We start from the raw sequence: 121,896 nt of genomic DNA on the forward strand, positions 1-121,896 counted from the left end.
CTATTTTAAGGTGAGAAGTGTTGGTGTGGCCACTGCTCGGCAGTGGGAAAGTTTCGTTGGATACGAAAGAAAATTATAATGAACCTCGGGTTTTTTTAATAGAAACGGACGATGTTTACGAACAAGTTTGCTGCGAAGAAGTGGGTAAATATATATTGTTTTGTGTGAGCTAGGTGCAGGAAAGGTGTTCCAGGATACTTTTCAAAGTTGCTCGTTCCAAGCTGAACCCATAACTAAAACTCATCAATACGAAAGGAGTGCGTATTGTGATATGTTTCCTAAGATACTCTAAGAATGTCTACCCCTTTTGATCCGATGTGATTTATTGGGTTTTAAACGAAGTTGGGATGGATGATGAGGAATACTGTTGGAGTTGAAGTGACCAATTTTTACTTTAAAGTTGCTTGTATTGATAAAGAGTTTGAAATAGTTTTTTGAATGTTTTCCAGGAAGACAGTTTTTGAAAGACTCAAGGATACTTGATGGTAGGTATTTGAAACATTTTGAAGGAGTTTGCCATATCAATTTTCGACTCCAGGTATTCTCATCAGATTAAACGATTGGGATTAAGATTTTAGTAATTGTACATGAACTTATGAGGTCTATAGCAGTAGTGTATAATTAGAATACTCTCTGCACCAATTTAGTGTTCCTACCGACTGAAAATCATCGATAATGTTCTCTAAGTTCAAAGAAGACAATGCAGCAAACTACCACGGCACAGTTAAGTTGCCTTCTTGTGCCAAGGTTTTGGAGATTATTTGGTTTGGATTACCAAACTGGCTGATGCATCACTGTCGATCATGCATCTCAAATCGCCTAGACTGAGTCTTATCTCAACGCAGAGTTACAACAAATCTGGTTGGTTTCGTTACAAAACGCCATTCTGCATTGTTTTTCGTGAACCACCGACTGTTGGTAGCTGACTGAGATTCCCTGCACCTCTAGTAATTTGGTTCAGGTCCTACCTTAAAGGTCGTATGTACCACGTGTAGATTGACAATGTCTCTCCATGCAGGTTTTGAATGTTTTTCTGGCTTTCGTCAAGGCAACAATTAGCAGCCTTTGCTTTTCTCCCTCTACATCAACAACGGTGCATTGGCTATTACCGAAGCCGAATATGTCTAACGCTGATGACGTTAGACTGTTTCGTTCTGTCCGGTGCGTTTCCGACTGGCTCTGCCTGCAACGATTAATGGATGTTGTTTTCTAACTGGAGAAAAAGTAACGACCTTGAAATTTCTGTCGATAAATGTGTGTCAATGTCGTTCTTTAGCACAGCTAGTTCTGTAGGATTTAAATAGAACGAATCTACAATTCAGGACGGTCCGGTGACCGAGGCGATAACTCCCTTCCTGACCGTCTCCCCATACGAAGAGCTGACTACTTTACTGCGGGTCAAATTAAGTCACAGAAAGCCAGAAATGGCAGCCCGAAACCTTTCGAGGTTGTAGTGCCACCAAAGATGAAGAAGAAGAATGTAGAATTCAACTGCTGCGGTGCAGTACTTTTAGGGATTTAGGGGCCTCTAATCTCTAGAACCATGCTGGTTGTTTGTTATTTGGCCTTGATATACTCGCTATACTCGGGGTTCAAGTCTCCTCTGGGCCGTTCCCTCCATAGTGAGGACTGACTCTCCAACTATGCGGTAACATAAGTCTAGTAAGCCAAAAATGGCAGGCATGACCTGAAAACCAGTTAGGTTAAGAATGAAAAAGAAGATATTCGCTAGAAGAGCATCCTGCTCGGTGAGATAGATACTCCTGATCTATTGGCTAGAATTAATTTAAATATCCATGAATGAATGTAACCTGGAATGTTTCGTATTTAAAGACTTCTTAAATTAAAGAATAGCGAATACTGAATTTTAAAGATCCATGGTTAAGAAACATCTTCAAAGTGACGATATTTGTTCTTACTCTTCAAAGATACTACATTAAACTCTTCCCTAGAATCATGATGAAGGTGTGTTCAGTGGTTCATCCTCAGTTTCAGACTCCTTATTCATAGTTTTACACTCTATCTCGTTCCGGAGAAACTCGTTAAACGTTGTGGTTGTGGTTCATTTTCATTACATTCACTTGAAAATTTGACGAGTTCTCTATTATCGGCATAGTGTGTAGTCTATTTGACTCCGTGTCACATATATTTATTGTAAAACCCCAAATGCTCAAATCGATCACCAAAAGTCTATTTCCAATTTTTACATCACCCTTTTCCCTTGTGGAAATTGCATTGACAAAACAACCGATAACGTGTGCCCTTTTCCCAGCATACCTACAAATATCCCACGGTTTTACCCTTTTCCAACGCTCACCTACACGCATTCTAGAATCAAAGGTCATAAAGCCATGGTGAGACTGAAGCACAAAGATTCATTTCGCTAGCATAAATTTTCAATCCGGTGACCGAATCTAAACGTCCTCGAGAATGTTATCCGGAAACGAGTTTACGCGAGTGGGTCGGGAAATTGCATTGCAAATGTTTTTGTTGAACAAACAGAACCATTCAATTCCGCATCCTGGCACACAAGTCACGTCACACACACACACGCACACCATAGCCGTTTCGAGTCGCGATTTATTTGTAACGACTGTTTACGATTGGCCACCCACCTAGCTGGGTGGTATAAAGCAAGGCAACAAGGGCACTAAGTCAGGCGCCCGTTCTCAATGGGGCTTTGATGCGTAGTGCAGTGCAATTCTATTTTCCCGACCGTTGAAACACCGTTGATTGGGTGCGTTTCGGTACGGGACAGATATCTGCAACTGATTGAAGATTAGTGCAGCTGGCTGCAGGGTTCAGTCATCGATGATTTCCATACGCCCGGAAATGTGGGAAACGGTTCGATGCAAAATGTGGATAACACATCGGCCTAGAACGTAGCAGTGTAAATAAGCGTCGTATTATGTTACAGCAGTCGAGTAAGCGCTCTGGATGAGGCTTCTTGTGGTTGCTACGGTAACCCGCCGTATGCAGCCAGTGTGATGTGGTTAGTGGGCTTAACAAGTTTCATTCATTAAAGGGGGTGATGGGTTCGAGTGCATGGAACCGTTTATGTGGCTTTTTGAAATCGGAATCGTTGGGCAAGTTCATGCGTGGCGTTGATGATTGGAGAACATACGTTGTAGGTCCTCCTGGTCAATGGTACGGTAAACTGTTCCATTTAACAACCGAACTCTATAATTGATCCTTGAAATTTTTGTTATCTTGGAGCGAATTTGGTAACTGCACAACGCTATAACTGATATAGCTGTAGAATAGGGGTAAATTAAAATTGAAAACTGTTTTGGAAAGGATTGTACCGTACGTACCGAAAGATGATTTAAAATCGAATGTTAGAATGAATGTGTTTCGTTGACAAATATTTTGCACCAGAACGGAAACATCTTTACTCATAATTCCGGCACCGCTTTCAACGGCCATCTACATCATCATCATCGTGCTTGCGGGCGGTGAAGAAAGATTTATTGAGTAGCATACTGCAAAACATTATTAATGCTCTTTCACCATCCATCCAGTATGTCCACAATCGCTGATCATAAAGCTAGTTCCGAAGCGAATGCTCTATGTCCGGTCAGCTTCCCACAGCAACAGACACACCCAGACGGACACACCACCGCTCGGGAATATGATGCAAAGGCAAATTTTCGCACTGATCGTCAAAAACACAAATTTTCAAACTCGAGCTAGCCGGCTGACCACTATCCCGCACACCCTCCGGACTTGAACTGACCAGGCACGAGCGGTTCGCTTTGCCATGAGCCACAAACTACTGCGAATCACAGCCTGCATGAACGATGATTTACGGGCGAGAGTTTGTGATGTCTTTTTTTTTTGTTGCCTCATCCTGGACTTCCTGGCTTTCCAGGCCACGTTGTGACTTTGGCCGCTTCCGGCGATGATTTCGTTGGTGTGGATTGAAAAATGGACAGCGCGCTATCAGGATTATCCGGGCGCAGTATTTTTTGGAAGGGCTAGAGAAGTACATTTCCGCCGGCAGTTCTGCAGTGTTTGTGTGTATTGGTGTATGGGTGTGTGTTTGTATGTGTGCGATAGTAGTTTTCGTTTGATTATTACGGTGTGGGCGTCACATTTGCATAGCGGGATTCTGCCGGAAGCGGAAATAATAAGCATTAGTTGAAGGATCTGGTTTCGGTGCAATAGATGCAAAGGAATTCTACGAAATTTAAGATGAGGATAATTCATAGAGCTGAATATCATTTTGGTTTTTGTGGGAGTTTAATGTATGTTCAAGAATTTAAATATAGCATTAAAATGATGATCAAATTTACAAATAGTATAGACGTAAAAAAGATAATAGTCGCAGAGTTAATTGCCGTAGTAAGTTAAAGCTAGGCTAATTTAAAAATAACTTCACTTGTCCAACTTCTCTCTAGTAAAGAAAATTGTTCAAATAAGCTTGAATCTACGACTCAAAGTGTGTGATCACCAAAGCAAAGCTCCATGAGATCTAGGATCTGAATGCTAGGTATATTTGGTACATTACAAGTACCGTATACATTATGTTAAGTCTTATTGATTTACAGCGTTATTAATAATTATAGTAGGACCTAATGAGACGAATTGCACTATTTAGACGGCTACGAAGACGACCTCGCAAATCGTGGAACGAGACAAAACTAATTCATTCATCCATGACATATACTAACATAATAATTTGTCAAGCAGAATGTACTTAAGTTGCTCGATAACGTATAACTCAGATTATTTTCTGCAACCTTAGACTCTTAGAGGGCTGGGGTACTTAGGATGTTGGGGTAGTTAGGAGAGCTGGTGCGTATGTTGGGTTGCTAATCAACCCAACTACAAACAGGTACTGAGCTGTCGAGCATTGCGCTGCCTGAAGATTCGATAGCGAACACTGAGTGACTTAATCTGGGCTTGAATCACTGGATCTTCATGCATAGATTCCGTGGTTTGTCGTATGAGGTTTATCCGGAGTGACTTGTCAATGATGATCCCTATTCCTCTTACACATAAAGTGTCAAACACACAGAGAATTCAAGGACACAAGAAGTCAAATTAACCACTAGTCTACGAGACCTTGCAGTTCAATGTGATTAGTTTAAAAGCCCTTGTAAACAAGAAAGATACCACATCAACCCTGATAGTTTTTAGAGATGGCTATGAGACTAACCTTACAAAAAAAAAATGACAGTACACTATCAAGTCGTGTCGTTGGGGACAAAAAAGGTCCTGCAAAAAAGAGATTTACTGACGCTATAGCTACAAGCCTATGAACTTTTACCTCATGTGATTGTGGAGTGTGCTGGCGATGAAAAATGGGCCTTTAGAGAGCCATTAACGGGAGTGGCACTACAGTTGACAGGGCGATAGCGATGCTGGTCTTCACACGTCAGGACTGGGGATCAAATCTCACCCAGACCGCCTCCACGTAATCATGACTTGACTATCCAGTTACATGTAAAATCAAGTCATGTTAAAGCCAAAAAATGTAGACCATGACCTCTCAAGGATGTAGAGCCATATGATAAGAAGAAAAGCCACCAGTGGAAGTGTATTTTCTTTAAAACGAATATGACTTCGATATCAAATGGTGAGCAACGAGTTTGTAGAATTCGTGGAAATGCTGTGCTATTGATTCTGGATCTCGCTTATATATCAGTGCTTTTTTTCATCCTCTGATGACACTGCTGATTACTGCATTTCAACACATATTCGAGATTTTATTCAGTTTTATTTTACCAATTTTTTTGAAGAGAACTAGTTTGTAATTTTGTAAGTAACCAATTTCTAGTTTAAAAAAACTTAAGACAACTTGATAATTTATCATTTTTGAAAAGTAATGCAAAAACATCAATAAATCACGCCATCCAGATTACGAGCATGCTCCAATTTTCAGCTTCAGCCATTTAATCCTCCCAACCGGTGCTTGAATAAAAGTAAAATGTTGCAGTAATTAAGGGCACCGGCCAGTTTTATGCGTTCCCCCCCCCCGTTCACGATTGACGCATTTGCTGTTAATGATGATGATGCGCGGGAAAAGGCGAGCATAAAAAGCAGGTTGCAATTTTTCGATGGTTCACCCGCCCCAAAAAGCCAGCCCAGGATTTATTGCACCAGCACAGTTTTCACCCGAAACCCGAATGTCGGACACCCGGCAAGTATCCCGTGCAGAATTGGTGTTGAAAATTCTGATCCAATCTTTTTCCCTCCACTCTCACCCTCCACACTTCCTGATCGTTAAAACACGTTCAAAGATGGAGCAGGCTCGCTGAACGTTTCCACTACCCAACTAGGCCTGCTCATCACAATTTACTTTATGACTTATTTGACCCACCCAACAACACCATCGGTCTCCATCGTTACTGTGCCTTATTTGGCACTCTCTCGGGTGTTTTTTTGTTGTTGTTGTTTTTTCTGCTTCTTCTTAATGCATTGGTTCCCATTTTTGTCCCACCCCCTGATTAACTGATAACGAGACCGCTGGGAAAATGAGGTTGATTTACTGGGTAACGATGTGCAAAACCGGAAAGCTTACGAGAGTAGAATGTAATGCTGGGAATCGAAAATGATTTCTTCGTGCTGGTGCGGTTTTTTTTTTGTTGTTGCCGGTTTTGTTGAAGTGATTTGAAGTAGATATCTTACTCGCACACACACACACACATCCGTACTCACGCCGGATAGGAGGACAGTGTGACGTCGATGAAAATGAGTGTTCTGGGTGTGTTCCTTACAAAAGGACAGCTTTCGGTGGTTCGGAAACCGGATGGACCACCCGGAAAAAGGTAGCCGGAGAGTATCGTCCAAAGGGCGGGATCGCTTTGTTCACTGTTCGTAGTAATTTTCTCTAAGTACCGCCCGTCCAATGTGACAATTTGGATCACTTTCGAGATGGAGGATTTTGCCCATTTTATTGTGTCCTGCCAGGGGTTCGGTAAAGCTTGCGGGATAATAGAACCATCCGATTGAAACGAATCGCCGGGGTATTATGTGCTGGAGAATTCATTACTTCAACCAAGAGTAGGACAATTTATTGACAGGAGCCAATGAATAAGGAGTGAAAGCATTAAGTGGAATTGTGGAATTAGAGATGCTTTTGGACTTTTGTTTTTAAATTATTAGAGCAAGATTATTGTTGCGATTTCTCTAGGCGACAATCTTCTGAAAGTAAGCCATGCAGTATAATTAGCCTCCGACTCGGAGCTCTGCACAATTACAATAATTGTTCGAAAATCCAATCAAAACCTACAAGATCACCAGCCTACCAGCATCCATTTCAACAATTATCCAATTCTATCCCCGAAAAAGGAAAAACACAATTAACTTCGAGACATCCAGGCCGACAGTGCCGCGGCGATGGGAGGAAAATAAAACATACGGGCAAAGCACTATAATCAAGCTTTTTGATAGCAACTCACGCGGGTCCCCTTTTTACCAGGACCATCAAATCTAAACCCAATGGCACCCCAGTGTTCGAGAGAAGCAAAAAAAAAATACCCCAAGGATCAAAATCACGACGAACCATCATCCTCTGCAGCAGTAAAAATGAGCCTCCTGGTTGCAAACAAAACAAAAAAAAAAGGAAGGACAGTTTTACTGTACCCACCTCCAGATCGTCCGGTCAGGTTTGACCGGAATGATCAGTTTGATCGAAAAATTTATGAGCCCAACACCGGTCACGGTGACGGGCTTGGGACCGTTGGCGTACACTTGCGCAGCAGCACGCAAAGTGCGTCATTAAATCGAAATGCGTTACGGTGCTCATTAAATCATCCGGGATAATTATTGTTGAAAATAAAATTTTCAATTACTTTCTACATAAATATTTGATGTACGCGAGGCGAGGGGGGACTCGATGGATCCGGCTTACTTACAGAGCGATCGGCGTTGAGGCTCGCAACCGTAGCTGATGCCTGCAGGTTGTGCTCCCGTTAATAGCATTATGCTTCATACCCTAAGGGCACACTTGCAGGGCACATTTTCGTACATTACAGGACAGTTTTACAGTGTGCACTGGGGGTGCTGCTCGTGATCCTCAGCTGGGCGATGGATGTGTGTCGAGATTGATAAATGGATGGATCCGATCCGAACGGACAAGATGTGTGTGTGAGTCCGTTTGGATGTACAGGTTTCGCTGGGTTAGGCGATGGGACTAGCGTTAAATGCATGCACCGGTTAAGTAGCGCGAACCTTGCATCCCTTGCAGCGACACCCAACTTGATAGGTGGCCCGTTTTCCACATCGATTTGTGACGTCCGGTTTCGCTGGTGGAAAGTGGCTTCATCCTTGCGCACTTTAGGCGCCTGCCGCAAGGGGTGGCGTGATACGGGCTACGGCTTCCTGCACCTGGCTCGATGGTTGATTAAAGTTGATCTATTTTGATTAAATCTTAATTCAATCATTTCCCTCGTGAGGTGTGCTGGACATTGTATCGGAGTGTGCATGGTGCGGAAAGTTTAAAGAGCAAGTAGCTGTACCGAAATCCGCGGTGCAGCGTAGGCTCGTAAATTTGTCATGCGCTTATCTGATGAAGAGGAGGAAAAATAAATTTACTTTTATGTGTGTGTTCAAGTGTGTCAGTGGAAGGTTTTATGGAAAAGTAATAAAACTTCTTCAGCGTTGCTCGGTGCGGGAAAAAACAAGTCACAGGGCATGGTTATAAAAGTAAGAGGCTTAACAGAAATTATTCAATTTATACCAATCAGTATAAAGCGTATTAGAGGCAACACTGACAGGTTTTATTAAAACTACTTAGCTAAAACTAAATGGGGGACATTTAAGTTTAATTTGAAGACTTAAAGTGATGTTTTCGATTCCTTAACAGATAAACCCTCAAACAAACATTTTCTTATAGCATATCGTGTGGATCGGTATTATGCCTACAAGTAAGAGAAGTTAAAATAATTGTACGCTGTTACCCGTGCGCTGGGAGAACACGCACAATATCAATGGTTTGAATAAAAGGTATTTGACTGTCCTCTGTCATCTGAAGCCGTTTCCATATCAACTAGCTTTGTTTGCCATTTCATCTAAGAAGCCTGCCATAAAAATGGACGCTATTGCCTTATCGATTGAAAAACCCTGTAAATTAAACAATTTCTGCTAAGCCTCTTACTTTCAACAGTTTTTTTCAGGCAGTAACAGTTTTTTTACAAGCATAAAAGACGGCCTGGTCATATTCCTTGGCAGTAACAGTTAGTGATCATCACAATTAGCAACACAGACACACACAGCTCAATACCTGCATGCTTCACTTTGCTTTAATTTTCATTCCACCGGAACAGACACATGAGGTGGGAATTATTGGCCACGCCGTGAACCATCCGCCAAGGAAGGCTTATTATTAGGACATTAAATAATTGCACCCTCCTGCACTCGGATGCATGGCGTAAAGGCAAGAAACAGAGCCATCAACCACACCTTGAGCCAATCATGCTGGCAAGGGTCGCGAGGGCTCGCGCCTTTCGCCTGCTGCCTCTCGGTGATTATGCACCACAGCCGAACGTTCGAACGATGATGATGGCTAAAGATGACGATGATGAACGGGGTGGTGGGCTGTGGTGACTTTGTTATCGCAAATGCACGCATCCCGCCGGGTTGAGGAAGGAAATTACAATATGCAAATTAGGGAAGGCGTTCCTGTTGCTTCAATATCTAGGCCGGGGCGTAACTTTGCGAAAGGGTTCACATTGATGATAGTTTAGTTTTTCCACCTACCGGCTCGCTGCAAGAACGAGCTGGTTCATTGCTATTCCACTGTACCACGCTTTTCCCCCACGAACGATGCATTGTTGCAGGATCCGTTCCGTCGCTGGAACTGTCATGTTGCATTATTTAATAGAAAATTGCCGTATACACCCTTTATTAACGGGAGATTGATGCGCTTCGATAGACATCAATCAACGGGCTGATAGATCGAATGCCTTCTTGCATCGGGAGAAGGGCACCAGATCCCAAACCCAAGACACACATAGAGCCAGGTTGACAATACGGTCGGTCTGGTGCGCTTTCCTTGCCGATAGAAAATCCGGATTCGACGCCCTTCGGCGTGGCTGAGCTCAGGTGGGCCTCGCGTGCACTTTATTTCTCTTTTATACGTCCAACCCATAAAACGGTTGTCAATAAAACCAAAGTCCGTTGACAGTCCGCGACAGTGGGGCCAGTTTTTGTTCGTCCTACTGTAGCTGCCGCTGCTACTGCTAGAGCACTTGCTTTTTTGCAATAGCTTGGAACCGTTGAGCAATGGCTGGAAGCTGCATAGGTACGCGATTTCCAATACCTTCAGTCGGATGTTTGCTGGTACCAGCTCGCGTACCGGCCAGCGCGACATGCACATGTCGCCGAGGAAACATAATATTTTGCACTGTGACAGCTGCATGATGACAAGCATTTGATCGTTACAACTGCTGCTGAGTATATGCTGCTCAAGAGGGAGAGAAATGGGGTATGCAACGGGGACGATGATTATGTTGTCTGTGTATCAAATGACTTCATTGTTCAGTTGTGTCAGTAAGTGAGCAGCACTCAAAAGTAGTATCTGTGGCTGTAAAGGAGTCTGTGAGATCGAAGTCTGGTCCGACAAACCAGACCGTCGTGCGACGATATTATGGAACTTTCAAACGTTTGTCAAGACTTCTTTTTAATCATCAAAGACGGCCAGGCCGTATTTGTATTGCGTTTTTCAAGATTCATTCATTTAAATATTCACACGTGAGTAAAACAACGTCAACAAACACATTTGTCTGAGAGTTTCGTAAAAAGTGCTCTCTTCTCCCAGAGTTAAGGCAATAATATGTCATAACAAAATCAGTAGAGCAACGAAGATTTTACTCGATACATTTTGAAGAATTTTTTAGGAGTTCTGTATGAAATTAATGCTCTGATGCAGGCTCTATAAGAAAAACACTGGCTATACGAGCACCAGTGCTTTACAGTCTTTACCAGAAATTCAACCGAACTGATGGTCTCAGGAATTGATGAACTACAAAATCTGAGTATGTGAAACGAATTCTTCAATAACAACAAAAATATGATAAATTTTTTTTATTAGATTTATTCCACAGCTACTTCTCAAATTTTCATTGATTAATGCTATAAGCAGTCACCCATAGCCAAGCTCATAATTGAAGCTTGACAGTCGATCGCAAGTCAATCAAGGACTTTAATCAAGCAAGAGTTCTCAGAGCAAGTGATGGGTTTTCGGATTTATAACAAAGTTTTCCAGTGTTTTCAAATAAATTTAGGTTTCGAATAACTTAAGGCAAGTCAAGTTCTCTCGAGGTTTTAGAGCACAATAAGCAGAAGTATATATATATTTTTTATGAACCTTGTTCTTCCTCAATAAGATAATAAGATTTCAAGCTGTTTCAGCCATGAAAGTAGCAAAGCAATTAAAAGTTATTTTTTTAATTTAATTATTTATTATTAGGGTCAGACGCCGTATTGGTAACTTTTTATAAGCTATACGCAGTTCAACTTATTAAGTTTTAAAGTCTAAAAGCAAGTGCTCCATTTGTCTAGTTCTGGCCATCCTTAAGATAAATTTCAGTTGATATCTGATTGCTGATCTTGGCAGTACCCAGCCAGAGTAACTTTTTGCACTGTATTTAGCATAAGGATGAGATGAGATTTGAGCCAATACAATTGAAATCTCAACGTTGAGCAGTGTCATTAGGAACTTTAAAGGAACTCATTGAAATCTTAACAAAATATACCCAAGGTGTTTAAATTGATAAAATATAATATTATCCAGAGGAACTCCAACATCCAATATAGATGTTCCTGCTACAAAAACATATCTTAAATTTGCTTCTCCAAGCGACTCTTTGCATTCGACAAAGAATAAAGCATTCTGAATGATAAAAGCTTTCAAAGAATTTAAATATGAAAAAAATACCCCAACTTTTCCCACTTTTGCTACCGGCAAACCATTGTTGGCCAACGAATCTGAAGGATATGACACTGAAAAGAATCGACACAAAGCTCCACTCAAACGAACGGCTGTCGAATGTTGTTGTTTCGGGAATGAGGGAAAGATGTTGATGCTAAAGATGGTTTGCTGCCGTTTGCTGACTTGCTGGTGCTGCTGCTGCAGCCACTGGAAAGCTTCATCCCATTTCCCACTTCCCACATTCCTTAATATAACTCACGCAAAAGTTCGGATGAGCCTAAAGGGATTTTAAGCACAGGGCAAATACCATAAGCCTACGAGAGTAAAACAAAAAAAAAAGCAGCGAAGTGGAATGCGTGTTCATTCCTGGCTTCGACTTATGGAGCTGTCGAAGGATTGTCGAACGGCTCACGGTGACTTAGAAAGAGTAAAAGCATCTTAAGTTTTAATGATTCGTGTTCTTGTACTGTGTGTTTGGCTGGTCGTATCGTCCAAATGGCAGACATTTGGGGAGGCGTGGAAAAAACGGCATGACGTACGGTGAAGGTTCGTTAGCGTTTCCAAAGGCGAAAGGAAGGTAAAAAACATGTGTCTTTTGATGGGAACTCAAATTTAGAAGATTATTGCACACACACTCACACACACACACACACACACACATGCACATGAGAAGCATGACGATAAGAACTTTCTGGTGAAAAGGCTGATGGTTAAGGTGAGTGAAATAATTTAATTAGCCATCTTGTTTTTTTCGCTCTCTCTCTCTCTATCTCTTCAGCACAAGACACGTTAAGGATCAAACTTTTGGATAAGTAAATTCGCTTCGTAAATTTGGTCTGCAAAGTAAACCGAAGTAGCTTCCCGGGAAAAGTTAATGGAATCCTTTAAAGTGCTCCTCGTCAACAGAGCTGCTGCGTAAGGCACACTTTTCAAACTCGATTCAAATCGGGGTTCGGGGCAAAATTTGAAACCCGCTGCATCAACAACATAAATCAAATCTGTTCTTCGATTTGTTCCATCAATATTCATGTGCTTTTGGCATTCGTTTTTCGCCAAACCCCAGAACGTCATCGTCGTACTGCATGCACATTGGCGCAATCAGCTTTTGGCATTAAATTTCACTGTCAACTTCATCTCATTGCCATCGGTGCCACTAGCCCGTAAGCGGTAGAGTTCATGGGACGGAACACGCTCTAGTTTGCTCTCTAGTTTGCACAAGCATTATCGAATGTTGAAGAAATTTACATTTCATATCAAACGGAAAGGTAGAGCGTGCAGAACAGCACCAAAGAGGAAAGAAAGAAAAAAAGCCCCCGTCAAGCATCCAGCTCAGTTTGGCAACCCGTCTACCCGATATGGTGGCTGGCGTCTCGATAAAATCCAATTTCAAAACCATTCACTGCGAGCCAAAATGCCGTTGTTCGGATTGAAAGTGCGGGTTTGCATTTTGGAAGCGATGCATCGCGATGCTTTCCGGGCTCACACTGGCACATCAACTGTAAAGGGAAAAATGCACTTCAACTGTAATCGTGGATTCATTGTTTGAATGGGTTACGTGTCCAAAGGCGGCGAAGGGAAGAGATCTGCAGCGTTAGATTTGTTTTCGGTCTTTCGCAGATAGAAAGGTCTTTGTAATGTGGCAGTGTTTTTAGAGGTTTATGAAGGAACGAATTGAATTTTGCTTAAACCCAATGCCAATGGTGGAAAACGGGAGAGTGTCAAATAAATTTTGATTTATCGTTTGATCGTCAGCCTCGAATCGTACACTTCGCTCCATTTGGAGCAAGAGAGCCAACGGATTTTTTTACATTAAAACACATCAGCAGGCTTTAGCTTTTGAAGCACTTTACCAAGGTTCTGTGAAATAGCAAAGTTGTCTGAATATTTCGTTCGTTAACTTACTTAAACGTTTTTTTAAGTCTCGGTTTGTTCAGCTACTGGCCGTACGAAGAATTTTACGAATGTTGATGGATTCTCTTTCTTCTTGACCTAACGACCACTTAGGTCCTGCCGGCCATTTATGGCTTACTAATTGATACCACGTAGTTGGGTCCTCACTCGTAAGAAACTTTGCCTATCTGAGCGATTCGTGACAATCAAGCAACAGCTTCATTTTTTGGGGCCTTATATATTTTAAAGTAAGCATCATAAAGCTTCACTGTTAAATAGTGTTTAGAAAATCCGGATTTAATATTGGGATTCGATTTCAGGTCGGATCGATCAGGGCGTAATTCCTAACCAAGAAGCGAGATTTTGTGAATCTGATCTGAACAGGGTTTAACAACTCAACGCTCAATAAAAGTAGTGGTGTATGTGTACACTTTTGCCTTAAACAGTAGTGGCTCTGTTGTCTTTGGTTTGTTCTCATTTTTTCATTTTTAAATTCAGATTATTTTTGGGGTGAACTTACCCTGAATAATCGATGTATATTTATCTATTTTTGGAGTATTACTATTACAGCAAATCCCCGCAGTACACCATACTCGATATTCGCGATTTCGCAGTATACGCTTTTTGAGAAAATGACATTTCTTTGTGTTTACCGTAGCTGTTTTAATTCTAGTTGGACAATTTTTCTCAATAAAGTTTTCAATTTTATTGAAATTTTATTGAGTTTTCAATTCAAACCGGTGGACGATGAGCATGCGGGATTATTTCGATTCGCAGAAGAAACGTTCGATTGTATTTCGAACCAGCTAATATTGTTGCTGTACGACATTAGTCTGTTGGATATTTTGCACATTTTGTGCACAAAAATGGCACCACAAGTAAAAAGCAACGGAAAGAAGTGTGCTATAACTATAGCAGAAAAGCTGAACATCATCAAACAGTTCGAAAGTGAAAAAACTGTAGCAGCAATAGCCCGAGATATAAAAAGACCACAATCAACAGTGCGGTCCATCGTGAAACAAAAGCATACTCTGCTTAATGCTGGGAAAGGAGCTGCAATGTTTAGAATTATTAGTTTACTCATTTTAGATAAGTTTTAATATAATTTTTAAGTAAACTGAAATGAGCGCCTAATAGGATTATTTTTTAACAGGTTTAAATTTTAATTCTTTATTTATAATTATTTTTCAACTCCTTAATTTGATGTATGAACAAAATGTTAAAGGAAATTCGATATACGCGAAAATTCGAGATACGCGCGAGATTTCGGTCCCAAACATTCCCCAAGCGTACTACGGGGATTTGCTGTATTGGAACAAGTATGGAGTCCATATGGCATACTTGTTCCAACTTCCGCTACGCGTAGAAAAGGATAATAAAAACAAATGTTTTATCTTTTATTTGATTCCATTACATTTCTCAACACAGCTATACGAACATCAGTTTTTAATAAAAAAGCAGAACTAGAAGAGTTAGCTAAACATGATGTTTTAATAAGTTTTATAGAATCCGACTTGAATAGGATGGGACTTGAGGAATAGCATGGGCGACGCTTACCGACTTTGATGCATCTATACAACGGTGTCTACGCGCGAGCAGCGGTTCTACCGGTTGATAATCATATTGATATCAATTTTTATTAAAACCAAAATCACTTGGTCGTAGCTTTACTCAGTTTTAAACCACCAAATACCCCTATGTGATTTCCCGTTCTGTACAAAACTTACTGGCAGTTATGGGCTAAACAAAGAAATTGATTTTGAAATTAAGTATTTTTTATGATTCTCGGCTATACTTAAGCTTATCTTATTCATTAAATTTTCAGGGTAGTTAAAATAACTTAAAAATCTAAATTTAAACTGCGTTTGCTCTAGGCAAATGTGTGATTTTTCTGAAGGTTTTATGCGTCTTTAAGAACTCATAAAAACGAGTTATTTAAGCGTATTGCAATGCGTTAGTGTCGTTCTTAATCAAGTTGATGAGGTGCATTGGCACAGTGAAGGACATTTTATTTTGCCAGTCACTGTAAACAGCATTCGAGCTGCTTATTTGCTAATACAATCAGTGTTGGTGAAACATGCTAAAATTTTAGTAACATTAAAGCTTCTGCCCCGGTGAATTAAACATGGTGGTCAGGGTGGTCAGCTCAATTAGCACAAACGGTCGCTCGAGCAAGAAGTATCAAAAACACCGGGTACTAAGCATTTAGCAGCAGGGAAATGTAATTACCACCCAAATGATGTGCCCCAGCAAAAATGACAAGCTTTCCGCAACCTGACTTTGAACTCTGGCAGCACTCCACTTCAAACCAAACAGCGAATGTGGGGCAAGTTTCCGTTTGCGAGTGATTTTCGGAATAACGTTTCATTGATGACAGAGACTCGAGTTCCTGCTCGCGGCTCTGTTTCTCGCATTCCGGTGTTTCTGGTCCATCGTTTTTCTTCTGTCACTTTTCCAGGAAAGCTCTTTGCCTAATAACAGATGGAACGTACGATACGTGGTCGAGGGGAGGTGCTGATAAGCAAGGAAAATGTGTAATTACAAAGTTTAAAGAACACCGTTACCGAAGACAACCTTTGGCCTCGTTTACTTTCTAGTTTACTGCTTTGGAAGCAGATTCCTTGATGGTGCTATGGGGAAAAGCGCTTTGTAGGGAGCATTTCCCTAGTCCTACTTGCATAACTAATTTGTTCCAGTGGTAAGCGAGGTGGTAAGTGGTGACTGAGCTGAGCTGAACTGAGCTGGAGGGAAAAGTTACTGTGCTGCCAGCATTGGGGGAATCGTATCACCGTACCAACTTGAGTGCAATCGGTGGTGGAACATATTTTGATCTTCAAAGTCCCATCAAAGCATCATTGGTTAAGGAGATTAGAATGCAGATTGGGAAAGTTCACTTGGTGGAAAAATGGTTTGCTTTTTTCCGCAAAAACCTCTCAACTGTCACTGAAGGAATTTGAAGGAAGGATAACATTTAAAAAAAATCAAGATGGACGATTAAAGGATTCTTCAAGGTTAAAAAATGGCGGCACATTTGTTTATGAAGTTACTTTATGCGAACTGTTCGCGTCGGATGATTGATTAACGTTTTATCCCAGTTTAGGAATTCCATTTTTCGCTTCGGAAATTCCCAATTTTCTGATGCAAAATTGTATTATTTTACACTTAAAACCGCCTAAGCGGAGCAGACCGGCCCCGGGAAAGGAACCTTCAATCAGCGCCGAAAAGGGTTCGTAAATTGATTCAATTTAGATTTAAAATCGAAACACCGTAGGATGCGCAAGGAGCCCGCAAAAACCCTAAATGAGGATTGAAGCATGAAATAAATGTTGCGGTTAATGCACAAAGGCAACGCGGGTGCTCGTCTCGTCCTCGATAAGAAAACTGTCCAAAGGAAACAAAACAAACCCCGAAATTAAATAAACCCGTCCTTTCTGGTCGACTGGCAGTAATGTTCGCCCGAGGCTGCTCCTCTGCATTTTCATTTTATTTTATGACAAACCGACAAAGTACATCCGCAAAAGGAATCCGGCGGTTCGGTTCGGTTTACCGGAAGTTGTAAAGTTAATTGTCCGGTGATTGTGATAAAATGGTGGATGGTGGGGAAAAAGAAGATCACAATCACTAGCTGCAAAAGCGTGCTTAAACGCTGTAAAAAATTGAGAAAAATCTGCTCACCGCGCTGATATCGAGTGGGAAAATGTCTGCACAATGCCTCCAGCCGATACTGATCATAATCGTAAACGTAAAGCTATTAGAATGGCTTTTCTTTTCCACAAACGACTTTCAATATGTCTTCGCCAGGAACGTTAGCGACAAAACAAAATCCGTAACATGTTTTGTGTTTATAAGCTTAAAATTGTGAAACACTCCGGTAAGACGATTATAATGCTGTAAGCCGATTTATTGTTCAAGTTTTACGGTCACTCGTGGAATGGCAGTGCTGGTCGATGCAGGTCCCCCAAAGCGAAATGATTTCGTGAGGGAAAAACTGCGGACAGTTATTATTCAATTTTCATTTCTCTTCCAATTTCCTAAGGGTCATTCTAATTGTTTTCCCATCGCTTTTCATCTTTTTATTGCAAATAAAAATAAATAAAATGGGCCCTCATCCACAGCGACCGTAAGAATGTATTATTCAACCAACCTTAACCACCTTTTTTTGCTGCTCTTGACATGACAAGGCTTAGTATAAATCTGAACCACCTTTCCACATTCGCAGCACTAACCCCAGCAAAGGCACCTGTTTCCATTTAAGAACGCGAGTTAGCAACGAGCGTCGGTAATCGCTAAATCAGCATTGGGAGTGTCGTGTTGTATCCAACGCGACGAGTTATGCTGATGCGGCGATCGCTGCTGGGCCGTTTATGGGCCGATAACGGAATCGGCTGAATTCAATAAAATAGTTAATTTCAAGACACCGAACTGTAAAAGACTCTTTCTATCTATTCAGAAAGAAAAGTTTTAACTGGCGCCCGAATAGGGACCTGACAAAAAAATCAGCGGGAAGTGTATAAGTTAAAAAAAAAATCCTATAAAGTTAGCCATTTAAAAATTGTGGCTAATCTCGTGGTTGAAGGAGCCATCATAATAACGAAGCGAACTTTGGGACACCGTGGTTAATTCCCGATTGCTGCCAGCGAGCCCCCAGTCATCAGAAGGATAAAAAGGAACATCTTGCTGTAGCTGCCCAATTTTCCCCCGAAGAAAAAGAAGTCAGATGCCCATGGAAATTAACTCAACCATACTGTAAGTAAAAACCTAAAAAATCCGAAATCAGTGAAATTTTGGTGTTTAATTAAATAGCTTCTGCTGTAATTTGTTAGTGGTGAATCGTGATCGTGACAAGTGTTAAGTGAAGTGAGCATTTAAAACACAAAAATGACCAATCCCAACACTGAAATGGTTCTACGATCTTTCGTGGAGATGGGAAAAACCCCTGACTTTTTGAGGGATGTTCCTATTTTTGATGGAAACCCAAATGAGTTGATGAATTGGATTTCGGATGTGGAAGATGTTTTTATCATGTATAGAGATCTTCCTGACGACTCTGTGCAGTTCCATCTGATCGAACGAACAATCAGAAGGAAAGTCCGTGGAGAAGCTTCCGATGTGTTAAATGCAAATAATGCAACATGTAGTTGGCATCAGATAAAATCTATCCTAATGCTTTACTATAAAGATAAGCGTGACGTGAAGACCCTGGATTATGAATTGACGTGTATTCGCAAGGGTAATTCGGAAAGCCTCGCCGGATATTATAGCAGGGTTAACCAATTGTTAGCCGCTATAATAGCACAAGTTCAAACTGACAGTAAGTACTCTCTGCATGCAAATGTCCACATAAACTATTTCAGAGAGAAAGCTTTGGATTCGTTTATTAGAGGTTTAGAAAAACCATTATCCACTTTATTAAAAACTGCTGACCCGAAGACCCTTAGCAAAGCATATCAATTTTGCATTGATTACTTTAATATGGACGTTCGATCAGCACCTTTTAAAAATCAATATGGAAATCAAAATTCTCTTAATATTCCCAAGCCAAGAGATTTAGGCTTCGAGCCTCAACCCCCTAGGGTAGCACCCAGAAAAATTGTTTATCAACCAGTACCCCCTCCTAGAGCAGCGCCTCGTCCAGCTCCACGATACAATTCCCATTACCTGCCTAATCAGCAATATACCCCACAGAGGCAACAGCCCGAGCCAATGGAGGTAGATAGAAGTATAAATTCACGTCATATTGACTATGGTAACAGACCCACATATGGCGAAAAAAGACCAAGACCACCATCAAGTCAAGAAGCGTGGGTAAAGAGGCAAGCTCACCCATTATATGCTCATCAAATGAATAAAAATGCCAACGACGCAAGGTATTGTCACGGACAAACAATAAATGAATTTGAGCTCACAGAGCAAAACAATCTTGTTGACAAATTACAAAACATAAATTTGCAACACGAGCATGATCCGTTGGAGGGATCAAGTCGCGATGGTCAGAACCATTTTTTAGAGTGGAAGATGAGTTGGTAGTTCCCAGCCTTCCTTTTATTTATCTTAAAACTACCATTGGAAACTTTCCGTTTTTAATAGACACAGGTGCTAATATTAATTTAATACATCCACAATTGGCACGTGCATATGAAATCAGTAAACCGTACGAATTTTCAGTAGGTCAAATAAGTTGTGCAAATAGTACATTTGCTCCTACTAGTGCAATTAATATAAATTTTTTCCATCCCAAAATTGATTTTGAAGATCGCTTTTTGTTACACAAATTTCACAATTTTTTTTATGGAATCATTGGAAATAGCATGTTGAAAACATTGAAAGCTAAAATTGATCTAGAAAATGACCAAATCACATTGAGTAGAAACTCTAAAAGATTCGTCATCCCAATCTCATACTATTCTCCACATAATCGGTCATCCCACAATTTGATCCGAACATCTCATCTATCCAAATTAGAGCTAGAAAAACTAAACCAGGTTTTAGATAAAAACAGAGATGCATTTTACAAACCAGACAGTAAACTAACATGTACAACCAAAGTGGAATGTGCAATACACACTTCAGACGATACACCTATCCATCAAAGAGTGTATCCATATCCTGCAGCATATGCTGACGAAGTAAATAAGCAAGTTGACAAGCTATTAGCGGATGGAATAATCAGACCGTCTCGCTCAGCTTGGACTTCACCGGTATGGATTGTGCCAAAAAAACCGGATGCATCAGGACAAAAGAAATTTAGAATGGTTATCGATTATCGAATGTTAAATGCTAAAACCATCTCCGAAAAATATCCAATGCCCGAGATAAATTATGTGATAGACCAATTAAAAGGAAAAAAATATTTCTCGACTTTAGATTTAGCTTCGGGATTCCATCAAATTAAGATGAAAGCATCAGATATTGAAAAAACGGCTTTTGCTATTAATAACGGTAAATACGAATTTACTAGGATGCCGTTTGGTTTAAAAAACGCACCGGCTATATTTCAAAGGGCTATCGATGATGTACTTCGAAATTTTATTGGAAAAATATGTTACGTTTATATAGACGACGTAATAGTTTTTGGCGATGATTTAGAAAATCATTTGAAAAATTTGGACACAATTTTGACAACATTAAATAATGCAGGACTAAAAATTCAATTAGACAAATCAGAATTCCTTCGCCAAGAAGTTGAATTTCTTGGTTTCATTATTTGCACAGAGGGAATAAAACCCAACCATAAAAAAAATAGAAGTTATAAATAAATACCCTGTGCCCAAAACCATTAAAGATTTGCGTGCCTTCCTAGGATTAATGGGCTACTATCGACGATTTGTCAAAGACTTTGCCAAAATTGCTAAACCTTTGACAAACATTTTAAGGGGAAAGGGATCTGACACACCCAAAAAGAAAATTACATTAAATCAACAAGAAATCGAATGTTTCAATAAAATGAAGCAAATACTATCATCGAGCGATATTCTCATCTATCCAGATTTTAACAAACCATTTATTTTGACAACCGATGCTTCAGATTATGCAATTGGATCCGTTCTTTCTCAAGGTGAATTAGGCAAAGATAAACCAATTCACTTCGCATCAAGAACACTATCTAAAACTGAAGAGAAATATTCCACCCCTGAGAAAGAAATGCTTGCAATTTTCTGGTCACTACAAACTTTCCGCAATTATTTGTATGGAGCTAAACTCAAAATATTAACTGATCATCAACCACTTACTTTTGCCCTCTCCCAAAAAAATACTAACGCAAAATTAAAACGTTGGAAAGCATATTTAGAGGAGCATGACCACGAGATTTTGTATAAACCAGGCAAAGGCAATGTTGTAGCAGATGCCCTCAGCAGAATAGTTTTCTCTATGACTGGTACGCAACATTCATCACAAACTAGTGACGATTTTTACATTATCTCTACAGAAGCACCACTTAATGCTTTTCACAACCAGATCGTGTTGAAAAAAGGGAAACCAAACACAGTAATTGAATATCCATTCCAAAATTTTAAACGTACAACAATTTACTCCGAAATAATAACCGAATCATCTCTTTTACAGATTCTAAAGGATCATTTCACAATATCAAAAGTAAACGGACTTTTCACGAGTGAAGACATAATGGGAAAATTTCAAGAGGTTTATAGGAAGTATTTTGGAAGTCAGAAGCTCCTTAAGATTCGATTTACTCAAAATCTTCTGGAAGACATTACAGACGAAGATCAACAACGAGAAATAATCACGGCAGAGCACAATAGGGCACATCGTGGAGCCCAGGAAAATAAGTCGCAAATTTTACGTAAATACTATTTTCCAAAGCTGCTAGCCAAGATAAAAAAAATTGTTTCCAATTGCTGTATCTGCAATGAAAACAAATATGACCGAAACCCTATCCGGTATCCTCAACAACAAACTCCAATCCCCGTACACCCTTTCCAAATTGCACACATTGATATAATGTTTCTCGAAAAACATTATTTTTTAACTTACATCGATAAATTTTCAAAATTCGCTCAAATTAAAGAAATTCAATCGCGAGCCGCCTTAGATATTGTTCCGGCAGTTAAAGAAATAATTACAAAATACCATCCTCCTAAAATATTAGTAATGGACGGCGAAAAATCTTTTGGTACACAAGATCTAATAGATTTTTATAAAACTCACCAAATCCAAATATATTTAACAGCTACAGGTCGAAGTGAAATGAATGGAGTAATAGAAAGGTTCCATTCTACCATATTAGAAATTTATCGAATAACGAAATTTGAGAACAACAATTTAACTATTTCTGATCTAATCGAGCTTTCACTTCACAAATATAATTCATCCATTCATTCGACTACTAAATATACTCCTTATGAGATAATTTTACCGTCTGTCCGTTCATCAGATATTTGTGAAAATGTTTACAAAAATTTAACAAAGAAACAGGAGAAAGATATTTCATATTACAATAAGAGAAAAAAGGAAATAAATATAAAAGAGGATATGACAGTTTATGAAAAAACCAGAGCCAGATTAAAACACAAGCCGAGATACAAGAAAATCAAGATTAACAAAGTAAACAAAAGCACTATAAACACAAATGATTCACGAAAAATTCATAAAAACGATATAAAAATAAGATAGCTAACAATACCGTCATTCTAACATCATTGTTCTCTTCTTACAGTTTTCTATTTGTAGTATGTACCCTAGCTGAGCCGAGGATCTCTATTCTGAAGGTAGACAACCAACCTATAGTTGCAATGGACGAAGGTTGGGCAAGAATAAGGATAGATAGCCATATTTACATACACCATTACAATTTAACTGCGTATAAGGGTTATATTCAAGCAATTAAGGACGATTTCGAAAAAATGAGCAATAATCAATTTTCCAGTATTATCCAAAACCAATTCGAAGAACTGAATACCATATTGAAAAGAATGCTTCCCACTAAAAGATTCAAACGTTGGGATTCCATAGGAACAATTTGGAAGTTTATTGCAGGAACACCAGATGCAAACGATCTTCGTGTTATTAACAAAACAATTAATAATCTCATCGATGACAATAATGCACAAGTTACAATCAATAGGAATATTAACAACCAGATTAAAGAAATAACAGAAAAAACTCGTAACGTAATAACTCAATTCAGATCAGAATCATTAGAAATTCATTCCATCAATATTTATCTCCACCTAAAAAAGATGATAGACACACTGCAGGAAATAGTTGATAGTATAGTTATGACGAAAGCGAATATTTTAAACGAAAAAATATTGTCAAAATATGAAATCAATTGTTTGGAAAAAAACCTGGCAGCAGAAAACATTCCGTTCGACACAACTCTAGAAGCGCTTTCCTACGCCGACGCCTCTATCGCCACCAACCGCCAAGAAATAATGCTGCTCATAAAAACACCCAAACTCGACCCAAGAACGTTCCGTAAGATAAAAATTTATCCAATCCTGTACCACGACGGCAAGATTCACCTCCAGTATGACAGATTCATAACTCACGAAGCAATCAGATACCGTGTTAGCACTCTAACCCCGAAAATCTATAAAATCAATGAAATAGAGTTGGATGAATCAGATTGCATTCCAAGATTAATGGAAGGTCGAGAAGCAGAATGTAACTTTACGAAGAGTCCAGCCAAAACTGAAATATTACAGATTAATAATCACGCCATATTGATTAACTCTGTAGAGAAATTTACACTCGTCTCCAACTGTGGTATAAGCAACAGAACACTTCAGGGATCGTTCGTAATAAGCTTCAACACATGCGATATTTACATAAACGACGTGAGATACTCATCCAAACTCACCGATCTAGTTGGAACGTTGAACTTATATCCACTCGACGGAGTGTTTATTAAAAGACAGCTGGAAATTTCGAACATAAGTCTGGAAGATTTACATAATCTGCACATCGAGACACGTAAAGAATTGGAGCACATTCGCTTACAAAACAACTCTTTTCAAATAACCTGGCCAACGATAAACATTTTCGGAGGTATCATCTTTCCTCTCATTATACTGGGAGTAGCATTGCTTTACTGGTTTACAAAGAGGTGCAAAAACACGCAAACGGTAGTCACAGTACATAATTCGTCACCAAATCAGACACCCGACTACGTCACATTTCCTAAACAAACACAGTGAATCGTGGACGTTCACATCTGAGGGGGGGCGAGTTAGCAACGAGCGTCGGTAATCGCTAAATCAGCATTGGGAGTGTCGTGTTGTATCCAACGCGACGAGTTATGCTGATGCGGCGATCGCTGCTGGGCCGTTTATGGGCCGATAACGGAATCGGCTGAATTCAATAAAATAGTTAATTTCAAGACACCGAACTGTAAAAGACTCTTTCTATCTATTCAGAAAGAAAAGTTTTAACTCGCGCTACACAAAATGGTGCGGCCACCGTGTTGGGTTTTGTGGCCTTATCAATGTCTCGGATCAGATCGGAACGGCAACAATTTTCACCATCCTGCTCCCAGTCGGTTCGGTCTGATGGTCTGTCAATATTGCATTCCATTTCCTGCGTGACCATCCAACCAAGTCAAGCGAGCTCGGGAAGGAATCGGAAGGAAAAGGAATGAAAGCTTCTAGAGAAAAACCGTCGACCATCGATTATTGCTTTCTATCTTTTGCTCGGGAACGGATTTCATTTTTTTTCTTTCGGTTTCTATTTGAGAAGGATGCTTTCTTTACCATATCTTATCCCTTTTTTTGCTCCCTTAAAAAGCCACAATCTCACATCCCGGCAGAGTGGTGAATCACGTAGCAGGACAGTAGCAGGAATAGGTGAAATCATGGTTCGCTGCTGTTGGTGAGATATTGACATTGAAAACCGTCCACTTGACCAATTCGCCAAGGGAACGTGTAGGGGGTGAAAAACAGGGGGTGAAAGGACCCAAAGGTGAAAGTGTATCCGGAGCTAGCTGACCGTGTGCGACAAGTGCGATTCATTGTGTGTGTGTGTGTGATTGTGCAGATTCACACATACCCACATTATGTGCTTTAAATTTGTCCACTTCTTCCACACAAGCTCGAGTGAATGTCTATTGAGCGAGCTCGAAGCGAAGGGTGGGCGCAGGGTATCAATTGACTCGAGTGTGCCTCTTCTTGATGCTTCCGTACAGAGTGAATACCGTCCAACCGGAAGCTTTCCCATGGACGAGCTGATTGCATCCCCTTCCAGTGGCGTGATATTATTGAGGACATAGCCGCTTAAGTGTCTAATGCTTCCTTCTGCGTCGCTTTTGCTTCTGCCAGGGCACTCATTTTCCGTTGTCACGGTTTATGAAAATAGTTCACAGCTGCCCACCACCGTGATGGTGGTTAAATTTTGCTGACCGAGAGAAGCAAGGAGCGATCGATTTTTTGTTTGACCTCACCTATGAGCAGCATCTCGGGCAAGTTGCAGGGCGAAAGAAGCAACGCAAGCCTCTTAAGCGCCGATGGAAAGGCTGCTCCAAGAGTTTTGGGAACGGATGCCGAAGAAAACAGGGAGTCGATGACCTCGTTTCAATGACAATTGAACCATTGCTGGCGAAATGGTTGAATCAATGAATCAAATTTATATTCTAATTGTTCTTTCTCGAGACAGTCGACACAAAAGGCCCGGTCATAAAGGGTAAAACAGCAAGCATGCCGTAAGAGAATTATAATTGAATTACTTGAGCTTTAATCTGTGCCATAAACTGATTTGAAAGCTTTCCACCTACGGCATGACACCCAGATCGTTTCCTCACTTTAAAGCAAACGATAAGCATCGAACGATCATCTCCGCCAAGGATTCCGAACCGTTTAAATCGCTCTTTTAACCGCTTCAATCTTTGCACATTGTTTTACTTTACATCTCAAACACAAGCAAACAAACTTTACAATCGACTTTCGGCTAGATAATCAAGCCGGGAACCAGCAAACACCCCGACCCGAACAAAAGGGATCCACAACGAAACAAAAACAGAAGGACAAAAGCTACCAGCTCCCGGCTAATCGATTTTCCACCAACAACCAGCCAGGGTTCACCGATGGATCGAGGTTTCTGTGTCGGTTAAGGGATTTTTTTGTTGTTGTTGCCAAAAAGAAAACTGAAATGACGCAAAGCAGGGCGGAAACAAAAGCAGCAAGAACAAAGCGAACCTTTCCCTGATTTGATTAACATTCACTAGATGGTGTTATTTTATCTACTCTCCCGTTGTTTGCCTAAACGCCTGCCAGTGGACGACCCATCCTGACTTTAATTCGTTTTCAACTAAAAATCTTTCGGGAGATTGAGGATCCTTTTGGGAGTGAAAGGGAAACGGAACGAGAGTGGACTTTACCCCTATCCTTTGGGCACGACTTTTGAAACACGTTCGATGTCTTAGCACCCTGTCGGGTAGTGGATTTTCACTTTCACTGAAATCGGAATGGTATGCGCTTTCGGTAGGAGATACTTCCCGCACCAAACCGAACCGTGCGCTATGGGATGATTTAAGGGTGCATTTGAATTTTAAATGTCACATTTAATCGAACACCGGGAAGGGTGATAATTTAAACAGCAGCATCATTGCCTTTGTTCCTCTTGCAAACAAATGATAATTCAAAAACGGATCAAAAATCAATCCTTTCTTCGCCATTTGACCCCGTAAATTGGCCTTCCCCGGGACCGTGTGATAATGCGTCTCAGCCATGCTAGCTTTACGTAACGAGCTCGTACCGTTTAAATACGTTAAATTAATATTCCGCTCGGTAACCCACTCATCAGCGAGCGCGAGCGCGCGATTCCAGTACTCGCATTAATCTCATCAAGTAAATCCCAGGCACGTTTGCACGATGCGCTTTTTTCCTGTTTGATTATGTTTCACACGGGTCGGATGTTGATATAGCCGCACAATGCAAAGGGGATTGGAAGGATCGAAAGTTGAGCATCGTTTGTAGTTTATGTACATGAAATGAGCGGTTTAATGAGTGCAAATCAATATCAATCGTGGGAAATGATGGGGATATAGAAAAGAAAACAAACCCATCGCTTACAATTACTGCCCATCAGGTGAGTTTATTAACGCGAAAGCGATCGGTATATGTGACACAATTTTGTAATTTATTTTGCGTTAGCCAAGCATGTTTATTAGTATAAATAAAAGTACGCTTCATCTTGTCACTGCTTTTAATTTATGCAATTTCATTACAACGGCATGCACAACAATCAAGATTGCCAGCCGGTTAAAGTTCTTTATGTGACACTCGGGTTACAACACTCTTGCTGAATACTTTGTGGAGAGCGATGGAGCTTTGTATTAGGTTGACAAGAAAGTTCTTCACGATAGCGTCTTCTGCTGTTTTTTTTAAAAGCTCTGTTCTTTTGAGGTCTTGGGTCGTGACTACACCCTCGTTGACACAAATTACTTGTTTGAAATATATTAACAATAATCCTACCCGATTGTGTGGAATTTTTTGAAATAATTCATTATATGCTTACTTCTTTGCAAGGATCACCATGATAATGTCATCAGCGTTTCTCACGACCTAATTTGATATACAGTGTTTGTTTGATTAAATTTAGTTTGGAAACTGAGTACAAATATCTAAAGCATAAATTAAAAAATCTGATAAAATATGGTCTTATTTATTTTTCATACCATAGTCCTCTGATGGCCCTCTCTAGTTCTTCTTCATTGGCACTACAACCTCGAGAGGTCTCGGCCTGCCATTTCTGGGTTTCTGTGACTTGATTTTCACCCGTAGCAAAGTAGTCAGCCCTACTTTTAAACCCCGGTCCTGCCGTGTGAAAACCGGCGCTGTTATCGCCTCGGCCACCGGACCGCTCCTCTCTTTAGACATGGAGAAAAGACAGGCAAGCCCATCTTTTTCTTCGTGTTGTCTCTTAATATAAAGACCGACTCTTTTGGCTTTACTCATCTTTTCTGTTGTTGCAGGTGGAGCGTTATTGAAAAAGTTAAGTTTAAATTGTAACAATACATGCATTGTTAAAATTGTTTTGTGGAAACTGGTAACTTCGGATGAACTTTTAGCTGGAAACGGGGCCTTGATGAAATGTCACATTGGTCATCGCCATTCTTTTAAGTCTGATTAGTTGAGCTGAAATTCCAAAAGAGCTCATTTCACCTCATGGTTTGATGAAGGCCATTTAAAAAATCATTTAATCCATACAGAACGGTCTCACCACATTGATTTTAACGTGTCTGAATTTCACAAAACAATTACCTTTTTATTTACTATTATGTATCATGCTTCTCGGCCTTTAAAATGCGTATAAGGAAAATAGTTTAAGTTTAAATTTATTCTATAACTGTCGTCACTTATGGGTCAACCTTATTATCCTTGCTAAAACAAAGTAGGGGAAGTTTTCTCAACCTTATACGAGCCTTACTTGACAAGTAGTGCCATCGGAAAAGTTTTCACTCCAGAGCCAAATAATTGCTAGAATTACACAGTTCCCACATTAGACGCCATGGGTAAGGTCCCAAATCGGGTATTAACTTTTGCACCCCCAACATTAATGTGTAGTAGTTGACTGCGTTTGTTTGTATCGCATACATTATTTCCTATAAACTTACTCCCAGCCAAGTTAATCATCTTGGCAGCTCAGGGAATTCCGGTAGTTCACCGTTCCCAAAGCTCAAACAAGCTTCAACGTCAAATCAATTCATTTTGGGGTGTTGGGGGTTGCGCTCAGCTGGCAAAGAAATTGAGCCAACTGCATTCACACGGAGGCGTTGCTGCATTCCGGTTGCAGAAGCATGCATCCGTGGTTCGTGCTTCACAGTATGATTAGTGGAATGCAACCACATCCGTTGCCGGAAGGAAATGTAATTTGTTTGTTTTTCACCGCCCTTGCTCTCCACACCATTATAAATTCTCACTTCCCTGAGCTGTGTCACTGGTGGGCTGGTTCTTCCCCCCCCTCCCCTCCCCTCTACCAGCACCAAACACCGGTACGGTTCGTTGCATTTTAAGTTGAACGCTCACAGTTCATCGGGCTTTCGGTTTCCCGGTAAAAGGGCGAATTTGCTTGCGGCTTGAATATGCTAATTGAAATGCAAATTATGGATCTCTCACTCAAACTATCCGGTTTCGGCAAATCGGAAACCGCGGGTAGGTGTGTATGCGGTTTGAGTGTGCACCATTACCGTCTGACCTTTCCCCTTATGCTCTACCTCCTGCTGCATTGTAACTGCAACCAGAGCTGCAACCAATCGGAAGGCGTTAAAGATGCAGCCGGAAAATCAGGTCAAGTCCGGAAGTTTTCCACTTCAATGCACCGACAGCTCGGAATGAATCTTGTGGCGTTCGGGATTTTTTTTGCCTCATTCTCTACTGGTGTGCATGAGTGTGCATACTCTTGAAACGCTTGCCAATGACACGCTGATCGTGTGTTTTTGTGCAACCCGGAGTGTTTTCCGTGCCGGTCCTCCCCTGGGAAAACTCGTACCGAGACACGATAGTTTGATGAGGAGCATAATTTATGACGGCTCTTGGGGCGATGTTTCCGTGCGCTGCGAGATCACCCGCCTGGTGTGACTTGTCAAGGCGTGAAGGACGTTCGCTTTGTTGATTCTTAATGTTAAACAAGATTGAGCAAGATGGATGGGTGAGAAGCGTTTAGCGCTTTGCTGAAGGTAGAATAATATTTGCACTGTGTCAATAATTATTCATTTAGCTAGCGAAACTTGCTTGATTAACTTCACTGCGTTAGCATAACAGTAACTCCCGCGCACTGCTCATGAATATGGTAGCAGCAGAGGGAAGCACAGCACGATGGGAAGTATTTTCAACATCATTAAAATCAATTATCAATCACCATTTCGCCGATTTCGCTGATTATCCTTTAAAAGGCAGTACGACACAGTAGCGCACCAAACGACATCTTGCGGGAGGACAGATGCACCCGTGTGCCCACGTTCTCCCAATGCGTAGGATGTTCGCACGAAGAAACGGAACACGTACGCGATGGTACATTTTTGCATATCTGATCTGCAATCTCGACCCTCGTACGATCGAAACCTCATTTCGTATGCATTTTGGTGCGGTCGGGCGAAGGTCCTGGAAGGTTTCCGCGTGAGTGCAACGGAGTTGTTCTTTTTTTTTTTTGTTGAGCGCGAGAGTTCATCTATTTGTTGACGACTTTCACTTGTAGGGATGGGGGTTAGGGCAGGAGAGCAAGGGACTCTGTCTGGCCGGGTGACATCTGCATAATGTGGTCGATTTTGCATAGCGAAGTGATTGGGCTGATCCATTGTTTAAGTGAGTAAGGAAAGAGCCAGGATTGGGTGAGGCATATTGACAGCGATGTACATGGTATGGTAGCAGCAACCGCAGGAAGTCAAATTCTTGCAAAGTAATTGGTGTCTGTGAGACGGAAACAAATCGGGCATATGTGGTGAGGAATTTGGTCAGCTCGAAAGCTGAAATTGTTGCAGTAAAAAAAAAAAACAGTCGTTTCGATAGTGTCAATAGTTCTTATAGTTCTTAAGAAAGAGTTAGAACATTTCTAAGTTCAAATTTAAAACTTTAAAGTATAATTAGGCATTAAACTAATCAGTTTTACACTAATAATAATAACTCTTCTACTTACTAAAAAAAGTAAACTGTAACAGTTTCAGTTTAATGTCACTTTCAAATTCAACATTTGGAGAATTTAAGTCTATTGAACTATCTGTCATCAGTAATCCTCGAACTAATCTCAGGACTAGATATTCCTCCATATATAGATCAATTCAATTGTCAGCCAATGTTTCAAAGCAGAACAATTTTTTTTAGTCGGAAGATCCAACATTTCAAAACTCTTTCCCTCAAAGTTCTCTTAAAGCAATGATGAAACCGAGTATCACATGGAGAAAATCCAATGAGAGGTCGTTTAATAATCCGAGTTGAATCTCCGAGCAATTAAACTCAAGTAGACAGTTAAACGGTTTTAGTGTCAACAGTAATCCTCGACTGAATATCCCAGGATTAGATATTCCTCCGTAAATATATGAATTCAATACCCATCCCAGATTTTTTCAGAAATTGAATCTTATGGCTTGTTGACTAGATTGACTAGATCTAAAGTCATCAAGAACTGATCTGAATTGAACGTCTTTAAAGCCATGTCTGAGCGTTTTCACATATTTTATCAAATCTTCGATTAAATGACAATAGGGTTTCAGCGTTTAGTTTTGATATGTATACTTATAATTAGTTTTTTAGGAGGGATGCAAACAAGTATGCGATAAATAAATAAAGAAATAAATAAATGATAAGAAAAATTGATAAAAAATCAAATAATTAGTAAGTGAATAAATAGAAAATAAATAACAAAAGAAAATAAATGAATAAATGAATGTATAAAAAATTACTCAATCAATAAGTAAATGAACAAGTATTGTTAACAAAATTTAAAATTTTGTCAACGTCCGACAAATATCGTTTTTTTTTCGGAGGATTCGTGTTTGCGTGATTTCACGGTAGATGGCGGGCCTGACAAACTGTGGGCACGAATAAGCACGAAGCCTCGTAGGGAATTGCCAGCGTGGCAGGGTCGACGACCGAAGGAAGGAAAAAAAAAGTATAAAAAGGGCTAGCTACGAAAACGGAGAAAAAAATCAACCCACGAAACGCTACGAATCTGACTAATTTTTTAACTTGTCGTACTCGTACTCGTCGTACTCGTCGTACTCGCCGTACTCGCCGTACTCGAAGTATTTGTACTAATAAACGTGTTAAAAGAAGTGGAGTGTAAGAGTTTCGGATAAGGGTTGAACGAATTGAGAAATTCGTGTCGCGCTGTTGCGATTCGCAACAAGTATAATAAGATGTGACATGCTGTGTTAGCTGCTCTTCACTTATTACAATCAAAAAAGGCTTTCTTTATCCTTATAAAAATTCATTACTATGAGTACTATAAATTTGTTGAAAGTGTATATTTAGTCTCACAATTTATTACATAGTTTTGGTGCAACTTGATCTCACAAAAAATCAGTCACAACTTGACTCAGTAAAATGCATACTTTTACCACCCTGGATTCTCAATCAAACTCTTCAGAAACATCATAGCTTTGTTATATTTTAAAGTAACAGCGAAAAATAATGTGTCTCATACTAAGAATGTTTTAAAATTGCTTCCTATTTTCTACAAGTTAGCTCAAAGTACATAGCATTTCGAGATGATCTCACTGTTGGGAACGCGACAACGCTTAAAAAAGAAGGTAACCTTGGGCATAATCAAACCAAATCTTGATTAAACATGTTGAATGAAAGAAACAATTCTTGCGATAGAATGTTCCCACGCACCGAGAAGCATTCAGCTTAGGCAGCAAATCAGCGCGGATAAGGCATAAGCAGCGCGCGACCAATGTTTACGATACAGTGTGGCGTACGCAACGCCTTTAGCGCGGTGCTAGAGCATCGACAATGTTTACAGAACAATGCGCGCCTCAACATACGCGTTCAGCACGATTAACGTTTACATTACAGCATGTGACAAACGGCATGCGCGTCCAGCGCATAAACATGAATGTAAACATGAATGTTTACCTTATGTGAAACGCAAGTGTTCCTGATCAATCCGAAATCCGAGATCCGAAATAATCCTTCCCTTCCGAGAACGGATTCGACCCCTCAGCGGTGTCTACCACTTCGTCGGAAGCTAGGAGAGAAACCAGTGTCCAGGCGTTGGTCAGCGGAAGATTCGACCTCGTCCTCCCTACCGAATTCGGGCCGGTGCTCTAGTAGTACCTACTGCTCCGTCGGAGGAATTGGAAGAATCGAGACCGCCCCTCCCATCAGGTCCACTTTTGGAAGATCGCCCGGTAATCCGGGAATGAAGCCACTTGTCTGACCTGTGCAAGGTACGTTGCATCCGTCGATTCAACGCCCGAAGGAAGGTGCGCGAGTCCTTTTCCGAATCGGCCATACCTTCGCGTGGCCGGTTCACCAACAGGGACGTTCTACGTCCACTGTTGTTCCCGTAGCAACAACACTCACCAAACACTCTGCATAACTTTATTTTGCTAGAGGCTCAATAAACTTACAAAACAGACTGATGTTCTATTTAGAGCGATTTTAGAGGTCTAGGCTGTGTTAAAGTAATCCCTCTGACACTTAACTGCCTATAAATTTTCCCAATGTTTATTTCTTGCAAACCAATCCGGGTCCTTACAAATTACAAAAAAGCTGTACAGCAGCTCTCGTTAAATCCTGCCATTCAACGTTTTCGCTTTAGATCGATGTAAAATTGGCACGGTGATATTAACGCTAGAATTGTAGATACAATACTGTTATCGATAAGCTGCATTCATTAAGCGTACTTTGAACCCCGTCATTGGAATCATCAGTTTCTTGTAACGATTCTGACAGTTCTGTAATTAAATTCGTTTTAGGCACATCGACATATACCGCATCCGTGTTCCAAAGAAATTCATTTTACATGCAATATTAATAAACTAAACTGTCCCACGATTGACAGTTAGCTATCGAAGCAACAGGACAAAGAAAAGCATATTCGACTTACATTGCCTTACAGTTCATTAGTCACTCACGCCTTGCAATAATATCTTCCACTCAATGCAAACAATCTCCCCCTCTCTCTCCGTGCCATACAATTATTGTTTCAGATACTCATGTCCAAACAATTGTGCATTCGGACGGAAAACGTCTTCGCTGCCTATCCGGTACCGTGCCTCCTCACTCCACCCGACATCGAAACTTACTCAAGACAGCAATCCACCGATTTGTTTTTAGCGACAGTTGTTACATTTCACCTTCGCCCTAGTTATGCTCTACTACTGCTGCTGATGGGTACTGTGTCGAGCAACACAATACAGTTTCGGTTTGCTCAGCCGACAAGGTCGTGTGGACAGGCAGCTGTGTGTAGCAGGTTAGTAGCAGCAGCAGCAGCAGCAGCATCATCTTACACCGGCAGACAAGAAAGAAACGGACGGACGGGCTCATTTAAAAGATTCTTTTCATCGCCCTACAAAGAGAATGCAAAATAAGGTTCTTAAAAGCAAAAGAAATAAAAAACTACTCCTCACACCAGTTTCACCGTCTTGATTCCACACACCTGTTAGCAGCGTGACATTGGTGGCGTTAAGAATATGGTGAATAATGAAGGAGCGAACTGATGCGGTGCCGTTGTTTTTTTTTTTGCTGTCGTTTCGCTCTCGATCGCTCGATGTTGGTCTGTTGGTTGTTTCGCGACGAGACAAGAAGTTCAATGTGCCCATTCAGCTGGCAAACGCGAAGACAGTGGTGCAGACAGCAGAGCGAGATAAACGAGTGAGCAACGGATGCAGTGGAATAAAAGTGCATCGACGCACGACGGGTGCACCTTTTACGTGAATGGATCGCGTCTTTGGTGCTGTGGTGGTGCCAAGTGCGGTGAGCAATAGTAAAGACTTTAAAGATGCGGCACGGCTCATTCACGGCTGGAAATTGAGCATAGTTAATTAGTTGCAATGGAAAGTGATTGAGTTAGTACTGTCAAACCTCTAAGGAAAATCTTATAATTATTCTCCACAAGAAATGTTTCTCAAAATGCTAGTAACGTTGTCAATATAAACCACACACGTTCGAACGTTCGCCCGGTGGCTTATGGCGATAATTTCGATGAACACTGGTGAAATTTCCACTCCACTCAGCTCGATCCCGCCTCGGTGTCCCGACTGCATATCGGTCCACCGGCTCCGAGCTGTGACTGTGGCGACAAGCTATAAATAAGTTCTATGTAAACACTTGTGACATAAAACACGCTCATAAACTTATGAACCAGTTACGTGCGCACACACCGTCCCAATCTCCCTCTCCTCGGGCCACCCCATTCCATTCCGAACCGTACGCTCATTAGCCGGTCGATTTCTACCCATAAGCCATAATAACTGCCTCTTCCATGCCCCATGCCTCCTTCACTCCCGTGGCAGCATCCGGTGGCCGATTTTCAACAGCACCGAGCACAGCAAACAAGCGCGAGGACACAATTTTTGCGAAAAACCATTTACATCAATTGCCCTTGTAAGCCGGCTTGCCACCGCCGGCCAAACCCCCCGATGCTGTCATGTCGATGATTATTGGGCTAATTGTGATACGAATGTCGTGATAAGCATGTCATTGCTTCTTCGAAATGAGGAAAAAGGAGGACCTGGTGAAAATGTAAACTGATACTGTTCGTTTGAAGAAGAAGAGGTTGCAAAGCAGCCGGAACCAAACGAAAAGATTGACAGTGATGTTTGTTTTGCAGGTGAGTGCTGTTAATCTTATTAGCAATATTTTTTATTTATTTTTGACTCTTAAGTGACTTCGTTTACTCGGGGGTTTTTTCAACTCGTTTCTCTCTCTCTCTCTCTCGAGGAGACTGTTTATTTTGTCGCATCTTGCGACTTTTGAGCAACATTTTTGAGTTGGGGTTTATTTATGTTCCCTTGACCGAGTGAAACAGTTTCAGTAATTTTGTTTCTCTACTTGCCGTTTCCAGCCTTTTCTCACTTGTAATTATCATTTTTATTTACACACCACTTTTTGTGTCAGCCGTTAACAGCATTTTCCTCTCTCTCTCTCTGCTTAAGACATGCGAGATGACTTTTTTGCCTGCTTTTGTGTAAATTGGCCAATTTGTAACTGATTTGTCCACCCATTTACGAGACTGTGGTAAGTTCTTGCAGAGCATGAAAATTTGTGTTGTGTTTTTTTTTTAATTTTTGGTTGGGGATCAGGTGGTATTTTCCTTTGAGGTTTTGGTAGTTTTGTTTTTCCTCTCGCGAAAGGGTCTCTGTCTTCACAAACAAATTATCACGAGGGACTTGAAGATGGAATAATAAAAATATTTTTTATGAGCTGTCCGTTTTGCTCGAATTAAAGTAACAGCGTCTGTTGTACTGCTGTTTGTTGAAATGAAGCTTAGTGTATCTTCAGAATTGAGAGCTGATTCCAAATTTCTTAAAATACTATTTTCTGTACATGAAGGCTGATTTGAGTTATCTGCAAAAATATGAGAATATTTTTATTATTTTCTGACATGTTTTCAGGCTTATGTACTGCACCTGTAACATGTGATGGCGTTTGATGATATCCTGAGTAACGCGAGAAGAGAAATGATTTAACTCAACAAGAATATCAATTCATGAAAGCTTATCCGGACTATCGAGGCAATAATCGAGAAGGAAAGATTTTCAGCATTGAAGAAGCCGCTAGTCCACTACTCCTGTGACTATCCAGCTACAGCTAAAATCAAGTCAAGGATTCCGTTAATGGCAGGACAAGGTCCTTCGAGGGTATTCTTCTTCTTCTTCCTTGGCACTACAACCTCGAGAGGTCTCGGCCTGCCATTTCTGGCTTTCTGTAAATTATTTTACCCGTAGTAAAGTAGTCAGTCCTGCGTACGGGGAGGCGGTCTGGATGGGTATTGAACGCCGGCCCTGCCCTGATAAATTCAAAAAGACTCTAACATAACCAAATATGTACCAGCTAAAAACCTAAAATTTGGATTTGTCTTTAAGCATTCCTAGTAAACCATTGAAGAACTTTAACTTGAAGTTCGAACGGGTAAGGCATTCGTAATAGAACGGTGATCTACTTGCTCTTGTAATATTTCAGAAGAACCAGTTATCGATACGCTGATCAAATATGTCATCTCACGGCAGAACTGGGGCTCAAATCGCATCCAGACCACCGGCTCGTACGAAGGGTGATTAATTTGCTACGGGTAAAATTAAAGCACAAAATACCAAAAATGGCAGGCCGAGACCTATCGAGGTTTGTAGTGCCAAGAAAGAAGAATAAAAGTAAATTTATTTGAAAGCTATCGGCAAAATGGGATATTTTCGTTAGTAGTCTCAAAATGATAATAAAAAAACAGGCGTAAGTTTGGTTCAATTCCCATCTGGGCCGTTCTCCCAGAGTGATGACTGATTATACAACTATTCGGTAACATTAAGTCTAGTAAACCAGAAAAATGGCAGCCATGATCAAAAGGTCGTTAGGCCAAGAAAGAAGCAGAAGAAGTTTCAAAGTGTCAAATTGGTAATATGAAGGGATTGATCATACCATTTTGTACGTCAGTAGATAAGTTTTATCGCATTCCTTTTCCAGTAAATTTTCTACGCGTCAAAGAGTCTACTTACTTACTTTTGAGGCGATCAGGAGATCAAAACTTTAGCGTCGCCGGTCTTCAAATGACGAGACAAGGTATAAAATTCAACGGTAGAAATCGAAATAAAACTGCGTAATATGAATATGAATATAATATAATACGGTATATGAAGATAACTCTTGAAGGATTAAAATACCCAGAAAAAATCCATGGCTTTTGCACTTTACAACTCCCCTGAGTCTACTCAGACAATGTATCTAAATGAATTCTCAGCACAGATAGTAATCACAAATCTCGTTCCCGGTTATCATGCTGATTTTATCAATTCGCTCCTACAGCTTAATTTTTGTTTATTTAACAACAGCTCCTGCATAAACCATTTTATTTAAAGATTTAAACATCCCAGCCAAGTCGCACAGCATTGACAGCGGCTATCTTAAACGTTTCATATCGATGTCTGCTTGCCTTCGGAACAGCGATACGGCACCACAACAGCACCAATGAACATATCACCTTAAATGAAACCCACACTGAGCTGGGGAGGGCAAAACTTTTCGCATGGTTTAAGTTATCTCCCTTCCATCATCTTGATGCAAATCATTTCTCTGCAACTGCAAAATACTTCGCACGTAACTTTACCCCCTGGAACTTAGCGAACGCCAGCGAAACTGATGTGTGTTGCTGTGTTTTTCTCCCCCCTGCAAACTACCTTAGAGACGGACCGTTATGCTTTTGCAGCAGCGGAAAGAATTTCTCAAACATTCCCATGGCCGTGCAGTATAAAGCTGGGCGCGAGCCGAAACATTCTTCATTCTCCAGCTAGACGAGCGAAACAGTTAGTTCCGTGGCTGGTTCGTGGTAGCGCACTTTTCGTCCACGCGCGCCAGTTTCTAGCAGCTAGCGTCACTGCTGACGGAAAAATGGTACAAAAAAAAAAGAAACGTAAGGAGAAAAATCGCCACACGGGCAAGAAAGGAACGCCGGCACCACACATGAGCGCCACAGCAGAGGGTCGCGTGTTTGACTAGAAATGCGCGGCCAATTATCTGATAATCGGTATCGGGTCGGTTGCAGCGTGTAACACCAGTTGCAGCAGTGTGACGACGGCACGAGGTTTGCCGGCTATCGTTCGCTGTCGACACGGAACACGGGCTGCGCCTCGATGGGTGAAAGTAACGGGCATCGAGCGTGGCTCCTTGAAAGCCGTTGACACACACACGACCCAGCGCGAATGTGTTTGTCATTCTTTCCTATTTCTGCTGACGCTGTGCGAAAATAAAGGAGTGATAGTTGAATTGCAATTCGAAGACACATTTCACACAGTTGAAATTTTGCAAATCTGCTTTAAAGTAACATTTTCATAAGGCTTGTTTATCCACTTGACATCTGCCAAACCGTCACGTACCCAAACACAATTAGCAGCAACATGCCAACCATGCTGCTGTAATCGTTATCTGGAAACAGCTTCCGTTCGGTGCAGCAGCACAATTCATCTTTCCATCGCTGCCATGGTGTCGTTTTAGTTATCGGTACCGTGAACTTGTTCGGTAGCTTTACAAATCTTGCTTCAGGCCTCGGGCACAAGTCGTCCAGTCGTTTGTTCGCACGGCCTAGCCCGGCGGCCAATAAACAGCACGTGCACGTGGGTATATGTGCGCGGTGTGGCGAGTAATTGGTCACTATTTGCCACGTCCAGTAAAGTGGCCGCGACATGCCATGACAGCCGCACCCGGAGGCCAATTTCAAGCTTCCTCTACAAAGTGCAGCAACGTTTCCTTAACCACCTGGCTGGCTGCTTTCCTTCTCTCGATCGATCGATCTCGCCAATCGATCGTCGACCGTGTGGGGACGTCTTTTTCCTAGGGCTTGCCGGCCTCCTCATCGTCATCGTTAGCGTGTTATTTGTGAGCACGTAAAGTTTTTAAGCAGGGATTTATGAAGTTATTATGCTTATCGTACAGAGTGCAACACGCTACCGGTAATGCAGCCTCACACGCGAACTGCACATGTGAACGGGGGGGGGGGGGTTTTTTGTTTGTTGCGGTGGCCCAAATTGAGCAAACAAACCAACAAAAAAGGGTAAGTTTTTATTGCTTGCCGCTGGAGATGGTTTGATGATTCGTTTTTTTATGGGAGTTTTAATGGTGAGCTGTAATGTGTTTGTAATGTGGGGAAAGAAGGTTTTGGTTCACATCACGACATCAGTAAATTAGCGATAAATGGTGGAAACGATGGGATAATGGTTTGCTATGGTCTTGGGTTCCGGGGGGCTGGTCATGTCATGAGAATGGCACCCGACAATCCAGCCCGTAAAGTCCTTGTAGGCCATTCACACGGACAGCAGAGGCGTGGTAGGCTCAAATTGTGTGTAATGACGTTGATGGGTCCGCCAGAACGGCCGGGATAACGGATTGGTAGACGACTGCTTAACCGTGAGCAGTGACGATTTTTCCAGCAGGCCAAGACCGCATAAAGTAAAGTAATTGATGCGTCTTATAACTAAGTTAGTAAGTTAGTGGCCAATTTAGCTTTGAGATGAGCGATAGGTCTTTGGAAAAAAAACCTTTATTTTTGTTTATGAATTAATTCCTCCAAGTAGGATTTTTAGCTGATCAAATATTTGTTAATTTGTTCATTGTGTTATAGACATTATTTTATTCGAATTCTTATACGTACAATAAACATATTTTTGATTTTGCACATATCTCAAACTAACAAAAATGGTTTAAAGCATTACAATCTGCTTACTTTTTGTTGTGTAAATCCTACTCATCAATCAATTTAAATAACGATTTCTAGCACCTGTTTAGAATCTAAATAAAAACAATTTTGCAATAAAAAAGCAATCCTCCACCGGTTTTCGTCTTTCCCAAAAACCCAACCAACCGTGCAAGAACTATGAAAAGAACCATTAGCAAATCATCATCCTGCCTGCTAACGGGGTGTGATGAAAAATGGCCCACAGCGCCAGTGTTTCATCATATTTTGCACTCGTTCCGTTTTCGATGCCTGCACGCCCATTCCCAACCTTAAGCCACCCTTCACTTCCACCTCACTGAGCAGAGGCCTCCCGACATTCCCGGAACCAAACGAGGCCATGATGGATGAATGATAAAGCAACACCCAGCAACGGTGTACGAGTTTGTTGTTGGGGGTTTAAAGTTTTTAGTTTCTTTCATAAATTATCCTTCGCCCGTTTTGGTACAGAAGGTTACGAACTTTCGCTCGCTCCGTCGTTCCGTCGGTGGTACATTTCATTCTTCAAAGCGTGAGTTTAGTAGCGTGCCTTAACCCGTGGGGTAGGATTTGGCAAGAAGCCTTTAAAGTGCCTCCAGAGATATTACATACCGCATAACAGCGGACAGCGCGCTGAGAAGCGGTCTGGGAAGGCATCGTCATAATCTTGATGATGAGCTGACTCGAGCTGACGAGTGGCTGTGATGTGTGGATGTGTACCGGTCGGAAAATTTCTCTTCCATTGGGCTCATGCCACTGTTCACATGTTTACCCTGGGATTGCGTATGATTAGTGCATCTTTCCTGTAAGTACACCTCCAGGTTCGCTTGCTCGTACGCTCTCCCAAGCTGGTAAGCTTCTTTACCTCAAAAGAAAAATAGAAGCAAAAGTTTCATGTTACCAATTCTCATTATTATGACGGTAATCGAATCAACTGCTGCTGGGGTGCGTTTTTGGTCGTTTCTCAGCTCTACCAGGAAGAAAGTTCGTCTCGTGCTGATATTAGGCAGCAGTGGGAAACTTCCCGAACTAAGGGATGAGCGTGTAGGGGAGTGTATGTTTACTAACTTTATGGATCTGTTACTATGTGTGGCCTGTGAACTGGCACCGGGCGGTGGGGGTACGAGGAAAGTGAGGAATCATTGCAAAAAGTTTCTTTGGAAGGTAAACAGTAAGCACGAAGTAATTAATACGTTAGACAACGGACGTCGTGATTTTGTTACTGTATTTATTTACCTTTAGGGGAGAGCGTGAGAAAAAAACGAGAGAGAGAGAAAGAGAACTTTTACTCATTACAACAGTTGATCGAACGAGATTCGTCTCGAAACAACAGTTGATGGCAATGAGCAATCAAAACTCGAATCTATTTGATTTTGGTACATAAAACAATGTCAATAAATCGTAAGTATATGTAACATAATGTTTATTAGATTGTTGTTTATATTATTTTTTGTTTTAATTTATTTCACAATAAATTGTTTGTATTTTCTTACAGTGATCCTATTATGCTTAATCCCGAATGAGAATAAATAAGGGAATAATATAATTACTCACAAAGGATTATTCTACTCTTCCATGATAAGGTTTGAGCTTTTTATCTGTAGGCTGATAAGAAACACCCAGGCTAGAACTCACCATGTCACCCGGCTAATGACAATTTCACCACCCAGAAGTAGCTGTATCAAACTACACGGCCACAACCCACCGGCACCGAAGTCAAAACCGTCGAACATCGAACAACGAGAGTGGCCTTGTGATACTGATTAAAATTTAATTGAATTATTTAACTTGAAGCCGGGCGCGTCCTTATACTCGCTCGCCCCTGCGCACAGCCCTGTGAGAAAATCCTCCCTCCGATAGGAAGTGAAACACGAACGTTGCGCGTTAATTTTCAACACCTTCCCCCTAGCGCATTAGGCCGCCCTTAGCCATAAGTTGGGGAGCAAGAAAACTGGAAGACGGTATGGTTGGGGTATTTGGTGGTGCATGATGTTTATGTTGGCTATGCATAGCATAATTGTCAGAGCGGTCGAACCTGGGCCACGTTTAACGGCGAGTGTTTTGTGGATGCGGTAAAGCCAACCGAAACCAATTTGAATAATCCAATTAAGTGACAGATTTATATTACTGCGGATACACTTGCCAGCGAACGTGGCGGACACCTGGGTGATGTATTTACTCCTCCGCCGTGTATATGTGAGGCGAAAAGTGCGTCACTGTCGCTGGTATGATTGGACATTCCTGACGATTCGGTAGTGGGAATGAACTTCTAGCAAGACTGCGAGACGCAAGGTCACAGAGGGAAATCGGGAGGCTACTGGTGTAAATGGCGCAGAAAATTGAATTCAGTCCTTTACCTTTGACTTTGGTCATTGGCCCCGTATGGATGGGATGGGGTGGAACAGGGATTATGGTGGGTTATAACAGTTGAGGTTGATGGAACGGATGAGCCACCTGTAATCAGAAGTCATTCATGGAGATGGTTAATGCAACGCTAGGCGCTTCTTCACACTTTCCAAGGAATTCGGGTGGTGTTGCTACGCTCGACGAGCTTGGAGTGTTTACGTTTGACCTGCTTTTTGAAGAAGAACGCTTTTTTTTTTATTCATAAAGAACGGCCTGGCCGTATTGCTTAAAGCTAAGTTACAAAAATAGGTACAATTCACGCTGGTTTGGAAACATTTCCTTCTCCAAACCGTAAAAGGGCACCTTATCCCGGGTGAGCTCGGTTGATATGTATCCGTCATCCAGTAGTCGTGGTAGTGTTGGTTGCGAGGGTCGGTATCGTTGGTGATCATCTCATCCCGTTTATTTTTGGGATATGCCATCGTCAGTTTTCTGCGTGTCGAGATCCAGCGTTCTTCCATCCCTCTGGCTTGTCTGCTTTCTTTGACCGTTGCAACACGCCATTACAACGGTGTAGTTTTGGTCCTGGATCATCCTGGATATTCCGTCTATGCCATACCAAGCCCCTCTAATATCGCACTCATTCATACATTCATTCATTCAATCAGTCATTCATCATCATACACACAAGCGAGATACAACACGTATAACAGACAAACAGTAGGAGTGGAAGGAAAGAAGGTAAGGTACTAAACTACAATACCATTCGCTCGGCAGAACTCAAAAATAGCCCTCAGGTAGGCATCATCCCCGCCCCCCAGCAGATCTCGAATTGGAACATTGGGCGTTCTGCCGATGTCCCGAACTGCGTCCAATAAGGAGGGTCGTGCTGCCTCGTACTCCAGACAAGACCATAGAATATGATCTATGTCATGGTATCCGAGGCCGCAGCCACATGTTTTGGAGTCGGCCCGTCCTATACGCTGGAGATGCGCACCCAATGCGAAATGGTTAGACCTAAGCCTAGACATCATTCGAATGAACGCACGATCTCCTGAGATGCCTTGGAACCAGGGCTTCCAGCTAACTTGGGGAGTGATCGAATATAAAAACCTCCCAAGCTCATCTGTGTCCCACATACTCTGCCACCGAGCCATGCAGAGAGATTGTGGGGCACGCATATGCTCGTGAGGTAGGATAGGCCTATCAAAAAGAGACCCTTCCGAAGCGCCCTTTTTGGCCAATTGATCTGCCTTTTCATTGCCTAGAATACCGCAATGAGCGGGCAACCAAACAAGAGATATTCGGAAAGATTTTTCAAACAAGGAGCTTAAGACCTTTAAAATTTCTTTCACAAAGTAGTCAGGGCTCTTAATTGCCTTCACAGACTTTAGTGCTTCGACAGCGCTTAAGCTGTCGGAGAAGATGAAATATTCGTCTGGAGGACAAGCACTTATGATCAATAAGGCGTAAAAGATTGCGGCGAGCTCCGCTATATATATTGAGCATGGTCGGCGTAGTTGAAAAAATGCTTCGGAATCGATGTTATATACGCCAAAACCGATGCCCTGCTCTGAGGAGGATCCGTCTGTGTAAAATTGGTTTCGGTTCAAATGGCCATACTTTTCCACAAAAATGCTGGGAATTGTCGTCCTGCGAAGACTATCGGAGATAGACTTTGTATCCTCTTTAAAAGAGGTATCTACTTTAAAACGAGAACTGCAGGACCCTGGCAAGCTGGCACGATTTACATTTTCTGGACTGCTAGGGTGTACCTGTAAAGAGGCAAAATCATGATAAGTATTCATGATTTTGCATTTAGATCCTATCTCATGCAGTGTGTTGAAGTTCTCGATTATCGATGGGTTTGAGACAGTAGAGCGTATGAGAAGGCGAAGCGAGAGTAGCTCAAAACGGAGCGCTAGCGGCATCACTCCACACATCACTTCGAGCGACATCGTGTGGGTTGATTTCATACAGCCCAATGCGATTCTCAGACAACGATACTGGATGCGTTCTAGACGGATCAGATGCGTCTTGGCTGCCCAATGGAAGCATATGCATCCATATTCCAAGACGGACAGTATCGTTGTCTTGTATAGCTTAAGGATGTCTGATGGGTGCGCACCCCACCAGAATCCGGTAATCGTTCTGAGAAAATTGATTCTTCTGGAGCATTTTTTGACAAGATAGTCAATATGTGACCTCCACACATTCTTGCTATCGAACCAAACGCCTAGGTATCGGAAAGTTCTGGCAATGGATATCTTTTTGTTATACAGGAGTATATCAAATTTAGGGTTCACCAAATTTTTGCGTCTATTGCTCTCGGTGTCATAGAAAAACGAGAAAATGAGCATTTCCGTTTTCTCGGGTGAAAACTCGATTCCTAGGTTTCTGGCCCACACTTCTAGGTTGTTCAGCGTGGTTTGCAAAGGTCTTTGAAGATCGGCGATGTTGTTGCTGGCGACTGATACAACACCGTCGTCCGCCAATTGACGTAAGCTGCATCCTGGTGCCAGGCAGGTATCAATGTCGTTTACATAAAAATTGTACAACAAGGGGCTCAAGCACGACCCTTGTGGTAGTCCGTAGAAACTGACCCTCCGAATTTTCAGATGGCCGTTGTCGAAATTCATCGCCTTTTCAGAAAGGAGGTTAAAAACGATGTTATTTAATCTTGGGCTTAAGCCCGCGGTTTCTAACTTTTGACACAGCACATGTACTGATACTGAGTCAAAAGCCCCCTTGATGTCAAGAAATAGAGAGGCCATCATTTCCTTTCGAGAATGAGCCAGCTCTATTTCGGATACAAGCAGCGCCAAGCAATCGTTGGTACCGTTACCTTTGCGAAATCCAAATTGGGTACTAGACAAAAGGCCGTTGGATTCGAGCCAGTTGTCCAATCTAAAAAGAATCATTTTCTCAAATAGTTTTCGCAGACACGATAACATCGAGATCGGTCGATACGAGTCGTACTCTGATGCTGGTTTGCCAGGTTTCAACAGGGCGATAACCTTCACCTCCCTCCATTCCAACGGGACGGCGTTAAGCTCCAACATGATGTTGAAAAGCCTCAACAGCCGCTTCTTCGCCAGGTCCGGAAGGTTATGGAGCAACTTGTTCCTGATACGATCCATTCCTGGCGAGGAATTATTGCTGGAGTACAGTGCAAGCGAAAGCTCGACCATTGTGAAGGGTGAATCCATTGAGGAAGAACGCTTTTAGTAAGCCGTTGATTATATAAATTTGAACCATGAAACTAATACCACCAGAAAAAGTAAATGTTAATACCTGGATTCAATGCTATTGTGTGAGCTGCTTATAAAAATATAATTATAAAATTTATGATTCTTTGTCGTACGATAAATTATGTTTGATAATTTGTTGACATGAGTTTTTACTGTTATTTTGTTTTTTAATTAATATAGAGAAAAGTAATGATATGCACTCCATTTTATTTAAATTTAAGTTGATTTGTATTTAAGTTTAAATTAACTATAATACACCTTTGTTTCGTTTACACGTGTGATAACGCCTGTTAGTATGCAATTTTTTTCTAATTCTTGTGGCAGAATGCTCTCTTCTAGAGAGCTGCTTAACTAGTTTTAACCATGTTCCTTTCTAGTTTTTCTCATCGTTAAACAATTTTGAAGCTAAAATATTAAAGCTACGCACGAGTAGAACACAAAACTTTTATCTATCGTTGAATAATGTTTCATTACATTTCGTTAAAGTTATTAATTTTTTTATTGGCATCGATCATCGGTAAAAATGTCATACAAAAAAACGAAAAAAAAAATTATCACTTTATTTTCTTCATACCACGTAGTAAGTCCATCCTCACTATTCAGATATGGTTCAAATGTGATTTAAGCCCCGATCCTGCCTTGTAAAAACTCGTGCCGCTGTTATCTCTACCGTCGGTCTGTCACGATAACGAGGCAATCTGCTTGTTAAATTAAAAAGAAACAAATCCATTTATCAACAATCGTTTACTTTGCTACAACGATTACAAAGTTTAATCTCAGAGCAAAAAGAAAACTGAAAATCACATACCCAATTCAATTAGAAGAACCATTCCTAATCACCAGTAACGCCTTCCAGTGTGAAAACACGAAACGATCAATTTACCTCACCGGTCAATGCATTCGCTTTTGCATGCACGTTTTCCATATCCCTTTTATGCTGCACCCTTCATCAGCATATCTGTCGAAAGTGTAATGCTCGGGAAGCATGTCTTAATTCCGGCCGGTTTTCACTCCCTACATCCCATTTATTTATTGCCACCACCTTGCGCCCGATGCTTTCGGTTCTAAAAAGGAAATAAAATAAAAAACTCGCACACTGTTATCGGGTCTTACAGATCTTGTGAACGGGCAAATCCGTTGTCTCGGGCAATCCCCGGGAGTGTGAGAAGCAATAAGGCAAAATCAACATACGGTGTTGTGAGAATATCGGCCGTAGTGAAGGCAAAGCAAGATTAAGGACAATCTTTAAATCAATTTCCATTTAATGAACTAGTTCAATTAAACTCAATCAATCGAACGGGGGTTGTAAAGCGAAGGAGCGAATCCCCCGGGGAGGCGCGAGTGAAAGGACACACGGCAGGCTCGGTCGCAATGTAATAGCACTGATTTGCAGTTGCAGTTTGCGTTTCTGTTTGTTTATTCTGCCTGGTTTTCTGTCTTCGTTCTGGCCTGTTGCCAATGTTCTGCTCGCCCGAACGAACCAACTCTGGTCTGGTCGATCGAATTCAATCAGCATAATCACAAGCTCGCTCGCTCGCTCCCTGATACAGAACTACACACGACCACCACAGGATATGGGCTAACTTTTTTCGAAGAAATGCAAATGAACCGATCCGTCCAGGCGACAGATTACTGCCACGGCAGACACGGTAATGAGCCCCGATCGACCGCTCATCATTATGCTCGTGTCGGTCGGTCGGTCGGGTGTGGAAACACCTTCGCGATTTTCCAGCATGAACATGGTCTGCACAACTGCCGTTCCTTTACTTTTCGGCCATTAATCAATGGACGGGTGGCGGGATTTAATTGCTGCAACGCCAGGGCTACTGTGCTGGAGTGAGTTGGGTGTTTTTTCTCTGTCGCTCGTTCTTCAGCCAAAGCATCTTCCGCGTGGTGATGGTTCGTTACCAGCGGCAACATAGCACATGGCACCCGACGAAGCGCATTGATTTAGAACGGAAAAATGGAAACACACCACCAATGACACACCGGCATGAGACGATTCCTTTTTTCCCCTACATAAATTACAACCAGCTCCAATCCGTGTCCAACACGCCGTTTTTTCCTTCCCGGGGTTTATCTACACCCCAGCTCATTCTCGACGGAAAGGTGGAAGGAAGGAGGCGAACGTTTCCTCCCTTCAAACCGTATGTGACACATTCATTTTAAACCGCGAACGTGACACCGCGACACCCGCGAATGTGTAAACAAATTAGCGCGAATGTGTTCATTTTTCCGCTCGCGTGTGGTTCGGTACCGTTTTCCCTGCTGTCCAGGGAAGCAGCTAAGCAGTTGGCAGATTATGCGGGACAGGAGATTAGCACGATTAACGATGGATTCTTGGATGGGCGAGCGGCAAACTCCGGAAAGGTGGAATGGATTAGGTGCGCATCCAAATTAGCGCCATACCGACAGTTTTGTGGATTTTTTCTCCTTCCTCATGGACCCAAAACCCATGACCGTGGCAGATGAAATCATAATCATATGTTTCTGACATGTTTTTTACAGTAAATAAATGTTTTTATTTTTGGCTGCTCTCTCACGCATTACGCTTCCTTAATCGAGCGGTGCGATCATAGTCCCGGGAGTGAGTGGAGCGGCACAGCCGACTTCTGTTCCCTTCTGGTTGGATGACGCAGGAAAATTATATTTAAACTGCAGAAAAGCACAATATCCGCTTGGCAGTGGTTTGTGGCAGCAGGACATTATGGTTCGTTTTTGTGTTGCTCTAATGCTAGAACAATGAGACTGTTGTTTTTTTGTTTGCTAAAATTGTGATACATCATCGTTGTGAAGTAAACAAGTGAAAGTTACAACAGTGATGGCAGGGCGTTTTTGCACGCGAGCGACACAATCTGAATTATGATGAATGAGGTCCACGCTGATCGAAAGCGTTGTTTTGCGATAAATTGTTTCAGCCGTTTTAAGTGACATCTCTGAATAATTCATCCTGGTTTATTTCGGGTGAAAATAGACAGCTGATGATTAATTGGGCTAGAATTAATTCGGGGCTTGGAATTGGATTATGCTTTAGCATGGCATTGATTTTGAAAGTTCTAAATGATGAATTTGTTTTGTTTTGTATTTTTATTTAATATATTTATATGATAAGTATCCAATACAGCCGGATAGTCTGTCTTCATACGAGGAAGCAGTCTGGGTAAGATTAGTTACTCCGTCTTACCCTGTGAAAGGCCGCCAATGCCGGATCGTCCCTTGGATCGTCGTCGTGTTATCTATACGTTTTCATTTATTTGTTATTATGTTTGAACTGTTCAGCAATTTGGTGCTTGGAATGAATATTGCCATATATATGTCTCTCATAAGGCTATATTCTCTAGCAGCTGAGCTTTCTGATATCATTCATCCCTTGAGCATCTGTATCTCTAGCTTTGAGGGCCTGCCAGAGGGTACTTTTTTATTATTTTTTCAGGCGCTGAACTGCTCCGAGGCTAGCACTGTCAAATAAAAATCATTAATTTTGAAACTCTATAGCATTTAGGAGAAATTGCAGCATGATTATTTGGTCAAAACATGAATCATTTTTGGCACAACAATTTTATATTGGTCTGTTAATTTTATTTTGTTTTTGCTTGATGGGAAACGACCTGGCCATATTACTCAATCTTACTTTTGCAATTTTGTGTATATTATTTTTTAAATATTTTTTCAGTCATTTAGTGATTGGAGCTACGCGAAAATTCCTATACTTCAAAATTGTTTTACCGAGTAACTCATGTATATCTTTACATTAGAAGTTGATGAAAAAATCCCTTCTGTCAGGAAAATTTTAATCCATTCATCGCTCTAAATGCATCATTTTCTGGCAACTGAAAAACAACTGCATTTTTGTAAGACATACCAAGCTTCTTGCTGGTATCTTTCATCGCTTGAGCATATGTATCTTACAGGAGCTCCTAATGTTGATGCTCTAAGCATTAAGTCATTTGTTATCGTTTAAGGCACTGAACTGCTCTTGAAGTAGAATAAGTTGAGAGAACATTTAAAAAAACTCCAAACATATGCTTCGTGCTTTCTCATAGAAATAATCGAAATGCTCATTCATTCCACAAATTTACATAAAATGAACAATTTGCTAAGGCCAATAATGCTCGATGAACTACTTCCATCGGTGGCAAACAACCACGGATATCTTTGAATGGAATATTCAAATCGTTCCACACAAAACCCAAACGCACTACGAACCCAGTTGTCCAAAAACAGCAAAAAAAAAAAACAAACCAAACGAATCGAAAAGCAATGCAGATAAACAAGAACAGCTCACACTCGAAACCCCAAAAAACATCCAACAAATAAACACATTCCCTCACGTACCGCGACCGGTGACTTAAGCACGGGGCGAACACACGGGACCCGGACCTGGAGGAAATACAGCAAGAGGTGAAACGATTCCACCTTTATGCTGTGGCCCCATCCAATCGACGGTTGGGCAAGGTGTTCTGCTGGAACAATGTACGTAAAAATTAACGAACAGTGCACCGTACGATCGACCCTCGGTCCGCAGGCTGATGTTTCAGTCAGCAAAACCTGAACCGACGGACCGGACTATTGTAGGCACGGGAAAGCATGTGTCACAATATACGGCCTGTCCGATGGATTTGTGCTGAAGTGGCATCAAACTGTGGCGTGTGTTAATTGAAGTATCCTTCTCACATGAGTGGTTTGCGTGGCGTAGCGTGATCCTTCTTCCGTGATTATTTCGTCCACGCGCTAGTTTGTGTGTGTGTGTGTTTTGTTTTATCCGCTTGCCAAAAGAAAACCCAAATGGCCGGTGTGTGACAGGTGAACGTGGGAAAATTGAAAACCAGCAAGAAAAAGCAGCGTAACGCTCGGGCACCGTGGGCCGGGAACAAGTGTGGCGCGTCAACGGTGTATCGGTGAACAAATTGGTACTGCAAGTTTGATACTCTGTTTTCAGGGCGCAACCAGCCGGCCAGTGCAAGATAAATAATGAACGTCCGAAAAGTACGCGATGAGGTGGGGATACATTGGAATGAGAGAAATGGTATAATTTTAAACACAAAACTTTAACACGGTTTTGCTTTTAAGGACGCTTTCATCGCTCAGGTGAGACAGGTTGGGATGAGAGAAAGAGTGAGGGAGAGACAGAGGAAGGGAGCTAAAAACTGTTAAACCTTCGCATGTCGATTGTCTGGTTGAGTTTGAAAGATCAATTTTATGTGACACTTATTAATCATTAACCAGATAAGTGTTCTCAAGAACTGGTGGACTTGCAATCAAAATAGTCTTGTAAGCTCATTCCAATCTCATCAAAACCATCCACAAAATCTACACACGTGCTCCATTTCGTATTGCCCCAACAAGTAATGCAGTATTCCACACCCGCCCAGGAACAACTTTAATGATACCATGCTGTTAGCATATCGCATAGACATAGACACTCACACACACACACAACCCCCGTCGTAGCGGCCCTCCTTATCTGCTACCGATACACTTCTCAACAATGCCCACCGGAAGCGCACGGGCACGCTGCCAAACGCAACGATCTCACCAATTTTCATCATTTCCCACGGCGAATCGCACAAAAGCGAGCAGTAAACGAAACGATGAGGAAAAACTCACGCAGACCCCACCAGCCCAGTTCAGTTGCGAATTGTTGTCGGCCGGATAGTTCCAGCTGGCGAAACCAACAGCATCCACCACACTCGTCCGGATACAATTGTTGCGTGGAAAATGTGCGACCCATTTTGGGGGGAAAGAAAAAAGCCTCCTATTATCGTGAGTTACCCGAACCCCGGATGAACTTTTTCGTCGAACAGCACTCACCAAGGGAGCGCTATTACGCGTCATGTTTAAAACAGTGGTAGCTCAGAGAGTGAGCGATTCGAGTGGCACGGCTCATCTGCTCTGGAGCGCCAGCCAAACCAGCCGCGGAGCGTTCGGTCGGTAGGTTTAGTTGTTTTGTTACGTCGTCCTGGTTCCGGGCGGGCATCTTCTCGTTCGTCGCAAGCAGTGTACGGGTTCGCGGCCACTTACTGCACGGCGGCAGTCCTATCGGAACCGTCGAGCAAGCTTGTGGCACGGTGCAAAGCGAGCACGCACGCAGCTCGCGTTCTACGACCATCGGTGCGTTGGGCGAATTTTCCCAGCAAAGCGTTGTGTGTCTGTTCGGGACCTGCGATAGTGGGTCGTTGATTGGTCGTGGTCAGGATTTAGTGCGCGAGCAATCTATCTACCCGAATCGCGGCACAGGATTCTTTCGTCTTCCGGGACAGACCAGACAGCACAGGCCAGTAAATCATCGTACGGCGTGTGTCTTCTTCCAGTGTTCGGTGTTTGTGTGTGACCGCAAGGGGTAATAGTGGAGCATCAATGAATTTAAAAGTTATCCAACAATTTTGCTCTCTCTACAGCCAGTTGCTCCGGATCGTCCCCGGTGGGATAAATGTGATTATTTATCGTGCACATATGGAAGCTTAACACCATCTTCTTTGTTTGTCTGGTGTCGCCAGAGCATTTGATAGTGGAACGGCATCGGTCTGCTTGGTGCTAAGGCTAACAACTGAATTTTTTTCACCAGTTCAATGTGCTGTTGTTATCCACCGTAAGAGCTGGATGCTGTTTACAATGCAGTAAAAGTGCATCTCGTGTGTGTGTGTGTGAGTTCATATGCTGTCAGGCCACCTAGTGTACGAGCTCCCTGTCTGTTCATAATAATAAATCACGGTGTTTTTTTTTTTTTGTTTCTCGAAAACAAAGCAAATGGGTGGATAAAGTGTTAGAAGTTGTGTCGTTCAGTTTTACGACCGGGCATTAAGCTAAGATGCGTTTAAATGAAAATCAATGAAATCGAGAGCAGAAAAAAAGGTAAACTCGCCCTCACTATACACTGTGTCCGAAGTTGATCTAGTGCGGGGTTTTTTAATGTGCGACCGGGGTCGTCTGGAACGGTCGTAAAATTCTCACCAATAAATATTTACTTCAGAGTGCGTGTATCTCTTTGTGTTTGTGATTGTTTGTGCCTGTTTGTGGAAGTGAATCAATCGGCAAAGCAAGCGAGAGATCAAATGTAAAGAATAAAGTGTCGTTCGTAGACCGTCGTTCGTGCTTTTGAAGTCCTCCTCCTCGGCAAGGATTGATGGTGCACGTGTTTGAGTTTAAATCTAAATTTCCTCTACAGTCTTGTGGCAGACGACCGTTACTAGCAAAGAAAGCAAGTCTAAAAAGACTGGCTTTAGTGAGTGTGTGTGTGTTCGAATCGAAAGTGGATCAAATATATTCGGAAACGGTTTGACGGGTTCGATATCCGGGTTGGAACGAGCCAAGCCTTCCGTGGAAACCTGGTGCGCGTACATCAAAAACGGCGTGGACTCACGTAACGAAAGTCTATAAATTTCGGCTAAAACCGTACACGGCACGGCACTGCGGATCGCAAAAAGGTAAATTATCTATTGTAAGGTGAACCGGCGAACGGTCGAATTCGTGTGGGCAGAATTTTAATGTGCAAAGGCTACTGATGAGCTGGGGACTATGCCATCCATCTTATTCTCATTTCGGCCCTATCAACAAACGACTAAACGTGGCGGGCACGAATGGGAAGACGATGTTATTCTGTCTGCTCTTTGAAATGCGCTTATAGAGCTCCGAAACCGGAAGTTTGCTACCGTGGATCATTTTATTACGACTACTTCCGCTGCTTTTGATCGAGAAATGAGGTCAGGGTCTTTCCTCGTTCTACGCTCTAGCAAGCAACAGCACCATCGGTTGCATGTTGTGATGGATTCTTGCTGTAAACAAAAGCAAACACTCAGTGGCAAAAGACATTTAATTAAGAGGAGCTATATTGGTTCTATCTGTTTGTACTTATTTGAATTTGAATTTGATGCTGGAGTTAAAGGCTCTTCAGAAGCTAGGGTATAAAATGGTATAATGAAGCATCATTGCACTAGCAATTAAGAGGGCCGGATAAACGTGCGCTGAATGCTAATGGTTTGACAGTGATACACGGGGATGAGATAATAAAAATGAATTTGAGTAGGAATCCCTATTGAACAAATGGAGTGCCTTAGCAATGCTTGACTTTATACAAGATTACTAGGCGACCTAACGCTTGTTGGACGAATTTATTTTGGAAAATTTTTGCAAAGCTTATTGAAATATAAATAAAACGAATTAAAGCTTTCTTTAAACTCCAATGGTATGGTCATCAAAAGAAAGGAGAAAAAAAATTAATGCATTTTTGTATTAGGTTGAAATATTATTTAAATTAAGTTGTATAACCAAATGACATATTGATGGTTATATTTGTTATTTTTTTTTTTACTAACATGAGGCCTGGTAAAGATTAAAATCAGCTTCTATAATTAAAAATGTTGAACATACTGTGACGGACAAAATATTAAAACCACTGTGATATCCAATTTTCAAACCACTGCTTTCGATACTTCTACTTGCTATAACCAAACTAAAAAACTGCACCTTTACATATATTGTCCTTTCGTGTGTAGAGCAGTTATTACGACGAGCACTACTCGGAGTGATCTTACCATTGCGCAGCAAATTAGACTCGCCAGGCATCAGGCCAAGCAAAACGCAGCCCTCCGGTGGGCTGGTTATGTTATGAAAATGACACCAATCGACCCAGCCCGTAAAGCCCTTTTAAGCCTTTTGTAGTCCACGATTTAAACCATTAGGTGTTCTTATTCTAAACTTGGACTTCTTATTCTAAACTTGGAACCTACGTTCACAACTTGATACTGCTCAGGAAAAAGCAAAACATTTAGTGCATTAAAAAATAATTGAATTTTGTTACTCTTTTGCGATTCTTTTGAAGTTGAAGTTCGGTCTTCTCGGGCATAATTGGCATTGGAAGACTCAAATTTGACTACGATTTCGAATCACTTTAGATGTTCCATCCTAGGAAATCAAGTATAGGAAAAATAAATCAAGCTTGAACTAACCAAACGACCAATGCTTTTCTTACTTTTCACATCCAACAACGAGAATAAAAAGTTGCGCCTGTCAAAACCTTCCACCATAAACCCCTGAAATTAAATTAACCTTTAAAAAAACGAAACCCTAATGAACAGAACCCAGTGGTAGAGGTTTTTTCGACCTAATTAAAATAGCCAAATAGCTACACACTCCAACCAGTGAACATACTGAAGTTCAGCAGAAATTTTCCAACCTTTTTTATTCGCATCAGAGAGCAACTCCTACACAGCCCCTCCAGAAACTGTGACGCAGCGACTACAAATGTAAATAATCAGCCCTAAACAATCGATGCCAAACTTGTCCTACTCCGGTCGCGTTCCGAAAAGCGGACCACACCAAAAGGCAACGGTAGTCCGGTACGTACGGAGCTTTCCGAAGGCCAATCCCGTATCGGTCCGCTGTCCCTGTCTAATTCAACTCAAACAACACCCAACGCCCCGCCGGGTTCGATCCCACCACAATACGGGAAAGTTTACATTTTCCATCGTGTCCCGTTGTGTCGCGGCACCGTGAATGAGTTAGTCGAAATCGTTTGAAGAAAAGCGAAAGGAAAATGGTCCGAGCGTCCTATGTCAACACGATTACCGCTCCCGAAACCTGCCATCATGGTGCCACGGTCGCCCCGGTCACATCGCCTTTGAAGTGAGTGTGTATTTTTGTATGTATGTACGCTGCGGTTAGAACGTACTTCATCAATATTTAAATGTTGTACTCAACAGTCTTTTTTGTGCACACAATATTTCACACACACACACACGAACAGTATCACAACCATCCCACCCGGTAATAAGCTGTGCTGTGTCAATGCTGCTGCAATAACAAACTTAGGTAGGTGGTTTTTTCCCCATGGTAAACAAGGGGCAGCCTGCAGGAGGGTAAACACGTGACAGACAGTGGGAAAAATCACGGGAAAACTCACTCTCGCTTCCTACCTATGAAAACTTCCGCAAGGGGTTTTATGGGGTGTACCCAGCTCGGTACATCTCATCTTATCATCCCTAAGTGTACCTATGCATCGTAACATTCCTCTTTACATCATCCTAACGAGTGTTTCATCACACACGAACAGAGGAACCAGGAACGCTCAATCTAAAGAACGATCCGTTCTATCTGTGCTACAGCGTTGGGTCCGCATTAAAAAAAACTGGAGATGCCTACCCTGTAAGAAGCTTTTGTGAGCAATAATTTAAAGCTTCTCCATTTGCATTAATACCCACCGGTAGCAGCCGAGCGGAGGTTGACGGTGGGCTAATATTGCGCACCGGCTACAGTCTCGTCTCGCCTAATATTTATATCCTCGGCCGCAGTCTGAAAGGTAAACACATAAAGCAGCTTATGCTACCGTTCGCCGCCCCTGGCAAACAACAAAAAATGGGCAAATAAAGTATGTAACCCATGTTTGATTAATGAATTTGCCCACGATGAAAACAACATTCGACGCTCGGACGAATGAAGCGAAGGGGCCAGCCATCCTTTTACACAACGCACCCATTTTCCTGTGAACGGGGATCTTTCAAATGTCCTTGGCAAAACGGTAAAGTTGAAATAAAGCAAACGGCCGGCCACCCCGGCAAGCGATAAAAGCAAAGTTTGTGCAGGATGGCGGTTCATCGCGATTGTTACCAGCCCGCGTCGAAATGGCTTGCAAGTGATTTTGAATCTGAGTGGATCGTTTTTTTTTCTCTCCCTTGGCTGATATTTCCGTATGGAAGAACAGATAACGAAAGAAAATAAAATCATCCCTTTTCGATTTGGGATGGTGAGGGACGCTGCTAGCCGTGATGGGGAATTTGTTTGCGACACGATGGGTTTCTGATTTGTTGACTTTTCTATGGTTTTTGGAGGTGGTTTACTGCGGGTGGTTCGCAGAGCCTGTATAGATTTTGAGATGAAGCTGATTTTTATGAGTTTGCTGAGGCCGGAACTTGGAAGTGCAAGTTCGTCTAGGAAGGAAGTTTAAAGCGTGAAAGCGTGGTGGATTTGCAGGAGACGCTTCACAGCGCTTTAGCTTTAAGGATACAAACTGTAGTTTTGCTACTTGTGTAGAAGCAATATTAGTAATTTATTAAATCAATTATTAAACGGAAAAACATTTCCAACAACATATGATCGTTAGTTGATATCGTAAAATAAAACAATGTTAATGTTATCTTAGCCTAGTCCGATTTAAAGTTGTTTGCTTCAAATTGTGAAAAATAGCTCTTTTTCAATGTATTTAGCCTGTAAGTGTCTTATTTTACGTGTAAATACTGTTAAAATTGAGAAAAATAGCACTTTTTCAATGTATTTAGCCTGAAAGTGTCTTATTTTACGTGTAAATACTGTTAAGATTGTGAAAAATAGCACTTTTCCAATGAAATTAGCCTAAAAGTGTCTTATTTTACGTGTAAATACTGTTTAAATTGTGAAAAATAGCACTTTTTAATAAGTATTTACTAGGGAAGTCACGAAGTTCGTGATGCAGTTGATAATAAAAAAATTAAAGATAAACCTTTGAAGAGAAAATTAGAATTTGTCAAATCTTTAAAATCACTTACTCACTTATCTGGCGCGAAAACTGCTTTGCGGTCTTGCTTTACAGCAGAAGTATATTACTATATTACTCTATATTACTTACGGTCTAGTGATAAATTCATAATCCAATACCTTTCAGTCGCACGCATTAAAATCATTACTCAATCTCAATCTTATTAAAAATATGTTGCATGATAGTGATATCACCGACCAACTTGTAGAGCTCGTCATTTAAACGACTGCTCCATAATACACATACGGGGCCAAAAATAATACTGAGGATCTTCCTCTCGAAAGCAGTTAAGAAGATGAGCTTAGATGCTTCTCTTACATAGGAGAGCCTCTAGCCTATCAGGACTATGTCATCAGCGGGTTCCAGGATCTGGATTGACTTATGGTGGCCGGTCGTGACGATGGTCGTGATTATGCTACTTTTAGTCCCTGATAGCCCTCTTAAGCGCCAGATTTAACAGCAGAAGTCCAAGTCCAGGTAGTGATAGCAAGAAGCCTTCTGAGATTTCTTTCCATGGTATGTGATGTGAGTCCTTTATATTCTTACAAGCCTGATAACCTGTCTACAATTCTAAAAGAGCACATTGTGCTGTCTAGTTTTAATCTGGCTATCTGTGAATCTAATACTGAACTATTTATAGGAGTTTTATATTATTCAAAATACCAGCTTTTTATAAGCATATTCCTCTTCAATAGTTTATTTTGTTAATGAGAATAAGGAGCTGTCCTTTACTTTCATAATATTTTTTGGTCCAATTTTCACAACCGCTTCTTAACGAAGCCTGCCATTTCTGGCTTACTAGACTTTTTGCTAGTATTATTTATCGCATATTTGGATAGTCAGTCCTCACTGTGGGGTAACGGCACAGAAGAGATTTGAACCCCATTGAAGCCTATTTGCCTACCCGATTGAACCTTAAAGCATCTACTACCGGGCTTCCAATTTTTCAATTTTCACAACATTTTAGAGTTAATAAAGCACTTACAGTATTTAAGGGAGAACCTTGAAATATTTTTAACATAACTTCGAAACAGCGTCGTGAGATCTGTTCGAATTCCATCCAATTACAATCTTAGATTCTTTTCCAATAGTGACATAATTTTCAATAACATGAATAGCAATGAAGCAATCTCATAGAAGATTGTATTGACCTGCTTTCCCAGTGTTCATTCTAATATGAAAGCGTGTAAGAAGTACTCAACTAAAATAGATAATTCTAAAATACCCTCATGACATAAGGCGCTGTAACAATTTCTATTCAATATTTTTGCACCTTAAATAGTTGAGACTAACTGCTCTAACAAAATATTGCACCTACACAAAATTTAAATGCCAAAAGATATTTCGTTATTTTAACTTAAAATGTTCCTCCAATTATACAGCGACAGGTTAGTAATTTTTGGTTTCGACTCGCACCAAATTGGCCCACCTTCGTTCCGCCCTAAAGATTCAATTATATCCACCCAAACCCTCACCGCATCGTTTATTTTTTCCTATGCCCCATTTAAACCACTAATCAAAGCATTTCACAGTCACTAAAACTTTCATCCCCAAGTGTCATTGCATTCATCAATCATGGGATGAAACCGACGATGATGTATTCCACTGCCGCCGGAGGGAAGGTGAAATGAGCCCAGCGTTTGCTTCCCATCTGGAGCGTGGCCGGAACTGACAAATCCATTACCGTTCAAACCAAATGCTCACGCAACGTTCTCAACGGTCGCGTTCGGCTTCTGGTGCCATTTACAAATAATTAATTTTCATCGCACCGCATTACGCGCACCGTTTGGGGCGTGTATTTACAACTCGCTTGTTGTGCTGGGCTGCTTTCGGCTGCTTTCAATCGCGGTCTGTCTAAGACGAAGGTGAGAAAACTCGTGTTTCGCAGGGAGAGAAAAGGAAACAGCGCTAAGGAATGTCTAGAGGAGGTTTTAATCGTACGGACATTGTGGAAAAACGATTGCCACCGGATGAACGGCAGTAAGACGGCAGCGCAGGAGCGGGATTCGAAGGGATTCATTACCTTCCTGCGCACTGCGAGTGGACGAGGTTAATGGGAACGTTTCTTTGCTCGCTCGGTTTTTCCTCAAAGAAAACTCTCACCAGAGCAGAAGCGAAACGTACCTCGCCAGCATCGGGTTTAATCGGAATCGTAATCATTGGTGAATGGCGGAATGGTAGCAAGAATTTATGAAACCATAGAACGCGTCGCTTTAATAGCAAAAAGGTTGCTGGTAGCTGGCTGGCATAATAGCAAAGCGACTCCGGCAACATTTTTGTACGATTTCCACGACGCCTCCCCACTCGCACTAATGAAAATGGTGTACGGCGAATTTATTCCACTCGATTAACGTGGAGAATTTCAATTTCGTTTCGGTTCGGTGGCAAAACACACCTGCCCTTTGTGTGTGAGAGCGGTTAGGGAGGTGTGACTTGAAAAAAGACGGGGTATCAGGAGTTTGGGTGGAGAAGATTGTAAATTGAAGTGTCATTTCTGATTGGGGAAAGGATTTCAGGTTTAAAAAGATTCCATTACAGTGCAGTGGAAAGGGAGAATCGTCACCCTTTAAAGAACTCATCTAATTAATCATTAATTTGTTGAAGGTTACATTTTCTTTCGGGAAAACTTACCAGCGTAGCATGCACCATTTATCTGTTTAAATGCGGAAATTCGATTCTACTTTACACTTTTTCTCCTTAGTTTTTCCACATGACTTTACAAGAAAGGGCAAAAACTGTTGGTTTGCTGGTGACAGGCTTATTAGCCTTCGAAGGCTAACTTTTTTCCCCCATGCACATTGTAACAACGCAGTGCAACGTCTGGCAACTGGCTTTTTTCTTCTGCCAAATGTTCGAGTGGTCTAGTTTGGCCATTACTTCTCCACATCAGTGATGAAAGGGCGGCTGCGGCTGAGCTGCATAACTGCTTTCCAACAGTTCTCCTTCTACCACGGCCCCGGCATAAGCATCCTCCTAAAAAGTGGCTTGTAATTTTGGAACTTGGTAGGCGTGATTTTAAGTGCGAGGCGAGGAATGTTTGACGGTAGGTGTCCAAAAAGTGTTCATCACTGCTGTTTGGAGTGGGGGAAAAAGTTTTTCCGACCTAAACTTTTGAACTCGTTCCAATATCAAACGGTACGAGCTTGTGGTGTTGATGGTGTCGGTTTGTTGATGGAAATGTTGGAGAGCAGTTTATTGAAATTACTCCTCGCAGACTATGGCTGCACTTCAACGTGGAGAGCCTGGACAGTTTTTTTTTTTTTTGTAGAGCTCGAATGAAATTTGAGCATGTTTATGTCTGGAGGTTGTGTCAGTTGACATCGTTTTACAACTGTCCTTCTATCCTAATGTTTTACAAGTTGTAAGAGCACTGATAGGAGCACATCAAGGGAGCTTCTTAAAGATAATTACGTGAAGTTGTTGTTATATCCCAGGAAGACAGAGCCCAAGAAAAGTAAAAAGAATTTTTGATAGCTTTAATTCATTTTCTCATGATAGCCGCAATGATGTAATACTTGTAAGAATGCTGTCGGCGTGACCCGAAACAAAAATTATGTTTTATTGAAATGCTAAAGAAATTCTCCATTTTTCGTTTGAGTTATACCATTTTATTAGAGACCGCCATTCACAAGCAATCAGAATGCTTCTTATATATTTGGATCGTAATTGTAACGATGGATTGTCATTGATGTGTGCTCCTCGTGTTGCTAAAAAATTTCATTTGTTTAGGTCCATGTCTCAGAAAATTGTCGGTGTAATCCATGGAGACAGATAGTTTGAGTAGATTAATCTCTTAATCTGTAAAATGACAGGATGACTGCTAGAATTTTGCCCCCAACCATATTTGCGCTGCTTCAGGCTCACAATTGACCCAAGATAGGCTTAGTTTTAGACTATCACAAAGGAACGATCACCTATGAGAACATCAGCAATACGTAAATCATTATAGCAGTGTCACAGATGTTCCCCCTATCATTTTGGGTTTCGCCTTATACATCTTCATTCTGTTTTGTGCCAGCAGTTCGATCTATTGGTAACCTTCTGAAACAGTGGAGAGCCTCAATCCAATGATAGATTGAATGAGTCAAGATCAGGATTGATGTATGGATGATGGTTGCTAATGTTCCCAGTCCTGAGTCTCGGATCAACCCTCCCTTGAGCTAGATTGGGACAAAAGAGACAGGAAAGCGCACCATCGTTAACCATTTTTACATGCTTAATTTGCTTGTCTGAGAATCCAAAGGATATATAACGTAAATATTATTAAACGTTGACTATGTTGCTCTCATATGTGACTCAAAAGTCGATGAAAAATGGTAGAAATCTAGTTGGTGTTCTGTCATCTTTTTGAAGAAAAGATGCACGTGATGAATATCTACTAAGTGGGTGTTTCCAATAACAATTTCAATTTTATTATTTAAATCAGTTGAGTTTAACAGGAAATTGAATATTTGTAAAATGAAAAGATGTATTCTATTAGGAACGAAATAAAATTAACTGTTGTGTATTGCAATTTGCATAACTAAGTAATTCATTTGAATCGTTTGACAAGCGATGATAAGAAATGCAAATGTAAAGGTTTTTTTCCGCAAAAAAATCAAATATTTATGTTAAAGATAATTTCGTAAATTTCGTTTGGATTTTTTTGCAATATTGCGTCTGAAGTTTTTCTTTGTTCTTCACACAAACTTTAACTTAAATATTTATAGCTTGACAGTCAAGAAGACACATTCTTGACTCAGTATTCTCATTCAAGAAAAATTCTAAAATGGTAAAAAATAGCTGTTCTCAATTGAAAGTAGTTTATACCCACATAAAGCTGATCAAAAAATCAGGTTTGTTCAGTATTACTGTACCAATAAATAATTAGTAATAAATGTGATCTCATACGGACCAAAATCAACACAAACCATAGAGCCAGCTGGTGCATCGGTTTTGCAAGCAATGTCAAGCAAACACATGGTTCCCACCGATGTGCATCAAACTATGCACCACCCTAAGGGCACGGCCAAACATACAGTTTACGATGTGCCGCTCATGCTTATGATCATGATGATGATGACGACGGTGCAGAAAATTGAGCTTTTGCGAGCCTTCGAAAAACGAAACGGAAAAAAAGAAAGAAATAATTCTACCTTTCCGTACGTGCCGTCCCATAATATCACGGTAGGCGTTGCTCGATCGTGCCAAAAACCGATCGATGACCGATCACGAAGATAACGTGCGGGGTGTCGCGTAAATTTAATAAACCGTTAAATGCAACCCCCATGATCATCTGCGGTGAAACCCTCCCCTCACGACCACCGCACAAACGCGCAAGGTTAAAGGGCGAATGTCTTAAGGGTTATTTCATCCGTCTCAACCTCTCTGCCCTCCGGAGTGCCCAGTGTATTAAGACGCTAAAAAGAGGCTGTAAAATAATAGTCCAGGCAAACAGACACACGTACACACACACACACAAACACAATCCGAACATTTCTTCCATTCGGGCCGTGATCGATGGGGCGATTTTAAATGCAATCACGAAACGGTTTATTGCCATGGTGCATCGAGCTGCAATATGTGGCCGTGTGCGCTTGGCATCGTACGTCGTTTTTGTGCAGAAATAATTTGATCAAGATTCGTAATAAAAGCAACTCCCCCCAAATGGGAGATAGAGTCTTCGCAGGGTCATAAAAAACCAACCTGCGATGCAATTCAAACTTACAACCTGGCCTGCTCACAGCCAAACGAACAGGTGACCAAATTGGCTCGTTAGGTGCAACGTTGATGAGTTGCCAGCGCTACACAGCGGTGCAAAACAAAACCCCCACTGAAAGGATTTCAATCGCATCGAAACGCCAACGCGTTGGGAGTTTTGCTTCTCGTGGAAAAACAAAACCAAAAAAAAACCCCGGAGAAAAGACAGGTTGTTGCGGGTTACGATAAGTCAGTCATTATGGACGATCGTATCGGCCACAACACGGCCCCTGCTAATAAAATTTATATTGGAAATGTGCTGTTTTTTTTTTCGCGTCTTGTTCCTCCCGCTCTTGCCGTCCAATTCTGGCACAGTTTAATCGCATCGCGCCCGGATGCCGCCATCTAAAAGCTTTTCATTTAATTCTTCGGGTCCGGTCGAGGTGGAAGCTTTTAATGGGCGGTAGGCATATTTTTATGATCTCTTCGGAAAGGACTGCTATGCGGATTCTTTCAAATTTGTGTTTATTATTGCACCTTGGTAACTGTGCGGGGCCGGAGCCACAAGCCCGAACCCGATACCGAGAAACAAGATTGTACCATGCATATGGTCCGATTCTTGTTGACGGCGAATCTCGTCACTCACCCATCAGAACCGGACGGATCGATGCGGAGCGGTGGTTGTTTGCTTCGCAGCTTTAACTCCACACTGCCGCTTGTTAAGAAGCAATTTAGAAAAGACGCATAAATGGAAGATTGCTTTTTATTGTAAATCCAGAAACTCATAAGCCTTCGGATATTGGGACGTCTGGTGCCGGGCCTTAGCACCCCTTAGTTGCAAATTTCGCCAGGGCTGATGATTTTTCGTCCCAAAAGCCAGTATTTTGAGTGCCCATCACTTCGGCGCATATGAGGCTGAACCTGCTCTTGCAAAACAAAACCCAAAGAAAACGGGAGTGGAACGTCAACAAACTTTATAATAATGTAGGCAATGTGTAAGGGGTGAACGGAAATGAACTGTTTGTCCATATGGTTGTTTTGTGCATATCACGGGAACATGGTACGCGATTCGATCGATCGAATGGTGCATAAACTGGGCTGTTTTATTGTTTCATATCGTTAAAAGTAGCTCAAGCTCAAGGCTTAATAGCGATGCACAATAATCGACTCGGTAAATGATGGTAAAGAACGTTTATTTTGAGCCCCGGATGTACTAAAACATCGCAAGAGAAAGGACAATATTTTTATGCATCAAGGAAACGAGAATGTTTTATTACTTTGTGTATCAATTTGTGGATATTCGTTCAATTTGTTTTGGGGTGGCCAAAAACCTTCACATGTTTGCTATAAATTTCGCGCTACACGTTTTATCGGTCCAACAAGCAGACCTTCGGAGGGTTCGCAGCAAAACAGCTTCCACGTCAGCGTCATGTTTGACTTGCTTAACCGGATCTTCTAGCAGGAGATCCATCCGCCGCCGAGTACAGTACACTATAGACCCGGGAGCTAAATTTGACACAGTGTTTGCACGAATTTTAGCAAACAGTGGAGAAAATTAATTTCGCCTTGCCGTATCTTTGCATACCGGCGCATGAGTAGACGCGACGGTGGCTTTATAGCAGGGGTCGAAGCCCGAAATTTAATTATGACTAACGACCTAAAGTAACTTATCGCTGCTGCAATGTCCTTCGTTGAGTGTGAACATCAAGGCGTCAAGGAAGGACAGGCTTCGTGAGTAGATAAGTTCCAGCAGACCTTTAGAGCAAGGGCTTGTCATGTGATGAAGTTTCGCTACTCTTTTGATTAGAACTCACAGACTTTTTGGTTGAAACGGCTTAGAAGTTGGGATTTTGGGAGGAGAGATTTGTTTTCGATTGATTTAGAATGTTTTAACAATATAAAATTTATTTTCTGTTTCATTTTGTGACACTGGTTTGTGAAAATGTTACTTCGCTTGTTACGCAAAAGTACACATGGTGGATACGGAACCGTGTTTCCTTCATCAGGGAATACATCACGCTGAAACACAGCTCCGTAGATGAAAATTGAAAAATGTTGTTTTTACTCCGGAAGTCCGTCAGTGAGGCGTACTCACGAGGGACGCGAACACGCCATCGCTTCGTTGCACATCCATCGCTGAAGTCCATCCAGTACGGCCGGGCTACCACAGGTCAACCGCAGTAGGCATCACCGGCGAGTAAAAGGGATTGGAGTTCAAAGCTCAAGCGGACCTCGCGTTTACCGTGAGTTGCACCGGTTCCGGATGTGGCCAGCTGCCCGGTTGATTTTATGAAAAAGCACACTCTCCCACAGGCCGGTTGCTTGCTCTTTTTTTACACTTTCTGTGCCGTCCCTTTTTATGTTTGACCCTTCGTGTGGCTGATTGTAGCGATTGAACGGAAGCCTAACAAAAGGGCTTCCACCACGTTCGCCATTCGGGGTGTCCACAGTAACATTCTATTCGTTGCCGCCTATCTACCGTGTGGGGTCGTTTGATCCACTCGTGATAGACATGTTACATGTTGCGTTTTTGTAAAGTGTAAAACCCTCTCACAATCGAATCGCGTTCGGCTACTGGGCCCATCAGTATGGTGAAGCACGTGCCTCGAGTTCGCTCGATTAACAAGTGAAGTAGATGAAAAAATGTGGAGAATCTTCCGGAGGAATGTAAATATCTCTCTAAATTTAATCAAAATTGCAGTGGCTTGTTTTTTAATACCTAAATGCACTCAAAACATCATCTTGTGCGTTGATGCATGTTCAGAAAAATAAGTAATCGAAAAATGCACAGTAGTGATATACGAGGACATAAATCCGAGGTTCAACAAGATATGCTGCTGGAGAAAGGGCTGGGTTCTCGAGCTGGTTAGGCCTCTCAAGGTTATAGTACGGTACATGAAGCTTAATTTTTACAGTTAATAATGGTGCTTTTTTCATATTTTGACTATTGAAATAGCTCGAACGAAGACAATCACGAAGTACAAACGGAGAGAGAAATGCACTATAAAACTGGATAGTTATTAAGGTTGGAGTCTACGATGTTACTCTACGAGGCATACGATGGAGCTGTGACTCCAGCCTAAGAGTAAGAACAGGAAAGGGGAAAAAGAGTCTCCATTCGGCCGCTCGACCGATTAACATCAGACCATATAGTGGCGTATCAACCCACTCAGGGCCTCGACGACCAGGAGGGCCTCATCGATGATGGAAATCCTGTCGTTTCCCTCGAATATCACAATTAGCGGTGTCTCAACTGCCATTCCGCACGGGGCCTCCAAATATCTTGACCCACTACTGAGACCATATAGAGGTGTTTTTAAACCTTAGAAAGGTTACAAAAAAAAACTTAAAGTCGTAAAAGAAAACAAAGCGAGGTTATTCTAACCAGGTTTGTTCACTGAGAGAAGCAACATTCACTTTAATAGTTATCATTTAATTGATAGTGAGTAACCTCATAGCCGGGCGTATTTTACTGTTAGCGTGTTTTTCACCTCAGTCTCTTTAACGAGATCTCAGGGACCTCATTTGGCTCTTTAATTTTGATTACTTTGCGATTGGATGTGGTTGAAGACCCCCAAATCGTGAATAGCGGAGTCCCACTTGCTATTACAGGATGGAACTCACCGACCATTATCTTATTCGAATGTGGCCTGGACAGGTTCAAGCTACGACTGCCGAGCTTCTAGACCCGTCATTTTATCGGGAGTAAAGTATTCTTTTGTTACTAGACTAGATGACCTCATTATCGTGATTTATCAAAGTAATTGATCTGGCAATTGATAAGATTTGCAGTCAGTACAAAATAAGGTTGAATTTTGTGCATTTATTCTTTGCACCTAACGTAGTCATTCCATCATTAGCACAGAATACTAAAATGGACGTTGGACACACTTCTCTGTTTTTATCACAACTTTGTTTTAAAATTTATCCAAGAGTCACCTGTTGGTAATGTGAAGAAGTCGGCATTAAAAAACTTCTGTTCCGTTTCTCTGTAGAACCTAATATCCAGTTACGGCAAAATTTAGTCATCAAAGCCAAAACTAAATTAGGTGTTTTTGCCTAAGAGGAAAAGAAGTCATTAATTGTCACTTAAAAACGGCATTTTGAATTTACTTACATCTGACCCAAAATGTATTCACCATGACAGTACGATTCTTTCTCACCAAGTACCAAGATCCCCATGTACACTCAACGTTGTTGACCGAGCGTGTGGTAGCTTACGGATGCATTTTAATATGTGCTGGTTCACCTCTTAAGGAAAACGGAAGCTCACTCCACACAACCTATATCGCTTCGGACGAAATGTTGTACACCGGGTCATGCTGCTCCTAGAACACGGATCAAGTTTTAAAAGAAGACATCTTGTTTCCTCCCTTTTTTTTCCTTCCTTAATCCTCCGAAAGCAATCCGAGTAATCGACGTGCTGTACATCGATAGAAACAATGTTATCTTCAACCGTAAGCCCTTTGTATGTTACCACCTCCAGCATCCTGCATCCTTAACACGAAGGCTTATCAGATCGATAAAGCGTGTTAGGAGCGTCCCGGGTTGGGGTGGAATGGTAAAAAAAAGCTCCCCTGTTCTAAGCCCAAGAGCTTCGAAGCGTTGAACCGTGCTACCAGCAGTGCAGTTTGAAATGGATCATTAAACGGATAATTTCCTCAATAGTTGTTGAAGCGTGTAGTTTCCGCTTTTTTACGATTGAATGTACGTGTGTGTGTGAATGAGTGTCCGGAGCCATGTTTCGTTTTTGTACGAAATAGCTATTCTTTCACTCGAAACATACAGAGTAACACTGATTTCATCACAGCTCGATCCTAGACCTGTTGGAGTTGGGTTTGGTGCAGTCGGACCTCTTTTCTCTCGATAAGAGGTATCATAAAAGTGGAATCAGTGCCTGTGCGCCTGGTCAGAGCCAACCGAGCATGGAGTTGGTATGGTGAGGGATAATTGCCGTCCCGATTCAGTTTAATAGTATGTGAATGCTTCGCTGTTTATCTCGCAACTAAAATCTCGAAAGGGTTTATATGTTCAATACTGATATGATGCTTTGAAAAGCAATCTCGCCCAAAACCCTGGCCGTTTCGCTTCGTTTGAACCAATTTTTTTAACCTCAAAAAACATGTTTATAGTTACTCATACTCAGCGCTGCAGTAAGTTGCGTTGCCCTACGAACGAACAATAACAACACACAATAATAAGTGCACCAAGGCATCCGTTCGGATGGATCCCCGGACGCCATCCGCCGTCCGGGCCGGAGTTTGGAACGGAAAATTGCAATAACCGTAACCTTGCAGCTCCCGTTCGTGCATCCTCCCAGGAAGTGCGATGCCGTACCTTTAGCCAATGGTATGAAAGTCACCTTAGTTTCTGTTTTGCTCCCGTTGGAGTGTGCCACGCGAGTGACATTCACTGTACCGGCTTCCCGTCAGCGAAAGATGCAGGTGAAAGATATTTCCGGAGAGCAATTTTCACCTGTATTGTAGCCCCGGATGAGTTGCATTCCTACGTGCAGTGGGCTGTTTGCTTGTGCAGCTTCCTTTACTTTGTGTTCATATCTTCTTTTTTCAACTCTTGCCTGTCATTCGGGTTTTTTTTGTTGCTGTAAAAAAGCTTTTCCTCCTCGGTTCCTCCCATAGTATTGATAAGCATGAATTGCACATTTTAAGGTTTAATGCAAAAAAATGCATCATATTTATTGATTACAAACAAATAAATGACATTATGAAGCTTTTTGTTTGGTACTGCAAAGCAAGCTTGGGCAAGCAAAGCTTAGTAAAACTGTTTACCTCTTTGTTCAAGTCATTGATTGCATTGGTGCACCTTACGGGAACCAATTTCTCTAAAAGCTCCCGTACAAATAAAAGAACACTAAAATTCTATCACCAGTTTATCGACTGATTGAACAACAAATTGCATTACGCAGTCGATGAACACAAAGCACCAAGGGTACTTCAGACTTCAGGAGCCCCGTAACCGAAAGCACCAGTACGCTTCCATCCTCTTAAACCGAAGCTATTTTCTTGCTGATAAAGCAATACCGATTCCGCTCGATGCATTTCATCAAGCGGGGCGCGTCGAGTATCCTTCTCGTCGAGCGGAACGGGCGCAAATCATCGTCCGCGTTTCGTGCTGCTGCCGTACTGCTCGAATGCAAATGGTTTATCGTCGTCGGGGTCGTCGTCACCGGCGTAGCGATCGTGGTTCATTTCCCGGCCAACGATTGGCAATCGGCGAACGGCAGCCAGTGGGAGCGAACGCTTTTAATGAAATTATACGGAATAGGTTTCATTAAACGCTTGTTAAGTGTCGGTGCCGTCTGTTTTTACGACCGATGTTTCGTTTCGTTTTTCTCTGTCTTCCGTTCCGTTCGCGGGGACAGAATTGTGAAACCGTTTGCGAACGTTTCACAAATTAACGAGTTACACCTCCTGTGGGTTAATGTCGGTGTTGCAGCTGTGCAAGTGCAAGAATTTACTTACTCTCTTAGCTCACAGCGTTCGAGCTACATTGTTCTTCCTTCATTACGAGCTCTGGCCCGTGATGATGAAATGGGGCTGGAATGAGACGAGATGGATCATTAAGGAAAGCAGGGTGGAAAAAGGACGAGAATGGTGGTTAATTTCGGAGGTCACTTCATTTGCCGGAGCAGTATATCAATCGGACATACTTAAGCAAAAAAAAAGGGAAGCAATTGCTTGATAGCTTCTCATCCTTCTCGCATGAATGATCCTTGATGAGAAGTGCTTAAGGGATGCTGCCCTTCAGCATACCGGGTCTGATTGAGAGTCGGTGATAAATTGTACGATTAATTGCACACCTGGGGCGAGATGGTTTGGGTTTTTATTGCTGCTAAGTATGGGATACAATCAGGCACGTGAAGGAGTTGGGAAACGGCTTTGGCATGCACCGTTTGTAGGTGTTGTGCATGCTATGATAAAGTACGATGAGCTCAACTGATATTGCATTGGTAGGCTTTAGAATCAGACCCATATGAGACCCATATGTTAACATTTTCCACTTTCAAGAACACTTATGCAGAACAATTATAAACTAGAGTGGTTCTTTGATTTGTTTAATTATTTGAGTCTAATCTTAATGCACTCTTGAGTTCTTCTGTTTCATTTATAGCACTTCAATGCCGAAAGGTTTTGGCCTGCCCTTTAAGATTTCCTGGACTTTAATGTACACATTGTTGGACATGCAGTGAGGCTAGACTGTAGCAATCAAAAGGGTTTACGGTGTCAAATACCATCTAAAAGATTATCTCCTGTATAATATATGATCAATTTGTTCCATTCGACGTAGAGATTGTTGAATACTATCAGAGAAAAATCATCTTGACCTTCATCATGTGCCAGTTCTTGAGGAAGTCTTCAAAGTAGCAGCTCCTATTACATTTTTTTTATTAATTTTGAAGTCGAATGCAATTTATGAGTCGTATTGCCATTTAACTCTTTACGACGCAATATTATTAATTGGAATACCGACTTAATTTACCACACTTGAAAAAATAACAATGTCCAATACCACATGTCAGGTGAAAGGAATGCTCTTAAGAATCCTTGCTATTAACGTCCTCAGGGAGATGGATTGTAAGTTTTCTCTTCAACATGGCACTAGAACGCACATCCTCTATAAGTCCTACCAGATCCTGGCATTCGCTGATGACATTGACTTTATTGGTTTAAGGCCCTTCTGTAAAGTAGAAACTAAAGCATAGTACAAAGGCACCAAACTGAGGGTTGAAGGTTAAAAGGACGAAACGAAAATGATATTATCAACAACACTAGCTTTGCAAACCAAAATTCAATATATTTTCTGAGTTTTTAATTACCTGCACAGATAGGTTATCCTTCCATTCAAGTCGTCCAAAGTTGCAGCTATCGGGGGTCTTAAGTCAGCGATAACAACATAGTTGTTGAGATACGCTCAAGGGTGCTGGCAGCTACAGGCAGTACAGGCCTGTCGCAATTTCTCCACTAAAATTACCTGTCGCGACGGACAAAGCTTGGACTGCATAGAACATCTATAGACCCAGTGTTCACATACACCTCGTAGTCCTGGACTTTTTCCAAAGCGGACAAGTTCCTCTTAGCCGCATTTGGAAGGATAATGTCCTCTATGTGTGTAAAGTCAATCACAGAAACACCGTTGTGCAGTTGAAAAGACTTTCAAGGATCCGGCAGGATAATCATTTCATGAAAATCGGACGACCCAACCCGTGAAGTTTGAAGATGCTTCCATTGGCAGACGACGGCGCTCTACCTTGAGCAGTATCTAGGATTGTTGCAGCTAATCAGGACCATTGTAAAGATCGATTTATAGAAAAAGTCTTGCTTAAAAAGATTCGAGAAGTATTGAGCAGGATGCAAGCTATTTAAAGACTCTGCTTAACCACATATAAAAATATAAATTTCGATACTATAAAGTATATTATTTTAAAATATTAAACAGGAATCAATAAGGCCAGGAAATAAAAACATATTTTCTGCTTAAAAACAACCAAATGAGCACTAAAATAGCCATTTTATCCAAACAAAATGATCTCTCCCGAAATGTAACTAAATGAAACCTTTTGTAATAGAAAAAGGAATCATTAAAATTCTCCGAACCATCCAACGCTTTAATCCGTCCGATCCAATGAAATCAATTACATCCATCACCACGTTAATCGCATTTACCTGCTGCCACATTGGATCTTATCGATGCCCACACCCAACCAAACCTTTTCGACCATTCGCGTACCTATTTCGCAACTCTGGCCACGTGCGCAATACACATCCAAACAACGACGGCCAACCGTCGTGCGGTTGATTGGTATCCTAAATCCGGTGTTTCTTTCTTCTGCTGCCAGCCGCCTCAAGGAATCACCACGAATACCAATATTTATTTGTTTTTCCACCATTTCTTTCCCTTGACGCTCTCTCTCTCTCACACACACACACCGCATTAAGCTGTATCGGTTTTTCTTCTCTCTTCGTTAAGAATTTTATTGTACTGGTTCCGCCGCCATACCGTGTGGTCATTAAACGGGGACACGCGGAACCCACCAATCGGTGAATAACTTCATTAGCGAAAATGCACAACAACAACAAAAAAAGCTTTCCGTTAACTTTTGCGTAAGAAAAGGAAATCTGAGCGAAACAAAAATTCATAAACTAATTAAAACTGCGTTCCTTCATGCTTGTGGCGGCGTTTGTTTCTTCGCTGGTCGTGGTAGGTATTCCGGTAGTCCGGCGGCATTATCGTGTACAATTTTTATTCACATTTTATTGGCTTTATCAGTTCATTATGAAGACATGTAAGACGCGGGGTACAGTAATGGGAAGCAACGTAAAATCAATACGGCGAAAATGCTGGTACCCTGGCGTGGCTATTGTTTAACGTTGGCTTTTGTTTTAAAATTTAATTTTTCCACGCGAGCTAGGCATGGAAGATGCGGAGTTTGTTCTATTGAAATGCGAAAATTTCATGTAAAAAAACGCGAAAAGAAAATGTGAAATGGTAAAGTTTAAACATTTGTTGATAATTTGTTGCATTTCTTGGGGGCTTTCGCATTTCTTCTCGAGCTGCTCATCCAACAAAACATTCTTTTATTATGAAAGTTTTCCTTCTGACGAGTGGTCAGCTGAGCGTTAGTTTTTTCCTCTTCTTCTACTTTACCAAAGTTTGCCTTTTTTTCGGTTCGTCAAATTGAGATAGAATTTCATTCCGTTGTCTTTTCATTTTCATTCATACCACCCAGCAGCAGATGTGGAAACGAAGGTGATTGAATGAATGTTTGAAACGTTTCGCCAAAGTTTTCCATCCCATCCAAAAAGCTCGAGAGTTCGAGATCGTCGCTTGCGTCGAATGCTTCCATCCTCAAGCGAACTCAAACTGGATTCGTTATTTGAATAACTTTTCCTTTTTTTACCATCAAACCTCATTTTCCCATAGCCGTTACATGACTCGTTACGAAAGCTAAAGTGTCGATTTTGGGATCAGCCCCGGAAGTAATAAGAATGGAGATTATGTTAAAAATTCAATTTATTCACACTTACACCGTACCGTAGATGAGTAGACGCTTTAAGCAGTGTTGTTGTGTTTTTGTTCGTGCTCGTGAAGGAAAAAAATACATTCTACTAAAGCAACCGCAATGCTACGCAACTCAGCACCGGCACGGCAATGTTTGAGAGCAACACTTGATCCGGGCAATTCGCGACTGGAGGTTTTCTTTTCTTTTCATTTGCTTTCAAAAAAACACGGACCAGCGCCAACACCGACGAAGGGACGAATGAAGTTGTTAAAGTTTTAATGGTACATGAAAAAGTTTCGCCTAAGATTGAGATTAAGATAGCAAAGCGGAAGCCCGCAAATTAATGTTAAGATGAGTGGCCTGTTGTATCGTGCTGTCGGGTGAGGGCGAATTTTTGTACCGTACTGTGCGTGCCTGTGCGATGGCTGTGCCTCACCTAGTGCTGCAAGCAACGCAAGCATCATTCACCAACGAAGGAATCACTTTTCAAATTTTGCGCACCAGATTACGCTTGATTTACTAAGAAAAAGTGTTTGTGTGTGGTTGTGTAGATTTTTATGCTTTTGTAGGTATAAACATAGTAGTGGATAAGCAAGGGTGCAAGAGTCTTCTCTTTTGGTACTAAACCCTCCAGAGGCCCTGGCTTGCTATTTTTGGTCTGCTTGATTTTTTTTTTTTTGACCCGCATCTCGATAGTTAATTCCTGCTGGAGGGAGGCGGAACTTCACGGGATAAGATTCTTCATCCTGCCGTGTGAAGAACGGCGTATTTATTGTCTAATTTACAAGGCTGTCCCTGGCGAAATGTGACTGACTGGCGAAAAAGCTAATGCTTTGATTTCTCTTCATTTTTTCGATCCTTCGATCCATTGTGTGATATCTTTGTAATTCGGAAAGTGCTTTGTATTCACGTTATGTTGCATTGATCAGAAGATATGGAGATCAGAAGGTACAAGGTCTGAGCTATGCAACATGTGGCGTTGCTCTTCCCATTTCATATTTTCTTTTTACATTTTCATGCGCGTCTTCACGTTTCGTCGAGATTTATCATACAGCAGAATTAATTTTTATTTTTGTTTGTCGGCGTATTAAGATCATTTTTCTTTCACTGCTTGACTTAAATGCAACAATTTTTGTTGGTGGACCTTCCCTGTTATCGTTAAGTTTGGCTTTAAGTTAAACTCATAATACACCGCACGAAGCTGAGCCCAATATGTTTTTCGCAGTTCTGCTTCTAATGGGCTTATGAAATATGACCGGAGCATCCATATTTTAGAAACAATCCAAAACAATAATAAAGATATGTAAAAATCCTTTCCGTTTTCCCCTATTGAAGCGGCTACTTATTTCCCAGCTTCCGAATCATTCTTCTTGCTTTAAACCATAAAATAATAGCTGGTTGAGTAACTCCAAGTGTCTTTGCTATTAAGAATTGTGTATTGTGATTTATTTTGATCAAGCAATGGCTCCAGTTCTGTATCTTCAGTGTTAATTGGCGCTGCGGTACTTTCTATGAATTTCAAAACAAAATTGCCCTCGTTTGACCTGTGCAAACCACTTCTCACACGATTGATGGGCCAGCGCTTGTTTATCATACACTTTAGCTAAAATTCTATATCTCTTGGCAGTCATTTTATGGTAATGAAATAATGTTAAAACGTTTCCATTTTGTGTTCAAAAATATAATGTTGTGTTGATTTGAATGACAACTAATGGTAAAGAAAGTATAATGACGCGACTTTAAAATGGCCAGTTAAGGCCTGTTTGAATAAAACGGAGATTGAATCAGTTGAAGGCGCCCTTCTGATATCGGAACCACAGAAACTTATTTATACTCCTGATATGTGCAGAAGATCTTCCTCAAAGCTTTTAAAGCACCTTATTTAGAAAGAGAGAGAGAGTTTCATTCTGATCAATATACTGTTTAATCACAGATAAAGTATGAATACATACATAATATAAAATCATCAAGTAAAGCTTTCAGATATCTTTTCCAAAATTTTACTTAGTATTCTTCATTTATGGTAACTACAGAAACCCATCACTTTTTTCATTTACAATCCCTGCAAGAAAAAAATTGTCCTGTGCCTACCGGGGCTTATTAAATTATAATCACATTTTTTGTCTTTATCACTCCAATCGCTAGAATCCTTGCAATTATCCTTCGCACTTTTTCCCTACCCTACGAATGCTTGCTCTGAAACTAATTACAAACTATTCAATCACCGATACAAAACTGTAATTGATCGTTTATAAAACTGTAATTAAACTTTTCCTTGTGCTTGTGCCCTGTGCCGGGTGCCTTGGATCAATCGCCCATAGCCAAACGGGATGCGCTGAACGCCATTCGATAAAGATTATAATTTTCCTAGCCGTCCGACGAAAGCGACCGGGCGACAGAGATAAAGAGACAGTGCTCTGTCGTCATTCTGTCGCTCATCCTAGCTTTATGGTGATGCCCCGATACATCCCTGCTGAAAAGCGATTAGTGGTAATTAGTTTTTGAGAAACTAGTTGACAAACTATAAAAAGCTGAAGATGGGTGCTGCGGCGCTATCTCCGGGCTGGGAAGAACTTTGTAACCGTATCCATCCCATTCGTTTCGAATGCACGTCAAGATAATGATGTTAGCACCAGCGAGCAGCTGCTTTCCATGAAGGAAAGTTTCGTTTTTTTCATCTAGCTTTTTGTGGCGGAACATCCGGTCGGTGCTTGGCACAGAGCTCCTTTCACGCAAGTAATTATCGACTCAAATTAGTGCAGAAAACTATATAGATTTGGTTTGAAAATTTGACTTTGGGAACTTAGCTGCTCATTAAACCATATCAAGTAAATTTTTTACGCTCAAACTTGTTCAAAAGAAGCATCGTTCACAATATTCTAGAATTGGACTCATAGATTTTATTTACTCGAAACGATTCTTTATATCCGAAAAAAAAACCTCAAGACAATATGATTTATTTTCGTTCATTTTCCCGTTAAACCCAAACGGGAAAAACAATCTGCAGGGTAATTTCACTTCAACTCTAGCACAGCGAATCAGTGAATCCTTCCGAGACCATTCGGTAAGTGGAAACCGGCGCTAGACTTTCAATGATATGAGTGACTTTTTTAGTCCTGTCGACTGTCGACCTTCCATTGAATTTTGCATTTTTATGCTATGCATGCGCCTTGTAAGTGCACGATTTGTGTGGGAACTCTCCTGCCGGGATAGGGGTGGGACCGGATTCCGGGAAGGGTGAATCATTTTTATGACCTTCTTCAGTTTGAGAAGGGAATTATGGTGGTTCCTCTTCGCTGTGCTTTGGCTTGTCAGTGGCAAGGACTAATGGAAGTGTGGTCCTGGAAAAACAAAAACCGGGAACAGTGGAACGAGAGCAACATACTGTCACGTAACCACAAATGCGGGTTGCTTCCAGCAAAAGACAATGGTGGCAAACGGGTCGGTCTGTCATTTTTCCGCCCAACACTCTCACCGCCATCCCAAGCTGTTCCTACCAGAAAGCGCTGCGACGCAGGATTATACGACGACAACTGTGATTTAATGTGGTGAAAAATTATAATACATGTGAATGTCGATGGCGAGCGCAGCCGTTTCATGAGACGACCTTCCCCGTGGGACCAACTGTCGCGGATGGCAACCATTTCTCCTGTTGCTGGTGTGGCAGCAATAATCTGGCCCTGTTCGAGCACAAAAGGCGCAAAAGTGCCTTTTTACGAGCCAACCGACAGATCGTTTTCCACCAAAAAAGATCAACGCAGCATTTTTCGCTGCACTCGCAGCGAAAAGCCTCGCAGGGAGGCGAATGGCGAAATGGGGGCTGGTTCCCATCAGGAATTGCATTTTCCATTACACGGTAGGTTAAACGCCACACGGGAAAACGCTTTCGAAAAAAACAGCTCTTCTATCCTTCATCATCAGTGATGGAGTATAAACTTAGTTAGTTAGTTAAATTTATTTCCAATGTTACATAATTATAATACATTTGTGCTGGGTTGCGTGAAATAATGGGTCCGAATTCTTATTCTCTCCGCATTGGTTTGATATTTTGTTAGCTATCTATGGCTAATGAGTTTTAGATTTTACGATCGTGTAGATTTAAACCGTGGGAGTGAGGGAAAAATTGTGACGAAATTGAAAAACCCTCGTGAAGATACAGGAAAAACTTAAATTAGTACTTAATGACTATTCTTATTCCTAGTTCCTACCTTACTAATAATATTTACAAAAGATAAACCGAAATATATATTTATGAATATATATTTCATTTTACATTCCAACTTTTAATAGCTGAGATCTCTTAGTATTTGTAATGTGCTTGATGAGCACCTAGCAGCGTATGATGATTTTAAATTGTTTAATACCAGATTGATTGTTGGAATATTACATTTTGTGTGTAGTGTGGAGGTTCTGTACCAGGGAGGAACTTTAAGAATGGTTTTAAGAAATTTATTCTGAGTTCTTTGAAGTTTTGATTTATGAGACTTAGCGCACCGGGACCATACTGGCGAGGCGTATGTGATTGTTGGGCGTACTAGTGCTTTGTATAACAACATTTTATTGTGGAAGTTGAGTTTTGATTTTTTGTTTAGAAAACTATATAGAGCTCTATAAATTTTTTCGCATCTCATGGTTATGTTATCAGTATTGATTTTAAATGTCAAGCGTTTGTCTAGGTATAGTCCTAGATACTTTACAGGACTTTTCCATGGAATGGTACTCCTATCGATTGTGAGGTTACTACCCGGCAGTTTACGAGCGCATGTATTTGTGGTGAAGAATATGGCTTCTGACTTATCCCCATTGACTTTCAATTTCCATTTAATACAATATTTTGAATATTTTTTTAGGGCTGAATTAAGTGCTTTAATAATTGGTTTTGGATATTTTGCCGAAGATGATATGGCAAAATCATCAGCATATAAGTACTGTTCACAATTTCGCATTAGTGGGATGTCTGATGTGTAGATATTGAATAGCAGGGGTGATAGAACACTACCTTGTGGTACTCCTGCCGGAGGAGTGTAAGCTGTTGATTTAGTGTTACCTATGTGTATGTTGTTGTGTCTGTTTGATATGAATGATTTTATTATTTTGATTAAGTATCGGGGAAATTTTAATTTGATCATTTTAAATAAAAGACCTTGATGCCAAATTGCATCAAAGGCTTTTTCGGTGTCAAGTAAGACCAGGCCGGTAGATTTTTTGTTATTTCTATTGTGTAGGATATTCTCCGTCAGTCTATGTAATTGATGGGTAGTAGATAAGTGTGGACGAAAGCCGAACTGTGTGTAGGGTATTATATTATTGTTATTTGTATGCAAGACTAGTCGGCCTTCTATGAGCTTTTCCATTATTTTACTGATGCAGCTGAGAAGATTTATAGGTCTGTAGTTTTTTGGGAGGCTGTGATCTTTCCCTGGTTTAGGGATGGCAATAACTTTAGCTATTTTCCATGTGTCGGGAAAGTAGCCAAGTTTTAGGCATCCATTTATAATTGTATTAAGATATATTATTGCTTTGGTGGGTAACCTTTTGAGAGAGTTGTTGTTAAGCTTATCGTGACCAGTAGATCTTTTTGTTTTTAACCCTTTCAAGATTTTGGATATATTATTGGGTTTGAATAATACAAATGAGTTTTCGTGGCTTGAGTTCAGATCATGGCTTGGGGAAAAGAATTGTGTAACAGTTCCATTGACTTTGCGTTCTATTGGGCTTATATGATTTTTTGTTATGTTATGCGCTGATTCAAAGACTTCTTTAAGAACTTGACATTTTTCGTTTGGAGTTATAAGGGTTTGATTGTTATTTTTTAGAACGGGGATCGATTTGTGATTATTTTTGATAATCTTTACAAACTTCCAGAGTTTTGATTGTTTGTGAAGTTCGTTGTTCATTGATTCAAGGTGTTTTGACCATGCTTCGTTGCGAAATCCGATAATTTGATGTTAATATGATTTTTGAGGAAATAGTATGACTGCTTCCATGTATTGTTTAGTCTTTGTCTTTGCCATCTTTTTCTGTATGTGTTGCGTAATTTAATTAACGAAAGAATTTCGGGAGGGATAATTAATTGGTAGCTACCGGGAGTCTTTAAGGGTACTGCAATGTCATGGGCTGTAAGAATAGTTGAAGTGAGTTTTTCGATCATATTGTCAATTTGTTCGTTCGAATATATATTGATGAATGACGTTTCTGTTGGCACTATTTTGGAATTTATGTAATTTCTGAACCTTTGCCAGTCTGCCTTCCCGTAGTCGTACACCAAATTAGAGGGTCTTAACTCTAGTTTTTCCTTTAGTATTGAAAATTGTACAGGTAAGTGATCGGAGGAAAAGTCTGTGAAAGTCTTAAGCTCTGTAAGGTTATGGTTGATTTTTGTAAGAGTTATGTCTATTGTGGAAGGATTTCGGGTTGAATCTGCTGGATAGTGTGTAGGGGTATTCGGAAAGCAAATGGAAAATTGCCCTTTCTGTAGTTCTTCGAATAGTGTTTTGCCCGCAGAGTTTGTAGAAGCACAGTTCCACATATTGTGACGGGCATTTAAATCGCCACAAATAATGTAATTAGTTCTTATCATGGTTAGTTTTTTTATATCATTTCTAAAATTTCTTATTCTTGAATTAGAGCCAGGATGGTAAGCACCCACAATAGATAGAGCACCATTGGAGGTTTTTATTTGTATTCCTAATGCCTCGATTGCTTCCAGTTTGAATGAACTCATATATTCGTATTTTATATTTCTTTTAACCAAAATCAAAATTCCTCCTTTGGTACTAGTTAGCCTATCTAATCTACAACTATTGTAATTAGGGATATTAAATCTTTGCCCGGGTTTGAGAAAAGTTTCGACAATTATCATTATATCAATCATTTTGTCCCTCAGGAAATTCTCAAGTTCGATTTTTTTGTTGGAGACGCCGTTTGCGTTCCAGTATGAAAGCGATATTTCTGATTGAGGCTCCATCACATATTAAAACAGAATTTACTCACTACTTCAAATATAGCGGTGATTTGTTGCTCCTTAGATTTGCAGGAGCGTAGCTTGCAGAAAACTTCTCCTACAATAGAGGTGATTTCCGTCGTATTGAAAAGCTCATCATTGTATGTGTGATGGTGACTAGCATTTTGGTTGATAGCACTATAGCTTGTTTGAACAGGAGGGAGAGCGGGAAACGCATTCCCTTCGAACACGAAATCTCTTGACACCGGTTTTTTAGGAGCACTGGCTTTGGGTTTAACAGGTTTTTTTGGGCAGTTCCAGAAATTGGCTGGATGATTACCATCGCAGTTGACGCATTTTAATTTGTGCGCTGGAATCACTCCGATTTCACACGATGACGTTGCTGCTAGTGGGCACATTTTCGATTCGTGTTGTCCGGCACATTTGTTGCAAATAGCCGGGTGGTGACAGTTAGCAGCTCCGTGGCCGTACGATTGGCAGCGTTTGCACTGCATCGGTCCTTGCCTGTTGGAATAATAATTCCAACGAACTCTACAATGTTCAAGCGCGTTTATACAACGCAGTTTGGCTAGATCGACAGAGCCCTTAGAGAAGTGTAGTAGATAGGTGGCATGCTCATCGTACTTTTTGTTGCGAACGTTCAGTTTCTTAACAGAAACCGGTTTTATGCCTTCTTCCTCTAATACTCTGGTCACTTCTTCTGTCTGCATATCGAACAGACCACTTAGCACTATTTTAGTGGTGCGGTCTTCGGCAAGCTGGTATGTGTGGAAGTTTGTTTTGTTGTTGGACAGGTGACGCACAACCGCTCGGAAATCTTCTGAAGTATTGGTATACACTACTATACCCTCATTTACAACTTTAGTGGTGTACCGCACTACACCAGCAGCTGTGATTTTTTTGTGCACTTCGCCTAATGATTTGCACGCTATTTTTATCGGAGGAACACGCACATTTCTTTTGGTAGGGTTTGGCTTTGTTGTATTAGTGTCCATAGGATGTTCTTCCACGTCATTGTCCAGTGCTGCGTACGCATTTGGTGATACTAATTGCACTTGCTCAGAATTGAGCTTTTCTAAGCCGTTAAAAGTAGCTAAAGGAATTTTGATATTCCTTTGCTTTGCGGAGAGTTTGCCACGACCCATGGTAATAGGTCGGGCGACTACTGACGTTCTTGATTTAGGCTTCACTTTCACGTACTGTTTCTGTAACTTTTTGTGGTTGGTGTTTTGTATTATATACAATTGCTTCGCTATCAGAGACTCGATTTGTACGTCTGTACACGTCGGAGTCAGATTGCGTACTGGAGTATAAACTAAGGGCAAGGACTTATATGAAGGATGTCTTCAAAATGTATATTTGTCATAAAAAAACAAAAAAAAACAGCAAGCAAGAAAGAATGGTATAAGAACGCTTTCGAAGCCACTAACTAATACCGCAGAAAGTTATGTCATTAATAAATCAAACCTCGAGAGATTCTTCCACCTGCGGTGTGAACGTCGCGAAGAATTAAACCGTTCACTTACCTTCTTCAACGCTAAAGAAGCACTTCTTCACCTGGGCAAAGGTGCAGCAGCTTACGGCGTTTGTGTAAAGTGATTTCGTTCCTTCGATGCTTCGTTTCATTCTGCCTTTCTGTCTCTTCTTGGTGACGTGTGTGGAACGGCGCTTTCGTGTGATACGATGTGTAAGACTATTCAATTAAGCCCTCAGCACAGTTGGGTCCCACCGAACGCAGACGACCGTGGCGGAAGATCCTGCACCTAGAGGACACACATTCGCAATCGTATTTTATCAAGAACAAAAACCCCGGGAACGGCAACCACTTACCCCGTAGTGGAATGAATTGAAGTGAAAGGAAAAGCTCGGTACTTCAACTATCTTAATTTATTTTCCACCTCTCGCTGTGGATCGTAGCGCTTACGGGTAGCGCTTCGGTTGTTCGTGAGCATAAAGCTGCTTAGATCTAGCCGGCACAACTTCTTGGTCCTGATGAAATCCTGTGCTGCTGAAACTGCTGAACGATGTACGGGGTGCACTTGTCACAATGAGTACGCAAACGATATTTAAGACATGAGCTTTGCATGTTAAATAACACCTGGTATTAGGGAAGAAGTTGGTGAGTGTAAAGGGCATTGGAGGGGCGGAAAAGTACGCAAGGGAATTATTGAGCTTTAGCGAGACTTTTAACACGTACTCAGGCAAATTGAGCACAGGTTAGATGACTTTGTCGATTGTAAAATATTTCAAAATGCAGATTTATTTGGCCTGGGGTAAGTTTGGCTGGTTTTCGTCGATGATTAATAGAAACTCTAAAACTTGCGAGAGAATTTTCCCGCTTATAAAAAAGGAATTTGTGCAAACTTTATGGAATATTCGAGTGTTGCAAATCATTTTGGGAGGCTTTAAAATACATCCGGATGAAATGGAATTACCCGCCAGAAATAGAAACAAAAAAACCGTATAAATATGCCATTTAAATAGCTAAATGACTCGGGTAACCCTGTAAGTTTAGTAAACCAGAAATGGCAGGCATAACTTAAGAGGTCGTTAGGTCAAGAGACTTAGAGTTAGAATTATCAGTCTTAGACCAGAATTAGAGTAAGAGATTCTGGAAGAGTTAGCCTTTTATCAGTCATATAATCGTGCTAAGTATGCAGAGCAAAGAAAACTTCTCGGAACTGAATAAGAATCTATTTCCTCAAAAGCTTATGTAGAAACACTACGGTATGTTAATTCATATAACCTTGTCATCTTTTTGGTTACGGATTGATAGCATGTCTCCGAGGTCTCCAATTTTGAGCCATAAATAATCATCTTTCTTTCGAGCAGAATAACTGTCCTGCACCAATATACTTCGAAAACAGTCTTTTCGGGATTTCGGATGTTGCGTATAGAAATCCAGATACTGCTTTGGACTGTAACTAACATCAAGCAATTTTAAATTTTAAACATTATTGTCCAAAGTGAAAAATCATTTAAAAACTCCCTACGATTGCTTCTTCCTTGGCACTACAACGGTCTCGGAAAAGGTCTCGACTTGCCATTTCTGGATTTTTCTGACTTGATATTACCTGCAGCAAGGGAAGTCAGTCCTAAGTACGGGGAGGAATCCTCTGATGGGATTTGAGCCCCAGGTCCTGCCGTGGGAAGACCGGCAACGCAGTCGCCTCGGCCACCGAATCGCCCCAAACTCTACGATTGCAAATGCGCCTAAATTTAGGCTAAAATATAAACAAACAGGAAATTAGCAATGCATTAACAATTTGGATAGCCTAGTTCAATAGACTAAGGACTCAAACCTTATACTGTAAAGGGCAGTTTAGTCAGTCATCGCTACTAGCGACACTGTATAGTTGCGTTCAAATCCCAAAGTTATAGCAGTGGATAGGGTCTTTCCCTTGGGCCAGCAAGACATTGATAAAGATCCATGCAGTCTTCGTTCCATGTTCTCAAAATATTGCTCTGGAAAAAGTTGTGTCTATTACTTAATCCACCGTATTTTTTATTAAAAATGTCCTTTTATTTCACTTCCCTACCTGCCATAGAGAGTACACAATTAGCTCACAATCTTATACAATTATAAATCATAATGGCTTTCCCCATTATGTTCCAGGCGAACGACACTTGCAATGTGACCTAGTTTCAGCGAATTTCATTAATCTTTTATTTTCCCTATCACAAAACCGAGCTGTAATCCTTATGGTAAACCCCAGCTTACGTCTACTTTCATGCACTTGCGCACGAGTGCACACTAATGAACGAATTAACGAACGAGAAGCGTGTAAAAATGCAAAAGGAAAGCTAAAATTAGCGTCATCCTTCCACATCCACCAAGCATCCACGACATAATGCGGCATGGAATGCAAAAATTGCAAAATTTCAACAGCACGGCTCAACTATTTTTTAAACTGACAGATGAGTAAAAAAGCAAGCTGGTGCGAAGCAGAAGTGGTAAACAGCAACACAAAAAGGAAGTGTAAAATTACTAAACAGGACAGCAACGCTAGGAGACAGTTGGTTACAAAATTAGTTGAAGCGTACTTTGGGGGAAAGTTTTTTATCCCCGCATTCCATTCGCACCCCCGTGCGTACCGACGGACGGAAGGACGTCCTGTACGTCGCATACCGACAAACTCTTCCGTCGTCGACTTGTCTTGTCCGGGCGGTGGGCTTGGATTCCGGTGCATGGAGGCACGGCGTCACTCTTTTCAGTGCAGCTCGTTAGCGAGTAAGGACGCTGCAAGACGACGAAAGACTTCACGTGTAACAGCAAATTATGTGCTACTGTGCCACTTCCGCTAGCGATCCACCGACCAGGGGGGGGTGGACATTGTTTCGCTACAACGATCCTTAACCAACCACATTACCCAACAAAACCCGGAAACAACCACCCGGTTGACAATGACGATTATTCAAACATCTTGCTGCTTCCCGGGTCGGACTCCAATCTTTCTCGTGCCAACATGCCTAAACGTAATTACGGCCGGAAACACATCGCACCGATAAATCATAAAGATAATTGGACCATTAAAGGCGTATTAAATTTCGCCCCATGCTTCGCCCGCACAGAATTAACATCGTGGTGGGAGCCTAACCTTTCTGCGGAAAAAGGGATTGGTTCGATGATGATTGCCTTTCGCGTGTAAAACCGCAAAGCTCAATGATTCCCGATACCATTATGCTCCGGCGCGGTGTGTTGTTTGTGTGGGCTTTAGGGGCAAAAATCGTTCTCCAGGCGGGCAAGCATTCGTATCGTAGACAACTTCAAGCGAGAAGCTCATCGGTCGTCGCCCACGCCGCTTGAGTTGCATCGGCAAACCCCAACCTGAAGATGGGCTGCGTGCCGCGTGGGAGTTTGTGGGGTTATGAGCATAAAAATTATAATTAGAAAATTATTAAATTTACCACCTCGGGCTTTTGAGACTGGTGGGCAACAGAAAGCAACCAACAGTAAGAACTTCCATTCCCAAAGGCCTGGCAGTGATCTGGCCAATGTTATTATTAGTATTATTATTACACTACGATTAAAAACGTTGGAGGCTCGTTCTGTTGTGCCGCCTGTGACCTGATTACATCCTTCCAAGAAAAATGAATCTCCACTGGGAAAAATAACCTTCGAAAAACTCACGAAAGACCGGGTGTAAATTTAATATCAGAATTCAATTTACTCTCTGTCGTTCGAAGTGGATTGTCAGTAGCGGTGGTACAGTTTTAGAACAGCAAACGGCCAAGTGGAACTTTAATCGAAATTTTGCTTACTACGATGTGCAAAAATCAGGCTTGCATTAATAACTGCCAGCCTAATGGTGTGACACACATTAAGACAACGCGGTCAGATAAGTCGAACGAGCGAACGGACGAATCCTGTACCCGGTGCCCTTGTTGGAAGTGTAGTACGGTGTGCTGGCACAGGTCGCATTACGGTCCAACCTAGCTGCCCATTAGCGCGCTGTACCGGAAAGATAATGATGCTAATAATATCGAAGATATTTTCCATCGAAACTTTCCACTGGACTTGCGTGCTAAGTCCTTTTTGGAGAAGTTTTGGAAGGAAACTTTTCCCACAGCACAACAGGACCCTCGGGGTGCTAGTGACATATTTGGGGTTTTGCTCTAAAATGGCAGCTGTAGCAAAATTGTACACACAATTTCTCTGTAATGCTATGGAGAAGTCATTTTACAGTCAATCTCAAATATTGATTTTTTTCCATCCAGGAATTTATTTTAAAGATTGTTGACTTATTAATTTATAGGTTGTTGAGAATGGAACTAGTCACTAGTATTATTAAACTAAGGTAAAATACATAAATATATTTTCTTGTTTTTTGACATTCCAACCTCGAACCTTGCTCTGACATTTCTGAATTTACTTGACTTGATTTGACCCGCAGCATGAGAGTTAGTCCTGCGTACGGGAAGGCAGTCTGGATGGGATTTGAACTCCGGTCCTACCACGTGAATACCGTCGCCGCTATCGCCTCAAATACCGGACCGCTTCAAATTAATTATTTTAATTATTAATCAATTAAGTTTACAAGACAAAAATATAAGAATAACAACATAACCGATGAACTTGCTTGAATTCAAACTCGAATGTCTTGAAGCCTCAAAAGTAATTTGGTTTATGGTATTTATGACAGAAAATTTTAAACAATTTAAAAAAAATCGTGGAATCTATCAATTAACTACAGCAACTAACATGAAAATACCTGCTCCAAAATAATATTATTTATCAAATCAAGAAAATCTAATCAGACAACAACTTTCTGTATTCTATTATTGATTTGGGCTAAGGAGTAGAATAGGCTCACAAGTTGTTGCGGGGCGCAAGTTGTGTGAAAAAGAGCACGGGCATGAGTGTTTACAACATATAAGGAAAATTTAAATTAACCATTAATTAAGTAGAGAAAAACATGAACAGTTATTACAAGTTGTTAAGTTAAGTTTACGAGTGTGTTCCATGAAACTTGTGGGCCTGTTCTACTCCTACTCCTTAGCCTTGAATAGTAACGTCTTGTATTCAAATTTCAATAAATTTTTATTGTTTTTTTATTCATAACTAACATAATTCAAATTAGATTACGAATTAAATACAACTCACGATGGTCTGGAGACAATTCCTTCTCTAAACCGTGAAAGAGCACGTTATCTCGGTGGAGTTCAGTTATTTTTTTATTGACAGCGTTTTTATTAAGTTCAGGAAAACGATTTTACACAAAAATACCAAATGATTTTATTCTCAAATAGTTTTTAATAAATCAATAAAACATCATTTTCTAAATTGGTCCGCATTCTAACCTGAAGCACTGTTGATACCACTCAAGAAGTAAACCCATTACTATACCCCCGAGTAGCATTGCGAACACCGTACCGTACCAGCATGGTTGGATTAACTTAACAATTGGCGCTTGTTCTCTGTGCAAGAGTGTTAAAGATTTTATTGATTCCCCGCGCTGCTCAGTCTGGTCAGTGGACGTTAGAGTGCGTTAAATTTTATCACCACCAACAAAACACGGCAACGAAAAATGTCGTACGAAAATGAATTAACAAGCAAAACATTCTCACCAACCATTCCAACGGACATCTTTATCGGCTCATTAATGCTCAATGGGCGAGACGCCAATCGTGTCGAACATGTTGCCTGATACCGTGAACCAGCAGCGACACAACACACACAGCACATAAGTGACAGCATATTGCACACGAGCGAATAAATTACAAATTGAGCTGCCCATTCAAAAACAACAAAGCGTTTCCAGCTCTCGGGAAGCGCTTGTGCTAAGCTAAAATCGAATTACAGATGAAAACAGCATCAAAGATTCGAATAAGCAAAAAAAACGATTACAACTCTCCGTGGAAAGTTATGTTCTTAATGATTATTACCCTTTTGGCCAATGGGGGTGAAATGGCGTCGAGCGAGCGTAATTGCTTGTTTCCTTGCTTTCGCGCGGTCGCGCTTCTTCCCGGCACAGGGTTTTGATAAATGCAGCGCTATCGTAAGTCACTATTAAATTAGTGCAACAAACTGATAAAGACATATTCATCGCAGAAACATAAAAATTAATGGGCGGGCGAGCTCGCGTCCATTCTTTGGCGTAATGGCACGCATTTCGTTTGCTCGCAGAGGCAAACAAAAAACGCCAAGGAAACCGATACAACCCGGGACAGACGACGCCCCACGTAGCAACTGACTGACCCCCGGGGGTGGTTTCTGTCTTATGCTTTGCCTTGTTTTTTTTTTTTGTCTCTGTCTCCATCTTCTCACCTTTCACCGTGCTCCGTCCCAGCTGCTTTCGTATTGTTTTGAGAGGTAAAAATGGTCCCTCTCCTTACGTTGCTACCAAAACCATGGCGCGGTGTGTATTAAATTATCAAAATCCCATGTTCTCCCGTTGTCGCTGTCGCATTAAGCGAAATTTATTCTGCCATAAATTACTAGATTGCTTCTTCGTGCTTGTCCCGCTCATGTGTGCGTGTTTGAACACGCTCATGCCTTCGATCTAAAATCCGGCCACATTCTCCACCGGCTTTTGCGCACAAATGATAGTCACTTATAATTTTTCCTTTTCTTTTACTTTCTTTCTTGCAGCCAACCACTGCGCGGATGGCGTCACGCGCACCACACCGTAGGACAAACAAGACGTGAAGACGACAGTTTAGCGAGTCGAAAGTTGTGATAGAATTTTTGTGCCAAAATACTACATGCTGCAGAGGCGCATGCATCATCCTCCAGTGGCCATTCGCACAAGGGCACGTTGCAACAACGGACTTTACGAGCAGAGATGTAACATACCCTCTCGATTTAGATTTTACGTGTGTGCGTGTGAGTGAGTGAGCGAACCTGTAAGAATAAACCAGTAGCAAACAGACTGGGAGTATTAAACCCACTAACGATACACGCGTCATGTCATCGAATTTGATGCCGAGCAGCAGCAGCAGCAGCAGACACGCTTATAGCAGCAGCACGTCATAACTCATCACAGTGATTGAATTTCATTTTGAATGACCCGGGTAATACTCTACGCACCATTATGCAAATGGGATCGCGTGGCAATGCAATAGTGCGAACGAATCAACAAATGGTAACCGTCAGCCGGCGCTCGTAACGATCCAGCGAACTGTGAACCTGCCGTACCGTAGTCGTATTGCTCCCGCATGCCGGCCAATTTCGCAGCGCCACGAATTTCGACCGGGACATGGAGTTGACGAAGGGTACCAACATCATCAAGCTGCTGTCTACAGTCGGGGCGTCTGTGTCTGTGATATGGCAGCCGTGCACTTACTCCAATAGTATCGCGGTGTTCTACTGAGCCAATCTTCACCAGCAGCCGCCTGTCAAAGTTTGACAGCTACAGTCGACATCAGCACGAATCGTAGTGAAACCCTGGCGGTCAACTCTTCATCGCCTCAGCACGTTTGTCATATAAGAATAACCAAGCGAAACAAAACGAAAAACAATCGAAAACAACCCCAAACGCCATTTTGAAGCTGTCAGAAGAAGGTGAAGATGTATCCGAACTATCCGACGGCACCACTAGGTACATTGGGTGGAACACAGTGCTTGTACCGTAGCTACCCGAACCTGCCCCAACAGTCGTCTGCGTCGCTGTCCTCGTCCTACCCGTTCGCCGGTCGCCCGAATACCGGTGTTGCTGCGTTCCCCCAGCAATCGATGACACTTCCATGACACTACAGCTACCGACAGCAGCATCAACAGCAACAACCACCTCCACAGTCCCACACCTACACACAGCAGACGCAACAGTCCCTACCGAAACCACCCGGCACCGGTACCAGCCCGTACCAGTCGGCGAAGAAAAACAATTGCTACTACTGCAACAACAACATCAACCTTACCTGCACCTGTCTGTCCTCGAGTGCGTTGGGCTACTTCTACTCAACCTCGCAGACACTCCACTCGTCCGCCCCGTCGACGCTGAACCGTCGCCGTTCCTCGATCCGTAATCCGCCGAGTGTATCGTTTGCCACTGGCAACACTGTGCCACCACATCAACCATTCTCCTACTCGTCGCTGCCTCGTTGCCGGGGCAACGCATCCACACACCACTCCCGCACACCGTCAACCGTTGCCGTCGGTGTGCAGATACCGTCGCCTCCAACACAACCCACCCAACCGGCTCCCACCGGACCTGCCCCAAGACCTTCCCAGCAGCACCAAGAATCACAGGTGGATGAAGCAATGCTGGGTCTGGTGAGTGACGGCAAACCGCTCGGTGCCGACGATCCGCTGCACGACGATGACGAGGACGATCTGGACAATCCGAATGCAGACTCGCCGGCACTTTCAGCCTCGCCACCGCCCGCTCCACCTCCACTGCCACCGCCCGTTCGCAACGGATGTCAGCGGTGTCGGTTCTCGATGGCTTCCGCCAACTCGACGCTGAATCGATCCCATCCCCATCTTGCCAGCGGAACAGGTACGCTTGGGTCCGGATCGGTTGGTAGCGGCACACTGCCACGTGCCCATCGCGGCACCACGAATGGGGGAACGCTCGAGCGCAACCATATGGCTACCAGCTCGAGCCATCTGCATACGGCGGGAGGCGTGTCGGCAACGGCTGCATCCGCCGGTACCGGGAACGGAACATATCCTGGTAGGTATTTAATAAGTAGCAAACAGACCCACACACACACACACACCTCAGAGAGCGAACATTTGTTTGGCGCCTCCTGTCGACTTCCTGGAATCGAAATTCATACACCACTTCAATTTTCAGATAGATGTTCCCCGAAAGGACACAAACATGATGCGGTCTTATCCGATGCTAAAGTCAACACACAAAGCATCCGCCTGCAGGCACATATTTTCAGCCTCAGAAGCTTCCTTTCCGCGTTCCCTTCTTGCAGAGCAATATGATTAAACTGGGAATCAAATTAAAATGGGGGCACTCGGGCTGAATTCTAACTGCGTCCGTTTGTGGGAGCAACGAAAAGAATCCAACGTTTGAATCGAGGATGACATGTTTCTCATGAATAATTAATTTCCTTCCTCAGTTATTGAAATGAAACAAGAACGAGAATGAGGCGCGTTGGGATTGTACGTGTACAAGTAGCTCAGCTCATGATGGGTATGGGGACAGACATTATGGTCGAGGCGGCCATTGGATTGAAATTGAATGAAATTGTATGATAGAATGATGATGGCATGTTCGGTATGTAGCAGATATCTTCTGCTAAGCCGGCTGGCTGTTCATCTGTAATGTTTTCTCCCGGCCCGGGCAGCAACCGCTCGCCAACAATGGGCTTCAACCTTGCGGGCAGAATTGTGTCGTGTGCCAAGGATATTTGCAGAGCATCATGGTGAAGGAAGATTTCGTCCTTAATACGTATAATCTACTGTGGAAAGTTCGCTGCGATATTTGCAATGAAAGACGTCCGCTTTTTTTTTTGGTGTGTGTGCAAAGTTTTCGTCAAACCAGCTTTATCATCGTGAAAGCTCGACGTCATATCATATTGTTTGAATAGATGTGCCGGACACCGATTCCAGGGAAGAGCTTTTCAAGATAATGATAATATCGCGTATAATCCCTGGTGGGCTTCTACTCGTCATTCTTGCGAATTGGTTTTACTCCGGTTTAGATGAGATCCGGCCGTGTGCCTGGGGCATTATCACCGAACCTACATATCTGATGATGGTGGCACAATTCGTGATGAAGATAATGATAGGGTTGATGCTCTAATTTGCAACGGAACGTCCCAAAAACTGGCAGCAACACCTTTGCCCAGCGGGTGCTCGCCAAAAACGGGTTGCGTCCTCGGGGTCTGCTGACGATGCAGTTTTGTCTGGGGTAATTAATATTCCTGACCAAAACTGGTGACGCTTAGCAAAGTGATAGCGACAAAACAGATCCTGGAACTGCTGGACAATCGGGCACCGAAGCTTCATTGCACTTTTTGCAATCCTTTCGACCTTCAAAGCTCACCTCGGGAAGCAGTGGCGCAGAGTTCATCCGCTGTGCAATCTAATTCAAGGTAAAAGCTTTAATCCATTCGCTCTAAGCTTGTGCTCTACCGAAACTCATCTACCAAACGATGGAATGCCGTCGCCGTAAATAGCGAATTGGATTAAATTTATGTGGCCCAGGGAGGACAATTTCGCGCCAAGCTTCACTCACTCTACGTACGGTACGTTGTAGGTGGAAAATTATGCCTTCGTACTCGTTGGAATGCAGATTAAAGTGTGTGACCATGTGCACATATTTCACACCACATTTGCAAATCGTCCCCGAAACAAACAAAAAATTGCACAAATGTCACACCAGTTTGCGCGCTTGGGTGTTGGTTTGCTGTTTCATTGAGCCCTTTCCTACCCGTGGCTGTGGTTGATTCCTGGGGTCGGTGAAGCACCCATGGGCCAAGGTAAGCAATTTCAATTCCAACGACCCATAAACTGCCAAAAACACCTCCACAACCCCACAGAATCAGGCTGTTTGAGTTCATAACAAAAGCGCTCAATTATGTGTGTTGGGTTGCTCCGTGATGGTGGTGGTGAAACTGCTTGCGAAAGCTTGATTAGGGAAGCGGGATATGAGGCGGCAAGTGTGTGTGTGTGTGAAATGGGAATTGCAGAGTATTTTCATGCAAATTGATGCGATACTGCAGTGTGAGCAAGTTGTTACGCGCGGAATGATAAATTCGGCTTTGTGCTGGTGGTGGAGCTATGTTTTGCGGAAGCGTGCTATCTGTGGTAGTAGCTAAGCTACAGAGCTCTTTTGCACGTGGTGCCGCAGGTAAAGTAAAGACAGGATTTATTACGTGCGTAGTTGAGTGTGGATTAGTAGCATTTATTTTTTTGCCTAGTAAAGTTTTTAAAACATTATCATTCTAACATAACTTATGACTTAACATGTTAAACCATGGAACTCTTGCGATTTGAGGAGTTAATTTAGACACATATTTCGATATGATCATATTCCTCAGAAGCTTCAATACAATCTTGATTACACTAGTGTTGGGATATTTGGGACTCGGAAGATTCGAAGATCCCATCCCTACAATGATTTCAATCGGATTGGATCCTAAATGACAGATATGAATTCAATTTGATATCGTTTGGGATTCGATTGGGATTTGGTCGGGATTTAATGAGGATTAGATAAAAGTGATTAGGTTGGATCAGGGATCAGGATCATGCAGGGTGTATGAAGCATCATTGAATGAATTTGGATGCATCACTCTTAGCAAAAAGGACAACTGTCATATTGGGAGGGATTCGGATTCGGATTCGCATTCTGAGATTCGGATCGCTTATAGGATTTGGATTGGAAGATTCCAATCCACACTGGGATTCATTTGTACCATTACTAGATCACAATATGTTACATTTTAACTGATCAATGCTGATCACCAGAAATAGAAAATCTTAGGCCAAGGAGACTTTGGTGGTTGTACTCGTTAATTGTTTCACACACTCGGAACGGTGAAGCTTCAAGCTTGATAATATTCGAGATAAAATTCAGCTTCCACGAATCAATGCCGACAGCAACAAATATTTCATAGCATTGATCAATATCTGCTCATCTGTTAGTGGAGGTTACTGGTCGACGTGGCATTTTATGTGCTTCTCGTACTGAAATAGTGCAAAAATTCCAAGACATCCCCTACCTAATTCTATGAGCGAGCTGAAAATTTAAACATAAATCATAATATGTATACCATCCGATCAATCTATAACAAACTAAAGCAATTAATGCTTTGGCCATGATTTGTCTGGCTCAATCAATATGCTTCATTCCGACTCTCGAGCATTCTATTTTCAATATGCAGCATTCCAGCTTGCCGATACTAAAGTTATTGTTTCATACGAAGGATGCCTCGAACGGATTCGTGGATGAGTTATCTAGTAGTGGAATACACGAACTTCTGGAGAAGTCTCAGAGGATGAATCGTATAGTAGCAAGGATCAAACTCTAGTAACCAGTAGTAAGACGAATAATAGTTTAATCACGTAATAATGGAAGGTATGAAGTGCAACTATTTTGTGCATCAAATTCACAAGCCCGACACACTTGAATAGGAAGAGCTCCAACATGCATTTATATTATGAGCAATAAATGACGTTTCATAAACGAGTTCAATAGCAAAAAGTTTCATCAAAATAACAAATTAAATAATTCCTTTTATATGTGAGAATTTAAAAAAAGAGTTGGGTAATTTTCTGTACCACGAACAAGTTCCTACCAACCCGCTAGAAGCCCACTTTAAATTTTTCCTAACACAATGACCTAACCAGCATTAAAAATTCGAGGTTTGTTTCATTTGTTCATTCACCGACAGTGCCCAGTCCAGCTAATTAACGGTGCTGCTACCTCCGGCCAGCACAAAGAAAATAAAACAAAGAAACTCCCCTGTAAATTGTACATTAATTTTCCCGACCCTTTTGCAACCGTACCTGGCGCTTGGTGCGCCTCGAAAGCAAGCACCTATTTGCTGTAAATTGTTTTTGATTACAACTCATAACCTGTGGTGAGCTTACGGCAAAGCAGGTCACTGTGTGTGTGTGTGTGTATGTAAAACTTTGCCTCATGAGAAATAAATGAGTACGTGTGGGTGTGTGTGTGCGAGAGTTTTGTGACTTTTGAACCTCAAGTTGCTGCACATAACTTTGCTCCTTCTGTGGGAAAGCACAACTACAGCGACGGTTAAATTGTGGTTAAAAAAGTTTCAAATTTCATAAAGTGTGCTAGCGTGGGTTTTTTTTATGTATTTCACACACCCATGCGCATTGTTACACGTAGTGAGTGTCCAACCTCAAGAGTCTCTAGCACTATGGTAACAGTGCAAAGTTGCTGCTGCTACTGCTTGGCAACCCATCACTTATGCATATGCTCAACATTTTAACGGTTGCATACCGGAGTCTCGAATGGGTGGTGATGGTGAAAATGAAAACGGCAATCTACCAGAAGGTGTCCCGTTTTGGAGGCCTAAAAAAACGTAAGCGAAACATTTGATTTATGGTTTGCAAACGTGAGAATAATTACAAAACTCTATTATTCATCATTCCGGTGGGGGTGCATCATGTGTTCCTTTTTATGTGTGATTGTCACAATAGGCGTCACCACAGTGGAGAGAAATAGCTGATAGAGTCCTACCACTATCTGACCGTAACATCAACCGCCATATGTCCAGTCCATCTTTTTAGCGGTGTGATTATGAGAATGATTGATAAACCACACAATGGCCAAACCTCAGTACGCTAATCGGATGTGCCCATGAGTGATTATTCTTTCCCGCATCGCGCCGCACGTGTTGATTGTGTTATGTTAAGGCAATTAATCAGCCACATTTACACAATTTGCTAATTTTTATGTTCACCAGGATGGAAGAAACAAATAACAGAACACAAAGAGAGGGTTTTTTTTTTTTTGACGCTTATTTGTATTTTTTTAATTTAAACAAAAATCGTGTGTTATCATATAAAACAAGGTTGAAACACACCGTGTATACATCGCTTTAAATTCTTTTCATCACACGTACCGGCGCATCGGTATGAGAATAAAATTTTCATTCTGCACTGCCCCGCGAGCAATCTGACGCATTGATTTTTGTACCTTTTTTTAAGGCACACGTGAAAAGAATATTAAAAACTCAATCGCTAGAATAATGTTTAAAAAGTAACAGAAGTAAAAGGGCGAGATCGATGCCCTCGGCACATCGGTACACGCAAAATCCGCTTGGTACGCCGCGGAACGTATAGCATCGAGCGCGATTCGCTTTAATCTTTTCAACGACGACGATGCAAACGCTCGGAACGTGTGCTGTACGCGTGGTAAATGAATTTTTGATCGAAATTTGATACGCCGTCCGCCCTTTCTTTCCCGCTTTATCGATTTCGATTAAAATGTCCTTCGTGTTCGTGTGTGTGTGTGTGTATGTTCATCACTGATTTCCCGGTTTTCCACTTTCCCATCCCCAAACAGGATACGATCGAAATCGGCTGCTAGATGAGGAAGACTCGGCATATCCGGCCCTGCTGGAACGTGAGCTTCACTCGCTGCATCGGAATGTTCCCGCGCTACGCCGTGCCGGTGTCGATACGACCGCAATCCGACAGGTAAGAACACGACATTGGCGGGTATACGGATAAGCATTAAAATGTCTCAATCGTTTGCGTGGTCGTTTCCCCTTTGACTTTGTGCCAGGGCCGCAAACGCATGGTGCCATCTGCCACGCACCATTTGATTCGCAACCGATCGGTTTTCACCATCATAACGGACAGTCGTGCACAAAATGGTTTGATTGTTTGTAAAAAAATGTTTTCTCTTTCTCTTTCTCACCGGAAAACGTATCATTCTTCGGAAAAACACCACCCGCTCGGTTGCACTTGCTTCTTCACGGAAACGCGCCTGAATGTATGCAACGCGGATGCCGTCGCCGCCGGAGCACAGCACTTCTATCCGGATGGTGGCTGGGGCTGGATCGTGTGCGGAGTCGCATTTCTGGCCCACGTTCTGACCACCGGGTTCCAGCTGTCGTACGGGTTGCTGCTGCTGTACGCGATACGCCATCTGGGTCACGAGGTGAATACCGAAGCAGGTTAGAAACGCACGAATTTATACATAGTTTTTTGTTTTACTTTCTTTCGACCAACAAAAATCGCCGTCTTTTTCCAAAACTCGTTTCGTTTCGGCACGAGAAAGTCTTCGTGACCGAACCACGATACAATCCGTTTTGTGCACGAGCTTGCGCAACCCATCAGCAAACACTGGATGTTGGTGGAAAATATTTAGAATTTCCATCGAAAAGCACGTAGCACGAACAAAAAGGGGTACGGCCGGCAAATGTGGCAGAAACATCACATCCAGCCAGCGAAACATACTGGCCGGTATCAGACCCGGCGTACAATTGAAATGAAATATTTACCAGCTGTTTTTTCCCCGATTCTCAGTCTCCCAGGGGCATGATTCTTCAGCGTTACATAGTTTTGATCGCGCTCAGGACAGAAGGACGCAACGAATGCAACGAGCACAAACAGCCCTTTTCCGTTCTGGCATTTGTTGTTTCTAAGTGTGCGTTTGTGTGTGTTTGGAAAACAGGTTTATGCTTTGCTGTACAATTTGCTCAACAATGTTTCACACCGTTTCGCATGTGTCCGTGAAAGACGCGATGATGTATGATATGTAACGCTCTTTTCCTCTAAAATGCCCCTGGAAAGTATGCAATCATGGTGTTTAATTTAGCATCGAACGGTGTAACGCACATTGATTTCGGCTCACTTTTGGATGCTTTCTAGCTCTTTCAGACACAGAGGAAATGCAATTAAAATTTATAACAATAAGCTTAACCACTTATTATGTTATTATCGTTGTGAGATCAGACAAAACTGTACCATTATGAGTTCTTTTTTTTTCGATCTGCTTCCGACAGGTACGAAACTTTTGCCGTCGGAAAACAGAAGCGTCGAACACGATAACTAGCTTTCGGAGCTTACAGTTCGTCTCACCCCTTTGTTCACTTCACTTAAATATCAGATTAGAGAAAGTTTGTTTTCCCCTTTCGCCTCTAGCCCACCTCGGGATAGTGTTTCAGACCGGAAAAAGTTCCTCGTTTCGTACATGAACAAAGTAGTTTTTTGCGTGTTGGTGTGTTTGAGTTGAAGTGAAAAACTTTCCAACTCCCCTCCACTGTTCTCATTGCCAGCTAGCCAACGACAGTACGCCTTCCAGAGAAAAAAAATAAATAAATAGATAAAGTTGCTCATGAATTTTACACTTCGCACCCAAAAGCTGTGCACGTTCGTCCGTGCTTCCATCACGAGCACGGCTGGTAACGCTCACGTACCACGGTACCGAGTGGTAACATAAATCAGCGCTGACGATAGTGTTGGTCCCATCGTCACCAGCGGCACAGAGACCAGCGGACACTGTTTACTATCACATTCGGTAGACGTTTCGGTAATAAATAGACATAAATAAATATTATAACTTAATTTATTGCATTCAGCATCGTTGCTACCGTTGCCGGTGGTATGGAAGATGCTACACTCGTGCCAGCCTGAGCTGTCGGGCTTAGTCGAGCTAATCTGTCCACGAAGGCTATTATGCTTCCGTCTTTTATGCCGCAAATGAGAATAAAAACTTCGCAAAAGGACGAGATTGTGATGTGCGTGTGTGTGTGTGGAAGTATGAGGATGTTGTACGTGCCGCACTTCAAGCGTTAGTAATGGACTTGAAATAAACGCAAACTTATTACAATGACCTACCTAGTCGATAAATGATGCAGCAAAAGACGATGCTTTAAACGGAACAAACGTTGATGAAGAGCTTTCCATCAGTTTAGATCGCCCGAAATATGCTGAAGCATGCCGATTTCTCATGATTTGGAACGTGCTTTGTGTGTCTTTTGCTTGTTTGCTTGAACAGGGAACAGGTTCAAGCTATTGATTCCTCTTGGAGTGATTTGATTATTTTCAATCTCTGAGGTGCAAGTTGTTGCGTTAGGATAAAGTAATTTCATCGTATACTTTTGATTCTTAGGGCAATTTTTGATTGTTTATTTCTCATTTCTTTAAATTGAATTAAAATACATTACTCGGCTTCTGTTTTAAAAGGAAGAACACAAATTTATTTTTAATATTTTTAATAATTCTAGAAGAGTAACAAAAATATGAAAGTGACAAGACAAGAGCTTTTCTTAGCATGATCATATTTTATGTAGCATGAGTCCCATTATTTACTTAGCTCCTCTTTTGTTAGTTCGATAACAAACCGTTGTTGAACCGACCACGCGAAGGAATGGTCGATTCGGAAACCTCCGCGCTGATTCCTTTTACTTTATTAGAATCGCTAGAGTGGGGCAGCTAACCTTTTTTCCTGGATAACCAGGAGAAGTTTTTAACAGCGGACTAGCGCATCAACTAACGCAGTGTTGGACAACGGGAAGGACCAATTTAAGCGGTCAAACGGGTTATCCTTTTTTCTTGGATGACCAGGAGAAGTCTTTAACCGTGGACCGAAGCTGGCTAGTTTCACCTTATTCTTTCGACGGAGTGAGGAAACACCAAAGAAGTGCGGGACCAACATCCGTACGGAAGTCAAAGGTGAACTTTTCCCGAATCTATAAAAGAAACTTTGGCTAATGAAACGCACAAGCTTCTTAGTTGAGGTCTGAATTGCAAGTCAAAATTATTCTCAAAAATTCTATCTCATGCACTAAAAATCCGTGGGAAAAATTACATGAAATAGCATTACATCGTTCTTCTTCATCCTAATTCGGGTACGCCGATACGTTCCATCTTTGCCTATCCGTTGGCCACTGTAGAAGGTCTGTTTACATTTGTCATGGGCAAATGTACATCATAATGATGCCGCCGCAATTGCAGCTAATGTTAGCTTGTCGTTTTATGATCATTCGTGGAGATGTTGTTTATGCCTTGTCCTTATCTCGTAAAACGTCGGACATAAAGAAAACATGTCTCGCCGGTCATAAAGAAAACATATTTCGGTACACGTCCTTCACTCCTTTGCTACACGGCCGGTGGTATAATTGTAATTTTCCTATGCCTGGATATTTTATTGATTTTTTTAACCGTTCATTTATATTTTTAATCATAAAATACAAACTGTTGATTGAGCTTGTTTTGAATACTCTCAAATATTTTCTATATCATCTATTCCTTTTATTTCTATATAACTTTTGTTTAATATTCTATTCTAAGTTCTTTTTCGAACTTTTTTTCTTCTTTAAGAATTTTATAACTAATCAATAGCTCCACAGTTTCAATACTTTTTAACTTAAGAAAAAACATTATCGGTGGGTCAATACCGTGTCAAGTCATCATACTGCTTAGTAAATTTGAGTGATTTAGTATAAAAAATCAAATTAAAAGTTGTAAAAAACAGACGATTTCAAAGAATCATTACATTTGTCCGTGGGTTTTTGGCAATGACCCATTCATTTTGGCTTTGCGTCTGAGGTCTCTGCACAGTTTTCAAATATTTGAGCATCCTTCCTACAGTTTTTCTTTGCTATTGTTCGAAGCAAATGTCTTCAATCTCAAAAGTGCTCCAATTATTTACATTTTCTGCTAAAATTTCTTAAACAAACGAAACGTTATTCATCTTTGATCATAGCATAATTGTAAAACAAAAATCAAAATTCATCCAAACAAGCTTTCTCCAACACTATTCATCAGGATCACAACAGATTGCACCAGTGACCATCCAAACAAAAGACAGGATGGTTTCCCCCCTCCCCCCCTCCCATCTCCTTGTGTATAGCTGAATCCTTCACGCTGCCTGCTAATCCAATATCCAGATGCTGACCGGAAGCATTAGAAGGTGACATAACAACACAAATGTCCTAGCATCCCATTTCAAAGCGTTGCCCTACCAACATCACCTCGGCTGACAGCTGAAGGGCAAAAGCAAAGATAAACCAAATGAACACTTTTCCAAACTCCGGAAGGAAAGGAGAAAGTACAAATGATCGCATTTGTAGCAAGCAATCCGTTTGTTTTTTTCTATCCGATCGCCCCTTCTTTCAACTGAAAACGGGAACTTGAAAACGCAAAAGGAAGGAAAAACTTCCCCACAGCATCAAACAAGATTAAAACCCTTACTCAGTTTTTTGGCAAACTTTGTTTTCATTTCGTTCTGCTTCCGTTTTCGAACATCGAAACGCCCGTCTTTGCTGGATTCTTTTAGTTTCAGTGCATTTTTTTGTTGTTTAGTTTGGGTTGCACAAAAACTGCTTCCGGGTTGGGAGATAGAGAGAGAGAGCGACCTGATGGTGCAGTGAGCGTTGCTCATAACAGCAAAACTTACGGTTCAAGTTTGCCCAAGGACATGGAGACTGTGAAATACTCGCCCGCAGCTGTCGTGCAAATTCCATCAGGAAGTAGGGAACATACTCTGCCGGTGGTAATGCTAGGATGAGCATCTGCGTTACATAGTTGTGGTTGTTCTTCAACAGCCATGAGCTATGTTTGCTCTATTTATTCATTACTTAAAAGCATTCACAAAGCTATTGTTAGCCATTGACATGACTAGCAGATAACGTGTTTTTCGTGCATTATTATCAACTTTTTCCTCGGCATGACATTAAACATGTCCGTCATCAATAATGTTCAATTTCCAATTACAAAACCGATGTACATTAGGGCATCAAAACCTGATGTAGATTGTGTGTGCGTTTAGCTCATTGATAGCAAATTCCACAAATTACGCTACAACTCAATCATCCCTCAAACTCCCACTTAACACTCCTCGCACACCGATCGATTAAATATTCCACCGTGTTGTGGCAAATTAATCGAATTGAAATGCTTCCTGAAGCCACCACACGTCACCTCGGTTGACAGGGCTTCAAATACACGTTGGTATGCTAACGCCTAGTTTTGTAGGAAGTACAGCAACAACCAAAAAAAAAAAGACCAACAACCACCACTCACAGTTAACCTAACCTACTAACGCTGGGCTCGGTTAGCAATCTATCATGGATCAATCATTCGGAGCATTAACAGTGGAAAGGATTCGTCACCACAGCAAATCCTCTCCCGGTGTAGCGATGTACCTCACCACCACGTTAGGTCGTGCAAATTTGACAGCTTTCTTAGCGTGTCTATGCGTACGGGCGTTCTTTTTTTTTTTCTTTGCTGCGTTACAGGCTGAAGCTCTCTTCCAACCACAACCACATGTCGTTCCAGTTGATTGATGACTACATATCGTTAGTACGCTCGCGTATTTGCACGCATATCCCGCCGAGAAGTGCAAAGCTTACCGCGGCGTTACGTTGAAACACAGCGCGGCGAAATCAACGGAGATAAAGTGAATGCTGTAAGCTAGATTCGCTTGCTCGATGATTTGAATTTTATTACGATTGGTTTTGTGATGAAAGCGTGTATTGGAGATTGGCTTTGCTGAAGACTGACAAATCCGGAGAAATGGTTGTCAATTTTAAATAAATTTGTGATCAATATGTTGCATCAGCGCAAACGTTTCCTGCTGGATCAAGAATGTTAGCAGGCTTAAGCTAATAAAGTGGATTGAAGAAATGAGCAAACTGTTCAAATTCAACTGATGCAGTTGATAATTTTCAATCTTTGCAAACATTCGCACAGCGTCTATCACAATCATTTAAAATTAATTGATAACATTCTTCATCGCCCCAGAAACATGGAAGTCATTTTATCACCTTCTAAGAAAAATATTCCTCCCAGGAAATCATAACGCTTTCCAAAGTTTAACCTTAGGCCATCGTTTTCCCAGATCAAATTCAATTCCTTCCTTGCTGACTTCCGCAATGCCATAGTGCTGTAGGCTGCTGCCACGAAACAACACCAACACCACTGACAAATACCCTTTTTGGCTGGCATTCGGCCAACAAAACTATGCCCATAATTCATCGACCAAACGCGAGCTCGACTTCGGTCCAGCCAGCAGAGCAACAATAGTAGCCGGCACCTTATGTTTCGGTTGTAACGCGATGGAATTAAAACGAAATAGCCGGACCGGGTTCCGCTCATTTCCCATGGGTGACGTTTTTTCCGTGGACTGTGTAAAAAGTACCAACCGGTCCCGTAACAACCATCGAGCGGTTTCCAAACTGCGTACACACATAGTTGGCATCGGGCCATTCACAACCACAAGGAGCAGAAGAGAAAAAAATCGGGCAAATAGTCAGGCCGACACAACCAGCTGCTAGCATCTGTGTCACACACACAAATACTGGTACGCACCTCATCAGTCATCACGGGATCGTCGATTTGATCGTTAGCGCAAACAACGCTGCGGAAGCCGACGGAAAGCAGAGGAAAACAACGCATCGAAAGGTTTATTTGTTGTGCAGATGCCCAAAATCTGCGAACTGGGAATTGGGTTTTTATTCTTCCACTGTTACGAGCCCGTTTTACCGCACAATCACACTTGCGCCGTGCTGGAACTGGATGTTGTTTTCGACGATGCATGGCTGTAAAGTGAGTGAGGGTGCGAGAGGGGAAGTGTGGGAGGGTGGCAGGACACCTTAACAATGCCTTCCTATTCCGCGAAAGGACACCTTTGGGAGTGCCTGGCAGTGGAGTTTTCCCCCCTTCTGCATCAGTTTTCCGGAAGAGGTTTTTTTCGCTCTCTCAGTGTAGTGAAAATGGAGGCGCCTGGTTGCTTTCACCCTAACGGATGGAGACGCCCGGTACTTTGAGTACTTCACTTCGATAATGCTTTTTGAAACTTTTGATTGCTTCCTTTCACAAAGCCGTCCGAGTGTACCGCTGGCAGCACCTCTGTACTGTTCTAATGTAATGAATATTACATTCGAAAACAATGTTTTTCTCGTAACACAGCAAACAACACTTACGAAAGTGAAGAATGTTTTGCTAGCAGAATTTCGTATCGCTTACTCACTCGTACGGATTATGCTACACTTATCAACAGCAAAACTTCAAGTCTTTTCTTTTTCGTTTCAAAAATCTGTTTTCCATAAGCCCAACATCTCGTCATCGGCTTGTTCGTTGCAATCGATTTTCCATGCCCACCAATCCAATCATAAATCCCCAACCCGTCTTTGTCGTGTTATTGTAATTTTGCACCACCTTTTACCGGGCAAAATATGCCACCAAGCTTGTTTGCTCTCTGTTGTACATCGACACGTTCCCGCAATACATCGTTCGACTTGGTTCGCTCCTTATCGTCTTTGGAACTGCGGGAAAAAAACACTTCCCACCGTTGACCACATTCCAATTTTGAAGGTTTGGTAAGTAGGGAGAGAAAAATACATAACGCCCTGGAAAACAATCTTGCGTCGTGGAGAAAAAAACACGATGGTTTGAGTTTTGTCGCTCGATTGTCGAAAGATGACAGCATTCCCAGGAATTGCTTTTCCAAACAAACGATAGCACATTTAACGGCTTCTCATTGGTGAAAGATGGAAGCTGTGGTAAGAACGGTGATAGGATCGGGCGTATATTTAAATTGGAAAGTGTATCGGTTTGTCCTATCGTTTGAGAATTGGGAAAGCGGTAGCTACGTTCGCTCTTAGTGGATGGCTTTTTACTGCTGATGGAGCGTTAATTTTTAGAACAAGCAATCGAGAAAACGCAGCACTTATTGTGTTTGGCCTGTTTGAGCTTCATTAACGCTAAAGATAATGGTTTCACAATTTACGTCCATTGGCCACTAATGGCGGGCCACAGGATGGTTTACGAAGCAGTTTTGAGAGACTGTTGAGTGTGAAGATGATAAATTTAGCTACACGTGCTGATGATTGACTTTATACTTTAAGAGAAAAAGATAACCTTATTATTTTAACCAATTTCTACATTTTTGCTCAAGAAAAGCTATGGATATTCTTTAGCCATTTTTGACTTCCTTGACTTGGTTTTACTCGTATCAGGATCAGTGAGTCCTACGAATGAAGAGTCAGTCTGGAAGGAATTTGATCTTCGGTTCTGCCGTGTGAAAACCGGCGTCGCTATCGCTTTGGCCACCCGATCGCTCTAGATATCAAGTTGAGTAAATAAACTTCAAATATTGCGTGCAAACGCTTTTTGCTTTTGACAATTTAAACACTGATGATTGCAAACATTACTCTAAAATGTCCCATAAACTTTGAAAAATCACTAACATCACTGAAAAGCATAATCCCTTTCCCGTGCGATACTCTTCTTGAACGATAAATTTCGACAGTTTGACAAAATGCTCTACAACATTAGCTACCGTACGGATGACTCTCCCCGGGCGAGATAAAGTACGAGCAAGCGTTTGTTTTTCCCGAGAAAGCGCAAGATGTCCTCCTTTCATTTCGTCTTAACTTCCGTCATAAATCAGTCGACACATACACACACACACGTACAAACTCCTTCCAAGAAGACGAAAGAGTTTGACCGAATCCGGTGCAACGATGCAACGAAGCTAACGAGTGTACAAAATGCATGGTTTCGATCGTTTTTAATGCTTTCCCGAACCAGCACGCACGGGTAAACGGAGCGGTTTACAGAAAAGGAAGGTCAAAAACAGGATTTTTCTTGTCAATTTTCACCCAGCATCGCACGGAACCCACGTGGTGACAGCAAACGATGCCCCGGGTGCCATGGCTTGTGATCCCATAAATACCGAGGGCAATGTTAAACCACAACAACAACAGGAGTCACACTCACACGTACACAATGCAACCAATGTACGAGGTCGTGGGGCCATGTTCACCCGTGCGATGCATGTTTAGGACGCCAGTGTTACAAACACTTTGTGCGGTTCCAAGAAAGGCTCCTTGCTACGGCTTCTCAGTTATCCCGCTGTGAACTGTTGTGCTGGAAGTGCGGCATCCGAGTAAACCATACCTTTGCGCTTAGCGGGTCGGTTTTCTTGAAATGAATATCCTTTTCCGTTGAACGGTTTGAACGGTACGAATCGCGGTCACAGCACGCTGAGCGCATTGATGGCAAATGCAACATCCAACCGAGCCACCAAGAGTTGGCCGAAGAGAGAGGCAGCACAGCACATGCTAGAGGCACATTTGACGCCACAAGTCACCGTCGTTAGACGGTGGTCGTGTGACCGAGCGCGAGAATAATGTGCTTTCTTGTGTGGCTTTTTCTATGCACTTTGCTGTTGCACGCTCTCTAATGTGCATGCACTGGAAATGCGTCTGATGTAAATGCTGTCGCTCTACTTTGTTTCAAAAAATGGATTGTTGTGCTACTCACTACCATCGCCCGCAGTTTGGTTATGAATGTGTCTTTCACAACATGCTGAAGGTTTCAAGCAGGGCATTCCTTTCATGATGAAAGCGCATCTTGTACAAATGGAGCTACTTTCACGTCATGCACCACAAAGATTTTGCTGGTTTGGGGACGAGTCGTTTTTGCTGATGCAGTACGAATGATGACTGCCATGACAGTGATTGGTTATGAATGTTTTGCACTTGAGTTGCCCCAAATAAATAAAATATGTTCAAGAAAGCGGTTTTTTCGTTTCGCTCAATCGAAAAAAGGCGTGTGTGTCTCCATGGTTACAACAGAAAGTGACATAACACAGAATCTAAACCTTCTAAGGCGTATTATTGTTATACCTCGCACTGTACAGCATTTTAATTATGAAGACACTTGTTTCATGATCTGAGAAACTCTATAAATAGGCATGAATAGATAAGATAAATAGGATAATAAATAGGACATCAAAAAGATAGACAAAGCTTCATCTTCTTCTTTCTTGGCCTAATCGAATGCCATCCAGGCTGTCTTCCCGTACGCAATACGCGAAGACAGTGTGGAGACTGTTCTGCTACGAGTAATCCATGTGAAGGAAACCAGTAGTAGCCTGTAGTTGACCAAATCCTTGACCAAAGCCATGAACGAGACGAAACTCTGAAAACTTTCTCTAGGCTACCAGGGTAAGAAGAGAAAACAAGTTCTACAAGTTCCCTGAAGTTCTACATTTTGAATTGCAAAGACATCTCATATGTTGTCAGTAATTGAACGTTAAACGAAATATCTGTTTTGTTCAAGAAATGTTTCGTCAACATAAATTTAAGCATATTTGATTATAATTATCCTTATCTTTATCTTTATTAAATGTAAAATGTTCTCCTTAAAGGTTAAAAAACTAAAAGCTTAAATTCTAACTTAAAAAATAAGAAAAATACTCAGGTCTCAAGACAGGAAAGAGTTTGGGAAAGGACATTGGATATCGTGTAAAGCAAAGGAACAAGAGGATAAAAAGGAAGAGTTTAAGTCAAAAACATGAACGATGTGGTTGAATCGTCGAAGGCAACCACGGAAACGGATCTTCTTTAGCTTACGACTCTAAGAGGTCTTAACCTCATGCCTCCACAAGACCTTTCTTAGCTTTTCCTTAGCTTTTCCCAAAGTTTTGCAAAACAATTCTTATAGTGTTAAGAAATATCTAAACATTCCATGCATAACTAAACTAGATATGATGACGATGGTGATCCAACGCCGGTGCATAGGTTCGGGTCGAAGTTATAATATCTTAAGAAGTAGGTACTTTTTTGATATTCAAAGTGGAGATCTTAATAGAGACTCATGAGACCACCCATTTAGCACTTAATTTACTTAATTTTACTGATCAAACTCTCCTGAGGCCTTTTTATGACTACCAAAATTGGAAATTAGTGGTATAGATTTTTACCAAGGGCAACTTGTGACGGCGTATCGATCTGGCAACTTGATGAGGGGTTTGGTGCATCTAAGTTTCATGATCACCAATTATTAATATGGTTTTTCCTACCCACATCTTGCTGAGGTCTTTGATCAGTTACAGACGTACCTCTTTCATTGTGAATAAGTTGCTGCAGCAAGCATGTAGGGATCACGCTAATCACGCTAATGAGCACTTTCATGTTTCCCATAGTGAGATCCCTTCCGATCTGAGAATTCATACGTCTTCTCACCAAAGATATGTTAAAGATTCCAAAGTTCCAAATCATTTAAAGATAAATATGTATATTCCAACGAAATAATGTCAACAGATGTCTTATCAATTACACAGGCTGAATCCCTGAGATAGTACGAAAGGTTCCTGATAGTCTTTAAGCCCCCTTTCAAGGTTCCAACAAAATCAAAATCAAATAAACGCTTTCAATAGAAATTTGATACCAAAGTTTACTCACGATAACCTAAACTAAACTCTCTACAATATTATTCCACTCGAAATCAAACACTCACCGCACACTTTAAGCCCAAACCCATCAATTAAAGCGACCTACAATTCAAACCAGTCGATCCACTAATGTCCTTATCGCAAATGATTACCCAAGCAAATCGTTTCGTTTTTGTTGCCAAAAATCAAATACTCATTCCCACTGCTGCTGCGGACCATCGTTTAGCGAACGCAAACATCGGCCCCATCAAAAGCCCCTTAACCGCATTCGTCTTCGTCTCGGTGATGCCCCTCCCCCCCCCCCCCCTATCAAAACTGGGCGCGTACGTGAGGGGTGAAAAGAAATCACAAATCGTCGTACTGGGAACAACCCAACAGCCGAGCGGTGTGCCATAAATTGTCCCCAAAAGATAAACTGTTAACCACTTTCACACGCCGCACGCGTCACGAATCAACCACGGCTGGGAGCACCCATCCAAGGGCTAGTTAGTTGAAAATTTATGCAAATAAATAATGGCACAAAAAGCCACCGTGCTGCAAAACGTGCGGTCCTTTCCGTCCCGGACGGATCCTTCCCATTCCTTCCGTGCTGTTGCTGATGCTGCTGCTGCTACTAAGTGTATCCATAATTCAGCCCATGAATTAGATGAATCCATTTTCTCCATGTTCCGGAATGGGGCGGTGGTGGCCGTCACCGAAACGGAATGCGACGAATAAATAAATAAATATAAATTCATATTGAAAAGCACCACTTGGCCACACCACCGGGAGGGCGACTTCCCGGGATGATCGTCGGCACAAGAATCGACTACGTGAGCAGGAATCTCCTACGCATTAGCAATGCTTTCTGGCGACACAGAATGGCAAATAAACACCCCTCTCTTAGGCCCACGCACCACATTGTTCGAATGTGTTTTGCAAGCAAATGGTCTTTCCATTTGATAATTTCAATTTTCGAATTCTTCACCACGCAAAGGCGCATGATCCCTGGGCTAAACTGCAGAAGAAAAAAAACCCGACAAAACGAATACCAGCATGATGCATAATTCTATTACCAATTCTTATTTACGCAGAAACGCTTCTATTTCTCCCCGAACACGTTGGGTGCTTTATCTCTCGTCTCGTTTCAGGTTGGCTCGGTCCGGCCAGCTGGGCCATGTCGCTGTTTTCGGCAACGATCGTTGTGGCGCTGTGCCGTCGAAAGTCCACCCGGTTGACGGCAGTGCTCGGTGGGCTGGTCCTTGCGCTGGGCATCCTGTTCACATCGTTCGCCACCCAGCTGCATCAGGTAGCGTTCAGCTATGGTAAGTGTAAGCAGCGAATAGCAGCCTCCCCCCCGGGTAGGTTGTATCCTTGAGGATATGAGTCAGCATCGTCCGCACCGGCGAAGGTGCGGCCAGCGAATAGGGATGTTTTATTTGCATGTTTATGAGCTGTTATGCTTGTGTCCAATACTGCCGTAAGACAAAGCACCGATAAAGAATGTTTTTCATGGTATGATACCGGGGAGGATACAGAGCAAAAAGGACACACAGACACAAGCAAGACGTCGATGTGCAATAGATAGTGAGATAGTGAGATAACAACAGACTTTAACAAACGATATTAGCTTCGTGAGAAGAGGCCACCTCCCGGACACTTGCTCACGAGACACTCTATAAAGCCAGTGTTTCATATCAGAAGCTTATGTTATTGTTTTCGATGCTCGAAACCGATCCCTGGTTTTTGCAGGTTGCCAGTTCAAAAACAACCTCACTCTGTCTCTGTCGCGTCCCTCAAAGCATCCATTTGGCACCGTGCCCACTAATAGTCGATGGTGGCGTTGGTTATCCCATTTGTGGTTTGTGCAGCGCCACAACGCCCAAGAAGTGTCCTCGTTTGAATAACACGATAAATATGCATGCGGATGTGTTTCAATTATTCATGCAACATACCACTTGGTAATGATTTTTACCCGTGCGCAACTCGGGTTTGCTCTGAAGTAGTTTACCGTGCGAACAAATTAACAGCGACGAATAGCAGCTTGTGCTACAACCGAATCCTGCGCTCGAGCGGAATGATTAATATTCGAACGAAAAGCGGAATAAACGTTGTTTGGTGTAATTAAATAGCAGCTTAAAGAGCAAACAGTGTGCGTAATTGCATACTTTCCGGGACTTACAAGGCTTGCGGCATGTTAAACAATTTTAGTATCAATTTCAGCACCGGAGCGATACTCCTATCGGCGAGCTTACTCTTAGAGTTGCTCTGAGTAAAACGCCTGAAAGTATGCAATAAAAAGTTTAGTATCACTTTCGGACGATGCACAGCGTTTTAGGAGACATTTTTATCCCGGAAATGTTTGGTAAATATCGTGTCCTTGCTCTGTGACTCATAATTCGAAGCGCATATTGCATACATTCAGGCGTGTTCATTCAGCATTGAGAGATCTTTACACCATAGACCAAGTGGTCCAGCAATCTTTGCAAGCATTCTCTCAAAAACATAGTAAATATTCCTTTACATCTGGCACGTATGATCTTCGGACGATTTATTAGCGTCGAATGACAAGTGTATCTCATACAGCCTTTTCTTCTTCGACATGATATCAAATATAAAGCTCTTAATCAAGCTCGTGACATTCATTACTGCTTCATATTCGCTGTATCATACTATCCATTGCACACCTTTATCTTAACAAGCAGAGAATCCCTCCTCATTCGACACCTCTGTCATCGCTCAACAAGTATTGCAACATATGTGATACGCTCACATCTCTCTCTCTCTCTCTGTCCTATCTACCTATTTCAACCACATAAAGCATTTGAAACTGCATCCAATTGCAGATTGGTCATGCTGCCCCCAGTCTCTAACCAGACCGGATGCAACTGTAACAGTCCATTGTGCCACGGAGAATTGCTTTATGGGGAATTTTAGTCCATTTACGTGGCAACCCATTTTCGAAAACTATAATTCTTCGGACATACACACATACAGTCCCTCCACCGGCTCTGGCTACCCATTGTGGATTGTGCTACAACAGTATCGCTGTCCTTTATCCTATCCTGAGCTGCTACCTCCCAACCGGATAAAGAGCACTAGCACCACTAAAAAGGGTGAATGGTTTTTATTTGGTTTCACAGAAATTATGGTCACTTCGAGTGCACCCATCTCACCGACCCGTTTTCGGCAGTGTAAAGTACTACACTTCCTTCCGGTACCTGTTCATACCAGAACCTCAATTGCGTAAGCTTTATGGACTGTAAGGTACGACGGTATGTCCTTTCTAGGTGGTAGTTTATATTTTTCCCTGTTCGAGCTGTTACAGGACCCATCCCAAGTTCGCAGGCTCTAGCGCTACTGCTCCCTTCGATTTGTTTTATTGCGTTCCGGACATGTACACCGAACGCATCCAGCGCGAAGCACACTGTTTTTGAACTACCACCAGAAGACACTATCTTCATCAGCAAGGCTCCGTTTAAGGTCATGTAGAGTTGTGAGGCATTATGCCCGGTCCCCAAACCGGGTGGGCGCTGTTATGGATTATGTTTCCACTTGCTGTGCCCCATCCACGGCCAAAGGATCGACTTACCGTTTCGTTCGTGCCCATGCCCGCAATGGTATGGTTCGTTTCATTCCAGTGACCGAGTTTTGGGCGACAGAAAAGGCATCCAACCCGAAAGAATGGGCAGGCGTACGATTAACCCAGATACTTTCCGGTGCCGGTGCGATGCGGTTCCATCTCGTTGACCGTGGAATTCAATGCCGTGCGTTTTTTTTTTTCATTTTTGCTCCTCTTTTCTACCGCACACTCTCCGTAACTGTGAGCCTTTTCCGAGCTCGTTCTTGGGACATTGTTACCTAATTCCTACCGCCATCATTGCAGCAAGCAAACTGGTGCCATAGCGTTGGTGGCGCTCGGTAGCAGCAAACTACTGCATACCGGGCCCATTCCTTCTCCAACACCTCCACTTCACAGCCAGCATCAGAAGCGTGCTAGAGAGCCTTGTGTCCTTTCTATTTCCTCAGCTCACTAATAACTACTGCGAATGGTTTCTTCCTCCTCCGTCACATGCGTCACTTCTCAACCGGGAACGTCATCTTTCGTCAACCGACATCATCACTATCGACATCGACCAAAACCAACCGCACCGCATCGTTGTGCGTCGTTCTGCCAACCCGGGACACAGGCGTCATCGTAGGCATCGGGTCGGCCATGGTACGAGAGTCGGCCGCCGTTATGCTGGGCCATTATTTCAAACGGCGGAGACAATTTGTCGAAATGATCACCATGTCCGGTGAGGGTGTCGGTGTGGCGCTGTTTTCCGTCATCCTTAAGGAGGGCGTCGGGTAAGTACGACATCAGAACAATTCCATAACCCGTGCTTAAAAGAGCGATTGTGTTTTTTGGAATAAAATATCACTATTGAAGTTCGTTTTAACTCACTTTACTTTATAACAAACAAAACTAAATCCGGCTACGGCTTCGTCCCTAACTTTTGCTACAACTTAATAAAATCAAGATAAAAGTAACAAATCCCCAGCGTGTGTCCTTTCTGCATTTCAAGGTTTCACAGCGTTGTCGTTTTTATCTCCCGCTTCGAAGGCTTATTGCATGTCCGGTACCGTTACTGTATCTAGTGGACAAAAAAAACTACAACCCACATACCTAGCAAGAAACTTCATCGTAAGCTTCATTCATTCTGGCCAACGGTTGCCATTCACTTGACAGTGTCCCATACACAGTCCACCATCAGGCACCATCCAAAGGAATTGTCCTTGAAAATACTTTCCACCACGACTTACTGGCAACTGGGCGGAAGTAGCTTTAATCAGCACAATGATACACACGTCTGTGGCTCAGTGATTGATACAAAAAGGCAACGAAAACGACACGCCGGCTAGAACCGTTTTTCCGATGTGAAGGAAATTCATTATCATTTCCGTTGCGTCCGTTCCGACCGTTCGTTAGTTGTTGCTGGCTTGTGTGATGAAGTAGTTTGTGCTTCCGAGCCGGCCCGGGAACGAAAAATTGGGTTGCTTTTTCCTGGCGAAGAATAACAAAAATGTACGATTAATTGTAGGTAGTCAGTTAAGCTGAACCTACTGTTCAGCTCGTGCCACAGTGAATAAGAATCGGTTGAATGGATCTGACGCATTTGGCATATCGAATGAAGCAAACAAAAAGTATCTTTCTAGGATTGATTTAATCTTGATGCAAAACATAAACAACTTGACGTGTAGTAGTTCTGGTTTTACCCCCCTGAAAACTGATTGCTTCGGATTGCCCTTTTGTGAGATTTATTTTTCCATTTTCTCAATCTATCACGCATAGCTCTGCTTTAATCCTATTCAAGGAATTGCCCCCAGAAGAAGGGTTGATACGATGTTTCGCACAGTGGGTGAAAAATTAGTTACCATTTCGAGGGAAAAGGATGATTTTTCCAATTCTAAGTGACCCGGAATCAAGGGTTTCGAAACAATGTATGCAAGCTAACTTTAGTTGTGTGCACACACATACACACACACAAACACTTCTATGGAATAATTTGCATCAATCAAGTGGTCTGGCACCTTCGGGCGATTGGTTCAGAAAAGAAACCCATGCCTTGTCCCCCCTTCTATTCAATACCGCTTCAACCGGAATTCTCCATTCAAGATACTTTTTATTGCATTTTCCGACCCCGGCAAACGCTGTCACTTCACTTTCGTTTCGTTCTGTTCTTTTTTCTGCAGGAAAATGGGCTGGCGCCTGGGGCTGCAAGCGGTCACAGGGCTCGTATCGTTCAGCTTCTTCATGGGATTGCTGTACCGGCCGGCATCACTCTATCATCCCCAGCGGCGTGCGATACTACACTTGAAAAACCAAAGGAAAAAGGTAGCTAGTCTTGTCAGTCATCCAACCTACCGCTACCACCACTACCACATTGCGAAACCGTACCACCACGATGCAGATTGTTGCTTTATTCGCACTTCCGGCACATGGCAGCTAGCTGCCGAAGGGCAGTAAGCCGTCCGTAAAAAGCTTTTCAACTTCACCCACCTCCGATAGCGCTCAACACAGCGCTTCCGTTAGTTGTTTAAGCCGAAACACCAGCACCACCATCCATGTGACCGCAAAGTAAACTCCAATCGTGTGCCCGGGGTAAAGTCAGCGCAACGGAACCCCACTTAAACGGGCGAGTGTGGGTTGGCCGTTGTACAGGGATTGGATACAGGCTTTACATCATTTCGGGCCAAAGCTTGAAGATCCTTGAAGAAAGCTATCAAATTTCGTACGCTCGTCGCTAAGCGTCGTAGCTAAATGGGGCCACTCAACTGTTACTAGCAATATGATGCCAGTGCATGGCTTCTTGAAGGAAATTGCCATAAATATCGTATTTTATTATCCTATTTTCGGAAAGGTTGAAGTGTTTCAGCTTACAACGTGCGGTAGGGTTCAATAATGAGCAACGAACTACTTACTAATGGTTTATTTTAATAATTTTAAATAACTTCTTTGGTGTGCTCTCCGATTGCCTACATTTAGGCGTAATGAGCAGATTTATTTTTCAATATTTCGAATGCTGCTTTATCGTTGCTTCTTTACTTTAACAAAAACATTAGATTGTTCATGGTAAAATGAGAAAACTCTACAACGAAGCTGAATACGCCTGGTTTTATTTTAAGCTCGATCAACCCACACTCTTATCAAATGAATTACAATTTCAGTAAACATGGTGCTGATGAGCAGTTAAAATTGCTTTTAATTAAGTTTTCCACAATTTACTCCCGTCGTATCCTCTCCACAGCACAAAAATTCAATAAACCTTCAACGAAAAAGCTTCCAATCGTTTCATCTCATACGTTCCGTTCTGCATCATCGTTCCATTCTTCCCGCCAAGCAAACACAGCTCACTCAAAGTTGCATTTCGTGCACGCCGGTTTTTATTCTATCTCGCTTTCCAGGTGAAGGAAAAGAAAACTCACGTTCGCACCCCGAAGCCACCGTTCCTCGATTTTACGCCCCTAAAATCCTCCTCGGTGCGGATGCTGTCCATATCGGCCTCGGTGGCCGCACTAGGCATCTATTCGCCGATATTTTTCCTGGTAAGTTCAGTTGTCGGCTTAACACACACACAAACACATACATCCTCACATGCCTTACTATCATCGATCGGGGCTTTTACTCGACAGTACGGAAAAGGGGGTAAAGAAAGTATTCGTTTCCTCAAAACAACACAACAAAACACAAAATTGATACCCATGTTAGGGCAAACTAATGCGCTTCAATTTCCTCCCGCTTATGGTGGGGCAACTATGAACCGAAATCGGTTACGTTAGGCTGCTGCTAGATTTTTCCGGAAGCAGTGTAAGCGTACGGAAAGCTGGAAATGAAACGAAACGTTCAACAAACCTTCCCGCTGGGACCGATGGGTTTTCCAGATGAAATAAGGTAAAATTGATTTCGCCTACATAAATCGAGCTTTCGAGACGAGTTTGCTTTTTCCCTCGTCATTCGCCGACGACGACGGTGATCTCGAACAGTTCCAGGAGATTTGTTCGGGTCAATGTTTATTTGTGAAAGCATCGGGGAAAGGCTACTAAACACGTGGAGCAATTCTCTTTTTTAAGTGAAGAAAAGTCTGCATGCAACATGTTTTTAAAATGCTTACTTTTATTCACGCAGAGTTAAAGCAAAGCTGTGCTGGACGCATTGCCTACATTTAGGCGTAATTGATCATTTGGTTTCTGTTTTAGTAGCTTTTAAAATTCAAAATAATACTAAAACTAATCTCACTTTAGCACAATCATAAATCATTAAATCAACCATTCCACCCTTAAAATCTATTACCCACGAACGGAATTTAAACGTCACAAAATCAATTAGCTTTCGATTCCGAAACTCCTACCCAAACCCGGTCGGTAACGGCATTATCTCATTCGCAAAAGTTATCATAGTTCAATACACTTTCACTTTTCGATTAGTTAACTAAAGCTCCATCCGTTTTTGAAATAAAATTAGCTGGCTCGCAAGCTACACTCTCCACCATGCACAATTGAATTAAGTTCGAGCTGTCGCGCACCGTTGCATGGCGATGGTCGCCAAAATTGAATGCATTGTTCGAGAGTGATAACCAAGCGCATCCCGAACTGCAGTATTACACACACACACAAACTCACTTACCCAGAGCTGCAGTATGAATAGGCAGCGCAGCGCAGTGGTTGACGGTGAGTGCGTTTTCCAATTTCCAAAGCCCCGATTCAATTTCGAAACAATAAGAGCATTTGCGGTTGGCCTTGTTCGACCGCAGGGATCACAGTAGCTGTCGGTTCACGGCTGCCCATGTCCTAGTGCGGGCGACACACCTAACATTTGTGGATGTTTTGGGATGTGTCCATGTTGAGTGTTGGATTTTTCCCTCCACCCTGTGGTTTTAGATTAGCGAAATACCTATATTCGAACCATCGGTATGACCAAACAAAAAGTTGGATATGAAAATAAAAGCTTCAGTAAACATTAAATCCTCTTTAAACTAGAGCTCCTCTGGAATGCGTGGTGGAAATCGAGTTCGAAGATAGAGCGCACTCCCATGCTGTAGATAAGCCATGTAATACCAGCATGAAGCGTAACAACGAACCACGAGCACCACTAATGGTGGAAAAATTGCCGTCGGAACGTGTGGCAGCGTTGTACAATGGTCCGACCAGTGTCCTTATTTATTGGAAACATTCATCTACACTCTAGCCAGGGCTAATCGAATAGCCATTGCAGATGGCTGTACGGGATTTAATGGCAGCACGTCATTGAGTTTTATATTTATATCCCTGGCACTACTACTTCGCAATCATGCATTTTTAATGCTTCCCGCTTTTACTCATCGAGTCATGATTCTATTTCTGATCCTTCACATTTTTCATCCCCTTTCACTCTCGCTCTCTCCCGACATAGTCCCTGCACGGGTTTAGCGAAGGGTACGACATGCAGGACTTGGTGCTGCTGCAAACCTTTCTCGGACTGTCGATAGCGTTAGGTATAGTGTTTAGTGGATCATCGATCAACAAGACGCTGGAAATCTCCTTCCGGAAGGTTCAGATATCGCGTCAATATGTTTGTCAGGTATGTCACAACACCAGTCTGTGGACCTGTGAGATTCATTCCGAAATCATCCTCTATTGATCTCTCTTTATCGCACAGGGCTGTGTTACGTTAGTGTCAGTATCGTTGTTAGTATTATCGGCCGTGGCCGACTACCGGGGCCTCTGCTTCTCCGCATGGGCGTACGGGCTCGGTCTCGGCGGCTACCGTTACACCTTGAAGATGCTAGCGATCGAGCGAATCCGCGGCAAGTACTTCTCCAAGGCGTGGGGTTTCATCAAGGGTGCCGAATCGCTGCCGGTGCTGTTCGGGGTGCCACTGTGCGCCTTCCTGAACGACTCTTCGCACCGGTACGGCCGGGCAGGCTACTACATATGTGCTGCCAGTGCCGCCATCTCGGCAATTATTCTATTCTTCGTGGGATACCCGGACGGGCGTAACATGAAGTATTCAACCAATGGGTAAGTGTCGCATAAGATAATTAAAAGCTGTTCTGTTTACCTCCGAATGTTCGATTTCGAATAACTGAATAATCTAGAATATCTAGAATCTGTTGGTTGAGACGAATTTTGTCTTTCAATATATGTCCAGCTATTGAATACAGCTATTCCGAACGTCGATACAAATATTCAAGAACTTGATATAATTTCTAAACATCGCCTGTCTGCGGTATTATTTCCTTTATTCAAGTTTCAAGTTCCCATTTTTCAGTATTGTTTAACTTCTTAGTCTTTCCATTTAACTCCATGAGCTCTTGCTGAGTTTCCAATGGCATTAGTTATTTATCGTTTAATTAGTTATTTAAAGCGTTTAAGTTTCCCTGAGTCTCTCTCCCCATGTTTGAACGCAAAGCCCAATGCATTTAACAAACATCAAGACAGATTACTTTACCATCGTCTTTGTGCGTGAATAAATATGCTTGTTTGCTTCATCGCCCACAGTTCCATCACATCGCGCTGCACCGCACCAACCTCATCGAGCGACTGTCAGCACATCCTGGACCGTAGCTTTTCCTCGCAGCGCTACAACAACCCACAATGGTACGGTACGAACACGCACGCGACCAACCTCTCGAACGGTTGTCACGGTTCCGGCACCTACCCCGGTGGGACGGGCCTGCAGCGCTGCCTGTCCACAAGTCAATTCATGAACGGTGGACTTAATCTCTCCTCGGGTGGAATTGGCCCTAATGCGACAGCAACCGCGACATCAGCCGGCCCAGGTGGACGTCTGCTCGGCAACAGTCAATCTCTTGATAATCCGGGCGTCGGGCAGGCTGCTTCAACGACCGGGTTCAGCTACCACAGCCCGTTCTGTGGCCAGGGTGCGGGTCAACCGCACGGTCGACTGCACAAGAGCCTATCGTTCGCGTTCCAGACACCGATGTTCAGTGATGATCCGATACATCACACTTGCCAGCAGGCGTCGGGCTATGCGGCCGATTACCCACCACCGAGCAGGTGCTACTCCAGGTACGTACGTGTGTGCTGGTTTGTGTGAATGTGCTTTTAATTGGACCCAATTAGGAAGCACTGTTTCCGGTACGAGCTGATCTTTGATGACAAATTTGCAATCTTCCCCGTGTGGGTAAGCCACGGTGAAACGGTTCTACGCTCCCCCAGCAAGCTTATTCCATTTCTAATCCTTCAACGCTGACATTCTTCGGTGGTACGTTCTCTCGGTGATGCGTTTGAGTTGGCACCACGTTGTGTCACGAAAATAGCTACCACACGTACCCCCGCGTTCCGTCATCCAAACCCGCCACAATCACCCTCCCCGATAAGCCCTGCGGCGTGCCTTAAACGCAAGGATTAGCTTCGTTTCAGCGAACAACGGGCAGATTTAGCTTTACCCTACCGCAGAAAGCTTTCAATTTTCATTCAACCGTTAGCTTTAAGGCACGCTGCAGTACCTCCGCAAGATAGTCTCCTTTTGGCGCGGGACAGATTTTCGGTCCCCCTTCCTTAAGGTCCCACGGCCAGAAGGCTAATGAAGATGAAATTATGCGAAAATATCCTTCTCACAACTAGTCTGCCACGGTTGTGCCAGGGAGACCCACGTTGAACCGGACCATTTCGAAGGATCAAAAACATTTTCCCACCGGTGTCCCGAAGGTGTCAGCCCGGCAAACTGGGCACAACTGGCAGCGGTCCGTGCGTCGAAACGTCGGACTTTCCTTCGAGAGTTTCAATGACCGGCACGATAAGTTGCTTGTCGCTAATACTATTTCTTTTATTAATGCGGATTGTACCGGGAAGAGCAAGCGGTAAATGAGGGTTTGTTGTGGCTGAGCGTTTGCCACCGCTCACAAAAACTGTACCGTCGGTAGCTACTGGAGGCCGGAACCCTGCTGAAAGTTCTGCCATTTGCTAGCGTGCGGCAACGTACCGTCAATAATCATTTAGCGAAGAAGTGCCCTTGCCCCTAGCGCTTAGTTAAATGCAGCTTTTGTTAGCCATTATGTCACGCGTTTTGGGGAATGAGAGTAGCGAAGGAAAGACGCGAGACCAGGAACAGGAACAGGGATATAAATTTACTCAAATTATCCTCAGCTTTAGAAGGTGGGAGATTTGGGTGAGATTGAGCTTTCGGTTGCAGTTGCTTGCCGGCTGAAGGTGTACTTTGGCATGTTTTCCGAGAATTGCTGTCGTGATTAAGTTAGATTTACTGACCCGGTGGACAGGAACACTTGTCTAACAAGTGAAGCACGCGGACATTGGAGTGCTCTCGAAGCGGGAAGGTTTACATTACCATATCAAAAAGCAGGGATTATATTTTAATTTTCAGTGTTTAAAATGCTATTAATCGGAGAAATGGCAATCTAAAGTACTAATGGAAATAGGGAAAACTGAATGCTACTTGAATAAAATGTATCACTCTTACGCCTGAAAGTATGCAATTATTTTTAATGGGAGTGTTTCAAACAGAACATTTTTATTGCATACCTCTAGGCGCACGCAGCAACTGTAGCGTACTGCGTGGAGTGTATCAATATTTCACTTAAATTTTATTTTTGATTACATATTGATTATAACACGCTCCAGATAATAAACAGTATGAAAAGCCTTAAATCAAACTTTGCTGACACTTTGACATGAGCTCAATCGGTTATTAACGCTTTCCACCTTTTCTCTGTCCATTCTTTCTGTGTGACACATTCGTCGGCCGCGAGCCCGTGCCATCATAGATCAACGTCAAGTATCGGCCTAGAAGGCATTAATAAATTGGACCATAAAAGTTCACCTTCAGTTTCTTTGCCCCATTCATCCCTCTGACCATGACCAGGTTCACGAATCGAGCTACGAAGAAGATGAAAAAAACGATGGGCAATCAATTTTTCCGTTGAACCGTTCGCTTTTCGAGGAAAAACTTTTTAATCATTCTTTTTGCACGCATCTTTCTCCCTCTCTCTCTCTCTCTCTCTCTCTCTCTCTCTCTCTCTTTCTCGTTCCATCGTGTCATCCCCGGGTTCCACAGGTGTGAACTGCACAATCCATCCCAGACCGCACCGATTACCGTCCATCGGGACACACTCAACCGTCAGCACAGTTTTCGCGCCTCGAGCCGTGGTCAGACACCGCGGCACACGGTACACGCGACTGCCCGTGGACAGCAACCATCAACACCGCACCATCACCACCACCAATCGTATCACCAACCCCACCAACAATCGCAACCGCAACAACAGCAGCAGCAGCACCATCAACACCATCACCCATTGCCACCGTATCCGGCGAACGGGTTACAATATCATCCGTCACGCAGCCGAAGCGTCCCGGAAGGGTTGGGCGGAACGGGCCGCGTTGGGGCGGGAATGCCGCCCGGAACCGGGGGCGACTGTCACTGGAATCACTGCCACTGGACCACCGCGAACGGAGTCAACTTCTGCCGTCCGAATCGGCCGATTCAGGTGGTCGAGCAGATAACGACCTCCGTTTGACTAAAGTTTAAAATACTCAAGTTCTTCCTGTGCATCTCGCTGCACCTACTGGAGGGACTGTTCTCGTAGATGGTTTGCATGCGTTGCGAATTAGTTTTAAATTGGAAGTGTAAGTGTTCTGACCGCGAACATTGTTTTGCTTTTTGCAATCAGTAAACAATCGCAAAACAAAAAACCATCCCTCATCCATATTGCACAAATAGTGTGCATTCTCTGATTGATTCGATGTTGTTTTTTATCGACTTAATCGAAGTAGAAGTCGACGAACCACATTTCTTGCTAATCGACTTTATTTGAATTTCATTTGCCAGCCACGAAAATCATCATCGCATTAAACGGCATTCATTCCGGGCATCGGCACGTGTTGAGAGACTGACAGCAAACTGCCAGCCATGTCGGCAACACTACTGAAACTGAAACACGAGTGGAATTAATCCGCCTCCAACGCACGAACCGATGCAACGGGGTGCTTAAATTGCAAATGTTTTGCTGCGAATTCGAATAATAAATTGTTTGTCTTACCCAGTTCGCCTCGCTTGGATGAATCGGGATTTTGCGCTTTTTATCATAAAATTATCATTGGGCCGCATAAACGGCAAGGGGATGGATTAGAATTTTATGCATTTTGCACACACACACGCAGAGGTGCAAATGAAGCGAGTCGTGGCCATATTTCAACATCGAGCACACTAATTTGGCGATTAGTTTGAACTGCCTGCACAAAGAGTGATACAAACCCGCTTAGTGCGTGATTATTGCCAACCAACAATAAATTATCTTTCCCGTACCCGGTCGTTTTTTGCGTCAAACACGAAGAGAGAGAGAGAGGGAACAAAGCTGTCGCATGCCACGAATGGTACGGAAAATTCGCATTCGATAAGCAGATTACCGTCGGACTAAGGGCGGAATGCCTGCGCGCGGAATGAGTGAAACCGTACAGAGTTGCGTTTAAAAGTGCAGCATGAATACTAATAGGCACGTATAGAATCGATAGCAATTTCAGCAAACGGAAACATAGTCAAAACGAACGGTTCCCACTACGATTCGGTGTCCCACTAGCGCCCGATTAGTGGACGCCGACACGAGTTTCGTGGCTCTCGATAATGTGCGAAAATTATAAACGTTGCGTTTTTATGTGTATAGCATTTCTGTTGTTGGTTCGTTTATGTTTTCTTCCCACTCTAGTGTATTCGTTTTAAAGAGGTGTTTTTATTTATGTGTTTTTATGTTTTTTGATGTGAGTGAGAGTAGTGCAATCAGGGGGAAAGAAAACCATTATATTAACTCTGTTTTGTAAGCCGTTCTGTGTGTAATGTTTGTTCGTGGTAAGCGAAAGCGTAGCAAATATAGGCTAAACTGATGCTAGAGTTGTGACCGTATGCAGGAGGAGCACGATGATGATTGCGAGAAGAGTATTTAATAAAACAGTTGATTTTGAAGCTAAATGAAAGTAAAGTTCGTGGTTGATGCACTTTTCTCTATGCGATGACAAAACAATATATAAAACGAACTTTTCTCGTGAAAGGTGTCCACTATTTGCATCCATTGATCCAACTCATCTCACCTTCTCATGTCTCTTTTAATTGGCCAAATAAATAAATCGTATGGGTCGTTTGTTGTTTCTCCATTCTGCTGGCTGTCCGATAGTAATTTAAAATTAATAAACCGATGTTTATCTGCTTTAAGCGGGTGGTTGCGATAAAATGGGAAAACCAATTGCCTTCTTCTTACCAATCGCTTCCATTACTATTTGTTGTTCTGCATGGGTTTCTCGTGTTTGTTCGTAAATGTTTGTTCACACAACCACTTTGCGCAATTTTCCATTTTATTTACGGTTTTGAGACAGTGAGACAAACCGCAGACACAATATTTGTATTTATTTTTAAAGTTATTTGGTAAGCCTATGATTTTCATCATATGTTTTATTCTTACTATTAAAAGACCTTGAATAGTTTAGCTTTATTGTACTTTAACTGTAC

At 42.2% G+C, this 121,896-nt stretch overlaps 2 protein-coding genes and 1 long non-coding RNA gene across 10 annotated transcripts; 1 reads left to right on the forward strand and 2 right to left on the reverse strand.

The window, feature by feature from the left end:
• Positions 1-45,932: 45,932 nt before the first annotated feature.
• Positions 45,933-47,080, reverse strand: LOC118509212. Its single transcript, XR_004905849.1, has 3 exons — positions 46,867-47,080; positions 46,484-46,739; positions 45,933-46,373 (listed from the first exon to the last, which is right to left on the reverse strand). It is a non-coding gene; the product is annotated as an uncharacterized LOC118509212 (long non-coding RNA).
• Positions 47,081-51,637: 4,557 nt separating this feature from the next.
• LOC118509213 lies at positions 51,638-121,372 on the forward strand. 8 transcript variants are annotated; one of them, XM_036049487.1, is made up of 13 exons: positions 51,638-52,527; positions 52,646-53,099; positions 87,938-89,963; positions 95,289-95,422; positions 95,757-95,904; positions 108,050-108,223; positions 111,089-111,248; positions 112,635-112,776; positions 113,847-113,987; positions 115,831-115,998; positions 116,077-116,438; positions 116,919-117,449; positions 119,455-121,372. In XM_036049487.1, exons 3-13 carry the CDS (start codon positions 89,549-89,551, stop codon positions 119,915-119,917), a joined length of 2,838 nt encoding a protein of 945 aa, XP_035905380.1. In that variant the 5' UTR covers positions 51,638-52,527; positions 52,646-53,099; positions 87,938-89,548; the 3' UTR covers positions 119,918-121,372. The 8 variants fall into 8 exon arrangements, with proteins under 8 accessions (XP_035905380.1, XP_035905384.1, XP_035905385.1 ...); XM_036049491.1 differs by having other exon boundaries at positions 51,638-52,015; positions 52,841-53,099; XM_036049492.1 differs by having other exon boundaries at positions 51,638-51,843; positions 52,841-53,099.
• On the reverse strand, positions 79,348-81,735 carry LOC118509214. The gene is made up of 2 exons (XM_036049495.1): positions 80,615-81,735; positions 79,348-80,557 (listed from the first exon to the last, which is right to left on the reverse strand). Exons 1-2 carry the CDS (start codon positions 80,988-80,990, stop codon positions 79,848-79,850), a joined length of 1,086 nt encoding a protein of 361 aa, XP_035905388.1. The 5' UTR covers positions 80,991-81,735; the 3' UTR covers positions 79,348-79,847.
• Positions 121,373-121,896: the final 524 nt, after the last annotated feature.

The sequence above is a fragment of the Anopheles stephensi genome, chromosome 3 (assembly GCF_013141755.1).
Source record: "Anopheles stephensi strain Indian chromosome 3, UCI_ANSTEP_V1.0, whole genome shotgun sequence".
Lineage (NCBI taxonomy): Eukaryota > Metazoa > Arthropoda > Insecta > Diptera > Culicidae > Anopheles > Anopheles stephensi.

What these genes read in the sequence shown, in the direction of transcription:
- LOC118509214 (XM_036049495.1), bottom strand. Translation starts at nt 80,990, where the DNA reads ATGGGTCGTGGCAAACTCTCCGCAAAGCAAAGGAATATCAAAATTCCT. An exon ending in CAACAACAAAACAAACTTCC is followed by an intron (nt 80,558 to 80,614) that starts ACACATACCAGC and finishes GTGGTCTGTTCG; the next exon opens with ATATGCAGACAGAAGAAGTG.
- LOC118509213 (XM_036049489.1), top strand. Translation starts at nt 89,549, where the DNA reads ATGCTGGGTCTGGTGAGTGACGGCAAACCGCTCGGTGCCGACGATCCG. An exon ending in TCAGGTAGCGTTCAGCTATG is followed by an intron (nt 108,224 to 111,088) that starts GTAAGTGTAAGC and finishes CCCGGGACACAG; the next exon opens with GCGTCATCGTAGGCATCGGG. An exon ending in CCGAGCAGGTGCTACTCCAG is followed by an intron (nt 117,450 to 119,454) that starts GTACGTACGTGT and finishes CGGGTTCCACAG; the next exon opens with GTGTGAACTGCACAATCCAT.